Here is a 144179-nt window from a genome sequence, read left to right as displayed (position 1 = left end):
AGGAGTTAAACTCTGAATGTTGCAAAGGAAGACTCATCCAGATAAGTGGAGCTTCTTCCATTACACTACTCAATGGTGCCTAGTATATACTGGAGAGACTTTGGAGAATAAGAAAGCATGTTGATTGTCACTGGTTATTCAGTTTCCATCTTCCTGTTGCCATGGTATTTATAGCTGGTCTATATAAGCTTCTAGGTCATGTTTATGATGAAAGATTCTAATTGAATGTCAGGAGAGCATAATTAACTATGTGGCGATGATTGTTTCTTGGTTAAAATGGCATGTATGGTACTAATCTTGCATCTAAATGTTGTTTGGATCTTGTTGCACAGAGGTTGGGGCTACTTTACTTTCTGAGAAGATGGCATTGTACTTGAGTTAGCAGGTGTGGAATTAGATTTTTTCTAAATTACTTTGAAAAGTTCTAAAGGAAATTGAAGTCTTCAACTCAATTGGTGAACAGCCCCACATTTGACCTTTTGATGAAAAGGAGATTAGAATCATTCTGCAATCAAAACAGGGGAAGACAAGGTCATGACGTTTGATTTGCCAAAGGTTCAGCATTGACAAACATCCTGCTGATATTTTGATATTATTTATTAAATTGATATATAAACTCTTTTTATTTTGCTGGGTAGTGCGTGACCAAAATTCAGGGTGGCTGACTGAACAGAAAAAAAACCAAGTAAATGGCACTCAGGCGGACTCTGCAGGTGGCTGCAATGTGTCCCTGCGCCATCCTTTTCCTGGAGCCTGCTATATGTTAGAGTTGTGGGGTCCCACTAGCACACAGTATTGTTTTCTTTGGCTTCCAGCCTGCACAGCGAAATTTGACATTGTAAAATGATGGGAGTTTGGCCCTTGTGGTTTTCGTCAGTACATTGGATCTGCTAAGTTCTCAAGTTGTCACAATAAACTTGAAATAGTCATATAATCAAATTCCTATTTTGCCTGAGGGGCTTTTTAAGGAATTAGACAATATCTTTAATTGAATGTCCATCTGCTCAGGTCTGCCGGTGTGATACTGTCATGAACTCAGAGGAATAGGCAGTTAAAAATGCCATTACAGTCTGTCAATCAATGTGAAAAACTAATAACCATAGCTGAAGAGAAAAACAATGGTCCAATATTTTGTAGTTATGGTATTAGCAGAAATTGAGACTTCATTTTGAAATGAGATATCAGTTCCCTTAAAACGACTATCCCCAGGAAAGCTGAGGTAGCTCAGATGCCATGGTGACCAAGATATCAGTATCAATCCTTAACCATTGCCTCTATTGATGTATCATGTTATAATATAACTATATGAAGTATTATGTTTGCATTGACTGAACTTTGGTCAGAATGCATCTTGCCTCAAATTCAATTTTAGGTATATACAGTCCATCAAAGACTGGCTTTTAATAATGCTGGACCCAGTCAGCATCATTCCAGAAATCTTAGTGTGCTCAGCTTTCAAAATTAGTGTTTTATTATTGTAAACAGCTGCAGTTACAAATGTCTCTGCGGCTTTTGTTTTTTTAATGTTTTTCTCTATATTCATACAGCAGGGAAATAAATAACTTGTGTTTATATTTTTAATCACGTAGATAATTAAAAAAAAGAAATTCTAATGTCCTTTTAGGTGAAGGATGTTAGTTCTGAGAAACATTCCCATTTCCACTTCTCATGCTATCAGCACCAGGCGCATAAAGATCAGATTCGAATGTGCTCAACAACTTACCTCACCTTCAATCTCAGAAGAGAATACTTATTTGCATAAGTATTATATGTTTTCCAAAGCAACAATTACTTTGCCTCAAAGGAAATGTTAAAATAAGATACCAACAACAATGCAAAAAGTTCTAGCATAAACATGAAACAGCAGTCTGTTAATGAGAACAAATCTGTCAGTTGAATGTTATTCCTTTGGGGACTTGTTTTGTTATATTTAAATTTCTTTATGAATGCATTTTGTTGGTGTGTTTGACTAAGCAATAATGAAAGTCTACTGTCAGTTTTCTTCTGAATATGATGAAAATTGTTCACTGCAAAGTGTTGCTGTTCAAGACACAATACAATGGTTTATTGGGAAAAACACAAGGGAAGGGCTGGGATAAATGAAGAGAGCATTGTTCAGGGCCTGTCCCACTTATGCAACTTTTTCGGCGACTGCCGGCACCCGTCATAGGTCATTGTAGGTCGCCGAAAATTTTCAACATGTTGAAAATCCAGTGGCAACCAGAACAAGGTACGACTCTTTGGGTGACTATTCACGACCATACAGGCTTCACCCCGTGACATGTCGCCAGGGTGTCAACTGTATGGTTGTGAGTAGTCTCCTCAGTCACCCAAACAGATGTAGCATCTCACAACATGTTGAAAATTTTCGCCGACCTACAACGACCTATGACAGGTGCAGTCGCCGAAAAAGTTGCGTAAGTGGGACAGGCCCTTTAAGGGAAAATCCTATTTGACCAATTTGATTGCATTTTTTGAAGGTAGTAAAGTGTAGATTAGTGGCTCAAGTTATGAGTCATGCTTTTGTAGTTACGCCCACTAGCTTATTAGCGTCGCGGTCTATTGCACTCTTCAGTATGAAGTTAACTCTCAAGTGAGAGCTTGTAGTTGCTTATACTAAATAAACATTGTATAAACTGCCAAGGTGTGAGGTCTTTATTATTATAAGGACTCAAAACCAACATGGTGTGAGAGTTTACGATCTCACTCTCCGATTGATTATATTGTTTTTATCTTAGTTTATTTTTTTAACCATGATTATGGCTGCTGCTCTCAGAAAGCCAGATATCTTGGTGTTTGATGCTGATCTTGCAGAGCGATAGCGTGTGTTCGAGGAAGAATTTTCAATCTACATTGATGCTGCTTATCCGAACGCAGCACCCGCTCTTCGTGCCTCGATTCTCCTTAAATTAGCAGGCACTGAAGCTGCACGACGTGCCAGAAGATTTCACTATGCACCGGCTGGTGTGGATGATGAGGACGCACAAATTCCAGCAGAGTCCATCCGTGATCCTGAGTGCCTCTTACGTAAATTCCGACAACTATGTGAGTTACAAATTAATGTGAGCATTGAACGACATAAATTGTTCTCATTTTGTCAAAAACAAGAAGAACCGGTCGAGCTCTATGTCAGTGCACTGAAGCATGTTACTAGTCATTGTGATTTTAGAGAAATCGAATCGTTTGATAAGAGAACGATTAATACCTGGCATATTGAATAATAAACTACGTGATGAATTGTTGCGCGAAGTGGGTCTGACCTTAGAAGCTGTTGAAAACCGCTGTCGCATAGCTGAGTTAACCAATGCCCACATTAAAACGCTAACATTTCCTGCTGCTCGTGAAGTCAATGCAGCCAGCGTGTCTAATCAAATTACTACTCGACGGTTTCAGGGGCCAGTTAACAGCCCAAGATGGATTACTAATTGCTTTAATTGCGCAGCTTCACACACTGCAATTCGTGACCGGTGTCCGGCATTTGGAAAAATCTGCAGGCTCTGTAACAAAATAAACCATTTTGCAAAATGCTGCAAATCGGGAAACAACAGATTTCAAACGAGACGGTCTGTCAGCTTGTTAAACCAGGATGATTATCCTAGCTCCCAGTTCTCACAAACAGATGATGACAGCACAGAGATTAATGTGCATGCTTTGTCAGGTTCAGCGTCTAAGCTTGATCCCGACATTAAACTGCTCATTAATGGCAAAACTCTATCTTAAGGTTGATAGCGGAGTTCGTTGTAACACTATCTCTTTGGCTGTCTTCCAACAGCTACAAAACCCAGAAGCTCTAACTCAGACAACTGCTTCACTTATCTCTTTTAATGGTACAGCAATGTGCCCTATCGGCCAAGTACAGTTACGTTGCCATCTCAATGGATTTTTACGTGGTACGCGAGAAGGTACCATCCAAACTGGGTGCCGATGCATGCCATGACATTGGATTGATTTCCTTCAGCCCTTCAGTCTGTCCACTGACTGTAGACGGTGATTTTACACATCACATTTTAACACAATACAAGGACTTGTTTAACGACGAGCTGGGCATGTTGCCTGCCAGATGCACGATTACTATTGACCTTTGGGCAATCCCAGTTGTTCGTCCAACTCACAGGATTCCCCATGCTATGCGGGATCGAGTACAAAGTGAATTTAACAGAATGGTGGCTCGTGGTGTGATTACTCCCGTAACTGAACCCTCATACTGAGTCTCTCAATGGTTGCCACTACTAAGAAGAATAAAGATGAGATATGGATTTATATTAACCCCAAGGATTTAAATACAGCAATTAAGAGACCACGTTGTCCAATGCGTTCAGTGGACGAGATTGTGGCACAGATGGCCGATGCAACCGTATTCACAGTGCAAGATGCCAAGAATTCATTCTGGCAGATTCCACTGGAACATAAATCCTCCAAGTTGACAACTTTCTGTGGCGAAACTTGATAGAAATATACAAAATTATAAAAGGCATAGATGGGGTATACAGTCAGAACTTTCAAACTGTATTGTCTTCAACTATGTAGTACTGTGACTTTCATCTAAGATTAACTCTGCAAGTAAACTTAGGTTATGGTTCAATGGTACGTTATTGACGCAAGTACCTAGATACGGTGACATTACATTTTTGCACATAGTTTGGTAAAAATCTTACTATACATTGGTACAATCATACTTAAGTACAAGAGTGTAGAAATAGTAGATTACATTGAGCCAGAACACAAGAGTCGCCATGTTTCTGGTGCTAGTTTGTGTGATTCTGGTTTTTAAAAATGTAGAGCCTTAACTTGCCCACAAAGGCCAGTTGTCCTGGCAATGGCACTGGGTCGGAGTTGTAGGGTCGGCCTGTTCAGGTGGCATTGTTTGTGTTCGCTGCCGCTGCATGCTGCATCCGATCCGCGCGCTCAGCTCTTGGAGTGGCACCTGAATCACTCAAGCCCCAGCCTACTGCTGGGCCTCCAGCAGTCCACTCCTTTGACAACTCGATCAAGAACATTGGGCGATTCAGACGTTGTAGCCATTAGGGAAACGTGGTTTAGAGAGGGGGAGGACTGGCAGCTCAATGTTCCAGGCTATAGGTGATTAAGCAGAGACAGAGTTGAGGGTAATAGAAGAAGGGGGGTTGCGTTATTGGTTAAGGAGGATGTCACGGCATTGGTCAGAGGTGACATTACGGATGGTTCGTCTAGTGAGGCTATTTGGGTGGAGCTGAGGAGAAAGGAATGGATGATCACCTTGTTAGGGGTGTACTACAAACCCCCAAATAATGAACGGGAATTAGAAGAGCAAATGTGCCCAGAGATTGCAGGCGGCTGCAGGTCTAATGAGGTTGTGGTGGGGGATTTTAACTTTCCCAATATTGACTGGGAATGTCACAGTGAGAACGGTTTAGATTGGGTGGAATTTGCAAATTTGTTCAGGAGAATTGATTTGGGCAATATGTAGAGGACTTTACACAGGAGAGGGCAACGCTTAATCTAGTCTTGGGAAATAGGGAGGGGCAAGTGGTTGAAGTGTCCATGGAGATGCGCCTTTTGGAACCAGTGACCACTGTTCTATGCACGTCCCTGTTAGAGTGAAGGGAAAGCCAGGCAAATGTAAGGAAGCCTGAATGGTGAGGGTAATTGAGGCTTTATTCAACAGTAACAGGATTGGTCCGAGTCAGCATGGATTTACAAAGGGGAAATCGTGCTTGACTAATCTTCTGGAATTTTTTGAGGATGTAACTAGGAAAATGGACAAGGGAGAGCCAGTGGATGTAGTGTACCTGGACTTCAGAAAGCAATTGATAAGGTCCCACAAAGGAGATTAGTGGGCAAAATTAGGGCACATGGTATTGGGGGTAGAGTGCTGATGTAGTGAGACCAGGCAGGTAGAGCAAAATGTTCTTTATTAGCGAAACAACACACGAACTACACGTGTACTTGGTCAGGAATAAACTATCTAAGCCTGTCGTCGTGAGGAGCACCAGTTACTGAACATACTGAAAAGCCCGCGAGCGAACCCCGGTCACGTGACAGTCCTGACCAAAGACGAGGGTTCTGAATACACAGCTTCACCAGTAGGTGCCACTATATGACGCCCCCTCCCCCCCCCCCCAGAACCAGAGGAAAGAAAACGAGCGGGAGTCCGAATAAGGCACCAGACCGCTTGGACCGCAGGAAGAACAGGTGCAACAGACAAAGGCGGGAGGGCCGGCGGACGACCTCTACGACGGGGCTGGTCGACCAACACCGGGCGGTCGACATCGAGGTGGGCTGGCTTAAGGCAGGCCACCGAAACGACCTCCTGCCGGCCCCTGACATCCGGAACGGAAGTCGCGATGCCGGGTTACAACACACGGAAAGGACCCTCGTAAGGGCGCTGCAGCGGAGTCCGGTGCGAATCCCTGCGAAGATAAACAAATTGGCAGTCTTTGAGGCCAGGCGGGACATAGGAAGGGGCAACCCTATGGTGAGAGGTCGGGACAAGGGCCAGCTTGCCCACTTGCTCACGGAGGTGCGCCAGCACAGACGAAGGGGGTTCCTGCTGTTCACGCGCTGCTGGAATAAAATCGGCAGGTACTTTACGTGGGGAGCCATAAACCAACTTGGCGGACGATGTGGCCAAACCTTCATTCGGGGCCGTGCGGATCCCCAGCAAAACCCACGGCAATTCGTCCAACCAATCGGGGCCCGTGAGCCGTGCCTTCTAGGAGGACTTCAGGTGCCGGTTAAAACGCTCTCCCAGGCTGTTAGCCTGAGGATGCTACGCCGTGGTGTGGTGCAGCTGAGCGGCGAGCAGCTGGGCCATGGCCGACCACAGCGCAGAGGTAAATGTCGCAGAGGAGATGTCGGTCGTAACGAGCCACCCAGTAGGCAGTGAGAGCTCGTGCACAAGTCGCGGTGGAGGTGTCAGGGAACGGAACGGCCTCGAGCCACCGCGTGAAATGGTCCATAATGTGAGCAGGTGGGTGACACGTCGGGACGGCAGTAGGGGACCCACAGGGTTGACGTAGATGTGGTCGAATCGGTGCTGAGGGACGACAAAATCCTGCAGAGGCGCGCGCACGTGGCACTGGACCTTGGACGTTTGGCAGGGGATGCAGGCCCTGGCCCAGGCTCTGACCTGCTTGCGGAGACCGTGCCAAACGAACTTGGTCGCCACCAATGCAATAGTTGCCCGGACAGAAAGGTTGGCTAAGCCGTGGACGCCGCAAAACAGTAGGGACGATAGGTCGCGGTTGCCCCTTGGAGACATCACAGAGGACAGTAACGCCCATGGGCCCTTGTGGGACGTCTTCTAGTATCAAACCTGAAATGGCGGTGCAATGGGGAAGCATCTCGTCCCCGTCCCATTGCGCAGCGGCCAGGCAGAATAGTCAATTCCCGGAGCTAAAATCAGAATGGCATTAATGGCAGTGAAATTTAAGGCGTCAGCAGGTTATGCTTACCCGCCACGTTCTGGATACTGGTGGTGAACTCCGATATGAAAGCCAAATGCCGTTGTTGGCGCGCTGACCAGGAATCGGATGCTTTAGCAAAATTAAACGTGAGGGGTTTGTGGTCGGTGAAGGCCATGAAGGATCTGCCCTCCAGGAAATACCGAAAATGCTGGACAGCCAAGTCGAGGGCCAGGAGCTCGCGGTCGAAAACGCTGTAAATCCGCTCGAGGTGGTGCAGGTGCCGGCTGAATAAGGCGAGTGGCTGCCAGTGACCATCAATTAACTGTTCGAGGACCCTACCGATGGCGGTGTCAGAAGCGTCTACGGTGAGGGCGGTAGGGCTAGTGGCCCGCGGGTGAACGAGCATAGTGGCATTAGCCAGCGTCTCCTTGACCACGTCAAACATGGCCGTGGTTTCCGCATCCCACACCAGATCCCGCTGTTTGCTTGCCAGACACTGGAACAAAGGTTGCATAACCCGGGCCGCCGCTGGGACAAAACGATGATAAAAATTAATCACACAATCACCACAAACTCTTGGAGCCCTTTCACTGTGGCTGGCGGGGAAACTGCCGAATAGCCTTCACCTTTTTTTTGTATCAGAAAATAATTTATTTAAATTCCAACAGGATACAAAAACCAAAAAAAAACAAAACCATGGTGACATACCCACCACCATGTTACAAAATCATCAAACAACTATTTTACAAGTATTCTAATAACTATTGTACAACCCCGTAAAGGGGCAAGCATCTGGCTCGGGCAAAGCCCTCTTCCGCATGGCGCCGTGACTCGCGGATAGCCAGCTTGGCAAAGCCGAATAGCCTTCACCTTGGAGGGGAGCGGGGTTGCGCCCTGCTGGGTAACATGATGAACAAGAAATGAAATTGAGTCGAGGCCGAACTGGCATTTGGTGGGATTGATAACGAGGCCATGGTCCCTGAGGCGCTGGCACAACAACTGGAGGTGCGCACAGTGCTCTTGACGGGAGCGACTGACGACCAGAGTGTCATCGAGATAGATGAACAAAAATTCTAACACCCGGCGGTATTCTTGAGGCCAAACGGCATCCGCAACCATTCGAACAGCCCAAAAGGGGTAATAATGGCGGTCTTAGGCACATCATCGGGGTGGACAGGGATCTGGAGGTACCCTCGCACCAGATCAATTTTAGAAAAATACTTAGCCCCGTCCAAATGTGCTGTGAAATCCTGTATGTGCGGGACGGGGCGTTGTTGAGGCGGCAGTAGTCCCCGCACAGTCTCCAACCGCCGGCAACTTGGGGGCTATATGGAGTGGGGAGGCCCATGGGCTGTCGGAGCACCACACAATAGTCATCTCCTCCATGTGCTGGAATTCCTCCTTGGCAATCCGCAGCTTGTCAGGTGGGAGCCTGAGTGCCCTTGCGTAGAGCGGTGGGCAGGTGGTGGGGATGTGGTGTACGACGACGTGTCTGGGGTTGGCCGAATTAAACTGGAGGGTCAGGATTTTAGGGAATTCAACCAGAATTTGAACGTACGCGTCGTCCGCGTCTGACATCGAGTCGAGGTGTGGGTTGGAGGGGACCGCAGGCTGTGACGATGCTTGCTGGAGCGTCTCGGAATGCACGAGACATTGGCCCTTGACATCGACCAGTAGGGAGTAGGCCCATAGGAAGTCGGTGCCTAAACAATGGTTGGGAGACATCGACGATGGTAAACGACCACGAGAAATGGCTGGGAGCTGAAAACAAGGGTACAGTACGAATCCAATAAGTCCGGATGGGGCTGCCGTTGACAGCGGTCAGGGTGGGGCCGCGCTTGCCGGAACGGGTGTCGACCCCAGATGGGGACAGTATGTTGATCTCTGCCCCCGTGTCAACAAGGAATCGGAGCCCGGAACGACGGTCTCAGACGTAGAGGCGATGTTTCTAGCCAACCGCGATAGCCTCTACTGGTGATCGGCCAAAGCATTTCCCAGATGCGAGCAGGGAGAACAGCATCGGCGGGCCTCTGCACCCCAGCGTTGGTGGTATAACACCACAGGCGCTTACTGGAATCCGCAGGGGCTGGTTGTGGTGTGGTGTTGTCGGTAGAAGGTGGAACGGACCGTTGAGGCCGTCGCGGAGCTGTAGACACCTAGCTGATGGAAACGCCTTCCTGTTGCTTGGCGAGCCACAGCTTGTCCGCTCGCTCGGCGAGTTGCAGGGGGTCGGCGAAGGCGCTACCGGCGAGGAGCAGGCGGATGTCGTCGGACATCTGCACGAGGAACGCCTGTTCGAAAAGAAGACAACGCTGGTGACCGTCCATCAGCGAAAGCATTTCGCTCATCAGTACAGACGGCTTGCGGTCACCAAGGCCGTCCAGGTGCAGGATCCTGACAGCCCGATCGCAGCAGCTGAACCCGAAAGCAGCGCCTTGAGGCTCTCATACTTGTTGTCGGCAGGCGGATGTTGATGGTAAGGAAGCAATCGGGCAGCGGGTTCTTGGTTCAGCGCGCCGACCACATAGAAATATTTAGTCGAATCAACAACAATTTGCCGAGTTTGAAATTGGGCCTCAATGTGCTGGAACCACACATGAGGCTGACCTGCCCAGAAAACGGGCAGTTTTAGCTAAACTACATTTTACTGGGCTGGGTTGGCGTCGAGGCACATCACATTCCTGGGTCATAGCGCTGCAGGGAATAGGCTGGGAACTACAGGGCAGTGATTCTGTGGTTGGAACTTTACTAGAGAGTATTCTGAGGGATAGTTTATACATGTATTTAGACGGACAAGGGCTGATTAAGGATGGTCAACATGGTTTTGTACGTGGGAGGTCTAGTCTGAAGAAGGGTCTCGACCCGAAATGTCACCCATTCCTTCTCTCCAGAGATGCTGACTTTCCCGCTGAGTTACTCTAGCTTTTTGTGTCTATCTTAGGGGTTTTTGAGGATGTGACCAAAAAGATCGATGAAAGCAGAGCCCTAGACCTTATATTCATGGATTTCAGTAAGGCATTTGACATGGTTCCACATGGTAGGCTGCTCTGGAAGGTTAGATCCCATGGGAATCAAGGAATTATAGCTGAATGGATAGAAAATTGGTTTCATGGAAGGCAGCAGCCCGCAGGGGTAGAAGGTGGAAGGTTGCTTTTCGGACTGGAGGCCTGTGACTAGTGATGTGCCTCAGGGTTTGGTGCTGGGCCAATTGCTGTTTGTCATCTATATCAATGATTTGGATGAGTATGTGCATGACATGGTTAGCAAGTTTGCAGATGATACATAAGTGGGTGGTATTGCTGATAGTGAAGATGGTTGTCAAAAATTGCAGCAGGATCTTGATCGTTTGGGCACATGGGCTGAGGAATGATTGATGGACTGATTGATCACAGAGAAATGTGAGGTGTTGTATTTTGGGAGTTCAAAAATGGGTAGAACCTACAGAGTGATCGGTAAGGCTTTGGAGGGTGTTGTGGAACAGAGGGTCCAGGATATAGGTATATTGTTCTTTGAAAGTAGCATCACAGATAGATAGGGTGGTCAAAAAGGCTTTTGGCACATTGGCCTTCATCAGTCAGAGCATTCACGTGCAGAGAAGATTCACATGGATTTTGCCAGGACTCAAGGGACTAATCTATTGGGAGAGGTTGAGCAGGCTAGGACTTGGAGTGCAGGAGGATGAGGGGGTGATCATATAGAGGTGTGCAAAATCATGAGAGGAATAGATCAGGTAGATGTGCAGAGTCTCTTGCTCAGAATAGGGGAATCAAGAACCAGAGGACATAGGTTTAAGGTGAGGGGGGAAAGGTTTAATAGGAACCTGAGGGTTAACCTTTTCACAAAAGGGTTGTGGGTGTATGGAATGAGCTGCTAGAGGACGTAGTTGAGGCAAATGCTATTGCAATGTTTAAGAAACATGTAGACAGGTACATGTCTGGCTGGCAGGTGAAACTAGTGCTGATGGGACATATTGGCCAGTGTGGGCAAGTCGGGCCGAAGGGCCTGCTTGCACTGTAAGACTCCATGACCCAGGAATGTGATGTGCCTCACCTCACAGCCATTGTTCTGATTTAGTGCATTGGGACGCCTCCTGCAGCCAACTTCGGAGCATCCAGAGCACCGCCGAGGGTGCTGGTAGTAAGACCCCAGCCCACTGATTGACACCATTATTTTCCTGCTGCCATCATTGTGATGTAGTTCTGTCATTCAAACATACAAGGAAAACCATTGAAACCTCCGTGTTTTTCAACGTAATAACTCATTAAATGAAAATATTGAAGCAGTTCTAACTGTATGATAAAACAGCATCTGGAGATGTTTTGCTGGTGGAGCTATGAAAAGATTGATCTAAGTCCTTTGGATCAATTGGCATTATTTTGCAGCAAAACATAAAACAGTTGAGTGATTATGCCTGATCATTTCGGTTGACGGGAGCCTTCCTATATGTCTATAATGTATCTATTATTTTTAATTTTGTTCATATCATTCCAAACAGGTAATAATTTCAATTTTGCTGGCTTTATATAATAAATAAAAGGACAGAACTCGTACTGCTTTCCTCGCTGTTCCCATTTGATTACGTTATGAAATAATTTCTGCTACAGTTTCGTGAAATCAATTAATACCTCTGAAGACACTAGTTTGAAATAGTAAACAGATTTTTTTTTATATCAGTGAAATGAGTGGAACCTTTTGTAATGTGCAGCATCATTTGTTTTGTTTCTGACTAATTTACCAGCTAATAATGGCAAATACAGCAGTTACTGCCTGTGCAGGAGGGTGATTTTCAAAAAATATTTAGTGATATGTCTTCATCACATTATCTTAAGAAAAACAGATTTGCATTACTTTTATTTCTACTTGTAGAATCAATTAATTGTATTCCGTGAATGAACATTTTCTATTATGATTTCAGTTCAGGATAGTTTAATGTGCACATCCAGTATTTCTGACTGAAGTTTTTTAGTTCCATTTACCCAACTATATATTTATTTTCTGGAGGAAAATAAAATCACTGTGTTAATACTTGTGAATTTTTTATCTTTTCACTTTGATGTAAATAAAGGTTAACATAATGGACATTAATAGATAGCAGTCTGATCATAATGTTAGTTTATCTCTTTTGCCGCATTAATGAAACTGGACAGTTTCTACATTTTATATATTTTTAGACTATTCTACATAAGGCTTCTAAAAAGGGGCTTGATCCGAAATGTCACCCGTTCTTTCTCTCCAGAGATGCTGCCTGTCCCACTGAGTTACTCCAGCATTGTGTGTCTATCTAAGGCTTCTTTATTCGATTGTGGAAGATATGTCATGTACATATCACTTTTTAACTTTTACAAAGCTAGTTTTCTTTAATTTAGATTACAAAACATCCAACCCTACCTTATTTCTGTAGTATATTTCTGTGTGCTATTCTAATTGTAATTAAATGCTGAAGAGTGAGTGTGGATTTTAATATTTATTTTGATTGTCACATTTTTAAAGAATGTTCTAAGTTTTCGTGCTTTGTACACAATATTCAAACCAGTTATATTTTACGTTAAGATCATAACCTTGATTTTAAATGTTGAGTTCTTAGGTCACATGATATCACAGTTGTTGCATGTTGCCTAACACTCATTACACTGACAGCTTAGAGGTGATCGATGCAAGCTTCCTTTACCTCAAACATTTATTTTATCTTTTTATTTCCCTTTGGTTAAAAATTATGAACTGATTACTCATATTTCAGTGTTTAGTCTAATAACTGCATTCTTTCCAGCAGTTCTTAGAATGAACAGGGATCTGTGATCCATTAAGTGGCAGAAAAGGTTGACAGGGCCATGTAAGTAAGGGATTCTATATCTTGCAGCTGTTCATATTCCCGCATTGAAAATACATTTAGTATTTGTTGGTTTTCTACATCCAGAACTTTTTATTGACAGCATCTGAGTTACTTGGGTAACATTTATTAAAATTATCGAGACAGGTGAAAACATCCTGGAAATAATTATGTAGTTATTTTATTACCTTGGATTTTTGCCATAGGTTTTTATTGTTGATGAAGATTTTATTTAGCTCTATACTTAAATAATATAAACTTAAATTGTCAGTACTCTCAAGGACCTGAACTGCCAAGTAATAAAATTGCAGTCCTAAATTCCATTCTGCTAAATCCAATAAACTATTATTATTTTGAAATTTACTTTTTTAAATCTTGCTAAATACATATCTGTGTTTCTAATACCAATTGAAAAAAAAATCTTTGGTATGGTAATAATCTGGAACATTTGGAGATCTGGAACAGTTTAGAAACTAGTATTAACATTTTTAGTGTAACCCTTCTTTGCACATAACATAATTCCCTGTAATCCTGCATTGTTATCTGAATGAGTGCAGAATGGAAGTAAAATGAAGAGGGAAAATATTTTAATAATAGACATCCGGAAAATATATTGATGCATGTGTTGATAAATATGTGGAATTAAATAATTACATATAGCCTTCACAACCTGAATATGAAACTTCAGTATTACTTTGAAGGAAATGTATCTTTAACTTCTCATTCATTTTAATCTGTTTTAAATACATTTTGCTTAAACATTGGGTACTAAAGGGTTAGTAGCATAACCTTTAATTTGTTAATGGGAGAGAACTCTGAATTATTTATGGAGAGTGTAATTTTGCAGATAAATTATCTAATAGTTCTCGACTGAGGGACAATTCCTTATATTTAGTTTTCACTATTTGAAATAAAAAATACAGTCCTAATGTTGCAGCATAATCAAGCGATTGAGGAAAAGTACACAAAGGAAGCTCACGGTTGCACCGGCAGATGAATACAGATAAACCACAAAGCTGTCATCAGATCAATGTTTGATTTTTTCAATGTGGAGGAGACCATATTTTGAGCATGGAAAGCATTACACTAAATTGGAACATGTGTAAATGAATTGCTGCTTAATTGGAAGTGCTGTTTACATTCTTGGATAGTGGGAAGAGAAGTGGGAAAAGGAAAGCTGCTGCAGTGGTTGAATGGGAATGTGAGAGGGGAACTGGTTGGCAGAGATGAAAGAATGGACCACATAATCATGTGGGAAATACAGGCTAAGAATGCTCGAAGGGGAGGAGAGAGTAAGATGTATCTAATGAAGGAATCTTGTTTGAAATTGCAATGAATGAGACATTGGATATCTATGGTGAAAAATGAGGACAAGGGCATCTCTATGCATGCTCTATCCAGGATAGGAAGAAATGAGCAGCGGTACAGGAAGTACAAAGGATATCATCAAGAGCTCTTCCAATTGCGGTGAAGGCACCTCAGATGCACCTAAGTGGTAGTTTCATTAATGGCGAAGATGTGAAAGAACAGAAGAAAATGGCAGATTGTGATGGGATTCATATAGATGGCAAGGTGGGAGTCAAGATCATAAAGACTTTTGTCGGGGTCTACGGGGTTGTAATAGACTTTTGTTGCAAACGCATCCTCTGAGATGAAGACAGAGTGATCCAACAAGAGAAGGCAAGATGGAGCATTAGTGGGAAGAGCAGACTGGAAGTTGGCAGTAAATGTAATGAAACTTTTGAGTTCTATATGAGGACAGAATTAGCACCAATATAGTAATCATGTAGAAGATAAAGTGTCGAGAGAGGGGACCGAAGAAGGATTGAAATAAGAGTTGTTCTATGAATTCTACAAACAGGCAGATATAGCTTGGGCCCATGAGAGTACCCATAGCTACATCTTTAAGTTGGATAAATGAGTGGAATTAAAGGACAAGTTGTTCAACCTGAGAATGAGTTCAGGCAGTCGAGTAAAATATGATAGAAGGGTCTCAACCCGAAATGTCACCCATTCCTTCTCGCCAGAGATGCTGCCTGTCCTGCTGAGTTAGTCCAGCTTTTTGTGCCTATCTTCAAACAAAATATGATGGCAGGAACCAGCTTGACATATATTCAAAGAAGAAGAAGAGGGCCCTCAGAACATCTGGGTATAAAATGGAGGTGTAGAGGGATTGTATGTCTGTGGTAAAAATGATCTGGAAGGGACCACAGAATTGACAGTTGTCAAACTGGCAGATGGCAGTTTTGGATATAATTAGCAAGGGCCTGCATTTGAGGAGAAAGGACAGAGTCAAGTTAGGAGGAAAATAGGGTTAATGGGTCAAAAACAGGCTGGTACAACTGCTGCCTCGTTGCTCCAGCAGCCTGAGTTCCATCCTGACTCCCACTGCTATCTGGACAGAGTTAAATATTTTCTGTGTCCTTATTAGTTTCTCACCAAATGCTCCAGTTATTTCCCACATCCAGACGGTGGTGGGTTTGTTAATTGGCCACTGTAAACTGACTCTCATTTGTAGATGAGTTGTAGAATCGGAGGAGTTGTTTACAATTTACGGAGAATAGTTTATAGGGTAAGTTAGTGAGGTAATGGATTTCCTCTCTGAGTCAGCACAGACTCGATAGCCCAAAAGGGTCTCCTTGTATATTGTAAGTAAGTATAGGGAGGGTAAGAGCAGGGGTCCAGGGGAATGGAGAAGTCTAGAGTTGCGAGAAAGGATCTGCAGTAGTGGGTGAAGGCTTAGCCAAATAAAAGAGTATGGAAGTGAAGGAAGTGGAAGCAGAATGCAATATCATGCTGGCGTGTCATTAAAATGGCATGTGATGGCAGATGATGAAGCTGAGGCCTCTGTTGTGGACTGATCATTTATATTCAAAGGGGTGGAAAGGTGGCAGGGGGAGAGATGGAGTCAAATGAAAGATAAGGGGAAGAAAGGTACGGAGGAGTATTCACATTCAAGAGTGATTGAAATCTGTGATCTTTGCGGACCAAAAGAAAGGAAAAAAGTAATCTGCTGCAGTGGGATGAAGGGTAAAGTTGACCTCAGGACCATGACAGCTTTGAAATAGAGCAAGTAATTGCTATTGCAGAGCATGTATGTGCTAATAAATAGCTTTAAACATTGATTTCTCAATAGGATGAGAACACTGCCTCAACAAATGCTGAACAATTTGAACATGCCTGTGAAGCTGAGTACTTAATTGTTTTAACTTAGGCATCTGCATATCTCTCATTGCCAAAGTGAAAATGAGCCCTTTTCATTGTCCTTGGGGTCTTAGATACTGTAGGAGATATTTCAGAGTTTCTTATCTCACTTCATCATAGCCAAATGGACATTGTCTTGTGGATTTTGATAGCCTCTCAACTCTTGATTCACAATTCCATGTTCATTCAATGCAAAACTGGAGAATAATCTGGCATTTGTATTGCTTTATTAATTAAGAGTCAAGAAAATATGTTTAATTGTCATATGTACCGGAAACAAGACAATGACGTTCTTACTTGCAGCAGCACCACAGCTTTGTAACCCACTACTCAATAGATAACATAATAAATAAACAAAAAATAAGAAGTTCAATCAAGAAAAAAAACAATATAGTGCAAAGCAAAACAAAGTCCAAAGTCCCCTAGTACAACCAAGACAATTCGTAGTTCAGTTGAAGTTTGTGGTGTTCAATAGCTTGATTGGTGTTAGGAAGAAGCTGTTCCTGATATCATAGTTTTCAGACTCCTATACCTTCTTTCCAATAGCAGATGTGAAATGACAACTGGCCCACGGTGCTCTGGATAACTGAATAAAAAATATTTCACATAAATATTTCTCCCTCATATCAATGATATTCAGATTGGTATGTTAATCGGATGCTGTTTATGCCTCAAGTGTATAGGTAAATGGTAGAATATGAGTGGGGAGTGGGGATGGGGAGTGGGGTGGGGGTTAAGGTAATGAGAATGAGAATGTTGGGGAGATAAAAAATTGAAATAATGCAGGATTAGTGTAAATGGGTGGTTGATGGTCAGTGTGGGCGGTGGGGTAAATACCCAGTTTCCATGGTGTTTTGCTCCATGACATAATACCATGGTGTTTTGCTCCATGACATAATACCATGGTGTTTTGCTCCATATACTTGAGAGTAAATGGAAATGTGGCATAAGCGAGCATATATAATTGTTTCAAGTATGGCAAGTATAACTTGAGATACAATGTACATTTATTAACACTAGACCAAGTGCAGACCCGTTGGGTCTGTTTCCCCAACGGCGTTTGCAGGGGGGGGGGGGTGAGAAGAGGTGAGGGAGGGGAGAGGAGGAGGAGGAAACGGGATAGATTTGGGATGGAAAGGAGAGCGGGGTAGGGGGTGAGAGATGGGGAGAGAGATGTGGGGGAGGGGGGATGGGGAGGGAGGGGAGGGATGGGGAGAGAGGTGGGGGAGAGAGGGGAAAGAGTGGGGAGGGAGTGTGGAGGGGCAGGGGGAGAGAAGTGGAAGTGTGGGGAGGGAGGAGGAGAGGGGTAGCGGGAGTGATGGAAGAGGGACAGAGGGATAGGGGGAAGGGGGTGGGGGAGAGAGGGAAGGGGGTGGGGTAGAGAGGGAAGGGGGTGGGGAGAGAGGGATGGGAGAGGGGTGAGGAGAGGGGAGGTGAGAGAGTGGAGAGAAGTGGAAGAGTGGAGAGGGAGGGAGGGGTAGAGGGGTAGCGGGAGTGGTAGAAGAGGACGGGGGAGTGGTGGAAGAGGGACAGAGGGGTAGGGAAGGGGTGGGGAGAGAGGGGAAGGGAGCGGAAGAGAGAGGGGTGGGGGAGGGAGAGGCGTCGGGTAAGGGGATAGAAGTGGAAGAGTGGGGAGGGAGGGGTAGGGGGAGTGGTGAAAGAGGGACAGAGGGGTAGGGGTAAGGGGGTGGTGGTAGAGAGGGAAGGGGGGTGGGGGAGAGAGGGATGGGTGGGAGAGGGAGAGGGGTGAGGAGAGGGAAACATAGAAACATAGAAATTAAGTGCAGGAGTAGGCCATTCGGCCCTTCTAGCCTGCACCACCATTCAATATGATCATGGCTGATCATCCAACTCAGTATCCTGTACCTGCCTTCTCTCCATACCCCCTGATCCCTTTAGCCACAAGGGCCACATCTAACTCCCTCTTAAATGTAGCCAATGAACTGACCTCAACTACCTTCTGTGGCAGAGAATTCCAGAGATTCACCACACTCTGTGTGAAAAATGTTTTTCTCATCTCTGTCCTAAAGGATTTCACCCTTATCCTTAAACTGTGACCCCTTGTTCTGGTCTTCCCCAACATCCGGAACAATCTTCCTGCATCTAGCCTGTCCAACCCCTTAAGAATTTTATACGTTTCTATAAGATACCCCCTCAATCTTCTAAAATCTAGCGAGTACAAGGCGAGTCTATCCAGTCTTTCTTCATATGAAAATCCTGACATTCCAGGAATCAGTCTGGTGAACCTTCTCTGTACTGCCACTATGGCAACGATGTCTTTGAGCATTGGGCATTGTGACATCACACGATGGAATGTTCACCAGGTGCTGGTGCTCCTGCAAAGGCATATGTAAATGAATCCATTTCGATTGGACATCTGTAAGCATTGGGCATTGTGACATCACACGTTGGAACGTTCACCAGGGGCTGTGGCTGGTGCTGCTTCTATGGGTGAGAAGCCAGTTTATTTTTGAAATATTGGGGGAGGGGGGGGAAGGATTTGATTAAAAACGTGTACTTAAACACGACGAAATGTAATGAGGAGCGGATACTTAGAAAGAAAAGTGAAATCTCTACCGAAATGGAAAAGACGTCGGCGATTCTGCGTCTGGTTTCGGAGTTGCAGTGAATCAAAGGAAGAAATGCAGTCGGAAGCCGTACATGTAAATGGATCCATTCCGATTGGACATCTGCGAGCATTTGGCATTGTGATTGGACATCTGCGAGCATTGGGCATTGTGACATCACACGATGGAAACGAATCAAAAGGCAGAAAGGCAGCCGGACTGCAGGCACACAGTTTTATATATTAACTAGACTAAGTGCAGACCCGTTGGGTCTGTTTCCCCAACGGCGTTTGCGGGTGGGGTGGGGAAGGTTGGGGGGGGGCTGCGGCAACACACTCACATTAACCACACCCCAAACACACAGGTGGGGGGAGGGGGGTGAGAAGAGGGGAAGGAGGGGAGAGGAGGAGGAGGAAATGGGGCAGATTTGGGAGGGAAAGGAGAGCGGGGTAGGGGGTGAGAGAGGGGGATGGGGAGAGAGATGTGTGGAAGGGGAGGGATGGGGAGGGAGGGGAGGAGGGAGGGAGGGGGAGAGGTGTGGGGTGAGAGGGTAGAAAGAGTGGGGAGGGAGAGAGAAGTGGAAGCGTGGGGTGGGAGGGGTAAGTGGAGTGGTGGAAGAGGGACAGAGGGACAGAGGGATAGGGGATGGGGCGGGGGGAGATGGAAGGGGGTGGGGTAGAGAGTGAACGGGGTGGGGGAGAGAGGGATGGGTGGGAGAGGGAGAGGGGTGAAGAGAGGGAAACATAGAAACATAAGATTCTATAAGATCACCCCTCAATCTTCTAAATTCTAGCGAGTACAAGCCGAGGGGTGAGGAGAGGGAAACATAGAAACATAAGATTCTATAAGATCACCCCTCAATCTTCTAAATTCTAGCGAGTACAAGCCGAGTCTATCCAGTCTTTCTTCATATGAAAGTCCTGACATCCCAGGAACCAGTCTGGTGAACCTTCTCTGTACTCCCTCTATGGCAAAAATGTCTTTGGGCATTGGGCATTGTGACATCACATGATGACACGGTCACCAGGGGCTGGTGCAAAGGCATATGTAAATGAATCCATCCCGATTGGACATCTGCGAGCATTGGGCATTGTGACATGACACGATGGGAACGAATCAAAAGGCAGAAAGGCAGCCGGACTGCAGGCACACAGTTTTATATGATAACTAGACCAAGTGCAGACCCGTTGGGTCTGATTCCCCAACGGCGTTTTGCGGGGGGGGGGGGGGGAGGGGGGGCTGCGGCATCAAACTCACATTAACCACCCCCCAAACACACAGGTGGGGGGAGGGGGGATCACTTTCTTCTGCCTTTTTTATGCTTTTCCCACTAAATACAATGAACCTGCTGCAAGTTTCCATGACATTTATTCCACAGAACAACACATTGGAATCTCCAGTAAAACAGGCATCTGTGAAGCCCCCTCAGCCATTTTGTGTGCTTGCCTGAAACAAAGCGCGTGATTGGCCAACTGGCAGACAACTCAATGTCAAACGTGCTTTGATTGGACTAAAAAATTCCTGACATTTTTCACGTTTTTCTCTAATTTAATTAAAATGTGCAAGTCCTCTTCATATCGAGTTTCAGGGGTGATTTATGTAAATATTTTTACACAATATGTGAAAATTTCATGTAGTTTGGTGACTTGGGTCACGAAACTGCAGAATAAAGCTCCTCGGCCCACAGCCTATTCTCTGTACTCCCAATATGGCAACAATGTCTTTGAGCATTGGGCATTGTGACATCACACGATGGAACGTTCACCATGGGCTGGGGCTCCTGCAAAGGCATATGTAAATAGATCCATTCCGATTGGACATATGTGAACATTGGGCATTGTGACATCACACGAAGGAACGTTCAGCAGGGGCTGGGGATGGTGCAGCTTCTTTGGGTGAGAAGCCAGTTTAGTTTTGAAATTTTGAGGGGGGTGGGGGGAAGGATTTGATTAAAAACGTGTACATAAACACGACGAAATGTAATGAGGTGCGGATACTTAGAAAGAAAAGTGAAATCTCTACCGAAATGGAAAAGACGTCGGCGATTCTGCGTCCGGTTTTGGAGTTGCAGGGAATCAAAGGAAGAAATGCGTCCGGAAGCCGTACATGTAAATGGATCCATTCCGATTGGACGTCTGCGAGCGTCGGGCATCGCGATTGGACGTCTGCGAGCATCGGGCATTGTGACATCGCACGGCGGGAACGAATCGAAAGGCAGAAAGGCAGCCGGACGGATGTCGGACGGATGGGGCGAGAGTTTTATATAATAATAGATAGATAAGAGAGAGAGAGAGAGAGAGAGAGAGAGAGGGAGGGAGGGAGGAGTGAGGGAGAGGGAGAGAGGGAGAGGGAGAGGAAGGGAGAGGAGGGAGGGCGATGGCTGAGGGAGGTGAGGTAGCTAGGTCTATTGCTACTTCTTTGCTCGACTTCTTGTCTCGGCCTTGTATTTCCTTTTTGCTGTCTTTTCTTTGTTTGTTCTTGTTTCTTCTTTCTTCTTTCGTTTGTTCTTGTTTTTCTTTCTTTCTATTCTTTCTTTAGTTTCTTTCTCTTCTTCTTTTCTGGTGGCTTTCTTTCTGCTTTCTTTCTCTTTGAGTACTGGATCGCTTCTTTGATTCTCCTTTGCTCTCATTATGCTCAGCAGCTGCAGGCAGCTGTTTGAGTACAAACAGTCTTAAAATTACTAGGCTAATTAATGTAATGTGAGTCATTAAAGAAAAGTTATTTGTTCACAGTTACATGGGGGTGTAATGCCAATGTTATGTGTCTTTAAAGAATCTGGTTTTCATCTGGATTGTCCACATTATGCTTAAAAATGCATGTATGAATTAATACATTATATTAACTGCTACATATATTAACCACATGATATCTCTTGATTAAGTCTCTTCTGGCCAAATAACCTCCTGATATATTTTTGGCCCTACAGTTATGACATATCATCCCACAAATTGATCACTGCAATGGTCACCATGCATTTAGATACTGGATGTACAGTGCCCTCCATAATGTTTGGGCCAAAAACCCATCATTTATTTATTTGCCTCTGTATTCCACAATTTGAGATTTGTAACAGAAAAAATCACATGTGGTTAAAGTGCACATTGCCAGATTTTATTAAAGGGTATTTTTTATACATTCTGGTTTCACCATGTAGAAATTATAGCTGTGTTTATACATAGTCCCCAACCTTTGTCCTCTGCTGGAGACAAAGCCACATCTCTCCCCCCCCTCCCACCCCTCACCTGTATCCAGCTATCACTTGCTATGTCATGCGGAAGACAATGAACGAACCTGACTTTGGAATACCGTGGAGAACAGGTAGACGCCTCACAGACCTAGATTTTGCCGATGACATTGCACTACTAGCAGAGTCGAGACACGCCCTTCAAGAGATGACAACCACTAGAGGAGAATGCATCAAAGGTTGGATTAAAGATCAGCTGCCAGAAGACTAAGACCATGCAGACTGGAGACCAGCAGCCAATAGACCAACTGATAATCAATGGGGAACCTGTGGAAAAGGCCACAAGATTTACCTATCTTGGCAACATGTTCAAAGTAGAGGTCGACATCAACTCCCGAATAGGTAAAGCTGCATCAGTCTTCAGACAAATGCGGTCAATATGGTCGAGCGGCGGGATATCAAGCTCTTCCAGTCCGTAGTCCTCCCTACAGCCCTCTATGAGACATGGAAAACCAATGTGAAGATGAAAAAGAAATTGGATGCATTCCAACAACGCTGCTTGAGGAAGATCCTGAAGACTAGCTACAGAGAACACATCACAAACCAGGAGGTCTACCGTAAAACTGCAACAAAGCCTCTCAGCCACGACATAGAGGTACGCAGGATGAAATTTGCAAGACATGTACTCAGAATGTCACCTGAAAGTGCACCTAAGATAGCAATGACATGGCAACCTGACGGAAGAAGGAAAAGAGGCCGACCAAAACTCACATGGAGTCGAACATTCCGGAAGGATTTAGAAGCACGGGGCGCAAGCCTAACGAGGGTAGAAGACGTCGTACATAACCGAACAGAATGGCGAAAGCTTGCTGCCCAATGCACTCAAAAGTGTGGGATTAACTAAGTCTAATAAGTCATACTAAAAAAGCACCAAGACACACAACTACATAAAAGTTGACATAAACATCCACCACAGTGGATTCCCCACATTCCTCACTGTGATGGAAGCCAATAAAGTCTAATCTTCTTCCCTCATTTTTCTCCCGCGGTCAGGGCAGTCGAACCAACTATCAGGGCTCGAAATTGGCGGTTGCCCTGGAGCCACTGACCACTCAAAGTGCCGCCGAGCAACCTAAACGGCGAGTCATTTTGCCCGGCTTGGCAACTTGGTTTATACCGAAGATATACCGTGTGAAAGATGCTAAGTGTGTCGTGACGGAGGGTCGGAGCGAATGACGGGCTCCGCACAGCAGCAGCGGTGGCTCCATCTCCTCCTCCTCCCGCACCCGCCCCGCCCGGCCTGATAACGCTATAGGATCTTTGCTCTTAGCAGCCGCTGCTGTCACTTTGCCAACGGCGTTTTCAAAACAAACCCTTGGAGGAGGGAGGTGTCGGTCAGAGGCGGGGCTGAGGGCTGAGGATAGAGCGCGGTGATTGGTGGAGGGAGACGTGCCAAAACACTCGGCAGACCTGGATCGATCCCGGTCTCCGGCGCTGCAATCGCTGCCGAACCGCCACTGGACCATCCCCCCACCCACCCGAGAGCCCCCCCCGGGGATGGCCAGAGGCGTCGGGAGTCAGATGGGAGCAGTGCCCCCAGGCCCACAGCCAGCGCAGAGAAGCAGCGCTGCTCAACTCTGCCCGTCCCTGTGTGGATTGAGACAGGGCTGTAGGCGAGACAGGCACAGTTGAGCTGCATTTAGCGCAGGATTGAGCTGAAATTACCGTTCACGGGGCCTCCGAAGCCTCGCGTGTGAGTGTGCGCATGCGCGCGCGACCGCCAAGATATTCTGTCCCCCGGTCCCCTCCATATTTTTATAGCGATTTGAGCGATGATGCCGGTGTTGTCCAAGGATCGCTGACCTTCCTTCTGACCGCCTCTGCCCCTGCCTCTCTCTCTCTCTCTCTCTCTCTCTCTTGTACGCCCCCCTCCACTCCCCTTATCCTGTGACCCCTCCTCTCCATCCCGCACTGATCCCCATTCCTGCCACTATTCAGTCCTCACTGACATCCCCTGTGCTCCCCTCCTCATCTACCCCCCCCCCCCCCAATCTATTCATCCTGCACTGATCTCCCTATCCACCTCGCATTGATTCTCCTGCCACTCCCCATCAATCCTACACAGGTCCCCAATTCATCCTGTACTGACCTCTCTTCCCATCCATCCTGCACTGCTCCTCCGCTTCATCCTGCACTGCTCCACCCCATCCATCCTGCACAGATCCCCCCCATTCAACCCACTCATCCCCCGCGCTCTCCCCTCACAATTATACCTACTCCAACCAACACGCACTAATTCCCCTGCCTCAATCCATTCATTCCGCAACAATTGCCTTCTCACCTCCACCGCCACCTATCCATCCTGCACCGATTCACCCCCCCCGACCCTATTGTGCTGGAAATGTCTTCAGAGCAAACATTGACTATGTTTGATAACGGAATGGAATCAGAGATGTTTTAATTCCCAATGTTATTTGTTTTAATCCATAAAGATGGATTAATTAAATTGTGAACACGTGAAACATTAAAATCGCAGTGTTCGATTGTCACTGCTACCATTGTCATGTTATTACAGAATTAATTTTAACGGCAAATCAATGCTCTTAATATTGAGTATCAGTACTGTAGTTATTTAATGAGCAACATTCAAACCATACGTTGGATTTATCCAGGTTTTACTTCTACAGTCAGTCATATACATCACAAATTTGATCAGGAGATATTTCAGTTGAAATTTTAACGTTCATTCTGAAGTGGGAATGATGGAAAAAGTGTTTATCAACATTTTTTTAAATTTGTTGCTTACAAACTGGGTATCTTCATTGCTGTTCACAACACATCCAACTAATCTCAATGTCCGGTAATGTGGTGTCTTGGCACCTTTAAATATATTACCAAAAGAACATTTGCTGCATTTATGTACCTTGGCCATCTCCTGTTAGTTAGTGTAATGTTTAACCTGTCAGATGGGTATTGTCAGTTTTGTCAGCTGTTATCATAAAATGCCTTTAGAAAATTCTTTGCAACCTGTATATTTTGTCGTGGATAAATTATGTGGGAAGTGAGAGTGTTTCTGTACCAATAACAATAACGACCCAAGCTATGGCCATGTCATGATAATTTTCGGTCCTTCACAGAAAACATGCTTGCATCAATCTGTAGTGTGCATGGTTAAGCATATATGTTATCATGGTCCAGGATTTATTGACACAAGTTGATCATACGCTGAATAATCCTACCACATTTTTGTTTGGAAGTGGAAAGAAATAATAAAAATTGCATTAATTACAATGTGTAAAAAGAGTTGAGATACTGTATTATAATTTTGCTGCATGTCATTGTTGTATATATCATGCCTTGATTGGTGAATATGTTTAGTTTGTGACTTTATTAGAAGCATAAATAATATGTGAATGCTTCATTGAGCATAATTCCGACTGGTAACCACGCACTTCTTCCGAACACATTATCGCACGCGTCATGCAAGCCATCTTAAATGACCACCTAAACTGTAATTTGGCAACCTAAAAAGTTGCCAACGTTGCCCGGCTGGCAACAGGGAAAAAAAGTTAAGCGAGAGCCCTGTCTATCAGTGCGATCAAAGCTCCCGCAGCCGGCGGTCGAAGCCCCCGTGACGGGGCGATCGAAGCTCCCGCGTCGGGGCAGTCGAAGCTCCCGCGTCGGGTCGGTCGAAGCTCCTGTGGCTTGGAGTTCCCGATGTCGGTTTCTGACCAGAGACCACGAGCTCCCCGATGTTAAAGTCCGCAGGCACCTGCGGTAGAGCTCAGAGGTCAATCCCTGGCAAAGGAATTGCGGGCTCCACGATGGTAAGTCTGCAGGCACCTGCGGTGGAGCTCTCAAAGGTCTCCAGGCCACCAACGCCTCGATGTCAGGTCGCAGTGCGGACGGAGATACGATATGGAAAAAAATCACATCTCCGTCGAGGTAAGAGATTAGATTCCCCCCCTTCCCCCACCAAAATAGTGAACCAGAAAAAGATCCCCATCTTTATCATTAGCATTTGTTATTATATTTGTTATTATATACATATATAGTCAAACCCAGTGTACATGACAGTTGTATTTTTTTTAAACTTGTCCTTGGAAATACTGTCTTTGTAAATGCAGAAATATCCATACTAGATCAGACTGTTAGAAATCTATTTTGCAGTCATCCACCATACATAGTTTAAACTTTATTGTGTTATGGTGAGTTCTTACCGTCATGTATTCAAATTTTACTGGTTTTGTAAAGATTGGTTATTTTGAATTAGTGTATTTAGAAATGAAGAAATGTGGACTTTATGTTCCTTTTACAATTTCACAATTTGGGAGTATCCAATTTACCAAACTTAACATTGTTGCTTGACTATTTTCTGGAAGACAAAAATTTCTGACTACTCAATAAAACGGTATTGACTCAATGACTGCCATGCAGATTATTTGCTATTCTTCAACAAAGCAACCTTGTTCTGCATAGGGGCCAGCATGCCTGTGAGCGGATGGTGGGCCACATCTATCACGTGTACACATGGATCCCGCCCCCATCCAGCCCCGGATGGCAGGCATCAAATCACGTGTTCACATAGATCCCGCCCCTTCGAAGATGCCACCCGGAGCACTGGCCCCCAGTTACGGGTGCTCATGAACATCTCACACCTACGGACCATTGCCTTGGCTCTGTCCTGAAGGCAGTGACTCAAATACTCACACTCACTCGTCCCCGGCCTATTGACAACCCCGATCCCAACAGCGAAGCCCAGGCACAGAAGGTGCGCGGCTGTGCCGGCGGCTTTGTGCAGGATGCGGTACAGCCAAGCTCGGTGCTCGGCCGCGCTTGATGTTCGGTGCTCGGTGGTGCTGCTCTGCGGCTCCACCATTGTGGCCGCTAGCACAGGCCTCCTTGTGTCCTTGCGTCACCGCGCCTGGGCACCACGGCCTCAGACTCGGGAGGCGCCAGAGATGACGGAAGTCTGCGGGCTGGATAATTACGGGGAAAATATACGCCTGCTGGGCAGGACGATTTTGGGTTACGGGCCGCATTCGGCCCGGGAGGGCGTAGGTTGTCGATCCCTGATTTAAGTAGACCAAGTTTAACATCAATACTAGGCATATAGTGATACTTCTGTCAACACAACTAAAACTTAAGTGTTCTTAAATACTTATCTACTTAAACAAATATTTTCAAGTATTTCCTCAGCTGTGAGATCAGTGAAAGCAATTTCCTCACAGCTTGACAACATGCTATGCCTTCCATGTCTTAGGAATCAAAACTCCATTTGATCAGTATTTGAAGTCCAGCTGCAAATTTTTAAAAAAAATCATAGTATGAGGCAGCAGGACGTAGACTTGGACTTTAAAATGCTTCTACAACCCGTTGATTTGGCTGACCCTACCGTGTGATTCTTTCAAACAACTGGTCCTTTGCTCTTAGTTACACCCTTCCCTAATGATTTGCAACTGTATTGATCTCTTAAGCCTTTTTAGATTTAATTTGATCCATTTATATATAAATATTGCAATTGTGTACGCTTGCTAATAGTTCAGTCATTGCAAGAGTGTTAGATTTGCACCAATGCTAAATGTGTTGCAAGCATTTATTTAGCAATGTTACAACATTTAGAAATTTTAAAAATCAAGTCTGCAATTTATCCCATCAGATAAAGCATAAAAAGAAGTTTAATTTGACACCTAATTCACTTTCATATCTTCAGTATTAAAAAAGTTATGGCCATTTTCATACTCGGAAATTAGCATCTTGTTCCCTATTGATTTTCCATTGACTTAACACAAAAGCTGTGATCGAGGACAGTCTAAAGCCCATAACTTTATTAAAAATTAAGAGAACTGAAAGACATTTTCAGTTATTATAGATTGAAGCATTCTGAAACAAATATTAAACAATCTTACTTGGATGACCTGAAATTAAAGCATATAATTAGTTAGTTACCCAATTGTAGCTAATTCCAAAATTCAATTACTAGATCTAAACATCTATCCATTTCTTAAGGAAAGATTAACATTTTTAAATAGCCTAAGTGTCCAAAGAACATTCACACAAGAATTCATAATAAAACATGATTTTTAAATCTCATTGACATTAATTTATAGGCCAAATGGAAGGGATTTAGTGTTCAATTGTTGTAAATTAATGGCCATTTAAATCAGCCATTAAATGGGATTCTGTGGAACGCGCTGGTTTAGAATGCTGCCATTGCGGTGAATTTGTACCCCATGTCGGCATGAAAGATACTGTGGGATTGAATGGGCCCCCAAGTCAGCTACTCGCAACATAAAATTTTGTATAAAGGGATCTTAAGAAGCCCTTTTTAATGTAAAAATAAACAACCTACCTTGCCTTGTCCCCTACATGAGATCCGTCCCGTTGTCGGGGTTCGCGGCTTTAGAGGATGATTTTTAATCTACTATAACAATTAAATAACCCAATTTAGTCTAAAAATACCTGCAGCGAACGAATTTTGCAGCGATTTTTCGTCAGCAACTAAGTAGGCTGAACAACATCGATTTCAACAGCCTAGAGAAAATCACGTTATAAACCCGCCCCCCTCTCAAAGGCGCCAAAGTCGCGCACACGGGCAACGGCAGAACTGCAGCGCCGCTGAAGGTAAGTTTTGCAACATACCTAATTTATTGAATAAGTTGATGGAGTGAGTAATGAGAAGACTGTATATATAAAGATTCTGAGTTCAAACTGAGAGTTTGGGTTTAACAGCTTTAGTAATAGCCTTCAGTGATAAATCTGTAATCTATTTTAATATCTATCTTTCAATTTAGTCTCTTAAATATTTACTCTTCACTGCACTCCTGAGATCCTTCCACATTAATTTAGTTAGAATGTTCTCCATCACATATCTCAGTAAAAATGTTGTAGACTCGGTAATTAATACCACTTTATTAAAAACACAGAATACGAGAATGAAGAATAAATATATTATAGGAAAGCACGATTGTGTTTGAAAGTGCAACGTAAGTCAGCTCAGAAGCATGTTCGCGAATTTAAATTTGACTGTTTTTGTAGAGGCAAGCTGGACAGACGTTTTATACCCACAAGTGCACACCTGTGCTTTCTTAATACACTGAATAATTATTGTGGTACTTTGGCACTGCTGCCTCCCCATGTTATGAGGAGGTTGTGGGGTTCATGCCAAATTATAGATTGTGTTCGCGTAATCTCCCCTAGCATTTCAGAGCAGTTCTAAGCATGTGCTTAGGCTTTAGACTTTTAGACCCTATTCTCTTGATTTTTTTGGAACCATTTGAAGAAATGGCATTAATCCTGATGTTCTGGCCAATACTTAATGAAGAATAAAATGATATTACCAAATTAGATCTCATCATTGTTTTAGTAATCTTGTAATTTGCGAATTGGTTGCTGTATTTTACAACACTACAATGTTACAAAAAATCATTATCGGGAGTTTATGATATCATGAGAATATGAAAAGCACCACATAAGTGGAAATTCATTCTTTTAGCATAGTCTTCAGCTTTGCCCCATTCTCATGAATGAATATGGATTCATGCTGCTTTAGCACCGTGAATACAGCAGCAGTGACATTGTTACATGGGAGAGAGAAAGGTTTTGCTGTATTTAAAATATATATCTTAGTTGCAGTTTGGTGTAGGCTTGTTATCATTCTAATTCCAATGGAAATTTAAACAGAAAATGCTAGAAACACTCATCACATCAGGCAGCACCTTAGAAAAAGCAGGTTGGGGACCTTTCGGCAGAATTTGGAAAGAACAATTGAAAAAAGGCAATTATAAGATGCAGAAAAGGTGGTGAGAGCTAAGGTGAGCACAACAGGATTATATGTGATGGAGTGAGACTAGGTAAAATGAATTAATGAGGCACTTAGAGGCTGATTATACTCCTTTGTTTGTGTGATGTGTTGCAAATAACGGGGCTATGGGACATATTCAGCCGATCAGGCTGTACTAATAACCCGAGTCCGAGTGGTGGCGCCATCGAGTGTGGCAGCCTCGCCAGCAGCTGTCTGTCCTTTCATCCTTTTTGTTATTTTTAGTCTGTCTAAAAGTTTGTTTTTGGAGGTCTTTTAGTCTTTTTTATGTGTGGGGGAGGAGGGGCAAACCGTTTTTCTCAGTCACTACCTGGTCGAGGATGCGTCTTTTCTCCGAGCCGCATCTTCGCCCCCTCCTCGCGGCCTACCATCTGGATTGGTGCGGCTTTTCCTGCCAGAGACCGGCCAGAGCTTCAGCGGCGGCGCAGTACTGAATTCCATCGCGGAGGGGGCGCTGCAATGGCGGCAGCCCTGTCAGCAGCGCGTTAGTTTTTTCAACTTTTTTAATTTTTTTAGTATGTTTTAAAGTATGTTTTTCATGTTTTAATGTTTCTTTGTGTGTTTTGTGTGGGGGGTGGTGTGGGGCGGTGAGGGGGAAACCGTTTTGGCCGCCTCCTCCATGGAGAGGCGACTTTTTGCAGGTCGCCTCCCCGTGGCCTAACAGCAAGGATCGGCGCGACCTTTCCCGGAGACGCGCCCGGGGCTTCAGCGGCGGGCGCAGCGTGGACTCTCGGCGTGGAGCGGGCGAGCCCTCGCTGGAGGGGAGCGCTCCGTCTCGCTGGAGGGGAGCGCTCCGTTTTGCTGGCCCGGGGCAGCCAAGCTGGTTATCAAACTCTCAGAACTGGGTCTCTGCGCATCCCTCTGCAATTGGATCCTCGACTTCCTCATTCACAGACCACAGACTGTTCGAATTGGTGGAAATGTGTCAGCACGGGAGCACCTCAAGGCTGCCAGCTCAGCCCCCTGCTGTACTCACTCTATACTCATGACTCCATAGCCGATCATAGTGCGAACTCCATCATCAAGTTCGCTGACGACATCACTGTTGTGGAACGTATCACTGATGGGGACAAGTCAGAGAATAGAAGTGAGATCGACCGACTGACCAAATGGTGCCAGCACAATAACCTTGCCCTTAACACCAGCAAAACCAAGGAACTGATTGTGGACTTTGGAAGGGGTAGGATGGGGACCCACACTCCCGTTTATATCAACGGGTCGATGGTGGAAAGGGTCAAGAGCTTCAAATTCCTGGGCGTGCACATCTCTGAAGATCTCTCCTGGTCCGAGAACACTGATGCTATTATAAAGAAAGCACATCAGCGCCTCAACTTCCTGAGAAGATAACGGAGAGTCGGTATGTCAAGGAGGACTCTCTCTAACGTCTACAGGTGCACAATAAAGAGCATGCTGACCGGTTGCATCGTGGCTTGGTTTGGCAACTTTAGTGCCCAGGAGCGAAAACACTGCCCAGTCCATCACCGGCTCTGATCTCCCTACCATCGAGGGGATCTATCGCAGTCGCTGCCTCAAAAAGGCTGGCAGCATCATCAAGGACCCACATCATCCTGGCCACACACCCATCTCCCCGCTGCCTTCAGGTCGAAGGTACAGGAGCCTGAAGACTGCAACGTCCAGGTTCAGAAACAGAAACAGCTTTTTTCCCACAGCCATCAGGCTATTGAACTCAACTCAAACAAAACTCTGAACAATATCAGTTTATTTGCATTTTATCTGTTTTATTTATTTATGTGTGTACATATTTATACAATAGTATATGGATACACTGATCTGTTCTGTATTCATGCCTTCTATATTCTGTTGTGCTGAAGCAAAGCAGCAATTTCATTGTCCTATCTGGGACACATGACAATAAACTCTCTTGACTTGACTCTTGAACAGGTTCTGATGCGGACAGAAAAAGCATAAATAAAAAGTTGGAGAATTTGATATTGAGGCTGGACATTGTAAAATTTATTCCAAGACTTGAATTTATGCAGCATTTTTTGGTGATTTTCATATGGCCAAAATTGTTTTACAGCCAGTCAACTTCTTCCAAAATATTGTCAATTCTGTAATATAGAAAATAATTAAGGCTTGTTTATTATCTTAAATTTTTTTTTGGTTCTGTCCTTTTGTTTGAAGTAATATACTTGCACATTTAAATGAAAGTCAAGGACTTACATGAATGTGTAACAGATGTGATGATATGGTGGACAAAGACTTAAAGCTGGATTCCAAGTTTTCTTGAAAAGAAGTAGAACGTTATTACCAAATCCATTAGATGTTTAAGTCAAGGAAAAATGAATAAAAATGTTACCTGCAAAATTCCAATTCTGATATATCAGAAATATATCTGATATATCAGATAGAAGTTTTCCCATTCTAGATGCACAAAACAAAACTGAAATGTGATAATAGAAAAAGAATGAATGAAAATAGGCTTGTAAATGTAAATGTATCTTGATTATAGGTACTGTTGTTTTAAATTCTTCTGTCATAGCATATAGATATAAAAATATTTTTACAAATGTCCATTAAATATGTTTGATTGTGCTACCATCACCCAAATAACATTAACAACCATTACAATAATTTACAATTGTTATCTCAGCTTAGCACCAGCAGTAAATGTATTTTGACTTGGTTTAGATCCATTGGAAATATAGTCACATACATGTCAAATTTTGTTTTTCCATAATCCAAGACTGGAGCAAATACTAAATAGGTATAGAGTATTGTCAGAAATAATGTTGGAATCTATGGCAAAGATAGGAGAAAGGCTGAAGGTGAATTTCAGGAACAAAGAAGAAAACTACAAGACTGAAGCTTATTGATATTAATTGTGACACTAGTCTCAGTGCCATATGCTAATGAATAAAGAAGCACTCAAAAATTTTTTGGTTCACGTGCATATGCTTACATGTTCTGAAGGTGGGGAAGGGTAGATAGTATTGGGATGGAGATAAGCTGATTATTGTTTTAAGTTCAGAAATATGGTAGAGATAATGAAAGAAAGATTCAAAATAGGTTTGGAATGCATTAACATAAATGCAAACAGGGAAATTTGGGTTGGTGAGCAGTAGACTCAAATAGTAGACACGTGGAACAGATTTAAAAAAAAGAGCTGCTGGAAGAAGCAGGTCAAGTAGCATCAATGGAAGGAACTGAACAGCTGATATTTCAGAGGTACACAAAATTGCCGGGGAAACTCAGCGGGTGCAGCAGCATCTATGGAGCGAAGGAAATAGGCGACGTTTCGGGCCAAAACCCTTCTTCAGACTGATGGGGGGTGGGAGAAAGAAGGAAAAGGGGAGGAGGGGGAGGAGCCCGAGGGCGGGCGGATGGGAGGGTGGGAGGAGACAGCTAGAGGGTTAAGGAAGGGGAGGAGACAGCAAGGGCTAGCAAAATTGGGAGAATTCAATGTTAATGCCATAAGGACGCAAGGTCCCCAGACGGAATATGAGGTGCTGTTCCTCCAATTTCCGCTGTTGCTCACTCTGGCAATGGAGGAGACCCAGGACAGAGAGGTCGGATTGGGAATGGGAGGGGGAGTTGAAGTGCTGAGCCACCGGGAGTTCAGGTAGGTTTTTGCAGACTGAGCGGAGGTGTTCGGCGAAACGATCGCCCAACCTACGCTTGGTCTCCCCGATGTAAATCAGCTGACATCTAGAGCAGCGGATGCAGTAGATGAGGTTGGAGGAGATACAGGTGAACCTTTGTCGCACCTGGAACAGGCTGTTGAATTAGTTCTGTTGAGTTTTACAAACTTCTTGAAAGGGCGGACAAGACAATTTAACTTCTCTTTCAAAGGATGACATTCTGGTACTGCTGTGCTTTCTCACAACTGCATGTGTTAGCCTAGAATTTTTCCCTTCCGATTCTGAAGGAGGCCTTGAATGCTAAACATAATGATTGAAGCCAAATGCTGCCTACTAAGCCACAACTGACACTCTCAAGAAGAGGAAGAATGCTTATTCAAAATATAAGATCAGTACAAGACCCACAGCTATATAAATTATCTCTATAATACTAAAAGCTTTCGTCTTGTTTGTGGCTCTGTGTGTGTGTGTGTGTGTGAATCTGGTTAATTCCTATTTTCTTCCAAACACTAGGCTACAGCCTTCCCATTTTCACACATCCTACTCACATTTTCCCCGTCAAGGTGATAAACATATTCCTGTCGCATTCCCGCCTATATTTCCGAAGTTATTAATCGTTTGAAGTTTTAAAACAGCCCGAAAACGCACTCATTTCGGGAAAAAACCTGAGTCATGTCACAATGCACTCGTAAGGCAGGGCGGGACTCTCTGGGACGGAGGGGTACTCCAACACTCGCGGTAAATGAGGAGTGGTGGCGGCTGCCGGCGCCCGACGACTGGTGGGGAGGGTGGTGCTGGAACTGGAGGGAGGGTCGAGCCCGGGGCTTGGGATGGGTCCAAGAAAGAAGCCTCCACTGGAACCAAGGACGAGCCATGATCCAGGGTCAGGGACGAGCCTGGAGATGGTCGGGGCCTGCACTGGAGCCCAGGCGACGGCCGAGCTGATGGCTGGTGTCTAGAGACAGGGCTGGGCCGAGTACGAGAAGCAGGCCGAGTTCCAGGCCCTGGCGCTGCTCTACGACCTGGGTAGGTCCTGGGGCAGGGAATGGGAGTGAGGGGAGGAGGATGTGGGAAATAAGGAGGGAGATGGGGTGGGAAGTGGGGTAGTAAAGGGGGAGATGGGGTGGTGTAGAGGGAAGTGGGGAAGGGTGGAGGAGGGAGATGCCCCCTCCCTATCTACCCTCACTCCCACCCTCTCTACCCCCTCCCTCTCTACCCCCCTCCCTCTCCACCCCCCTCCCTCTCTACCCCCTCCCTCTCCACCCCCCTCCCTCTCTACCCCCCTCCCTCTCTACCCTCCTCCCTCGCCCTCTCCCTCTCTACCAGGCACATGCCATCAAGGTAGGCAGTGCCTACCCTGACTAAAATTATAAAAAGGTAATTATTAAATATATATAGTAAAGATTTTCAATTCATTTACTAAATCCAGTATTTATAAATGGTTATTATTTTAATAATCGATCTTAGGTAGGCATAATTCTCCTGTGCCTTTCATCCACAGTACATATGCGTAACTATGTTCAACTCACTCAAGCCTTCACTTACAATTAAGGCAGCTGAAATTCTGCCTTTGCACCGAGGACCATGCGCAAGGTGCTGCGCATGTCCACAGGAGAGGAGACCAATTGGACTGACTGCCTACAGGACCGACCTGCGCCTGCGCGTTTTTACGATTTTCTGCGCATGGAACTCTACCACCCTTCCCTCTCTACCTCCCTTCGTCTCTGGGGATTGAAGAGGGAGGATGAAAAGGAGAAGGAGTGCTGGGGGATGAGGAGAAATGAGCCATGCCTGCGCAGTTGGGGGCTATCAGTGCAATATTCCATTGGAGGAACGGCTTGCGTTGGGGGAACGGGTGAGTGGTGGAATCTTGCTCTGGGGGAGCAGACCCAACCGGGCGGCACTTGGCACTTTGCACTCTGCACTAGCAGAGTATAAAATTGTATATCATATCTATATATTTTTAAAACTCTATGTGTGTGTGTGGATGTAAGGCATTTTGCCTTTTAAATGTATCTCCGCGAAAACCAGACGCAAAAACGCGGAGATCTTTACAATTTCGGTAGGGATTTATCTTATGTGTTCAGAAATCCACTCCTTGGTCAATTATATCACCAGATTTTGAATAAAATTGTTCACAAAACTCACTTCAAAAAAAATAAAATCGCCACTTGAGCCGCTGACCTCTCAATGCCCACACGCCCACCAATCGAGGCCCACCTGCATCCTGGCACCGCCCCCCCCGCTGCCCACGCCCAGCCCAAATACGCTCGCACCACACCACCCGCAGCTGGACTCCCACGCCCGCCCGCCCGCTCCATCCTATAGCGGCTATAGGATCTTTGGAAAGAACGAGCGTTCTGCAGATCGGGAGGTCACAGCAGGTTACAGCCAGTCACCGGCTTGCTTCTGAAACCTCTCCGTCTCCCCTGCCCGATGGTAGAACATGGCGGCCGTTATCGTCGCATGGGGCACGCGATGGGAATGTGGCCCTGGCGGCCATTACTCCGTCTGGGAGCGAGTCAAAACCTTGTCACCCCCCCTCTCTCTCTCTCCCCTCCTCTCTCCCCTTCCTCTCTCTCTCTTCCCCACCTCTCTCTCTCTCTCTCCACCACCTCTCTCTCTCGCTCTCCTTCACCTCGCTCCCCCACCTCTCTCTCTCTCTCCCTCTCTCTCCCCCACCTCTCCCTCTCTTTCCCACCCCTCCCTGTTCCCCCCTCCCTGTTCCCCCCATCCCTGCCCCCCTCCCTGTCCCACCCTCCTTCCTCTCCGCCCCCTAATAAGGGGGGTAGTTAGCATGTGTGCGGGGGGGTAGTTAGTGTGTGTGTGGGGGTGGTTAATGTGTGTAATGCCGCATGCCGCTCCCCCCCCCCTTCAACCGCACGTTGGGGGAACAGCCCCAACGGGTCAGCACATGGTCTAGTAACCTATACAACTCTGATCTTGGATGTGTGTGTGTGGCTGTGCGTGTGTGTGTTTTTTCACATGTGATTACATCTCCTCGAAAACCCGACATAACGGTGAAATGTGTAGAGATTTACTTCATAATTTCAAAAATCCCCTCATCTGAAAATTTGATTCATTATTTCCCGTGTTTTTTACTAAAATTGCTAAAATTGTTCACCAATATTTTACTAAAATTGTTCACCGATCTGACATCTTTTTAAATTCTAACTGCTGAAGCGAGCTGATGGCGTCACAATGCCTTTGCTCCTCGCGGCCAGCTGCGCAGAGTTTTCAACTCCTAGCCACGAGCTGCGAGTTATGTGGCCCAGCCGCCCTCCCCCCCCCCCCCCACCAGCTCTGGATTTAAGCCGTTGAACGCATGATCAAGTGTTCAAGAAGGAACTGCAGATGCTGGAAGATCGAAGGTACACAAAAATGCTGGAGAAACTCAGCGGGTGCAGCAGCATCTATGGAGCGAAGGAAATAGGCGACGTTTCGGGCCAAAACGCTTCTTCAGACTGATGGGGGGTGGGGGGGAGAAGGAAGGAAAAAGGGAGGAGGAGGGGGGCTGGGAGGAGACAGCTCGAGGGTTAAGGAAGGGGAGGAGACAGCAAGGGCTAGCAAAACTGGGAGAATTCAACGTTCATGCCAACCGGACGCAAGCAACCCTGGCGTGAGACAGTGGAGTGGAGAAGTTGAGGCGGTTGACGTCGCGGCGGCAGTCCTGGATAAAGAGTTCCAGAGCCGGGACTTTCCGAGAGGGGTTCCACGAGGAGGGGGTGCGTTGGAGATGGGAAAAAGGGTCATCATTGGGGGGGCGAGGACTCCTTCCCATGGAAGTGCGCTGCGCTGTACTTCTCCACTCCCCTGTCTCACTCCAATCTCTCCCCCCCTGAACGCACTGCCATTGAATCACTCCGCAAAAACCCAGATTGGGTTATCAAACCAGCCGACAAGGGAGGTGCCGTGGTAGTATGGCGCATCGATCTCTACATAGCTGAGGCCACGCGCCAACTCTCGGACGCCTCCTCCTACTTACCCTTGGACCATGACCCCACTGATGAGCACAAGGCCACCATATCTAGCACCATCACCGACTTCATCAATTCCCACGCCCTGCCCGACCAAGCTTCCAACCTCATCGCTCCCCAGCCCCACACGGCCCGTTTTTACCTTCTCCCCAAAATCCACAAATCCGGCTCTCCCGGCAGACCCATTGTCTCTGCTTGTTCGTGCCCCCACCGAACTCATCTCCACATACCTTGACTTCATACTATCCCCCTTGGTCAAATCACTTCCCACCTATGTTCTAGACACCTCAGACACACTCCGCCGCCTCCGCGCATTCCACTCTCTAGGCCCTCACCCCCTCATCTTCACCATGGATGTCCAGTCGCTCTACACCTCCATCCCCCACCAGGATGGCCTCAAAGCCCTCCAGTTCTTCCTCGACTAGAGGAGCAACCTATACCCAGCCACTGACACCCTCCTCCACCTAGCGGAGTTGGTCCTCACCCTCAACAACTTTACGTTTGACTCCTCCCATTTCCTCCAAACACAAGGCGTAGCTATGGGCACACGCATGGGCCCCAGCTACGCCTGCCTCTTTGTCGGGTACGTTGAACAATCCTTGTTCAATACATACCAGGGCCCCATCCCCGACCTCTACCTCCGTTACATTGACGACTGCTTTGGGGCCACCTCCTGCACCCACACACAACTGACTGACTTCATCCACTTCACCACCAACTTCCATCCGGCACTCCAATACGCCTGGACCATTTCCGACACTTCCCTACCATTCCTTGACCTCACCATCTCCATCGCAGGGGACAGACTTCTGACCGACATACACTACAAACCAACTGACTCACATGGCTATCTGGACTACACGTCTTCCCACCCTGCCCCCTGTAAAGACTCCATCCCCTACTCCCAATTCCTCCGCTAACGCCGCATCTGCTCCCAGGATGAGACGTTCCACACCAGGGCATCGGAAATGTCCTCGTTCTTCAGGGAACGGGGATTCCCCTCCGCCACCATAGATGAGGCTCGCACCAGGGTCTCATCCATACCCCGCAACACTGCTCTCTCTCCCCATCCCCGCACTCGCAACAAGGGCAGAGTCCCCCTAGTCCTCACCTTTCACCCCACCAGCTGGCAAATACAACAAATAATCCTCCTCCATTTCCGCCACCTCCAACGTGACCCCACCACTCGCCACATCTTCCCATCTCCCCCTATGTCTGCCTTCCACAAAGACCACTCCCTCCGCAACTCCCTTGTCAATTCTTCCCTTCCCTCCCGTACCACCCCCTCCCTGGGCACTTTCCGTTGCAACCGCAAGAAATGCAACACCTGTCCCTTCACCTCCCCCCTCGACTCCATTCAAGGACCCAAGCAGTCGTTCCAGGTGCGACAAAGGTTCACCTGTATCTCCTCCAACCTCATCTACTGCATCCGCTGCTCTAGATGTCAGCTGATTTACATCGGGGAGACTATGCGGAGGTTGGGCGATCGTTTCGCCGAACACCTCCGCTCAGTCCGCAATAACCTACCTGATCTCCCGGTGGCTCAGCACTTCAACTCCCCCTCCCATTCCCAATCCGACCTCTCTGTCCTGGGTCTCCTCCATTGCCAGAGTGAGCAACACCGGAAATTGGAGGAACAGCACCTCATATTCCGCCTGGGTTGCTTGCGTCCGGATAGCATGAACGTTGAATTCTCCCAGTTTTGCTAGCCCTTGCTGTCCCCTCCCCTTCCTTAACCCTCGAGCTGTCTCCTCCCATCCCCCCGCCCTCGGGCTCCTCCTCGTCCCTTTTTCCTTCCTTCTACCCCCCACCCCCCATCAGTCTGAAGAAGGGTTTCGGCCCGAAACGTCGCCTATTTCCTTCGCTCCATAGATGCTGCTGCACCCGCTGAGTTTCTCCAGCATTTTTGTGTACCACCGAACGCATGATCAAGTCATGCTGCACGCTTCGCTGGGCTTCTTGAAGTTCTACAACATAGCGGCGGAGATCATTATCGCAGCGCGGCTGCAGACAAGCGCAGTTGAAAAGTTGAAAAGTGGCCGTCGCGCCCGTCACAGGGGACGACCTCCTCTCCGTCTCCCCCGCCCGATCGTCTGTCATGCTGGTGGGTGCACTTACCCTTGCGGAAGCCACGATCGGCCGGCCCTCCGCTGTTTTTCATCATCCTCAAATCGCTACGGGCATCACACTGGACCACGCCAGCCTCAGCCTAGCTCGGGCCCGGCGCCTGATGGGGAGGCTTGTGCTCTACAACTTGGGTAGGTGCTGCCTCTACCCCCTCCCCCTCCCTCTCTAGCCCCTCCCCAGGGCAGTGAAAGAGAGAGGGGGGAGGAGAGAGGGGGGGGGGAGAGAGGGGGGGGAGAGAGGGGGGGGTGGAGGGAGGGGGGAGGGAGGTGGAGAGGGAGGGGTGGAGGGGGGGATGGAGAAGGGGAGGAGAGGGGGGAGGAGAGGAGGGGAGGCGGCCTTCCCTCTGCCCCAACCCATCTCTGCCCCCCCTTCCTCTCTGCCCCCCCCCTCCTCTCTGCCCCTCCCTCCCTCTCTGCCCCTCCCTCACTCTCTGCCCCCACTCCTTCTCTAGGGAGTGGTGAATATTGGGACCTATGTGTGAGTGGTGGAGTGCGTTCGAGAACCAGCCCTCCCCTGTCATGCCGCCCCCCCCCACCCCTCAATCTCTACCCCCTCCCTCTCTACCCCACTCCCTCTCCACCCCCTCCCCCCTCACTAGCCGCGCCTGCGCAGTTGTGGGTTATGCGTGAGTAGATAGGGTAAAAGGAGCAAATTAATAATAATATAATATCAAGGTGGGGGGTTAGTGTGTGCGTAGGGGATGGTTAGTGTGGGTGACGCCGAAGGCCGCCCCCCCCCCGCCCGCACAACCATTATAGGGCAGTGATGTGCAATATAATTTGTGGGTAGAGGTCACTTACAACCAAAGTCATTTCAAAGGGCCACATATATGAAATATATTTTGAATTTAGATAATGAGATACAGGTGCACAACCTTTTATCCGAAGATCCAAATAACGAAAACCTCCGAATAATGGACATTTTTTCGGTCCTTGAAGAAAGGTCCTTGAAAACGTTCACCGAGGGCGGCCCGCAGAGGTGACAGCGGAACCTCCGGTCGGTCCTCGAAGAAAGGGGAACTAAATCCCCATTCATAAAAGAGAAGGTGAGGGTATATTGCGCGGGAGGGTTAATAATTGACAATATGCTGCTGCCTGCCTGCTGAGTTAAAAAGTTCCCACGGTAGCACGATACACAGTGTATCGTGAGTCTTGCGTGGGAACTTTTTAACTCAGCGGGCAAGCAGCAGCAGATTGTCGCTCCCTTCAGTTTCACCCCACCTACACCCCTCTGCTTCCCGGCCATGTGTGTGACCCCTTCTCTCCCCTCTCCAGCTCCCCGCTCATTGCACCGGCGCGGGGGCTTTGCACTGTCTTCACGTCGGCGATATCAGCAGGTCAGTGCCAGTCACCGGAGACGTCAGGACCAACGGGACACCAACCCCCAGGCCCACTGCAAGCACGGAGATCCCAGAGACCCACAGCCAGCAGCAGCCCAGCCCCATTCCAACTCCAGAGGAAAACTGCAAACTGGCCGGAGACGTCAGGACGACCAGAAGCCGTTCCCCGAGCTGCGCCCCCTCATCGGGACACCGACCCCCAGGCCCACTGCAAGCACGGAGATCCCAGAGACCCACAGCCAACAGCAGCCCAGCCCAGCCCCGCTCCAACTACAGAGGAACCTGGGTTGCGGATGACGGGGCGCAGCTCGGGGCGTCGTAGGGTCCATCGGGGAGCGGGTTCCTGTTGGTCCTGACGTCTCCAGCCACCTGCCATCCTCCGGGAACTGTACCGCCCTTGCAGGAGAGTGGGGTTGTTTGCAGTTGCAGAGGGAGGGGGCAAGGGCAGTATAGTTCCCAGTCTCAGCTTCAGTCCAGGGGGGTGGCCGGAGACGTCAGGACCAACGGGACACCGACCGCCAGGCCCACTGCAAGCACGGAGATCCCAGAGACCCACAGCCAGCAACAACTCCAGCCCAGCCCCGCTCCAACTCCAGAGGAACACGTAGGGGCAGAAACTGATGGTGTGCAAGGTACGTCTTGTTCTTGGGGTGGCGGATGAGGGGGCGCAGCTCGGGCTGTGGGCAAACTGCCACTTGTCGCCGTAGCGGCCCATCGGGGAGCGGATTCCTCTGGAGTTGGAGGGGGAGGGGGGTATTGTGCTGTTTGATCGCCCCCTGCTATCCCAGGGTGACACAGCGGCTTTTTAGACTGGTGGGCAATCACTTCCAAAGTTCTGCCCACACAGTCAGTACACCTCTCCTACACTGCATTTCATACAAACATTTATTCTGCAAGAAAAAACGACATTGAAGACTCAAACTCGCGACCGAGTAACTGCCGGGATCAAGGCGCAAACTCGCGACCTTGCGGATATGAGCCGAGCACTCTACCACTGAGCCAGCCATTAAAATCTACACTAAAAAATTTCCATTCCGAAGGCCGACAAATTCTGAATTACGAAAAGTGTCTGGTCCCAAGGCTTTCGGATAAAAGGTTGTGCACCTGTACTAATATTTTCATTCATTTGCATGGAAACAAAATATGCTGGAATTTTATATTTCTGTTCCCATTATTGCCAAATCAATAATAATTTATTTCTTTAAAATATTGGAAATTGTGAAATAGTTTTATATATGGTTCTGTGGTTCAAATGTACTTTAGTTGTCACATGCGTAACTGCACAGTGAAATCCTTTTGCATATTTACTCATGCGGGCTCCGCCATGTTTTGGCGGCATTTCCAACGTCCAAAGTCTGGCCCGCCCACGCACTCAGTCTACTGGAGCACTTCCTGATCCAGGTAAGCCCCGGATTCCTTTAAGGCCTTCCACCGTTGTCTTCGATGGATTGTTCAGCGAACCGACGTCCCTCTACTTGCCCGACCAACTTTGTGTCCCGGGGCCACCTGCTGAATCCGACCTTGAGGCTGCTGGAGGCATTACTCGTTGCACCTCCTACCAGCCCTTGTTCCTCGCTTCCGATATCTCCGGCGGCTCCCTCCTCATCAGTTCTCCAGTCTTCAGGGGACGAGTAGGGTCCGGGCCTGGTGGCTTCCCTCAACAGATCACGGTCGGCCAAGCCTTTGGATTCTTCGGACAGGTTGCCAGTTCCGCGATCCATTTGTACATTTTGTTACCCTTATATATCACCTTTTTAAGACTTACTATGTGGCAAGCCACCTATTTAAAATAAACAATTTGCTGTTTTTCACAAGTGAATGGCATTTACTTTCCTACATATTCTAAGATCCCTCTACTTGTGCATTGCCGATTCACCGAATCTGCATATTTCATGACTTACTAATCTCGTGCCATCTGAAAACTTAGAAAATATCATGGTCTGTTCTTTCATCCAAGATATTCATACACATGGTTAAAAGCTGAGACTACCAGTCAGGTTGCCTGGGGAACAGTCACTGTGAAATCCTGTCAGTATGGCATGCAGGTTCAAAAGCCATGCCTTAATGTTACCTCTCATAGTACACATTTTTATTTCTGCTAATAATTTTTGTACATTATCCCTTTCCATCAAACATCCCGCTATCAAAGCTCCAGCTACATTGGCCAGGTGGGATCTTCCTGGTCTTAATTCATGGTGATACTTAAGGTGCTCAATCACTATCTCAGCTGACCATATTAGATGTGAACTCCAAGCTCTGCTCGGTTATTCTACATGTAAACTTTTTAGAATTCATGGGCTCCTAGAACTAATGGACAAAAAAAATGAAATTTCTTTTTGTTTTTAGAGTCCTATTACCATGGAGGAGAAAGTTAAATTCAGATTTAGAGTCAGAGACATGCAGCGCAGAAACAAGCCCATCGGCTCAACTTACCCATGCCAACCAAAATAGCACTGCTAACAGTAAAATTCTAAAGATCCACTGTCTAACTATTTCAAAGTCCTGATTTTTCAACATCTAGCTAACTCTGCGCTGATTCACACACTCCATTTAATCCTGGAGTACTGGTTCCCATGCACCCATGAAGGTGCCCCAGTGCCTGCACCCCTTTAATTTTTGACATCTGTTCTAAGATTATTTTACAAACTGGGGCCTTGGTTCCTGAGCTGCCTGCTAATCCTCAGTTCCTGGGATTTCTCTAATATACTGGGCCTCAGTTCCTGGGCTACCTCTAATGCCCCAAAACCCCGGTTCCTGTTCTTCCTTTCACCCATGGTGACTCTAGTTCTGGCACTCCTTTTCATATGGGCCCAGGTTTCTTTATGCTATTGAAGCTCAGCTGGTTCTGTTTCCTATGTTCCTTTAAACATAGTGGAGCATTTTTTCCCCCACACTATCTTTAAACTTACTGGACAAATTTTCTTATTATATGGTGTAACATGGAATAGAAAGTGTATTAAATGCATGTTGGAGTATTAATAATCTAAAACTCAGTAATCCTTAAAATCAATTTGTCTGGCACCGCCAATATTTGAATGTGCAGGATTAATGGAGTTTCCCTGCACTTTAAATTATTTTAATTTTTTCTCAGTCCAGTGACTCAGTAACAGCCTGGGTCAACATCCAAACACCATATTATTATTGATTTTAAAATATTAATTAATGTACCTCTCTTCAACCTCACAGTTAGTGTTAATTTAGTTTGGATTTATGACCACTCAGCTGTTTAACCACAATTACTTTGGAGATTTCCAGATGAATCCACCAAAAGGAATTTGAAAACATTTTTTTAACCTGAGCCTGAATACATCACTCAGTCTATCCCATAACCCAGGGGCCTGTAAAATTGCAGATAGTTTTCTCCAGTTAGCAAAGCGAGTCAACAAATAGGTTGATTGAAGAGTTAATGAACATTAAAGAGGCACAAGGCTCTACAGTCCTAACTAAAACCAAACATCTTACTCCAGGGGAGCATTAGTTAATGCAGTTCCAAAGGAGAGAGCATTTACTTTGGAAAGATCTTATCAGTAGAAACAGTTAAGGAATTTCCCCAAGGTTCCTTCCAGGATACTCCAGGTAATTTGTATGTCTACAAATACTGAAGCAACTAAATGACAAAGAGCCCTTTATGGCAATTACAACTCAGCTCCTTACCCAAAAGAAATTCGCAACAGCACCATCAGAGACATGCTTCACACTATCACAACTAACAGATGCTCTTGAATGAGTTTAGTTTAGTTTAGAGATACAGCGCAAACGCAGGCCCTATGGCCCACTGGGTCCGCACCGACCAGAGATCCCCACACACTAACCTAAACACACTACGGACAATTTACATTTATACTAAGCCAATTAACCTACAAACCTGTACGTCTTTGGAGTGTGGGACAAAACCAAATGTCTTGGAGGAAACCCATACGGTCATGTGGAGAACATACAAACTCCGTACAGACAGCACCCGTAGTCGGGATCGAAACTGGGACACTGGCGCTGTAAGCACAGTAAGGCACCAACTCTACTGCTGCGCTATCGTGTCGCCTGAATTTTTCAGGAACGCTCCAGTGTTATTCACCAAATTTGGGAATATGTCGGAAGCATTTCTTATGTCAAACTTCATTTGTCATAGAGTCATATGGCACAATAACAGGCACTTGTCCATGCAAAACAAAGATGTGCACTTATGCTAGTCGCATTTACCTGTGTGGCCCATATTTCTCCAAATCTTACCTATCTAGGTACCTGGCAACCAATTGCCAGCAAAGTCATATCAAGTAAACGAAGAGAAGGAGTACTTTTGATTTGAAGCTGTTGCTCTAGGGAGGAATGTTGGTTAGGAGCCTGGGAGAACTGAGTTCCGTTAAATGGGTTAGTTTAAAATGTCACTAAGGGCCTGGGCAACATATTACCAATATGCCAACCTTAAAGAAATTGACTGAACGTTTTTGGCAGAATTCAATGAGGCAACTGAGAAAATAATGTGTTTTACAGAATCTGTCTATTATGCGCTGATTGGACTTATTACCCTGTGCCATTTAATCTTCCTTTCTTTGTCATTCTTTCTTTTTCATTCTTTCCCTATCATTTTGTTCTTGGCCATTTCCCTTAATACTGTCAGACATGCCAACATAATCTAATCATAGGCCGAACGCTTCTTTGACCTGAATAATTTTTTTGTTTTTGTTTCATTGAAGAGAAATGGCTAAGATCCCAGCAAGTTACAGACTAATATATGAACAACAGGCCAGGGGATCTGCCTGGTCATTTGCACATGTGCAGATTTTCTACATTCAGACATTTAAAATTAACAGTACATTGAGTTTAGTGGAGCAACTTCTTCAATTTTGTTGTAATTAATTGAAATGCGGAAACAATTGGAGTTCAGAAAGCCTTGAGGGCCTGTCCTACTTACGCGACCTTTACAGGCGACTGACGGCACCCGTGATAGGTCGCCAAAATTTTCAACATGTTGAAAATTCAGCGGCGACCAGAAAGACGCTACAACTCTTTGGAGACCGTGAGTTTACTGTAAGGTATTACCAGCAGAACAGTAATGTATTTATGATACACTGCAGATTGGAATGCTAAAGGTTTTATGCATAGCTCAAAACATTTTTTTGCAATTATATTTTATCACCCCTCTCACCCATGGTAGCAGAATGAGCTGGAGATCCCCATACCATCACAAGACCTCGCTCAGTCAGAAGCTCCCTGCAGTTTAATGATTCAGCTATACTTTAAAAACTCAGTGGAGCCTGGATCACTGAAAGGGATGGTTGCCTATGAGGGCCTAACAACAAGCAAGAGGTCAGAAGGTTCAATGCACATCTGGTCAATTTATAACTTGAAATAAAAATAGATGGCATCAGCTTAGAACATCAAGGTCATTGCAGAAGCTGCTAAAAGTCTGAAGAAGGGCCTCAACCCGAAACATCACCCTTTCCTTCTATCCAGAGATGATGCCTGTCCTGCTGAGTTACTCCAGCATTTTGTGTCTATCTTCTTCTAAAACCCCTTGTTGCATATTGCAGGTCACTGCATAAGTTATCTCCCCATAATTCTCCACTGATTCTTTTCACAATTATATTAAATTTGTTCCCTCTGTTTTCTATATATTCTTTCATTGAATGCTGTATATCCTTATTTATTCTAATTAAAATCATTTTACCAAATATCTCCTTCGATTTTTGCTACTGAAAGTAGAAAGCTATGTATTTCAGATTTTTCCATAAAATTGTTTCTTCCAATCGTAATAATGTTATTAATCAGTTTTGCATCTTTCCTAAAATGACAATATTCCCTTAAGCACAACACACACCCATGCGAATTCCTCCTTCATAGAGGTATTCAGCATGGTAACAGGCCAATATGGTTATATGTCCCAATTTATCCATGCTGACCAAGTTGGCACTCTGGATGAGTCTAATTTGCATATATTTGGCCCATATCCCTCTAAATAGTTCCTAGTTATATTATGGTGCAAATGTTTTGGAAGTCGTAAATGTATATGCTTCTATGGTTTTGGCTGCAAGGTCATTCCAGGTATGGATTACCCTCTGGGTGAAAAAGTTGCCCCAGAGGTACTTCTTAAAACTCTCCCTCATATTAAGTATATGCCCTCTAGTTTTAGAATCCTCTATCCTGGGAAAAAGACTATGAGTGTTCACTTTACCCATGCCCTTCATGATTTTGTATACTTCAATAAGATGAATCCTTGGCCTACCACATTCCAAAGAGAAAAACATCAGTTTATCCAAAATTTCAAAGTAACAGCCTGATGAATTTCCTTTAAGTTTAGGTTTATTATTGTCATGTGTATTAAGACACAGTGAAAAGATTTGTTTGGCATGCTATCCAATCAAGTCAGATAATATATACAAATACAATCAAGTCAAACTCAAGTACAATAGATAGTGCGACGAGGAAAATGCAGAGTGCAGTGTCTATTTCTCAGCATTGTAGCATTGCAGTACCTGAGACAAAAGCCCAACATCCTCATTGAGGTAGAGGAAAATCATATTTTTCCCTAGCAGTGGTAGGCCTGTTGACAATCCTAATAACATTGGTGAAGAAGCTATTTCTGAGTCTGGTGGTGTGCGCCTTCAACCTTCTTCTACGCCCTTTCCAACTTAATGACACCCACTCTCTAGCTGTGTGACCAGAACTGCACACAGTACTCTAATGGCCCGGTCCCACTGTACAAGTTTATTCAAGAGTTCTCCCTAGTTTGCCCTGATTCGAACTCGGAGATTTAGGGTAATGGCCTCTCGTAGGTACTCGGGGCTCTCGTGGTTTTTCAACGTTGAAAAATCTTCATGAGTCTTCCCGAGCTTACCGTGTTTCCAGAGTACCTGCCGTTAGCGTTATGAGCCACTAAGAGACGTCCCGAGCTCCGACGTACCCACTACGTACATTCTACGTGCTTCCACGAGTTTAATTCTTTTAACTCGGGAGAGCTCTTATATGAGCTCGTTCAGTGGGACAGGGCCATTAGTAGGGTCTCACCAATGACTTGTACAAATGTATCATGATGTTCCAGCTTTATAGGACTTTGGTTAGGCTGCATTTGGAGTATCACTTGAGGTTCTGGTCACCCCATTACAGGAAAGATGTGGAGCCTTTGGAGAGGATGCAGAGGAGTTTTACCAGAATGCTACCTAGATTAGAGGGTTTCAGCTTCAAGGAGAGGATGGATGGACTTGGATTGTTTTTTCTGGAACATCAGGGGTTGAGGGGTTTTGATAGAAGTACATAAAATTATGAGAGGCAAGGATAGGGTAGACAGTCAGAACCTTTTTCTCAGGGTGTAAATGCACAACACTAGAGCGCATAGCTATAAGGTGAGAGAGAAGAAATGTAATTGAGATGTGCAGGGCTAGTTTTGTTACCCAGAGAGTAGTGGGGGCCTAGAACATATTGCCTGGGGTAGTGGTGAAAGCAGAAACGATAGTGGCATTTGAGAGGCTTTTAGATAAGCTCATGGATGTGCAGGGAATAGAGAGATATGGATCATCTACCGGCAGATGAAATCAGTTTAACTAGGCATCATGTTTGACACAAACATTGTGAATCAAAGGGCCTGTTCCTGTGCTGTAGTGTTCAATGTTCTCCGTCCCAACTTTTGTGCCCTATCGCCTTCCCATTGAAGACAAGCATGCCAAAAGCTCATGCAGCTTCTGTATCCTGGAGCATTGAGCTGCCAGTTCTGTCCCTCCCTCGCATTTCAGTAATAACTATAATATCCCATCCATTCCCTGGGTTCATCAAAACTAATCGTATTGTTCAACAGATATGGCACAAGATGAATGCGCCAAATAATCTTTTGTACACTTAGTTGTTTTCATAAAATAAGATGATGCTCCATCTCTGTCACTTAGGGAATATAATATTGTTATGTAACATCCTTCTGGTATGTATTATAAGCAGAGTGTCCTGGCATTCTCAACCAATTTCATCAAAAATATAATTGCTTTTTCTGCCATCTTGTTGCTTACTAAATGGCTAGTAGTTACACCTACATAATAGTTACTACACGTCATCATTTTTGTAAGGAATTATTTTAAAATCTTTGTTTTTTTGGCATAACATTATGGTCATTATTTGGTTACTAATGGTTAATGGAAATCAGTCTCATTTCCATGCAGAGCAATTGCATTTGAGGTTTATTTTATCAAAGCTTTTTCTTTCCTTTTTATAATTGTTGGTGATCCATTAAGGCAGTTCATGTACGATGGAGAAAGACAAGTTATTCAATAAAAGGACACTGGTGTTTACCTTGGCAGAGAATCTCACTGCTACCTTGGGGTGCAAGACTGGAATGCAATGTTTCTTTTATATGTGGGCAGCCCATTGGGTGTACTAAAATGTGATCAGGAGCAGTATGAAAGAAGTCAGCCAAAGTGCAAGCCTCAGAGCTGGGTATTGTATATGGTACTGTTGGATCTCAGTTGTGCAATAGTACAGACAGAGTGGCTCCTGCCTCCTTTCCCTGTCCCTAGCATCCTCACTCTGATTAACTGTATTGCAAAATAAGTCGTGATAAAAATCCCTTCTCACCCCTTTCATATTCCTTCCCATTTCTGCATCTTTTCCATAGAATGCTAACAAAATCTCAGTTTCAGGAAAAGTAATGTCAATTACAATTACAACACAAAGCATCTGTGCTATAACTCCAGGATAATCACTCAACTAAGAAAACCAAGCCCAAAGCCAAAGTATCTTAACTAAATATACCAACTTACAATAAATGATTCCAAATGCAATAAACAGCTACATACATATTAATTAGCTCTTTAAAAAAAACTAATCCTGTAGATGCAAGTATATCATTTGGGTTATCAAGTGGGCACCTCCCTTCATTGGTGTTTGGTTGAGTTAGGCCCATGACACCTCGGGAAGGCTCAACAGTTGGTTCTGGCATCCCTCTAAACCCAACTCTACCGAACATACTCTTGCTCTCCATACTCGCTGCTCAACTTCTGTTGCCAACTCTACATATCTAAGCCTTTTTCTTTCATAAGTCTCATCCACTAAGTTATCCCAAGGCACTGTCAGTTCTATAAGATACACTATCCACTGAATAACTGACCATAACACTATATCAGGCCTCAAACTAGTACTAATTATTTTGTGCGGAACAACAAGCTTTCCTCTAAATCTATCTGCATCTCCCAATCATTAGCTCCCCATAACTGGCTTGACTTATACCTGTCTGCAGACTTCCCTCCTCTACCTTTCTCTCCCTCACGGACAAAATGAAACGCTACACAAGGGACATGCCGGGTCACCACATACCCATTGTTTGAGGTTCTGCGGTGATGACCCCTATAAGGAAACTTATATGACCTGCCTCCATGCACCACAGGTTCCTACAGCTAAACCTCCTCTTTTCTACACTTTCCCAGTTCACCCACTGTCCCTGCTTAACCTGAGCTACTGCCCTTACACATCTCACTGCTTCCACCTGATGACGTATGGCCAATTACAAAATAGAATGTAATAGAGTAAGACATTTCCCACTGATACGGTGCCAGGCAATGCTTAAATGCAAAACATTGCTTGGCGTTTTATCTCTGCTATTTAATTAACAGATACCATGAACTGTGGCCCAGTTGTTTATTGTTAGAAATCAAAGACAGCTTTCTAAATTTTACATGTGCATCCAATGAAATGGTTTATTTATTTTCTCTAAACTGCTCTATATCGAGTTAGCATGAGCAGATTTCTGTTTTCATTGTATTTATTTCTTCCCTGTTCTATCCTAATAACTTGTCACTTTATTGTATTTGGCACTGAATATATTCCTCTTTGTAGAGTTACTTGTACACTAACCTATGTGGTATATTTATTTATACAGTACATGCCTTCATTGACTTATGTTTATATATTTAACCTTCCACCAATATTTGATAGCTTATCAATCGTGTAGTGGCTTGTCTCAAATTTCTTGCCAGTTTTTTACCATAAGGATTTAAATGTAAGTATTACATGGGTGCACATTGGCCAAAAAATATACATGATGAGAAAATTAAAACTAGTGACTAAAGGGCCTGTCCCACTTTCACGACCTAATTCTCGACCTTTTTTACTCGTGGACATTTTTCGACAGGCTAGACAAAACGCCCCGATCTACTTAATGCCACGAGTACCTACGACTAGCATCACGACCTGCTACGACCTACCTACGGCCTCCTACGGCCTCGTGACGATCATGCTGCGAGTATGAGTCAAGGGCAAACTCGGCAGAGGTCGTGAATTAGGTCGTGAAAGTGGGACAGGCCCTTAACTAAAAAATTCTAAATCTTCTTGCAGAAGTAAAGAAACTGCAGTTTTAGACAATAGCGTGGGCAACTTTCCCAGATCAATCTTTCTGTCTCATTCAGAATCATATTCCAGGGAACTATCCTGAGGTAGATAAGTTTATCGCTTCAATTTATACATCTCAATCAAAAATAATTTACTGTTATTGATTTAATTGATGCCAATGGCAGATGATGTGAGATGCCCTGTCAATGCACAAGTAAATCCTTGGGAATTAACTGGTACAGCATAAAGAAGTTTTATTTTTAAACGTCTGTTTCAAAAGAAGGAAGGAATTCAACCAGCAACCTTTCTCCTGATCAGGCTGTCAGGGTCATGAACCAATTTTATACCATTGCTACGGTTGCTGATTTAATTAGTGGCCATTTTCTATTTTTTGTTGATATTGTTGGCACATTAGCACATTATCATGCTTCATGATATTTCATGATGAGATTAATTCAAGAATATCATTGTGTCTGGTTTACGTCGATGTGTAAAGTTGAAGCCAAGAATAGAGAATCAGATTGTACAGTTTTTCATACAAGTAACAACTTCAGAGAATACATGATTTTACTTTCCAAAACTAATTTCAATCATGATGACCCAAACGTTTTAGGAGATTATTACGACGATTTAAGTACAGTGCAGATATAATTTCTGCACTTCTCACGCTCAGCATGAATACATGCTAGGTCCTAAAGCTAATGGTGATTAATGGTCAGAAGGGCCGTTCCAGTACGAGTATTTCTATTGTTGAACATAGGCAACACACACTACAATCTGCACAATAATTAGAAAATTAAAATAACTCAAAATATTGCACAAACCATTTTTTGTCATCCAGGCTTAGCTGTGTGTTATGAAACTCACTGCTTGATAAAATAGGGGGGTTAAAAAATCATCTGATAACTAACTGAAGTATTGTTCCCTGCGTGGTTATGTATTACACTTTAGTCACAATATTCTGTTTCTTAGTCAGTGTGGATATGAAGGGCTTAACCACCTCCTTTTGTATCGTAACACTTTTGGTTTCTTCACATTCATTCAATGCTTGAAATATGCAAAGCAGAAGTATTAAGGGCCTGTCCCACTGTACGAGGTAATTCAAGAGTTCCCCCGAGTTCTCCCCTGATTCGAGCTTGTATAATGTACGTAGTGGGTATGTAGGAGCTCGTGGATGTCACTTAGCTATTCGTATGAGTAACGGTAGGTACTCAGGAAACCCGGTAAACTCGTGACGTTTTTTCAACACTGTGAAAAATGTCCACAAGTAAAAAAATACTCGTGATGAAAAAATGTTTTACTTTTTACTCGTACAAGCCCCTATGTACCCGCTACGTACATTACACGAGCTCGAATCAGGGGAGAACTCGGGAGAACTCTTGAATTACCTTGTACAGTGGGACCGGCCCTTTAGCAGATGAGTGTTGATATTTAAATTAAATAATTGGAGTCAGTCTTTGCAGAGCACAATATGGTGGTTTATTCATTGATGGAATAGCTTCACACTGCAAATCTTTACAGACTAGTGAATATGTGTATTTGTACCGGAGTAGTAAGAACTGAAAACTTGACATTTTGCAATGAAACTGCACAGCAATTCAAATGCACGTCTTTCAATTTCTATACATGAATATTTTAAAAGAATTAAGCTATTCACAAAAATGTAAATGCATGTAGTTTTATCAAAACTATTTAAGACTCTTCAAAGAAAGTTATTTTTACCTAGAGCCTTTACATGGGAAATATTGATACTGGCAAGTTTCCTCAAATGTTAGAGGAACCACAGCCAGGATTCTCTTGGTAGATAAAATAAAAGATACAAAGACTCCAAAACCAAATCTAAAGAAAAAACAGGTTTTGGCAGCACAAGCTGAGAGATGCAAGAAACCAATTGGCCTCAGTGGGGCCATATTCTTCATCAGATGCTGGTCATCAAATATGAAAAGAGAGAGAAATGAATGGAAGTTTATACTATTGTGGTTTGGCACACTTACTGTCACAATTCTGCTAAGAATTGCTGCACTTTCCAGAAAAATAACCTGTAAACTAATGCAGCAAAGGAATAAAGGGAAAACTGAAATAATTTAATCTATATATACAACTAGACTAAGTGGGACCCGTTGGGTCCCACCATCACACGGGAGGGCTGGACACCCAACACAATATTCCACCTCTGCACCAATTCCAATATTGCTGGCCAGTGGGGGAGGGGGGGGGCTTTCTGTTGCGCTAGTATGAGTGTTGGGGGCCAAAGGTACTGGTTTCCAGAGGGCTAGTATGGAATTTGTGGGCCAAATGGATTTTTGGGCTGGCAGCACAGTCACTGAGGGATGGCAGCTCAGTCACTGAGGCCTGGCAGTACAATCACTCGGACCTGGCAGGCTGGCGGCTGAGAAACTGCCAGAAATTCTGCCCAAAACAGATGAGACTGTAAGAGAGAAGGGGGAAGAGGGTGGACTGAATGGATTATTGGGCTGGCAGTTCAGTCACTTACAGCTGGTGGGCTGGCAGTTCACTAACTCACGGCTCGTGGGCTGGCAGTGCAGTCACTCACGCCTGGTACGCTGGCAGTTCACTCAGTCACCCCACCTACCTTCACCCCCCCCCCCCCCCCACTCTGTTCCTTGCCATTACCCTCCCACCCACACATTCAGTGCATATCCAAACAACCTCCCCCCCATGTACTTTTAGTTGCTCTCCCACAGAGCAGCCATTCCTGCCTATTAGGTTCTATTGTGATGAAGAACACACAGCATTAAAAGTGCAAAAAGGTTTTATTAAAGTTTAAAATGTGAATGACTTAAAATATAAGAACAATTTAAATTTTAAAGATGAGATTTATTAAGTTTTTACTTGTTGTGTCTTGTTGCGTCTTGTTGTGTTCTGCTGCTCGCTGCCGCTTGATGGCTATTTCCTGTTGATAAAAAGAGACAATTTTAATATAGAGAAAGTCAGCGGTCAAATTTTAAGAAGGAAAATCTGAGACTATCTCACAAGTCATCATTCAACGAAGCACGCTATTAATGACAACATTCTTGGGCGATGTTCCATCCTTCAGGATACCTTTGACATTTCCCTTCATATTTCTGTTGAGCTAGTATGTTGGGCCAAATGTACTGGTTTCCAGAGGGCTAGTAAGGAGTTTGTGGGCGGAATGGATTTTTGGGCTGGCAGTGCAGTCACTGAGGGCTGGCAGCTCAGTCACTGAGGCCTGTACTGGCAGGGGGGTACCAAAATGCTTAGTGTTGCTGAAGACATCTGGAAGAGTTCTGTCCACAACTTCAAGGCATTCTCTCCTAATCATTGGACATTCATCCCAAACAATGACTTTCACTTGCCTCGTGAAATGTGCCGTCTTAGAATTCTTCTCGATGTTGCACAATGTATCCTCGGCCACTTGGATGGGTATCTTAAATCGAGAATGTGTAGTTCTTCCACCAGGCAGAAATGTAGCTGCTATCCTAGAGGATACTACAGCAATAGCCACATCACCTTGACCTCTAACATTTCCTGACATGATGTTGATAAAGCAGCCTAAAGACAATTTCAGTTGTTAATGAACACAGAAGATTTTGTGCAAAACATTTTTTTGAGGTGGGGGCTGTCAGGGTGGGGTGGGGGTGGTAAACATTGTGCAGCCAAGGGAGGGGCACAGCTTCAGGTGGGGGTTCTCGTGAGCTGATGAGAAATGGGGGGCGGGGGCTCATGCAGGGGATGAGGGCGCTTCAGTAGGGGGTGCATCCTATAGCCAGGCGGAAGTGTGGCATGTCAGTGGAGGAGAGGGGGCAGTAAGCGATTTACTCATGACCTGTGGACTCACTCACTGCCTTGGGATTAACTCATGCCCTTTAGACTGACTGACTCTCACGGCTTGTGGACTGACTGATGCCCGACTTCTGGAGTCACGTCCGACTTTTGTAAACAGAAAACGGTAACATCTACATTGAGGAACAGCTTCTTCCTGACAGCCATCACGCTATTAAACTTAACAAATAAGCTCTGAACTACGAAATACTATATTATTTCACACACACATATATATTCACACGCACTCACACACATATGCGCACTCACTCATACACACATTTATTCACACACACACATTCAATCACACACACACATATTCACTCCCACACTTATTCAGACACACACACGTACACACACACATATTCACACACACATATTCACATGCATATTCACACACAAACATACACACGCACACATATTCACACACACACACATATTCACACAAACACACACATATTCACATGCACACACATATTCACACACACACACACACAGACTCATTCACGCACACACAAACTCAATGACACACACATTCACACAAAGACCCACACACCCATAGACTCATACACACACGCACGCACAGACTCGATCACACACACATACACAGACTCATCCCCCACCTCAAGACACTGCCCTATGGGTGGTAAATGTTGTGCAGCCAAGGGCAGCTTCAGGCAGGGGTTGTCGTGAACTGATGAGAAGGGGGTGGGGTGTCCTCATGCAGGGGATGTGGAGGGCTTCAGTAGGGGGTGCATCCTATAGCCAGACGGAGGGCAGCGTCTTGAGGTGGGGGATGTCAGTGGAGGAGGGGGGCAGTGAGCGATTTACTCATGACCCGTGGACTCACTCACTGCCTTGGGATTAACTCATGGACTTTAGACTGAATGACTCTCACGACTTGTGGACTGACTGATGCCCGACTTCTGTAGTCACATCCAATTTATGTAAACTGAAAACTGTAACATATACATTGAGGAACAGCTTCTTCCTGACAGCCACCACGCTACTAAACATAACAAATAAGCTCTGAACTACAAAACACTATATTATTTCTCACACACACATATTCCACATACACACATGCACATATATATTCACACACACACACATATATTCACACACACACACATATACACACGCACATATTCACACACACACATTCACACACACACATATTCACACACACACACATACACACATTCACACACTCACATATATTCACACACACACACATACACACACACATTCACACACTCACATATATTCACACACACACACACACACATATATACACACACACACATATATACACACACATATATTCACACACACATACACACACACACACACACACATATATTCACACACACATATATTCACACCCACACACACACACACACCTACACACATACACACACACGCAGTCACACACACATACACACACACACATACAGACACACACACACACATACATTGGGGGCCGAAGGTACTGATTTCCAGAGGCTAATATGGAATTTGTGGGCCAAATGGATTTTTGGGCTGGCAGCACAGTCACTGAGGGCTGGCAACTCAGTCACTGAGGCCTGGCAGTACAATCACTCGGACCTGGCAGGCTGGCGGCTGAGAAACTACCAGAAATTCTGCCCAAAACAGGTGAGACTGTAAGAGAGGGGGAAGAGGGTGGACTGAATGGATTATTGGGCTGGCAGTTCAGTCACTTACACACACACACACATATATATTTACACACACACACATATATTCACACACACACACATATACACACGCACATATTCACACACACACATTCACACTCACATATATTCACACACACACACATTCACACACTCACATATATTCACACACACACACATATTCACACACATATATATACACACACACACATATTCACACACACATATATTCACACACACATATATTCACACACACATACACACACACACACACACACATATATTCACACACACACACACACATTCACATATATTCACGCACACACACACACACACATATATTCACACACACACAATTGCAGCTTTTGCTGAAACACAATTGCCGCTGTGGCTGCAACAAACAAACACTTACCAGTTCTGTAGAATTTTTCAACACCTCGTGCAATCTGCGGGCAGCGCCGTCTTGCCTCCGACCGGAAATGCCGCCATCTCGCGTCCGACCGGAAATTACGTCATCGCCGCCATCTTGCCTCCGACCGGAAATGACGGCATCGCCGCTGGGTTACCAATCACTGGAAATGACGTCATCGCCGCCATCTTGCAACCGCCAAAATCACAAAATGAGCGCCAATTTTAAATTTAAACACAGTTCTGGTCCAAATATAAAGCTTTATTCGTGCATTACTCACCTGAAAACGTTGCAACAAATGCATTTCAATTTACATCAACATTTCAAAGACATCATGCTTTAGTCACCTGAAAACGGGTGCAACCATTTTAAAACCCAAGAGAAACAAATTTGCAAACGCTTTATAACAATAACAAATGCTTTTTATTTTCAATACACATTTCAAACACAATATAGATAGACAAATATACAAATGCTTTTCATGTTCAATACACATTTCAAACACAATATAGATAGACAAATATACAAATGCATTTCATGTTCAATAGATAGACAAATATACAAATGCATTTCATGTTCAATAGATAGACAAATTTGCAAATGGTTTTTATTTTCAATACACATTTCAAACACAATATAGATAGACAAATATACAAATGCATTTCATGTTCAATACACATTTCAAACACAATATAGATAGACAAATTTGCAAATGCTTTTTATTTTCAATACACATTTCAAAGACAATATAGATAGACAAATATACAAATGGTTTTTATTTTCAATACACATTTCAAACACAATATAGAGAGACAAATTTACAAACTCTTTCCAACAAAATGCCAAGAAACTTAAGACCATGGTGAATGGTGAACACCATACATATCAATTGGCTGAAAAAGCATATGCAGGGGACTCACCTTGGAGTAGAGCTGCAGCTCAGAGAGCCGTGACCTTTTCACTTCGTGGTCCGGCAGAAAGTGATTGAAGCAGGACACTTCCGGGTTTTATAGCCCCTCCCTCCTCCTGCTGCCAGCGGGGGCAGTAGAGAGAATGGGGAATGTTGTAAAAACATTAATATCTCGGTCATATTTCATCGACGGGAAAAATCCTCGGCACACATGCGGCAGAGGGGGGCTCTGAGCGAGGTGGCCAAAAATGACGGCCGTAGGTGGCGGCGTTCTCTCGGAAATCGCAGCACAGATCGCCAAAAGCGGTCAAGAACAGAGTTTTAGTAATATAGATAGATATAGACACAAAAGACCACAGATGCTGGAATCTGGAAATCATGCTGCTAGAGGAACGTAGCAAGTCAGGACGCATCTATGGAGGGAAAGGGACTGTCGATATTTTGGGTCGGTGGTCTTCATCTAAACAGTTCCTATATATTGCTAATCCACTATATATATATATATATATATATATATATATAGTTTACTTTTCCAATCTACTGACAGAGTGAAATCATCATAAAATCTTTGAAGGAGTGTGTAATAGAAGTGGCATATTCAGCACAGCCAGTTGAAACTGCCACTTCATAGCTCCAACAATACAGGTTTTATCTGACTCCTGTGCTGCTGCATGGAGTTTGCATGTTCTCCCGTTTACAGTGTATGCTGCGTCTAGGTACACCAGATTCCTCCCACATCCCAAAGTTATGCAGGTTGATAGATAAATTGGCAAACCGTAAATCGCCCTGAGTGTGTGGTGAGTGGTAGAATCACAGGGGAAGGTGGGGATGACTGCTGGCATTGTGGAGGAAATAGATTACAAGAAAAATTAGTGGGGGAATGGAATTACTCTGTTTCGAGCATAGACTCAATAGGCTGAAATGGCCTCCTACTATTTCATCAGCAAATATAGTTACTTTGCATCTTCCATTGATGTAACCAGGAATTAGTACTAATGTTTAGGCCAGAAAGATCATTGTTAAAGTGGTTGCATATGGATCCCCTGGGATTCTATGTTGTTATATACTCACAATTTACATTCTTTAGTGGTGAACTACAAAGTTTTTCGATGTTAAGGGAAAAAAATACAGCAAAACTGCATGCAGGAAAAGCTCCAGTATTTTGGTGTGATCTGAAGTCATGCTTTTTCATCATATTTGATGCTTTCTATAAAGCATTCCATTAATTAGATTTAAAAGTTACACCAATCTGATAGCTATTCAAATAATTCACCACCATCGGAATTTTTGGAGGTGCCAGAGGAGCAGATTTTCAGGACATCATTTTATAGAGTCATACAGCACAAAAGCTGGCCCATCGGTCGGTCAGTCAGTCGGTCAGTCAGAAGTCAGTGTCAGAAGACAGTCAGTCAAAGGTCGGCCGGTCAGTCGGTCAGTCAGTCAGTCGAGCTGTTGGTAGGCCGGTGGATGCTGTGAAGGATTGGTCGGGCTGTCGGGCCACCGGTTAGTGATGTGAAGGATAGGTGGGACTGTCGGGCCGCCGGTGAGTGCTGCGAGGGGTCGGTCGGGCTGTCAGGCCGCCGGTGAGTGCTGTGAAGGATCGGTCGGCTGTCGCGCCGGCAGTGAGTGCTGCGAAGGATCGGTCGGGCTGTCGGGCCGCAGGTGGATGCTGCGAGTGGTCGGACTGGTGTTGCAGCGAGCGAGCGGTCGGACCGACGGATCCGGTGCTATGGGGGTGCTGAAGGCGGCCCGAGCGGCGTGCAGGGCAGTATTGCCCCACACTATCATCACCATGATGACCCAGAAGGGCATGCTGGCTGAGGTGGATGTGCTGAGTGGCCACACATATGGAGCCTGCAGCCGGTCCCAAAACTGCTCCAGCTCCAGCCGTGGGCAGCTCTGGAAGGGGGGCGAATTAATTAGGCGGGTTCAGGAGCCGGACCTCTGCGGGAGTCTCATTCAAAATACACACTCATAATTATATTCATTATATTATTTTTATATAATGTAATTATATATAATTACAGTCATATTCAATTTATATATATATATATATGGTATGATAATATATGGTTTAAATAGACAGCAGCATGGAATTAGGCTCCCATGGAGTAATATGAGCATTGAACACTAGATGGCGCTTCCTTTTTCGATGTCATTTTCTAATTAGCTTAATTAATTAATGTGCAACCTTTGGCACTGACGATTTATGACTTCCTTCTCAATTATATTTTATCTAAATCTGCAAAATTTCAAGTCATCCCCAGACATGGGTCATGATAGTTAAATTCTAGACACATTTTCGATGCTCGGCCCACGGCCTAATATCAACACTCTCCATGTAACTTACCCTTCAGATTCCCTTTAAAATACCTTCCTCTTACCTTAAACCTATGCCCATTTTTGTTTAATACCACTACAATGGAAGAAGATAGTGGTGGGGAAGGGGAAACTACATTTCAGGGTCTCTATCTGGTCGGAGAGGCAGTTTTTCTCCGGGCTGCAGCTTCGACCCGTCCTCGCGGCCTACCAGCGGGCCTGGAGCGACGTTTCCTGTCGGGGACCGCCCAGAACCTCGGCCTCGACGGCGGCACAGCGCTGGAGCGCTATCGCAAAGCGGGCGATGCGTTGCCTGGGTCGCCGCGCTAGAGCTCCGGTGAGCTGAGACCGCCGGGTAAAACATCGCGGAGCTGCGGGTCTGTGGAGTGGCCAGCTGCGGGCGGCGGCGCTGAACTTAACATCGGGAGCCTGGGATCTCTAGATGAGATCGCCAGTTGTGGAGCTCCAACCGGCGCGGCCTTGTTGGCTTCGGAAGCCGCGGCCTCCAGTGCGGAAGCGGCTGTTCCAAGGTTCCCAGGCCGCTGGGAGGACTCTCCCGACGCCGGAGCAACATCACCCGGCGAGAACGGCCAGGAACATCGGGCCTCCGTAGAGACAACTGTGGAGGCCTCAATAGGCCCGACTATGGGTGAACTGGGGTTGGGGACTGGACTTTGTGCCTTCCCTCATGGTGAGAGCCATTGTGGGGGGATGTTCTATGTGTTTAAGACTCTCATTGGTGTTATGTCTGTATTCTTTTTTTGTGTGCTGCAAAATGGCAAAAAGCATTTCACTTCACAACACCTGGGTGTATGTGAATGTGAATAATAAAATACCTTTGATACCTTTGATACTGACTATCTCACATGTCTATGCCTCCCATAATCTTGTATAATTCTATCAGGTCATCCAAAGCCTCTTGCGTTAGGGAAAACAAGCCAATCCTTTTCAATGTCTTTCCATAACTCAAAACGGCCAATCCTGGCAATGCCCTGGTTGATCTATTCTATATCCTCTCCAATTCAATCACACTTCCTATAGTGTGGTGACGAAACTGCACACATTGCCAATTGTACTCATTAACATCAAAACAGATTGTATTCATATGTTAATATGTTGGTGAGGTAAAATCTTTTGCGATATTATAACGTGTATACATTGCTGCATGTAAATTAGATGTCAGTAGAAATTAGTTTACAGTAAAACTGATAATCCGGCATCCAAATGTTTGGAAATCTTAATAGTTTGGTTTCTGGAAGTGTGGAAAATGAGATGGTGGTCTACAGTGTAAGTGTGGAGTGTGACCAGAATTGGTATTGTAGGCTGTGGAGTGGTTGAGTGGTTAGAATTGGGATTGGAGTCTGGGACAATGTTAAATTTACATGAAGTGGGGAATAAAGGGATTATGGCACAATAGTTTGCTGTATATCCTTCACTGTTTAAGGGTTGTTAAAATCATATTCAGTAAATTCTGATTTAATGTGCCAGCTGAAAGTGACATTCAGATTTGGGCCTGGAACCCGATTACACTATGTAACTCTACAAGACACTTCTGTGCAATGTCACTGCTCTCTCAAAGCAAATTATAAATATTTTTTCAGGCCATTCAGGGTATTTCCATAGCTACTTGCCACTTCTGGTCTTAGGGTCAATCACCACATATCTTTCTTTAAAACTGTTTTGTATGGACAACAAGCAGAACATTTTAAATGTACAGAGGCATTGTTAAAACTGGTGAATTGCTGGGGGGTTTCCGTATCTAATGTCCAAACAGAGCTATTGATTCTATTATGATAAAGTTATATGAATTGCCTGCCGCTACCATATAGTCTTGAAATATTGAAAGTGAAAGGTAAATGTATCTGAAAACATGTTTCGAATAATTTCTTTATAAAATGAACAAACTAAAGTTGCTAGTTACTATCTATCTATCTATCTATCTATCTATCTATCTATCTATCTATCTATCTATCTATCTATCTATCTATCTATCTATCTATCTATCTATCTATCTATCTATCTATCTATCTATCTATCTATCTATCTATCTATCTATCTTCTATCTATCTATTATTATCTATCTTCTATTATCTATTATATATTAAAGCTGCCGGCTGCCTTTCTTCCTTTGATTCCTTGCTACGCCGAAACCAGATGCAGAATCGCCGAGATCTTTTCCATTTCGTTAGAGATTTCACTTTTCTTTCTAAGTATCCGCCCCTGATTACATTTTGTCGTGTTTAAGCACACATTTTTAATCAAATCCTTCTCCCCCCCCCCCCCCCCCCCCCCCCCCCCACCCAATATTTCAAAAAAAAAAACTGGCTCCTCACCCATAGAAGCAGCCCCAGCCCCAGCCCCTGGTGAACGTTCCATCGTGTGATGTCACAATGCCCAATGCACAAGGACATTCTTGCCATAGAGGGAGTACAGAGAAGGTTCACCAGACTGATTGCTGGGATGTCAGTACTTTGATATGAAGAAAGACTTGATAGACTCGGCTTGTACTCGCTAGATTTTAGAAGATTGAGGGGGGATCTTATAGAAACTTACAAAATTCTTAAGGGGTTGGACAGGCTAGATGCAGGAAGATTGTTCCAGATGTTGGGGAAGTCCAGAACAAGGGGTCACAGTTTAAGGATAAGGGGGAAATCCTTTAGGACCGAGATGAGAAAAACATTTTTCACACAGAGAGTGGTGAATCTCTGGAATTCTCTGCCACAGAAGGTAGTTGAGGCCAGTTCATTGGCTATATTTAATAGGGAGTTAGATGTTGCCCTTGTGGCTAAAGGGATCAGGGGTTATGGAGAGAAGGCAGGTACATGATACTGAGATTGGATGATCAGCCATGATCATATTGAATGGTTGTGCAGGCTCGAAGGGCCGAATGGCCTACTCCTGCACTTAATTTCTATGTTTCTATGTTTCCCTCTCCTCACCCCTCTCCCTCTCCCACCCACCCCTCTCTCCCCCACCCCCCTTCCCTCTCTACCACCACCCCCTTCCCTCTCTCCCTCTCCCCCCGCCCCCTTCCCCTACGCCTTTGTCCCTCTTCCAACACTCCCCCTACCCCTCCCTCCCCACTCTTCCACTTCTCTCTCTCACCCCACCCCTCTCCCTCCCCCTCCTTTCTCCCTCTCTCCCCCCACCCCTTCCCCTCTGACCCTCCCCACTCTTCCACCTCTCCCCCCTCCCACTATCTCTCCCCACTCTTTCCCCCCTCTCCCCCCACCTCTCTCCCCCTCCACACTTCCCCCTCCCTCCACATTCTACCCCCACCCTCCCCTACCCCCTCCCTCCTCCTCTCCCTCCCCTCCCCCCCCCCACATCTCTCTCCCCTCCCCATCGCTCTCTCCTCCCCGTCTCCCTCTCTTCACCCCTCTCTCTTCCCCCTCCCATCCCTCTCTCTCCCACTCACCTTCCCTCTCCCCCACCCCTCTGCCCCATTTCCCTCCTCCGCCGCTCCCCCACACCTCCCTCCCCCTCCCCATTCCTCTCTCCTCCCTCTCTCCCACCCCTCTCTGCTCCCCCTCTCCTCACCCCTCTCTGCTCTCACTCTCCTCCCCCCCCCCCCCCCCCGCAAACGCCATTGGGGAAACAGACCCAACGGGTCTGCACTTGGTCTAGTTATATATTTAAAAGTCTGTGGCTGCCGCCGTCCGTCCGTCCGGCTGCCTTTCTGCCTTTTGATTCATTCCATCGTGTGATGTCACAATGCCCAATGCTCGCAGATGTCCAATTGGAATGGATCCATTTACATATGCCCTTGCACCAGCCCCAGCCCCAGCCCCTGGTGAACGTTCCATCGTGTGATGTCACAATGCCCAATGCCCAAAGACATTCTTGCCATAGAGGGAGTACAGAGAAGGATAACCAGACTGATTCCTGGGATGTCAGGACTTTCATATGAAGAAAGACTGGATAGACTCGGTTTGTAGTCGCTAGAATTTAGAAGATTGAGGGGGGATCTTATAGAATCTTATGTTTCTATGTTTCCCTCTCCTCACCCCTCTCCCTCTCCCACCCATCCCTCTCTCCCCCACCCCCTTCACTCTCTACCCCACCCCCTTCCCTCTCCCCCCGCCCCCTTCCCCCTACCCCTCTGTCCCTCTTCCACCACTCCCCCTACCCCTCCTTCCCCACTCTTCCACCTCTCCCCTCTTCCCCCTCCACTCTCCCTCCCCACTATTTCCCCTCTCTCCCCCCACCCCTCTCCCCCTCCCTCCCTCCTCCCCCTCCCTCCCCATCCCCCCCTCCCCCACATCTCTCTCCCCATCCCCCTCTCTCACCCCCTACCCCGCTCTCCTTTCCCTCCCAAATCTGTCCCGTTTCCTCCTCCTCCTCTCCCCTCCTTCCCCTCTTCTCACCCCCCCTCCCCCATCTGTGTGTTTGGGGGGTGGTTAATGTGAGTGTGATGCCGCAGCCTCCCCCCCCCTCCCCGCAAACGCCGTTGGGGAAACAGACCCAACGGGTCTGCACTTGGTCTAGTTTCAACTAAAGTTGAAATCATCTTTCATTAAATTTGAATAACAAATGATAAAATGTTAATGTGTTGTTATTAATGAAATATATTAAAAAATCTTAGAAAACTAGTAAGTATTTCTTCTAATAAGAAATGCTAAAGCAAGGAGACCCATCTGAATGTTTAGTAAAGGCAGTTAGAATTCTAGCCTGATCTGAATTAATTTTAAAACAATCACACTGGCAAATGCAAGAAATGGATACTAAAATAAATTATGTTAGATGACGGAGTGGAGGTGTCGCAAGGGTATAGGTAATATTCCAAAGGCCCCACCATGGGAATCAGGCTGTTGGGGGTAGGTTTGATGTTGTTAAAAGATTGAAATTGCAAACAGCCCACACTTAAATCAAAATGATTGTTATTCAATAAATGTTCAAACCAAACAGCTGTACAGACGGCAATGCTGCAAAATAGATATAATCTGGAATTGAAAATGTTTTTGGCACTCCACAGTGGTCTTGACAAAACAAATTCAAGCTTCTGAAAACTTCAGGTGGTTGAAGTAAACCTATTGACATGGATGGGATTACGTAGATGGACAAGTTGAGTGGTTAGAATTTTTTGGGGATTGGGATTGGAGTCTGGAACAATGTTAAATTTACACAAATAAAGGGATTATGGCAGAATAGTTTGCTGTATATCCTTCACTGTTTAAGGGTTGTTAAAATCATATTCAGTAACTTCCGATTTAATGTGATATGAGGGTTAATGAGCGTTAAATTATAAAAGCAGGGATGTAATGCTGAGGCTTTATAAGGCACTGGTCATTCTACATTTGAGTATTGTGAGTGGTTTTGTGCCCCATATCTGAGGAGGGATGTGCTGACGTTGGAGAGGGTCCAAAAGAGGTTTACGAGAATGATCCGTGAGTTGATTGGGTTAATATGTGATGAGCATGTGACAGCTGTAGGCCTGTACTGGCTGAAGTTTAGTAGAATGAGGGGGGATGTGCAGAGGATATTTCCATTAGTCAGAGAATCTAGGGCCAGTGAGCACAGCCTCAGAATAAAATGACATACCTTTAGAAAGAAGATGAGATGGAATTTATTTTGTCAGAGGATGTTGAATCTGTGGAATTCATTGCCACAGATGAATGTGGAGGCCAAATCTTTGGGTATTTTTAAAGCAGAGGTTGACAGTTTTTTTTAATTAGTAAGGGTGTCAAATGTTACTGGGAAAAGGCAGGAGAATGGGGCTGAGAGGGAAAGATAGGTCAGCCATGATTGAATGACAGAGTAGACTCAATGGGCCAAATGGCCTAATTCTGCTCCTATGGCTTATGAACATGAAATATTGACCGAACTCTGAGGTTTCACAGAATCATACAGCATCGAATCAGTCCTTCAGATCCTGTCCATGCCAATCATATGTAAAACCTTGATCTAACACAGGAGGCAACATAGGAATCATGTTTACACATAATTAATATGCTAGGTGGGCAATTTTAATATAACACTAAAAAGTTCTGAAATATTGTCACTTACCCCTCTCTACTGTTCCTGTACCGTGCACTCTCTGTTCATCTTATTCCTTCATCTGTTCTTGATAATTTCTGGGCTGATCTCTTTCTTTCCTTCTCTATTGTTTCTTCCCCAGTAGCTTTCCCCTTGCTATCACCTCATCTCCAACCCTCGTTGTTGCTTTCTTGTGAGTGGCTAGACAAGAAAGATGTGCAGATAAAAATAGGGATAACTAAGCATCAGTTATTACTTTCATCAATCATTAATGTCTTCCCGACCCTTTAAGAACAAATGAAATTGTGGAGAGGTGCCTCACTTGGCCCATCAAGCCTACTCCACCATTCTGTGAATATTGCTGATCTGATTCCTGGCCTCCACACTCTCTTTACCTAATCCCCAAATTTGATAATCCCCCCAAATCTATTTTCTTCAGCTTTGAATGTATTGAATGACTTAAAATTCATACCCCTCTATGATTGAGAATTCTCAGACTCTGCAACCATCTGGAAAAGCAATTCCATTCCCTATCCTGCGATTTTTCTTCATGGTTTTGAACTCCCTGTACCAGGCGTAATATCCTCAGAGAATCTAACCGGTTAAGCACACATTTCAAGCCGCGCGAAACGTTTAATGAGGTAATCACCTCTAAACTCTAGAGTGTCTTAGTTCAACCTACAAATAAATAACTTATTCCTGTCTGTGAACTAATACTATGTCTCATGAAACGTGTCTTGTTAAGTAACCTTTTATGTGTCCCTTTGTTGAAGGATATATGGAAACTCAAATACTCAGGATCTAAGGCTCCCCTTAAAGTATCCTAATCATTTTTTATATGTCATCTTTGTTCATAAGGTCATGATGGCTATTTCTAATCTTGTTAGTGTTCCACATGCATAATTATTTATTTGTTAATAATGTATTCCGGTATTATCCTGACATCTGGTGTAAACCTAACTAGCTTTGCTTTATGTGTAGGAAGGAACTACAGATGTTGGTTTAAACCAAATATAGCCACAGAAAGCTGGAGTAACTCAACGGGTCAGACAGCATCTCTGGAGAAAAGGAATAGGTGATGTTTCTGATCGAAACCCTTCTCCAGTCTGAAGAAGGGTCTCAACCCAAAACATCATCTATTCATTTTCTCTAGAGATGCTGTCTGACCCACTGAGTTACTCCAGCATTTTGGGTCTATTTTAGCTTTTGCTTTACATTTTTCCCAGGCAATCAAATCTTGTCATCCCTTCGTCTCATTAATTCATCTCATTACGTTTCTACTGATATCTATTGTTTTAAGTTCTATAATTATTCTATAATAAGGCCTCTATAATGCTATTAATCATTCATTTTTGCTTTTTAATAAAACATTACTTATGCTTTCAATGTCTTCCACAGTAAACACAGCTACAAAATATTTTTGTAACATTTCTGTGATTTATTTTTTCTCCATCGTTAGTTTCTCCAGTCTTGGCTTCTGTAGAACCAACATTTACTTTACTATTCTCAATTTATGAAATTGCAGAAAATTGCACAATCCATTTTTATATCATCCACTCGAGCACTATTGCATAGTGTCTATATTTCTCAGAGTGTACCTGTGGAGAATTATAAAATTATTGTTTATTCAACTGCATCTTTGAATCTAGTTTCTTGTTCTGCCTTTGTAAATTTGCTCCACATACCTACCTGTTTACCTTCACTTAAGGCATTAATTTGAGATGTTGAACCCATTATGAGAGTGAAAAAACGTTGACATTCACTCTTTCTGTGTATGATTTATTGTGACATTTTTGATTAATCAGCTTTTCATACATAACGAGATCTAAAATAGCTTATTCCTGGTTGAAATTATAATACGTTGTTATAAAAAACTTTCCATTAAGTCATCCTTATATCTCCTTTGACAATTTGAATTTTCCAGGCTGTTCTGTTACGTCCAGATACTTGTTTGATTGATGGTTTAGTTGGGATTTATTTTTTCTGTGTGTTGATTTTTTACTTCCACAAAACTGTCGCTTTGTTTTTTTTTTTTTTTTTTTTAATTTATTAGAAGTAGACATATTATAAAATGTAGTTACATATTATAGTAAAAAAAAAAAACTTTTCATATACATCAGTCATACATTATTAAAATTTTCCATTATCAATTACTTCTGCTTCTAGTATTTTTATTTTTTATACAAAAAGGAAAAAGAGGGTAGAAAGTTACAAATAAAAAAAGAAAGCAAAAAACAAAACAAAAAACAACACAACAGAAAAACAAGGGAGGTGGAATGGGTTACCTGTAATACATCAATGGAGATAGGTTCGTAGGTTATAAAGTATAGAGTATAGTTTTTCATCTGTTCCTGAGTTCAAGTTTCAGCTGGGTCCTCGTGCTGTGCCAATCTATCCCTTCAGATAGTTAATGAATGGAGCCCAAATTTTATGGAAAAGATCTTGTTTGTCCATTATGACAAGTCTAATTCTTTCTAAGTATAGGATCTCCGACATTTCCGTAATCCACATTTTGATTGTGGGGGTTGTAGGGCCTTTCCAAAATTTTAATATTAATTTTTTTCCAGTTATTATACTGTAATTGAGGAAGTTTCTTTGGTTTGTTGTGAGTGTTAAGCTTTGTTCTGATATTCCAAGTATTATTAATTTTGTGTCTGGGTCCAGTTTTGTATTAATAACTTCTGAAGTTATTTCAAAAATATCTGTCCAGAAATGTTTAAGTTTTATACAGTTTGCAAACGTATGTGTTAAATTAGCCTCTAAATGTAGACATTTATCACAAATAGGAGAGATTTGTGGGAAGATTCTATTTAGTTTTATTTTAAAGAAGTGTAGTCTATGTAAGACCTTGAATTGTATTAAAGTATGTCTGGCATTTAATGAACATTGATGTATTTGTTGTAGACTTTCGTCCCACATATCTTTCGCTTTCTGACCTAAACCATTTCCTTTCGAACTGTTAACCTGTAACAATTGTTTTAGATTCCAAAATGTTATAATGTGTGTCTAAAATATTAAATAATTGACTTTTATTTTGGAAAGCAGTGGACGAATCCCATATGTCACAACTATATGTATGGTTCAATAGGATAAACATAGTCTGATAAATAATTTTGGATTGTCCTGTAGTTACAATCCATCTATTGCTTCATTTATATTTTGACGGTTACAATATATTTTCTTAAATTTTATTTTAATAACTTCTAGCATTCATCTTTCCCATTATGTGCATGTCTTTTCTACATTTATAGTTTGTGACCTTGACTCATTGCAAAGAACATAATTATTTCTCCCACATGTATTCTTGCAGGTGGAAATTAGTTATCTTTATTGTTTTGGACTGTAGTGATTACATGTAGAGTTCTGACATTCCTGTTTCAACATGTTTTCAATATTGACTTAACCAAATGTAGCATATTGACAGAAACAGTGGATTCACTAGAGAAGGTTTTGTATAGATGTTTTCTATGACTGGATTAACAATGCATAAATAATAGTATATGTAGTTTTATGTAATATCTACATTAAAAACATTGATTACATAAGCGATGTAAGCAGCAATGTGATTGTAACTTTGTATTAAGAATAATCTGTTAGCAAGAACCATTGCATTCTGTAATTAAATATTTCTAAAGGTTACAATTAATATCACTAAAATGGAGCACTCAAAAATTTCTGCAATGCATTTTGTTCTGCTCTTTTATCTTTATGTTCCATAAACGTTTCTCAGATCAGTGTTTACATATGTGGTTTACAGTGTTCAATATCTAGCATACCATTGACGTTAAAAAGAACGTAGTGGAGATTTTATAATTTTCATCATTGACTCAATTAATTATCCGTTTATGTATATTATGTATAGATCGTAGGGGGCGCTGCAGTGGCAGCAGCCCTGTCAGCAGCGCGTTAGTCTTTTCAATTTTTAGTATGTTTTAAAGTTTGTTTTAAAGTTTGTTTTAATGTTCCTTTGTGTGTTTTGTGTGGGGGGTGGTGTGGGGGGGTAAGGGGGAAACCACTTCGGTCGCCTCCTCCACGGAGAGGCGACTTTTTCCAGGTCGCCTCCCCCGTGGCCTAACAACGAGGATCGGCGCGGCCTTTCCCGGAGACGCGCCTGGGGCTTCAGCGGCGGGCGCAGCGTGGACTCTCGGCGTGGAGCGGGCGAGCCCTCGCTGGGGCTCGCCGGAGGGGAGCGCTCCGTTTCGCTGGCCCGCGGCAGCTTGAAGCCGCGGTCTGCACAGCTCCAGCTGGCGCGGCGTCCGCAGCCCGGGATCTCACGTTGAGGACCCGGGAGAAGAAGAAGCCATCACTGCCGGCCCGTGGCCAACTTCTACCGCGGGTCCGGCATGGACTTACCATCACCCCTGGAGGGGAGCTTCGACCACCGGCCCTGCGGTCTGCGGTGCTTCTGGCTGCGGCGCGGCGGGAACCTTAAATCTTCGACCGCCGGCCTGCGGCCTACACCAGCCTGAAGCCGCGGTCTCCGGTGGGGAAGAGCCGATCCTGGACTTACCCTGACTTTGACTTTGTCCCTTACCATCTGGACGCCCGCAGCAACGGCTGCGGAGGGTGGAGGTCCCGACCACGGGGGAAAATGGAGGAGGTCTGGCCAAATTCTGTGCCTTCCACCACAGTGATGAATGCTGTGGTGGATGTTTGTGTTACATTTTTTATTGTGGTTGTGTGTTCTTTATTATTGTACCGCTGCTGACAACCCAAATACCACCGACCCTGGTTGCGTGGCAAATAAATTCTATCTATCTATCTATCTATCTATCTATCTATTCCCAATTTAAGCATATTTTTATTAAAACAATTGCTGATGATCAATTTTAAAAATAATCGTGCAACGATTCTTTAACCCGTTTTAAATATGGTACTTCTTAACTGTCCTTGAAGTAATTATGTGATCTTTAAAAATTATCTTAAGTTCCAGTCAGTTTGCAGAGGTCAACCTCATTTGTATTCTGGCATAATCATAATCTTTGCTTAATGTAACTGCACACATTGTTATTGCAAAATATAACATCAATGGCTAATAACTATTTCATTTTATCACTCCATAATAATTATTTTGAATGATTTCTGCTTCTTGTGTTAAAACTAACATTTATATCTTGAAACAAAACAAGTCTGCCGGTCTTTACCAAATGCTTGGTGGTATTAGCAACTTTACTTCCAGAAGAAATTTATATGGTGTAATCCCTTAGTATGAATAATTCGCTGCTTAATGCTCCCTCCCCAGACCTGCTTATATTTATTCAGACAACATGTAATGGATTGAGTGGAATCAAGGAACTGTAGGTGCTGGTTTACAAAAAAAGACAGAAAAATGCTGGAGCAACTCAGCAGATCAGGCAGCATCTCTGGGTCGTTTTGGGTCGGGACCCTTCTTCAAACTGATTGTAGTGGGGGAGGGGTCAAGGAAAGAGCGTTCACGTCTCGGCCCTGTTTTTCACCAATCTTTCCACCACCAGACACAAGAAGCGTAAGACAGACACCATTGTCTGCAGATGCTGAGAAGTGTGTTCAGCTCTGGGTGAACAACTTCTAATCTTGTGTGCAGACTTGATAAGAAGAAGATGTAGTGGCTGAGGGAGTGGGGGGGGGGGGGGGGGAAGCTGGAAGAAAGATGGGGCAGGACAATGTCTGACAAGTGATAGGTGGATATAGGTTAGGGGTGGGCTTTCATTGGCAGATGGTTGGACAAAAGCCAGAAATGAAAAAAAACAAAAGTGCTATAAGGAGATCAGGATAGAAGTGGTGCAAAATGTGAAGCCAGAGGACGGAACATAGGTTGAATGGAATGGGCATAAAGGGAAACCTATCCAAATATGTTGCCAGTATGTTTTTATGGATATACGTTTGCTCCTTTTCTAAGATATATTTCCAAACTTGCTTTCCATTCCTTTCAGGGCGAATGACCTTGTGGTCAGTTTTCTACTGGGAAAGGTCTGGAAATTCAGTTTGTTCCCTTAGACGTTGGGGAATCTTACAGGGAGCAGACTATGTTTGAGTAATTGCTATTCCTTTCATTCCCAGAATGTTACACAGATGTGAAATTACACTGGTAACGAGAAAGTAGCAGACAAGCTACACTGCAATACATTCCAGAAAGCACTGTGTATTTACTGGTATACGGGTGTAAAATATTATTACTTGAGTGGCTGTAATTATAATTTGTTGAATACAATCAGCTCACTACAAAATCAACAAGTTTTGTAGTTGGTGCAAAGGAATGTAAAATTATTTGAGATGTACTGTCAACGAGCTGGAAATAAAATTAGAAAACATTAAGATTTATAATCTAGAAAGAAGATTTAACAGCAGAACCTTAGAGGCACACAAAATAAATAAACGTGAGAAAGCATGCCCAAAGGACATCAATCTGCTTAATGAGAAATAATACTACAGTATAAATTCAGAATTTTACAACTCATTGACGTTATTTCAACAGCTTGCCAGGAAAGTTGATTTTATAATTCTATTAAAGTTAGAAGTGTTGTTTAAGATTATAGATAATATTGTTGGGGATTCAGGATATTGTAGGGGCAAGCTCTTGGGTTCAAATGGCGGTTTCTCCTCCTAAACCATATGTTCTTAATTTGAAGTCTAGGTTCACTGTGAAAACATGTTTGATCACTTGGAGAGAGTCTCATGGTTGCTACCAATCTCTCCAAATGTACACATTTTATAACTCTTATCAAGTGAAAGTAAGGTCATGTTTACATAGTTTTTCAATGCAGATCATGTGATTCTTTGCATTTCAGGTATGCTGTTATATGTGGCCGACAGGCTAACCACGAATCCATCCAGAATCGTATTAAATCCGGATATGCTTTCAAGGTAAGGCAAGTCCTGACAGATGCTTTGTCCTCAATGTGAACGTGGTGTTTTTAGCTTAGGATAACAAAGCCAATTTCTGCCTTTTGATAATGCTGTAAACATGTTTGGCAGGCAGCAGACAAAACTCATATGTTACTGCTAGACTTTGTGCTGTCCAAGGACATCATTAAGTGAGTAAACTAGGTGAGGATTGCTTAACAGTACGCCAAAAGCTATACTTTACAACATTGCAGACATGTGATGTCAAGAACATTGCCGTGGAAGTTTCTAGATCTTAAGCCAGTTCACCATATTAATGCCAGGAGCTGTTGCAGCTGTTCTTGAAGATTACTACTTGATCCAAAAAGACTACACAGGATATCAAGAAAAGCTCCTAATGCTTGACGTCTATCTGTGGCCAGCTTTGCTGCAGTTGATTACCAGAGTTCATTTGCACATATACATTTCATCAATTGACTGTGGTTATCCCGGTGTGCACCAATCCATCTAGAGAGATCACCATGCTGCTAGGGACAACAGCTGTCATTAAAACTTAATGAGACCAATCTCATGAAGCCGAGTCCTTGCTTACTGTTTCTCATGTAATAAAGTGTTGTTACTTTGCATAAATGATGGCACTTTTACTACATTACATAGAAACATAGAAATTAGGTGCAGGAGTAGGCCATTCGGCCCTTCGAGCCTGCACCGCCATTCAATATGATCATGGCTGATCATCCAACTCAGTATCCCATACCTGCCTTCTCTCCATACAAGGGCCACATCTAACTCCCTCTTAAATATAGCCAATGAACTGGCCTCAACTACCTTCTGTGGCAGAGAATTCCACAGATTCACCACTCTCTGTGTAAAAAATGATTTTCTCATCTCGGTCCTAAAATACTTCCCTCTTATCCTTAAACTGTGACCCCTAGTTCTGGACTTCCCCAACATCGGGTATAATCTTCCTGCATCTAGCCTGTCCAACCCCTTAAGAATTTTGTAAGTTTCTATAAGATCCCCCCTCAATCTTCTAAATTCTAGCGTGTACAAGCCAAGTCTATCCAGTCTTTCTTCATATGAAAGTCCTGCCATCCCAGGAATCAGTCTGGTGAACCTTCTCTGTACTCCCTCTATGGCAAGAATGTCTTTCCTCAGATTAGGAGACCAAAACTGTACGCAATACTCCAGGTGAGGTCTCACCAAGACCCTGTACAACTGCAATAGAACCTCCCTGCTCTTATACTCAAATTATTTTGCTATGAATGCTAACATACCATTCGCTTTCTTCACTCCCTGCTGCACCTGCATGCCTACTTTCAATGACTGGTGTACCATGACACGCAGGTCTCGTTGCATCTCCCCTTTTCCTAATCGGCCACCATTCAGATAACAGTCTACTTTCCTGTTTTTGCCACCAAAGTGGATAACCTCACATTTATCCACATTATACTGCATCTGCCATGCATTTGCCCACTCACCCAACCTATCCAAGTCACCTTGCAGCCTCCTAGCATCCTCCTCACAACTAACACCTCTATCATATGCACTTAGATAGCTTCCTGCTTCTAATGGAGTTTATTATGTGCCTGCTTTTACTGTTCATTCTAACTCACTTGATTTCAATAGCATTTAATACCCATTCCCAGGTACGCTTAAGAAGGTAACGTGAGTCTTCTCATGAATGATTGTTGTTAATTCAACTCAATAATGAAGGGGAAAATGTGATACAAGTCAAGTGTGTCTTGAAGGGCAACCTAGGAATTAGGGTAATCCCTTGAGCCAGCCGAGACTGCTTTTCTAAATTTTCTGTGAGATGCTTGAGAAGATGTTTTTTCCGTTCACTCTATACGGTACATTAATCAGCTGTTGTGTTCAGTGCTAGATGAGTGGATGTTTAAGGTGGTGGATGGGTGCTAGTCTGAGGTGGTGTCATATATCACAGATGCATGCACCCATGAAAGGAGAGAGTATTTCATCACATTTCTTATGTGAGTGTATGGGAATTGAGAGATATATTGCATCGACAAAATACTGAAACATTTCTGAACTGCTCCATAACCACAGAACTGTTGAATTAAAGTCTTTGAAGATCCACATAACTTTTTGGTGGAGGATTCAGTGGAAGTGAATGCCACTGAATGTCAAAGGGAGATGAATATCCCCTCCCTCGCGTTCTTGGTATTGGCATTCGTTTATTATTGTCAAATGTACAGAGATACAGTGAAAAACATTTGTTTCCATGCCAGCCAATTAAATCAGATCATATTATACATGAGTACAATTAACCCATACACTTGTACAACTGGTAGTACAAAGAGAAAATTACAGAAGTGCAGAATATGGTTTATTGCATTGTAGCTTTACAGTTCCTGAGAATAATCCAATGCCCATAATAAGGCAGGTTGGAAGTGCAGGAAGGACTACACCCTAGATTATGGGAGAGCTGTCCAGTGGTTATGATAACAGATGGGAAGTCTGAGTCTGGCAGTACATGCTTTCAAGCTTTTGTTTCTTCTGCCTAACGGGTGAGGGGAGAAGAGGGAATGAACAGGATGGAAAAGATTCTTAATTGTATTGGCAGCTTGCACCAGGGCAGTGCAAAGTTTTTGTTTGGCACCAATGTTATTAAACATTTTTTTGTAAATTAAAGTGTTCAGTTTTGGTCACACTGCTATAGGAAGGATGATATAAAGCTGGATTTGGTACAGAGAATATTTACGAGGATGTCAAGAGTCAACAGTGTTTTATTGTCATATGTCCCACATAGAACAATGAAATTCTTACTTGCTGCCGCACAACAGATTATGTAAACATAGTTCACTGTAAACAATATTATAAACGAGAAAAAAATTCAGTGTGTATATATACACACACTCACAAGTACACACACGCACATATATATATATATATACACATATACATGCACACACACTGTACGTACACACAAAAGAACAAACAATAGTAGTGCAATAATAATAATAATAGTCTATTGCAGTTCAGGGCTTATTTGAGGTTGTAGTGTTTAATAGCCTGATGGCTGTAGGGAAGAAGCTGTTCCTTAACCTGGACGTTGCAGTTTTGAGGTTCCTGTACCTTTTTCCCGATGGCAGGGGTGAAATGAGTGTGTGGTCAGTATGGTGTGAGTCTCTGATGATGCTGGCTGCCTTTTTGATGCAGCAACTGATAAATCCCTTCGATGGTGATGGACTGGGCAGTGTTCACAACTTCATGCAGTCTTTTTCACTCCTGGGCATTTAAGTTGCTGAACCAGGCCATGATGCAACCAGCCAATATGCTCTCTACTGTACACCTGTAGAAGTTCAAGAGAATTCTCTCTGACATACCGAATCTCCGTAATCTTCTCAGGAAGTAGAGGCGTTGATCTGCTTTATTTATAATTGCATTAGTGTGCTGGGTCCAGGAAACATCTTTGGAAATATGCACGCCCAGGAATTTGATGTTTTTGGGCTCCCTCCACCATATTCCCGTTGATATAAACAGGATTGTGGGTCCTCATCCTTCCTCTTCCTAAGTCCACAATCAGTTCATTGGTTTTACTGATATTGAGCGCCAGGTTGTTGTGCTGGCACCATTTGCTCAATCGGTCGATCTCACTTCTATGCTCTGACTCATTACCATCTGTAATTCATCCAACAACGGTGGGGTTCTCGGCGAACTTGAAGATGGAGTTCGCACTGTGACACAGTCATGAGTATAGAGTGAGTAGAGCAGGGGGCTGAGCACGCAGCCTTGAGGTGCTCACATACTGATTGTTAATGAGGAAGAAGTATTTCTCCCAATTCGAACAGATCGTGGTCTGTGGATGAGGAAGTCGAGGATCCAATTGCAGAGGGACTCACAGAAACCCAGTTCCGTGAGCTTTTTTTCAATTCAAAATTTTTTTCAATTATTAAAATTATTTACAATACAATAAAACAAAACAGAACCCACCACCAAGACAAACAAATATACTAAACTAGACTAAGTGGGACCCGTTGGGTCGCAGCATCACACGGGAGAGCTGGTCCCTCAACGCAATATTTCACCTCTCCACCAATTGCAATAATGGTTGCCAATGGTGGGGGGGGGGGGGCTTTCGGGAGCGCTAGTATGGGTATTGTGGGCTGAAGGGACTGGTTTCCAGAGGGTTAGTATGGACATTGTGGGCCAAATGGATTCTTGGGCTGGTGGCTCAGTCACTCAAGCCTGTTGTGCTGGCAGCTCACTCACTCACGGCTGGTGGGCTGGCAGTTGACTCACGGATATTCCTTGAAATTCCATTTCAAGCAGGGTGCAAGGCCACCTAATTCAAGTGCAGTTTCATACCACTTCAAACAGGGTGCAAGGCCACTAAAGACAATGAGTCGTGACCTCTCCCTCCTACATCTTGCAGAGACATAGAAACATAGAAATTAGGTGCAGGGGTAGGCCATTCGGCCCTTCGAGCCTGCACCGCCATTCAATATGATCATGGCTGATCATCCAACTCAGTATCCCGTACCTGCCTTCTCTCCATAACCTCTGATCCCCTTAGCCACAAGGGCCACATCTAACTCCCTCTTAAATATAGCCAATGAACTGGCCTCGACTACCCTCTGTGGCAGAGAGTTCCAGAGATTCACCACTCTCTGTGTGAAAAAAGTTCTTTTCATCTCGGTTTTAAAGGATTTCCCCCTTATCCTTAAGCTGTGACCCCTTGTCCTGGACTTCCCCATCATCGGGAGCAATCTTCCTGCATCTAGCCTGTCCAACCTCTTAAGAATTTTGTAAGTTTCTATAAGATCCCCTCTCAATCTCCTAAATTCTAGAGAGTATAAACCAAGTCTATCCAGTCTTTCTTCATAAGACAGTCCTGACATCCCAGGAATCAGTCTGGTGAACCTTCTCTGCACTCCCTCTATGGCAATAATGTCCTTCCTCAGATTTGGAGACCAAAACTGTACGCAATACTCCAGGTGTGGTCTCACCAAGACCCTGTACAACTGCAGTAGAACCTCCCTGCTCCTATACTCAAATCCTTTTGCTATGAAAGCTAACATACCATTCGCTTTCTTCACTGCCTGCTGCACCTGCATTCCTACTTTCAATGACTGGTGTACCATGACACCCAGGTCTCGCTGCATCTCCCCTTTTCCTAGTCGGCCACCATTTAGATAATAGTCTGCTTTCCTGTTTTTACCACCAAAATGGATAACCTCACATTTATCCACATTATACTGCATCTGCCAAACATTTGCCCACTCACCCAGCCTATCCAAGTCACCTGTGCAGTCTCCTAGCATCCTCCTCACAGCTAACACTGCCCCCCAGCTTAGTGTCATCCGCAAACTTGGAGATATTGCCTTCAATTCCCTCATCCAGATCATTAATATATATTGTAAATAGCTGGGGTCCCAGCACTGAGCCTTGCGGTACCCCACTAGTCACTGCCTGCCATTGTGAAAAGGACCCGTTTACTCCTACTCTTTGCTTCCTGTTTGTCAGCCAGTTCTCTATCCACATCAATACTGAACCCCCAATGCCGTGTGCTTTAAGTTTGTATACTAATCTCTTATGTGGGACCTTGTCGAAAGCCTTCTGGAAGTCCAGATACACCACATCCACTGGTTCTCCCCTATCCACGCTACTAGTTACATCCTCGAAAAATTCTATAAGATTCGTCAGACATGATTTACCTTTTGTAAATCCATGCTGACTTTGTCCAATGATTTCACCACTTTCCAAATGTGCTGCTATCCCATCTTTAATAACTGACTCTAGCAGTTTCCCCACTATCGATGTTAGACTAACTGGTCTGTAATTCCCCGTTTTCTCTCTCCCTCCCTTCTTAAAAAGTGGGGTTACGTTTGCTACCCGCCAATCCTCAGGAACTACTCCAGAATCTAAAGAGTTTTGAAAGATTATTACTAATGCATCCACTATTTCTGGAGCTACTTCCTTAAGTACTCTGGGATGCAGCCTATCTGGCCCTGGGGATTTATCGGCCTTTAATCCATTCAATTTACCCAACACCACTTCCCGGCTAACCTGGATTTCACTAAATTCCTCCAACTCCTTTGACCCGCGGTCCCCTGCTATTTCCGGCAGATTATTTATGTCTTCCTTAGTGAAGACGGAACCAAAGTAGTTATTCAATTGGTCCGCCATATCCTTGTTCCCCATGATCAACTCACCTGTTTCTGACTGCAAGGGACCTACATTTGTTTTAACTAATCTCTTTCTTTTCACATATCTATAAAAACTTTTGCAGTCAGTTTTTATGTTCTCTGCCAGTTTTCTTTCATAATCTATTTTTCCTTTCCTAATTAAGCCCTTTGTCCTCCTCTGCTGGTCTCTGAATTTCTCCCAGTCCTCCGGTATGCTGCTTTTTCTGGCTAATTTGTACGCATCATCCTTCGCTTTGAAACTATCCCTGATTTCCCTTGTTATCCACGGATGCACTACCTTCCCTGATTTATTCTTTTGCCAAACTGGGATGAACAATTTTTGTAGTTCATCCATGCAGTCTTTAAATGTCTTCCATTGCATAACCACCGTCAACCCTTTTAGAATCCCAACTATATCATAGTCATTAATAGCTATCTGCACATTCAACTCATCCACCTTATTACGAATGCTCCTTGCATTGAGACACAAAGCCTTCAGGCTTGTTTTTACAACACTCTTACCCCTTATACAATTATGTTGAAAAGTGGCCCATTTTGATTTTTGCCCTGGTTTTGTCTGCCTGCCACTTTTACTTTTCACCTTGCTACCTATTGCTTCTACCGTCATTTTACACCCTCTGTCTCTACGCTCACACATTTAAGAACCCCTTTCCCTTTAACTCCATCCTCCACTATCCCATTCGACACCCCACCCCCCATGGACAGAGCCATGCCCACACTTTTATAGCCCCTCCCCCTCCCAATAGAAGGGGCGTGGCCTTCATGGCGTGGTTGACAGGAGAGAGAATCTCAACATTTTTTAAACACTAATAACTCTTTTATTTATCATCGATGGGAAAAATCCGCTGCACCTGATGAGCGGAGGGGGACTCTGATTAAGATGGCCAAAAATTACAGCCGTACGTGGTAGCATTTTTTCTAAAATCAATATAAAGCGCAAACAGGAAGTGGTCAAGATTAGACTTTTAATTATTTAGACGGCAAGGCAACTTTAATTAGGCAAGGCAACATTAATTAGGTAAGGCAACTTTAATAAGGCATGGCAACTTTAATAAGGCATGGCAACTTTAATTAGGCAAGCCAACTTTAATTAGGCAAGGCAACTTTAATTAGGCAAGGCAACTTTAATTAGGCAACACACCTTTAGCATTTCCAAACCAAAGGCAACACAGCTTTAGCATTTCCAAACCAAAGGCAACACAGCTTTAGCATTTCCAAACCAAAGGCAACACAGCTTTAGCATTTCCAAACTATATTTTCAAACCACATTAAGGGCACTGACAGGTCAGTAAAACCACTCACAGTTTAGTAGACGTGTTCAGTGTTATTCACAGCTCAGACTCAGAGACGTGACCCTCTCACTCCCCCATCTTGCAGAGACTGACTGAGGCACTCCACACTTCTGGGTTTTATAGTCCCTCCTGAAGGGGCGTGGCCTTCAGGAGAGAGAAACTCGACATTTTTTAAACACTAATAACTCTTTTATTTTTCATCGATGGGAAAAATCCTCTTCTCTTGCACAGCGGAGGGGGACTCTGAGTAAGATGGCCAAAAATCACAGCCGTAAGTGGCAGCGTTTTTTCTAAAATTAATATAGAGAACAACAGGAAGTGGTCAAGATCACATTTTTAGTAATATAGATAAACTACTATTATAATCCTTATCAAGGATGCATTCAACCCCCCGCGCTGCCCAGCGGTCCCGGTAACCCCCCAGGGTGCCCATGAACAGCGCGTATCCCTCTCCAAAACCACCCGGGCACGGATGTAACCCGGAAAATGGTTGGACAGCTGGCTTATGCAGAGCCCTCTTCTGCCTGGCGCTGTGACTCACGGATGGCCAGCTTGGCCAGGCCCAGTAGCAACCCAACCAGAACATCCTCGGCCCCACCCTCTCCCCTACGCACAGGGTGCCCAAAGATGAGGATGATGGGTAAGAAGTGCAGTCAGAGATAACCAGCTTTTTTTTAAATATCAAAAATGTATTCAATTATTAATGCACTATAACCAACCTTTCAAATCACTTTATCACCACGGACGTTAGTGCCAATGGTCGATAGTCGTTGAGGCACATCACCTTGCTCTTCTTGGGTACTGGTATTATTGATGCCCTCTTAAAGCAGGTGGGAACTTCAGACCTTGGTAATGAGAGGTTGAAAATGTCCACATAAACTCCAGCCACTCGACCGGGTATGCCGTCAGGTCCAGACGCTTTCCGAGGGTTCACCCCCCCCCCCTGAAGGATCTTCTGATGTCGGCCTCTGTGATTGTGACTATAATACCATCAGGACGAAGGGGGCTCAGGAAGGCACATCAGTGTTCTCCCTATCAAAGCGTGTATAGAACGCATTGAGTTCTTGAGGGAGTGATGCTTCGCTGTTGCTTGAGCCGCCTCCTGATTTTGCCTTGATGGCATTCAAGCCCTGCCACAGTTGCCGAACATCTGCATCATCCTCCAGCATTGAGCGGAAGTCCCTTTTGGACTTCTTATAGACCTCTGCGTCACCAGACCTGCATGCCTGGGATCTGGTCCTCAGAAGAATGCAGATCTCTTGGTTCATCCAAGGCTTCTGATTAGGAAACACTCGAATGGTTTTTGTAGGAACACCGTCCTCCACACATTTCCTTATGAAATCTGTAACGACTGTGGCGCATTCATTCAGGTCCGTTGCCAAGTCCTTGAACGTTGTCCAGTCTACTGACTCCAAGCAGTCCCGTAGTTGTTCCTCTGCCTCCCCAGACCAGCTCAGTGCAGTCCTCACCGCTGGGAGTGCGCTCTTCAGTTGCTGCCTGTATGCAGGAAGAAGCAGCATGGCTGAATTGTCGGATTTCCCAAAGTGAGGATGAGGGATAGAGCGATAGGCATCTCTGATGGTCGTATAGCAGTGGTCGAGGGTCTTTGATCCTCTGGTGCTGTAGGAGACATGTTGGAGGTAGTTTGGGAGTGTTTTTTTCCGGTTCGCTTTATTGAAGTCCCTGACTAGGGTGGTAAAGACTTCAGGGTACGCAGACTGGTGCTTGTTGACCACGGCGTGCAGCTCATCCATTGCTAGACGGACGTCTGCCTGGGGTGGGATATAGATCGCGGTCAGGGTGATGGAGGTGAATTCCCTTGGGAGATAGAAGGGGTGGCACATCACCACCAGATGTTCCAGGTGTGTAGAGCAGGAGTTAGAACTGCCAATTCTGGATTGAGAAACTTTCAGGCTGGACAGCCGAGTCTGGGGAGCTGGGGGTGAGCCATGTATCTGTGAAACAGAACACAGAGCATTCCCTCAGCTCCCTTTGGTAAAGCAGCCTTGACCTTAAGTCCTCCACTTTATTTTCCAGTGACTGTACATTAGCTAGTAGGATGCCTGGGAGAGGGGGTTGTTGTCCCCTGCACTTCAGTCTGACTTTTAGTCCTGCCCGCCGGCCACGTTTCCGGACATGATGGAGGCCTCCCCGATGTTTCCAGGTACGGTACTTATGGGCCTGTCCCACTTAGGCAACATTTTAGGCGACTGCAGGAGACTTTGCAGTCACCACATGTTCGCGCGTGATTGCCGGGGAGTTGCCTTCATGGTCATGAGGAGTTCCTACATGTTGGGAACTAGTCGCGGCCTCATTATGGTTGGCGAGAAATTTTCAACATGTTGAAAAATTTGCAGCGATTAGAATGAAGCCGCCATGGAGAGTAGTGAGAATTCTCGAGCCGTAGGTGGGTCGCAAGGAGGTCCTAGTGGGTTGCCAAGAGGTCGAAGGTTCTCGGAGGTTCTCATAGGTTGGAGCCGGTGCTGACTGGTGAATTTAATTGGCTCATTGGGGGAAAAAAAAGGTAAGCAGTAGTTTTCAGAACCAAGGAACCGCCCGGTAATGTTAAATGTCCGCCGAGCTTCACAGCCATGTATCTCTGGCTTTTAAAAAGTTGTACCCACTCCTTCTCCCCATTACTGCCTCCTTCTCCCCCCCCCCCTCTTTTAAAGGATTTACCGTACACTGTGCTTTAGCTGTCTTAATTACAGCGCTAACCTTCCTGTTCATCGCGGTGTGTGTCTGTATTACCTTGGCTTTGCACCGTGGGAATTTTTTAGACAGTGCTCCCCCACTTGCCCTGGCCCCCACCTTTGCGATGTGTTTGTGTGTGTTCCACTCTGACAGTCGCCGTTCCAGTCCTCGGTTTTTCAGGCGACTGCTGGCAACTTGACAGTCGCCGGCAGTCCGCTGAAAAATTGCATAAGTGGGACAGGCCCATTACTGTTCCTCCGTCAGGTCAGGGAATCCCCTGCGATTGGGAATTCGCTTACAGTCGGCAGCTTCGTTGCTGCTGGTAGATCGCAATAGCGCTAATGCGCTTAAATGCATTAGCAGCTTTTCAGTTGCAGTGCTGGTTTCTGCTGTTTCTTTTATCCAGGTAAGCTGAAAACTACTATATTTGATGATTTTCTGCAGTGCTGCAGGCGACATGTCGCCACAGACAACCGCCATCTTGGATAGATTCTTGGATGTTGCCAGGATTTGAGGACCTGAATAATAAGGAGAGGCTGGGCAGGCTAGAACTTTATTCCTTGGAGTGCAGGAGGCTGAGGGATAATATTAGTGAGGTTTATGAGAACATGAGGGAACAGATAATGTGAATGCACAGTTTTTTACCCAGAGTAGGGGCATCATGAACCAGAGGTTATAGGTTTAAGGCGCGAGGAGAAAGATTTAATTGGTACGAGTGAAAATCTTTTCACAGAGAGGGTAGATGGGATATGGAATGACCTGCCATAAGAGATAGTTGAGCAGGTACTGTAACAACATTTAAAAGACATTTGGACGGGTACATTGATGGGAAAGGTTAAGAGGGATCTGGGCCAAAATTGGGCAGATTTTCTGTGAAGATCATCAGTGAAGATGAAGCATCTTGGTCGGCATGGGAAGATGGGCTATAGGGCTGGTTTCCATGCTGTATGACTCTATAATTATATTCTGCACTCTATTTTTTGTGCTATGTCTCTATGACTCTAAATGCCGATCACCTTGGTAAGGGCTTCATGATGGAGCAAATCAGAGAGTACCAAATTAATCCCACAGAACCTTGATTCATGCTATGGTGTTATTCAGTTGGCCTCAATTTCAATCTAATATAAACATTATCTGAATTGGCTTTCGGTAACAATTTACATGATGGGAAAGTAGTGACATCATGTGAAGAATCTGAGAAATATTTGGAACAATGTTATGTTATCTTCAATAATGTAAATATTTTCACCTAGCTCATTGAGGACCTCTAGTGACAAACCGTAAAGCAAAATTTACAGAATAACAAACGGGCAGTCTTATTTGGATCATGGATTTATATTTTTTAAATTATAGCACAGAAGATGATCATCTAGCCCATTGAAAGATCTATCCAATTAATTTTACTCTCACGTCTCCCAAAACCTTTTTTCCCTTTTATGGCATTGAATTACCAGTCATAACAATTTAGTGTAAGGAAATATTCTTCATATACTGGTCCTTTTACCAATAATCTTAATTAACTTCTCTTTCTGTATTCAATTGAGTCCATTCATGAATTTGAACATATCAATTAAACCTCCCTATGACCTCTGCTCTAAAGAGAAGAGCTGCGGTATAACTACATTTAACAGATGTGCAGATTTATTAATTTGTCACTGACTGATCTGAGAATGCACTGTTAAGTACTGGAATATATAGTTTGCTATTATCAATTCAGAAATTACAAACAGCAGTACCTAATATAGTACCTGAAACCCAATAAGCATGTTCAATATAAAATATAATTATTTCAATTTGGTAAATACAATGGGATGCATTACTAATGACATTTCCTCCTCTATTACCTACTTTAGTTTGCAACTTAATACCATATTGTTCTCAAGAGACTTTTCAAAAAAATTGTGACATTTTCTATGCAGAAAATAAATTGCCTGTTTCATCTGGCACAAGACAACTACAAATATATTAACAAAGCAAAGCCCAGAAGAGTATTGCACTACATTTGTAAAACTTTCCAAAGGCTCTGGAAATTATATAAACAAGAATATACAGGCAATTATGTTAAAGGTCTTCAATCTGAAATTTCAAAACTAGAGAAACATTTTTAAATAGACACTAGATAAAAAGCATTTTAAAATGGTCAAGCTGCCACGTGATATGATATTTCAATTCAGAGTAAAAACCTGTATTTCAAAATTTAAAAACAAATTCTAGTTACTTGCATTGATAATTAACAATGTATTGAAACATAGTACCTGTATATCAAATGTAGTCAGTGAAATTATATTGGATTTTCGTGTTAGGATCTAGCACGAAAAGCAATTCTGAATCAGCTATTAATTTATGCATTATAACTAAATATTTAAACTTGTTTTGTTCAACAATTATGGTAATATATTATTGCTATTGAAATAGTACACCAGACACCTAAAATTCCTGATAAGAGCATGAGTTCAATAGTGCCAGTTGTGGCCCATTTCATAACACCATTATCTCGCAAATGAAAAAGTTGCAGATTAAAGCTGCACTCCAAATATCTGAGCATATTCTAGGTTGCCATTCACTGTCATTGGTGCCATAAATTGAGATTTATCTGATATAAAAGTAGTGTAGGATGTGAAGGATGTGTAGGAAAGAACTGCAGATGCTGGTTTAAAATGCTGGAGTGACTCAGTGGGACAGGCAGCATCTCTGGAGAGAAGGAATGGATGACAAATGGGAAACATCACTCATTCCTTCTATCCAGAGATGTTGCCTGTCCTGCTGAGTTACTTCAGCATTTTGTGTCTATTTTAGAATATTCAGGAATTTGCTTGCTAAAGGGGATTTATAGCAACAGAATTTGAACGGGTTAGAAATAATTAAAATGTAACGGAGATAGAGAAAGAAAGAAGGGGGGGGGGCAATTGGGAAGGTCAGTGACAGGGTGGAGAACAGAAAATATTAATAAATGGGAAAAACAGATATTTAATTTTCTAAAAATGTTTTTGTCACCCATTGTACATAAAAAGAGACCGAATAAAGAAGGATCAAACATGATATTGATAAAACACTATATTTTACAGAATTGAGGTGACAAACTCTCATGTATGGCTGATTGCTCTGTCACTCAACCATTCTGAAGTTGGCACAGTTCCTAAGAGTTTAAATTTCTTGGACAGTCAAAACATCTAAGCTCTCTCAGAAATTGTCAGATTTGCTTAGCATGGTGGCTACCCACCACAGTAATTCATTTATAAACCAAAATTATAATAGTTAATATAAAAGGCATCATTATTGCAATTATGAGTCTCTAATTTGAAGACAATTCCTTCTCCTGTAAGATCCGTAGAATGTAAAAAGTTCTGCATACTGATAACTCTTTCAATTATTGGCATTGCAATAGTTAAAAAGCAGCCAAATGAAGTTAGAAAGACAGATTCAGATGCAATCATCCCCATAACTACTTGGACAATTTAATGTTAGATGGAACTGTCATCTCTTCATCCTTAATATCATAATTAATAGCCCAACAGTGTATAATTTCCCACAATCTTTGCATTAATTGTGCAAAGTAACAGCAGCAGCCTGTCTATTTTTTGTCAGAACATCAGGGTTGCTGTTGCCCTCAAGACATTGAAGGCGAAGAGTAATGCTCGCAGGAAGTGCTAGTGGGAAAATTGTAGATCTGCAATGTTTCATTTTCCAACCATTTGATTACATCAGAATACAGACACTGTATCTCACCAGGGCAAAATGCCAATGATGCTCATTGTTTTGAGGCAAATAAGTTTGGGTCTGGAACTTCATACAGATGTTACACATTTCTATATGCCACATCAGAAAAGGAAAAAGAAAAGGGAAGGTCAAATTTAATTAGAAGCATGTAGCGGCACCATACGTGGTGAATAAAGGTGAGACGTCAGGCTGGTTCAAAGAGTCGTGTATTCAGTGGTGACACGTTAGGTTGGTGCACTAACTATAATACAATGTTGCTGTAGCTGAGCGAGGTTGTTATCTCGGGCTCAGCTGCCTGTCAACTCCCCTAGGTCTCACGGTGAGAGACCTTAAGTACCAGGACACTCCCTCTAGCCCATGACGTCACGTGCCCGCCCTCGTATCTCCTGACGAGGGTTCGCGCATGAGTGGCCCGTGTTTAGGCTGACGCCACAGGACCCCCCCCCTCAGAACCGGAGGAAGGAATAGCATGGTCGAGGGCGGATCCTGCATGTAGGTCTGGAACACCCCGGACGTGAGTCGGGACGGAGGGCTCCACGGGCGCAGTGACGCTCTGCGTAGGCGATCCCGAGGTACTGAAGGGTGCGAGGAGACCGATGCAAAAGCCGCCGGACGGAAGAGACACAGTCGCATCTCCTCGACCAGCTAAGGGATCGCATCCTAAGAAATACGGCCCTCAGCAACGATGAGGGGAAAAAACTAAATAAAATAAACAAACCAATTCCTGAAACGGGCGTGGAAAGGCAGTGAACACAAAATGAACAGTAACAAGACAAATTACAGTGCAATCAGTGTCCAGAGTTCAAATTGTCCAGTACAGGATAGTGTTGCAGTGACAGCCTCTGGCCTGAATGTGGCGCTGCAACCAGTGCTCAGGCTGCAGTGACGGCATCCGGCTGGAAGGTGGCGCTGTGGACGGCGGTGAGGCTGCAGTGATGGCAGCCGATCTGTCGGTGGCGCTGTTGCCGGTGGTCAGGCTGCAGTGGCGGCAGCCAATCTGACGGTGGCGCTGTTGCCGGTGGTCAGGCTGCAGGGACGGCATCCGGCCGGAAGGTGGCGCTGTGGACGGTAAGTTTGAGCTTCTCTTCCGGCCGGCAGCGGCGGCCATTTTCATAGTTGTGCGGCCGCTTGCTTTAGGCAGCCGCGGTGGCCATTTTGCCAGCCGGCTGAAACGGACTTCGCCCGCGATTCAATCCCTGGGCCGGACAGGCAGCCAGCGCCCAGGGATCTTCAGAGTCCATGCCGGTGAGGTGAAGAAGGGCGTCTTCGGCAGGCGCCCCAAGGTAAGCCCGCCCTATCGGGTGGCTAGGCCCTGGGCAGCGGCCGGCCTGTTGCGGTGCTGGGTCAGTCGGTGAGGTGCAGGGTGTGGAGCCGAGGCCGCGGTGAGGCCAGGTGCGGTGCAGGTGAGGTGGGGTCGGTCCAGGGCCTGGAGCCGTGTCCGCAGGGAGGCCCGGTGCTGTGCAGGGTGTGGGCCTAGCCCGTTGTCGGGAGCGGGAGAGTGGCAGGTACTCTCTCTCTCTCTGCGTGCTTCAGGAGAGTCCAAATTTCAATTTGGACAGTCGGGGTCACCAGTGTAGCGGCACCATACGTGGTGAATAAAGGTGAGACGTCAGGCCGGTTCAAAGAGTCGTTTATTCAGTGGTGACACGTTAGGTTGGTGTGCTAACTATAATACAATGTTGCTGTAGCTGAGCGAGGTTGTTATCTCGGGCTCAGCTACCTGTCGACTCCCCTAGGTCTCACGGTGAGAGATCTTAAGTACCAGGACACTCCCTCTAGCCCATTACGTCACGTGCCCGCCGTCGTATCTCCTGACGAGGGTTCGAGCATGAGTGGCCCGTGTTTAGGCTGACGCCACAAGCACTTCATTTCGCATTTCCTGCTGAAATGCTGCATGAGGTCCAGAATTAATATCATAGAGTAGGTCCTTTTTCAAAAAGAAATCGGAGGGCTCGATTGGTGATTAGATCTTTGGGGTTAGAGTGAAAACTGGGTAAGAGAGAAGTGACTTATCAGTTGTAGACATGATTGCATAGGCACAGGCAACAAAGGAGAAGTTTAGTGTAGTTTAGTTAAATTTAGTTTAGTTTAGTTTTATTAGTGTCTGGTGTATCGAGGTACAGTGAAAAGCTTTTTTGTTATGTGCTATCCAGTCAGCGAAAAAACTATGGATGATTACAATTAAGCCATCCACAGTGTACATAAAGATAAAGGGTATAACATTCAGTGCAAGTATAACATCAACAGTGTAAACAAAGATAAAGGGTATAACATTCAATGCAAGATAAAGTCCGATTAAATATAGAACGAAGGACTCGGGGTAGTCCGAAGGAATGGGGTAGATGGGAGGTCAGGACTGCTCTCTAGTTCGTGAGAGGGCGGTTCCAGAATCTGGCCGTATGTTTTTTCAAACTTCTGTACCTCTGGTTCTTGATTATGCTGGTGGCCTTGCCAAAGCAGCGTGAAGTGTAGATGAGTTAATGGAAGGGAGGTTGGTTTGCGTGATGGACTGGGCTGCGTCCACAGCTCTCTGCAGTTTCTTGTGGCCTTGGATGGAGCTGTTCCCAAACCATGCTGTAGTAATTTGTGCAGTAACTGATATTTTTCTGTTGTATAAACTAAAAATGAATACCCTCACAGTTTTTCATATTAGTGTACCTGCCATGCTCTAACCCACTCACTCAGCCTGTTCATAACCCTCTGAAACCACTTTTCAGCTTCCTCCATATTTGCTATCCCACCAGGTTTAGAATGGTTAGCAAACTTAGAAATATCATATTTCATCCCCTCGGACAAATCATTACTATGGAAAGTGAATAGTTGAGACCTAAACACTCATCATTGCTGTACCCCAACAGTCATAGCCTGTCAACCTGACAATGATCCATTTATTTCCACTCGTTGCTTTCTGTCTGCAAACACATTCTCATCCATATCAGTATTTTGCCCTAACTCATGTGCACTTCTTAACTGCTCTTGTGTGAGACCTTATTGAATATCTTCTGAAGTAAAAAAACAGCACATCTACTGGCTTCCCATTATATACTCAAAGAACTCTTAGTCAAAGATAATTTTCTCTTGGTAAATCCAAGTTGTTCCGTGCAGTTGCATTATTCTTGCGGGTTGCTTATCCGCACGGGGAATTTGGAAAATAATTGTGAAGATAGAGTTTGAGTTACAGTATCTCTCGTGATTTAAGCTACCTGTTGTTTTTTGTCCTGTTGACATAGTTTAGGTTTATGTTCAGGTTTATTATAAACTATCAAAAGCTTTGTTTTGCATGCAAACTAAACAGATCAGATATACCATACAAAAATACAATCCAGTCAAACTCAAGTACAATAGTTATAGGAAAGGGGAAGATACAACACAGAATATTGTTCTCAGCATTGTAGCACATTGTAATGATGAGTTCCACTGACAAGGTCCAATGTTCACAATGGGGTAGGTCTGGAAGGACTGTTCAGAAGCCTAATAAAAGAGGAGAAGCTGTTCCTGAGTCTGGTGGTACATGCTTTTAAGCTTCTGTTCCTTCTGCCAGACGGGAGCAGGGAGAAGAAGGAATAAGCAGGGCAGGACATATCTTTGATTATGCTGCCTGCTTTTCTGAGGCTGCGTGGTGTAGATGGAGTCAATGGTGGGAAGTCTGGTCCGTGTGATGGACTGGGTTTCATCTAGAACTCTGCACTTTCTTGCACATATTGCAGAGCAGGGATCACTGCTGACAACTTTGTTGTTGATGTGTGCCTTCCATTACACGTGGGAAGTGATGCAAGTTTCTCTGGAATAGAATCAAAGATCAGCATACATCAAATGCAGAACCACAGTTGAGGAGGTCTTTGAAATTACCTTTTTGGTGGGCACTGACTACCTTTCCATCCTTGATAAGTTCACTACCATTTTTGGCATTCGGTGGGGTGGGACCTGGGTAGTTTGGGCTGTAGATGAACTTAACATTACTGAAAAATCTGTGCATGTCATGTCTTTTCATTAAATACTCTAAATGAATGCGGCTTCGTTTTGGATTTTATCTCTTTAAAAAAATAGTTGTTAGACTGTGGAATAGTTTGGCTGATATAAAAATAAATGCATGTTCTGACAGGAAAGTGAATAAGTATTTGAAACATTGAAAGACACATGACTTTAGAGATGGCGAAATGGATATGCTTCACTTTTGTACCTCCGTGCACAAATATTGCTTTGGGATAAATTGAAGTTACCTGAACAAGCTTGTACAAGAGACCGAGACCGAGGCACTTGTTCAGTCAGACTTACAGAGAGTTGTGAATCTCTGGAACTTGTGCAAAGGATGTATGAAAAAGAAAAATGCTCACATCAGCGCAGAGTATAAAATTGGTAATGTCAGACATTGAAATTTGTGTACAGGTGTACAGGGTGCCGATTTTCTGGCACCCTCAATTCCAGAGCCTCGCTGGATAACTGTTTTTCTGGACTCGTGGAGGTCACGTGATAATGAAACAACAATGCAACCCTGGCCTGCTAATAACACCCCTCCCGTGTCTCTAAAGCTCCATGGAATGCTGGAAACTTAAATAAAGCAAATATGAAATGTAAACTGAATGTGAATGGAATGGCCTGATGACTCATCCTGGCTTGTACCGTCTCCACGGCCGTTTATGCCCTGGCTTCCAATGCTACTGCCACCTCGCAAGATGCACCAGCGAGCCTTTCTTCACCCACCAAAAAGGCACAAAGTACTGGAGTAATTCAGCGAGTCAGGATCTCTGGAGAACATGGCTAGGCGACATTGGGACCCTTCCTCAGACTTATTCAGTCGGCTGAGTTACTCCAGCAGTTTGTGTTTCAGTGTGCCCCCTCGATTACTGTGGGGCTGCCTCCCCTCTCACCAGCTGTTGCTTCCAAGATGGAATATGTCGGCGACTCTGAGGGAGAAGGAGGATGCGATGGTGTGGGGGTAGAGGAGGGAGGAGGGGAGTGGAGGTGGGGAGGGGTAGGGGAAAGGAGGGGATGGAGGGGGAATCCGTGGCTTCCGACCTTTGGGTCACCTAAGCGGGTCGTTAAAATGAGGGTTTACTGTTTTGTCTTTGCAAAACAGTTAGGAGAGATAATTCAGGGCATAGGCATAATTCAGGGCATAGGCATAATTCAGGGCATAATTCAGGCCATTCTTTCACAATGGAGAGACACGACCGGAAAGAGCGTTCGCCATTCACAACGCCATCTGTAGCTGCTCAGTGAATTCCAACTGAGTTCTCATAATTTTGTCTGAATTATAGGGATGGGTGGAGCATCTGTTGCCTAAAAATCGGTGTTCAACCTGTAATACATTTTTAAAGTCTACGGTGAAATTCTGCTGATTTCTCAGCTGCGCTATAAATTTACAATCTCACTCCTATTACTGTTTCTCTAGGAACATATTGAGAAGGCCATTGAACTGCAACATGATGATCCCTCTTTATACTACCTGTTGGGAAGATGGTGCTACGAGGTAAAATCAGTTTATAACCTTCCTGTTGTGTCTGTCTTGTCTGTGGAAGTAGTTTGTGTGGGACTTCTTTGTTATTTAGGATGTCATTGCAGATACAAGGTTCACCTGCTTCTGAACTATAGACATCAATTCCCTGACCTTTCAGAAATGTATTTATTATCTCTTTAAATACCTTTCATCATATTGCCTCCAAAATGGTCATCGTGTGGCCGCGCGGGGCCAGTCCCACTGAGAAGCACGGAGAGGTATGGAGTTGTGCGCGGTAACGCGTGGCGTTCCGAAATTTTGTAGCGGATTAAATCTTTGCGCACCACACCGGCCTGTCGCATAACTGATGGCCAAATTGGGACAGGCCCAAAACCCTGGCGCGACGCAACGTCTCACCTCCATCAGCAGCAGAAGCAGGCAAACGATCGCTGAACTCGGCCTGGGGCTCACGGCCACTGCGGATCCGGATCAGCCCCCATTTCTACTCCCAGAGCGGGGCCAAGAAAATTGAAGATAGACACAAAATGCTGGAGTAACTCAGCGGGACCGGTAGCATCTCTGGAGAGAAGGAATGGATGACGTTTTGGGTCAAGACCCTCCTTTCAGACGGAAAGAAGGGTCTCAACAGAGTGAGAGAGAGGGAGTGAGGGGGGGGTCATTGACTTTTGTTGCCAAGGTTTTAGAGTAAAGCATAACTCACTTCCCCAATGTGCTGGACAAAACGAGAAGGTGCATTGCCCTGCACTGTTTCACAGACCTCCAATGAGCTGGTTCACTGGTTGAAGGGTCTGAAGAAGGGCCTCAACCCAAAACGTCACCCATTCCTTGTATACAGAGATGCTGCCTGTCCCGCTGAGTTACTCCAGCATTTTGTGTCTATCTTCGTTTCAATGGTTCAAAGGTTTCCATATTATTAGGAAAACTAGAGGTGAGAAAAGGTACAGAACAGATCATTCTGTTCTGGGGTTTGTTCTGTATCTTTTCATACCTCTAGTTTCCCTGTCCCCTGACTCTCAGTCTGAAGAACTGCGTGCAGGATAGTGTTCGTGTGCAGGGGTCGGTGCAGACTCGGTGGGCCGATGGGCTGTTTCCGCGCTGTATCTCTCAACTAAACTAAACAGATAATCTATGGAAAGAAAATAGAGCATCTTTGTTGGTTCATTATGACTTGACGGGGCTTTCAAATCTCGCACGAGATACCTTTGCGGTACAGTGGCTGCCTCACAGCACCAGAGACCCGGGTTCTTTCCTGATGACCGGTGCTGTCTGTACAGAGTTTATACGCTCTCCCCGTGACCTGCTTTGGTTTTCTCCGAGATCTCTCGTTTCCTCCCGCTCTCCAAAGACGTACAGGTTGTAGGTTAAGTGGCTTGGTACAAATGTAAATTGTCACTAGTGTGTGTGGGATTGTGTTTATGTGCGGGGATTGCTGGTCGGTGCGGACTCGGTGGGCCGAAGGACCTGTTTCCGTGCTATATCACTAAACTAAACTAGAGCAGATAATCTATGGAAAGAAAGCAGAGCATCTTTATTGGTACATTATGAATTGACGAGGATTTCAAATCCCGCACGAGATACCTTCAAGAATGGAGCATGCATTTCTATCAGTCATAGAAACAGAAACATAGAAAATAGGTGCCGGAGTAGGCCATTCGGCCCATCGAGCCAGCACTGCCATTCTATACGATCATGGCTGATCATCTAAAATCAGTATCCATGTTCCTGCTTTCTCCCCATATCCCTTGATTCCGTTAGCCCAAAGAGCTAAATCTAACTCTCTTGAAAACATCCAGTGAATTGGCCACCACTGCCTTCTGTGGCAGAGAATTGCACAGATTCACAACTCTCTGTGTGAAAAGGTGTTTCCTCATCACAGTCCTAAATGGCCTACCCCCTTATTCTTAATAAGGGGCCCCTTGTTCTGGACTCTCCAGTCACTCTGTGTGAAGTCCAGGTGGAGCTGACAATGTTTGCATCTTCCACTTTAAATAAAAGTCAACTGAATTACAGAAGGTTAGAGAAAGAAGTGTATTGATTTCTCTTTTCATTAGAAGCACGGTTGACATTTGTTACAAAGAGAAATCAACTTTAATTTAAAAGTCACTTCATTAAAAGCGGGGACAAGCAGTATGGAGATTGCTTTCTTCACTGCTTTCAGTGACACATCCATGGGCTCCACTGAACAATGTAATGAATATCTTCTTCATTTGACCTCAACTGAGCGTTATGACAATATTTACTTAGCGAGGTCATAGATCACCTTGCATGAAGCTCTAGCCATCATGGTTAGAGTGAAAAACGTCACTGTTCTTTTTATTGAGAAGAGCTATCATCGTAGGTATTGATCGCAGGTCACTTTACCCACTCTGGTCTCAGAGCCGATGATTCCGACCACGGCAGCCTCCTGAATGCAGAGATGTGTGAGTTTACTGAATCCAATGTGACGATACAATTGAGTCTGGTTTAGGTTTTTAGTTAAGAGTCAATGCCTAAAGGCAGACCAAATGTCCTAAACAGAGATTGGTCAGATACAGTGAGAAATCATGTGAAATAATCACTGAATTTTATATTAAACTAGACCAAGTGCAGACCCGTTGGGTCTGTTCCCCCAACGTGCGGTAGTGGGGGGGGAGGCGGCATGCAGCGTCACACACACTGACTATCCCCCCCCCACCGCACTCACGCTAATTACCCCCCTTGATATTATATTAATATTATTAATTTGCTCCTTTTACCCCATAACCACCCTATCTACTGATGCATAGCCCCCAACTTGCAGTCGCATCTAGAGAGGGGGGGGGGGAGTAGAGAGTGAGGGCAGAGAGAGAAGGGGCAGAGATACAGAGAGAGGGGCAAGAGAGAGAGGGGGTGGTGAGGAGGAGAAGAGGGAGGGTGGGTGAGAGGGGAAAGGTGGGGGTGGAGGGGAGGAGAGAGAGAGGGTGAGAGTGAGGGGGAGAGAGGGGAGGAGAGGTGAGGAGAGGGGGGGAGAGGGGAGGGGGGAGAGGGGAGGGGGAGAGGTGAGGGGAGGGGGAGAGGTGAAGGGAGGGGGAGAGGTGGGGAGCAGGGAGGGTGGAGGGAAGGGGGGTAGGGGTGTGTGGAGGGGAGGGGGGTTTAGGGGAGGGACGGTGGGGGAGGGGATGGAGGGGAGGAGTGGGTGAAAAAGAGGGGAGAAAGAGAGTGGGGGGGAGAGGTGAGGGGGGAGGAGAGGGGGGGGAGAGGAGAGGTGGGAGAGGAGAGGTGGTTGAGGAGAGGGGGGGGGAGGAGAGGGGTGTGGAAGAGAGGGGGGGAGAGGAGAGGGGGGGAGAGGAAAGGGGGGGAGAGAGGAGAGGAGGGGGAGAGAGGAGAGGGGGGAGTGAGGGGGTGTGCTGAGAGGGGGGTGAGGTGAGGGGGGGGAGAGGTGGGGAGCGGGGAGGGGGGGTGGAGGGAAGGGGGTAGGGGTGTGTGGAGGGGAGGGGGGTTTAGGGGAGGGACGGTGGGGGAGGGGATGGAGGGGAGGGGGGGGAGGAAAGGAGGGGAGGGGGGGGGAGAGAGGAGGGGGGGGGGGAGAGAGGAGAGGGGGGGAGGGGAGAGGAGAGGGGGGAGAAGAGAGGGGGGGAGAGGAGAGGGGGGGAGAGGAGAGGGGGAGAGGAGGGGGGGAGAGGAGAGGGGGGGAGAGGAGAGGGGGGGAGGAGAGGGGGGAGAGGAGAAGGGGGGTGGGGAGAGGAGAAGGGGGTGGAGAGAGAGTGCCTTTTTATTTCAACCCAAACCCCCCAAACAACCATTTGCATGCAGTGCTTTTTTACTTTAACCATATTTTCATTTTCAAACCACATTAAGGGTACTTACTCACAGTTGTGTGGACATGTGTTCAGTGTTATTCACAGCTCAGAGAAACGTGACCCTCTGCCTTCCTCAAGCTTGCAGACTAATTGAGGGACACCACTTCCTGGTTTTATATTCCATCCCCCCTGCCGCCAGCGGGGGCAGCAGAGAGTATGGGGAATTTTGTAAAATCATTAATATCTCTGTCATTTTTCATCGACTGGGAAAATCCTCAGCACACATGCGGCGGAGGGGGGCTCTGAGCGAGGTGGCCAAAAATGACGGCCGTAGGTGGCGGCGTTCTCTCGGAAATCGCAGCACAGATCGCCAAAACCGGTCAAGAGCAGACTTTTAGTAATATAGATAGATGAATGTACCTGCATGTTATACTGTTTAGTTTGGAGATACAGCGCAGATAGTCCACTGAGTTCGCACCGACCAGCGATTTTATTGTTTTCCTATTTGTCAATTAATTTAAGCCCGATTATTTGGTGGCCAATCAACCGCTGTCTCTAAGGGGGTTGCGTCCAATCACCAACCAGCTTGCCTTAAAATTCCCGTCCAATCAACAATTCGGTCTCCTCCCGTCCAATCAGCCGCTGTCTCCAAGGGCATTGTGTCCAATCACATAATGCTGTTTAATGGTAATTAGGCAAGGCAAGGCAACTTTATTTATATAGCACATTTCATACACGAGGCAGACTCAAAGTTCTTCACATTAAAACATGTCATACAATAAAATGAAATAATAAAATGAAATAAAATAGAAGAATTAAAAGAAAAGAAAAGCAAAATTAAAAATGCATTATAAAAAGTGCAAACGTTAAAAGTGCAATGGAGTTAAGATTTAGCTGAAAGCTAAAGTGAACATAAAAGTTTTAAGTCTTGTTTTAAAAGTGGTCAAAGTTGAGGCAAGTCTTAAATCTTCAGGAAGGTTATTCCAGCTATTTGTTGCATAGTAACTAAATCCTGCTTTCCCATGTTTTGTATTTACTCTGGGAATCACTAACAGATTGGTTTCAGAAGATCTTAGCGGTCTAGAAGGCTTATATAGTGGAAGCATGTCAGTGATATACTTTGGTCCTAAACCATGTAGTGATTTATAGGTGAGCAGCAGGATTTTGAAATCAATTCTCTGACATACAGGGAGCCAATGTAAGGATTTAAGAATTGGTGTAATGTGTTCAAATTTTTGGGTCTTTGTTAGAACTCTAGCAACAGCGTTCTGAACAAGCTGTAGCTGCCTGACAGTTTTTTTCGGAAGACCTGCAAGGAGACCGTTACAATAATCTAGCCTACTAGTAATAAAGGCATGTACAGGTTTTTCTAAGTCTTGAGCTGACATGAGTCCTCTTAATCTTGCTACGTTTTTGAGGTGATAGTAGGCCGATTTTGTTACTGATTTGATGTGACTGTCGAAATGTAAATCTGAATCCATAATAACCCCAAGATTTTTTTAAGTTTTGAGGGACAGAGAGTGAAGGTGTTGGCTTTTTTTTAAATTTTTTTTTTAGCAGCTACGGTAAAGGTTGGAAGCCAGCGGAGGTACTGACAATCAGACGGGAGCAGGAGAGATTAAAACAGTGTATAACCTTATTGTACAATTTCATAATATATACTAAATAACAGGGCTGACAGACCTTGGCTGGGAACCTGGGGCTCACCAAAATTGTTCCCAATTGGGCCCCGCACCTCCTAAGGCCGCCCTGCCAGGTTTCTCATGCTGTGAGACAGCAGCTCTGCCAGCTGCGTCGCTGTGCCACCACTTTAGCAACTCATGAGAGGACAACCCTCCCATTCCCAGGAATTAGCCTGGTGAATCTCTTTTGCACTGCAGCCAATACCAATATATCTTTAGGTAAAGGGACCCAAAACTACACAGTATTGCAACTATCGCCTCATCAGTATCCTGCAGAATTGTAACAATATTTTCATATTTCTGTACTCCAGCCCTCTTTCAATTAAGGCCAATATACCATTTGCCTTGTAACTTCTTTCTGCACCTGCCTGTTGACTTTTTGTAATTCATGCACATGAAAACATCTAGTCGCCTCTATTCTTCACACATCTACAATCTTTCTCCATTTAGATTATAATCGGTTTTTAGATTCCTTTTACTGAAGTGCGTGACATTGCACTTTCCCATGTTAAACTCCATTTGCCAAGTTTTTCTAGCTCACTCAACCTATCTCTGCCTTTCAGTCTAAATACCTTAGTCATAACATACCACCCACCCTTTTTTGGTGCCATCAGCAAAGTGTAGATACCTTACATTCCATCTCCCCTCCAGGTCATAAATATAAATACCTGTAGTATAAATAGTAAAGCATTTGAGGGCCAAGATCTGAACACCCTTTTCATTTTTGCAGTCTGAAAAAGGTGCAATTATTTATATTCTTGTGAGATAACCAGTCTTCAGCTAATGCTAACACATTCCCTCACTACCATAAGCTGTTGTACCTTATGGCGCCCTGTATTTACCAATTTTGGAGTCTTATTTTGGATATAGTTAAACCTATTGGTAAATCTAACTTTTCCACATTAAAAAAACATGGTTTAAAACTTAAACTTAAAACAAGTTAAAAGTCTCCATAAAATGTGAAGAATTGCAATTCACTTAAAATTCAGGGTATGATGGGAAAGTAATCAGACTGGTATCATGAATATACAATCCAGAGACCTGACTTCAAATCTCATCATAGCAGCTGTGGAATTTTAATTAATAACCTGGAATTTGGGATAGGGAATATACCAACTAACTTTCATAATGAATGTGGTCAGACCAAAAATCCCAGACTAAAAACAGAAAATACAGATAATACTCAGCAGATCAGCCCACATCTGTAGACGGAGAAACAGAATTAATATTCCAGGTCTTCAAATTGAAATATTAACTCTGTTTTTCTTTCCACAAATGCAATCTGACCTGCTGATTATTTCCAGCATATTCTGGTGCTTAGGTATTATCCCTATTCACAGCGGCGAGACATGGCTTCGTTGCATGCTCGTGAATGTGGAGTGCAGGGGGGATAATGTGACGAGGGGTATGGGCTGAACAATTAAGGTAAATAAAATACTTTTCTGATAGATATCCCTGTTAGACATTGACCGGGAGTGCCCAAGAACAGCATGTTCCAAGATCTGTTAAGGTGGTCCGAATGAATTGTTGTATGGGCAATAACATAATTCTCTCCACTCATCATAAAACTTGCATCAGGCCTACAGGTTAACGCAATGCAAGAATTTTCAAAGGTGTTCAGTACCTTGTTTCACTCTGGAAAAAAATATTTTCCAATAGTGTAATGCTAATAGAAAGTGCATTGCATTTCTATCCAACTATGTTTTATAGGATAAATTAATTTGCAGGTTGGGTTTTAAATCAAAGTGATCATTTATCAAGTATCACGTGTATTGTCACATCTCTGGATCAGACATCAGACCACATATGTTAATTGACATATTAACAGTGGACTTAAAAAGTAGTGTGGTTTCATATTATTGTAATGTGGTAACTTTTAGCATTGCTAGGATAAAAAACATCAGCAGATGTCAGCATACTTTTGAAACAAAGCTAGGTACTAATTCATACAAGGGGGGGGGGGGGGGCTACTGGTTCATGTGGTGTAAATATATATATTTAATAGCTTGTGTTCTGCTTTAGCATTCCAGCAATGAATGAACATACAAAAAAAGCTATAGATGCTGGAAACCGGAAATAAAAGCAGAAAATGCAGGAAAAACTCACTTGCATGTTTAAGACTCCTCATCGAGTTTCACTCTTGCAATGAAAATAGCAAATCTGTGTTCCATCAGTGATTTACATCTAAAGCAACCGTTTTTCATTGATTATGATCACCTCCAGCGATGATAAATCGTTACTAAGATTTATTTCCAGATTTGTATTTTCACAGATAGACTTTTGATAATACACTGGTGAATCTCATGTAACACCATTCATAAATAACATTCTATTCGCACTGGTGTGAATTTAGTGAAACCGTGGTTTCTGGAAGCACAAGTGAGATGTTTAAAGTTTCAGCATCTAAAAGTAATGGAACAAATTGTCAAGATCTGGTGGTAATGGAATAATCCCTCCGGCTCTTGAAGTAATATAATGAGAGATATTTTGTGGGTTAAGGGAAGGAAGGGGCTAGGTGTTGGTGAGAGGACAGGGGTGGGAAAAGTGGAGGCGTTTGGCTCTAATAGAATCATTGTAGTGTGACTGCATAAGGAATTCTGACCTTGAACTTGTGATCTGTAATTACTGGAGCAGGATTCCTGCAACTTCAAAAGTCAACAGTGTTTAATTGTCATATATACTAGCAATAGAATAATGAAGTTCTTACTTGCTACAGCTTTACAGGCCTATTAATGTAGTAACACACAAATAAATAAACAATGATTACTGCAATAAATTAATAATCAGTAATACTAGGTAACCAGATCGTAATTTTGCAAAACCAAATATTTTGTGCAACCTATACAAAGTCAAGTAGACTGTAGTTGCTGAAGTAGGGATGTGGTTAGTGTTGTGCAGTGTTCAAAAGCCTGATGGTGGTGGGAAGAAGCTGTTCTTGGACCTGATGGTTGTGGTTTTCTGGCTTCTGTGCCTTATTCCTGATGGTACTAGTGAGATGAAAATGTGGCCAGCATAGTGTGGGCCTTTTTGAGGCAGCACGTGTAAATCTCTTCGATTGGAGGGAGGTCAGTACGTGTGATGTACTGGACAATGTCTCACACTTTTTACAGCATCAGTTATTGTTAGGTTTGAGTTACCAATCCAGGCCATGATATAGCCAGTCACTATACTCTGTACATGCAGAAGATTGATACAGCATTCAGCAACATACCAAATCTCCTCTAAGGAAGTAGAGGCATTGATAAGTTTTCTTTGTGATTGCATCAATAATTTCAGTCCAGGACAGAACTTCAAAAATGTGCAAGCCCAGGAACTTAAAGCCATCTCGTCGATGAAGATAGGTTCATAGAACCTTGGCTTTCCTTTACCAAAGTCAACAAATGGCTCATCTGTCTCGCTAAGGTTGAGAGCAAGATTGTTGTTCTGGCACTAATCAATGAGATTATCAGTTTCTCTTGGAATTATTAGGGAGGGAAGTCCAATTCTCTGGTGTCTGGGTGCATTGGGAATACAATCTGACATTCTGGTAACAGAGCAAAAATTGCTATAAAATTCTTCTGGACCCAGCAAAAGTCAGGAAACGTTGGGGCAGGGTTTGGAAGAATTGAAGATCTCTAATCTCACAAGGTTAACTAATAGCTATTCAAATTATCAAAATTATTATTAATTGTGGTATTTTATAAGATTGCTTTATAAAATGCACTTTGGTCAGGAAAGTACAACCTATTTTCTCCAATAGTCCTAATATTAATCTTGGGAGGGAAATTACTTTTTGGCACCCTACATTTGGAAAACATTCATTAACATCTAAATTTAAATAATTGTCTGCCATGTAGGCATATTTCCTTTATCAGCAAATCTCTAGTCTAGCATTTTGTCAAACTGCTGTGAACAGCTATATGATATCCCTATGTTGTAGCACAGGGGTCGGCAGCTGAAATATCACATTTACTTAAGTATTCAGACCATTTACTCAGTACTTTGTTGAGGTATCTTTGGCAGCGACTACAGCCTCAAGTCTTCTTGGGTATGACACTACAAGCTTGGCACACCTGTATTTGGGTAATTTCTCCCATTCGTCTCTGATCCTCTCAAGCTCTATCAGATTGGATGGGGAGCGTTGATGCACAGCTATTTTCTGGTCTCTCCAGAGATGTTCGATTGGGTTCCAGTCCGGGCTCTGGCTGGGCCACTCAAGGTCATTCACAGACTTGTCACAAAACCACTCCTGCACCGACTTGGCTGTGTGGTATGGGTCATTGTCCTGTTGGAAGGTGAACCTCCGCCCCAGTCTGAGGTCCAGAATGCTCTGGAGCATGTTTTCATCCCGGATCTCTCTGTACTTTGCTCCGTTCATCTTTCCCTCGATCCTGACTAGTCTCCCACTTCCTGCAGCTGAAAAACATCCCCACAGCATGATGCTGCCACCACCATGCTTCACAGTAGGTATGGTATCTTAATTGGTGCATGTGACAATGAATGTGAATCTGAATTGGCCAGATGAAGAGTGGTGCCTGGTTTCCTCCATACGTGAAGCTTGGTATTCAGGCCAAGAGTTCAATCTTGGTTTCACCAGACCAGAGAATCTTGTTTCTCATGCATTTTGGTAAACTCCAAGTGGGCTGTCATGTGCCTTTTACTGAGGAGTGGCTTCCATCTGGTCACTATACTATAAAGGCCTGATTGGTGGAGTGCTGCTGATATAGTTGTCCTTCTGGAAGGTGCTCCTATCTCCACAGAGGAACTCTAGCACTCTGTCAGAGTGACCATCGGGTTCTTGGTCACCTCCCTGACCAAGGCCCTTCTCCCCCGATTGCTCAATTTGGCTGGGCGGCCAGCTCTATGAAGAGTTCTGGTGGTTCCAAAGTTCTTCCATATAAGAATGACGGAGGCCACTGTGCTCCTCGGGACATGCAATGCTGCAGAAATTGTTTTATACCCTTCCTCAGATCTGTGTCTCAACACAATCCTGTCTCAGAGGTCTACAGACATTTTCCTTTGTCTTCATGGCTTGGTTTTTGCTCTGACATGCACTGTCAACAGTGGGACCTTATATAGACAGGTGTGTGCCTTTCCAAATTATGTCCAATCAATTTAATTTACTACTGGTGAACCATCTCAAGGATAATCAATGGAAACAGGATGAACCTAAGCTCAATTGTGAGTGTCATAGCAAAGGGTCTGAATACTTATGTAAATGTGATATTTCAGTTATTTATATTTAATTACTTTGCAAAAATTTCTAAACACCTGTTTTCGGTTCTTCATTCTGGGGTATTGTGTGTAGATTGATGATAAAAAAAAAAGAATTTAATCCATTTTAAAATAAAGCTGTAACATAACAAAATGTGGAAAAAGGTGAATACTTTCTGAATGCACTGTATTTCTTGTCCATGGGCCACCCAATTTATTTATTTATATATTAAAACTAACCTAATAAATGTTTCATTTATTCAATCTGTAGAGCAATTAAAACATGTGTGATTGTGTAATGTGCTCTAGTTTTTAAACAAATGTGCATCGTAGGACGACAGATGGCACAATGGGCTAAGTGTTCGGCTGGCAACTGGAAGGTAGCCGGTTCGAATCCCGCTTGGAGTGCATACTGTCGTTGTGTCCTTGGGCAAGACACTTCACCCACCTTTGCCTGTGTGTGAATGTGTGTGAGTGATTGGTGGTGGTCGGAGGGGCCGTAGGCGCAGATTGGCAGCCACGCTTCCGTCAGTCTGCCCCAGGGCAGCTGTGGCTACAGAAGTAGCTTACCACCACCGAGTGTGACTGAGGAGTGAATGAATAATGCGATGTAAGGCGCTATATAAATCCCATCCATTATTATTATTATAATATTGAATATAAAATGGTCATTTGGGCAGAATAGAATTGACAAGGTGATAATGTTTTACAACATGTTGCATGTTAATACTTATCTTCTCAAATTAGAAATGATTAGCAGAGTCCCACTAGGATTTGTGCTGGGTCCTCAATTATTAATAATTTAGCTGGCATGGTTTGATGGTAAGGTGTAAATATGGGTGTTAATTGGAGCAAAACGGATAGATTGAGTGAGTTCGTAAAACTTTAAGGTAGATAAAAAAGCTGGAGAAACTCAGCAGGTGAGACAGCATCTATGGAGCGAAGGAATAGGCGTCATTTCGGGTCAAGACCCTACTTCAGACTGATGTCGGGGGGGGGGGCGGGAAAAAGAAATGAAGTGGCAGAGACAGTAGGCTGTGGGAGAGCTGGGAATGGGAGGGAAGGAGGGAGAAAGCAAGGACTACCTGAAATTGGAGAAGTCAATGTTCATACCGCTGGGGTGTAAACGACCCAAGCGAAATATGAGGTGCTGTTCCTCCAATTTGCTGTGGGACTCACTCTGGCCATGGAGGAGGCCCAGGACAGAAAACTGGAAGATGGGTTTCAACACCCAAGGATGAGATCATTCATTTTAGCCCCAAAAGAAGAGGTGACTGTATTGTTTAATAGTACAGATCCAAAGAAATATATAAATCCTTGTGCAGATGCCCAAACCATAATGGTCAGGTACAAAAAACAATGAAATAAATGCAGGGATATTTATCATTTAGAACTGGTAGCTTAAGATATTTAAAAGGAAAGTTGATACAGCTATGCAGGGTTCTGGTTATATCACATTTGGAGCATTATGTTCAGTTCTGGATGCCAGTTTTTAGAAAATGCAATGTTGACCTTGAAAGCAATGGTGCACTGATTCACAACTACGTGATCAATCTCTTGGGGATAAATGGAGAGACGAATTACACGAATTGGGCTTGTATTCTTGGAATATAGGTTAAGAGATCATTCCAGCTTCCAGGAGTTTAAAAAAATAACCAAATAGATGGAAGGGGAATTTCGTTGCTGGTTAATTTTACAACAAAGGTTCATAACCCTGAAATAAGAGCCAGATAATTCCAAAGTGAAGAAACATAATTTTTTATCATGTGAATATAATGTAATTGCGGAACCCTGTCAGAGGAAAACCATAGTTGTTAGGTTAGTGAACTATTTTAAATCTGAAATTTCTGCTCAGTATTAATGTTAAAGAGTAGAAAGGAAAAGCAGGTAGATGCAATTAAAGCATAGGTCATTTATGATCTTAACAAATGATTGAATAGGCTGACGGGCTGGATGACTTACAGATGCTCACCAGCTTCCTGGATTGTCTGCCAAATTGTAAGGCATCTTTTGCTCTTTTTCTCTCCCCCTGCCTTTAGGCAACTGGATCTTAATGTCTGATTTTCTTGCCTAAACCTCTCATTTAAAGACAAAACCAACTGAGAACTCATCTTTCCAGCCAATTTCTTGTCACCCCTCATTATTTAAATCTCATGGTTCAGTAACCATTTTCAATGTGTGTATTCACTGAAACATTTCATATTAGTATATATGTATAGAAGAAAGTTATTGCAAATGTGAGTTGCTCAGTGGTGGAAAAGGTCTCTTCTGTAAAGTGAAGAAAAGATTTGGAAGATAAATTGTACCCCAAATTATCCTTATGATCTTACTTCCTCTCAACCCATTTCCTTCCCTATTCCCCCTGCCTCTTGGTTTGTTCACAAAACCATCATGAGCAATGTTGGTCTCATAATAATTGATAGTGGGTAATGCAATAGAAGGATTATCAGCACGAAGGAAAGGTGATATTTATCATCCCAACAGCATTTATTTATTTGTATCTACAGTGCCCTTCATAATGTTGGGGCCAAAGACCCATCATTTATTTATTTGCCTCTGTACTCCACAATTTGAGATTTGTAAAAGAAAACATCACATGTGGTTAAAGTGCACATTGTCAGATTTTATTAAAGGCCATTTTATACATTTTTGTTTCACCATGAAGAAATTACAGCCGTGTTTATACATAGTCCACCATTTCAGGGCACCATAATGTTTGGGACACATGGCTTCACAGGTGTTTGTAATTGCTCAGGTGAGTTTAAATGCCTCCTTAATGCAGGTATACAGTATAAAGTTCCCTTTATTGTCATTCAAACTTTTAGTTTGAACGAAATTGTGTAGCTTGTAGTCATGACAGAAAATAAAATAACAGAACACACAATTAACACAGTTTAACACAAACATCCACCACAGTGAGTCTACCAGGCACCTCCTCGCTGTGATGGAAGAAAAAAGTCTTCCTTCCTTGTTCGCCCTCTGCGTTGGGGCGATCCAGGCTTCGATGGTAAGTCCCGTGGCCGAATCTGAGATCCGCGAACGGGCTGGTTCAAATTCCGCAGCCCAGGGTGGACGAAGCTGCCACCCTCCAGTCCAGCGGACGAAGCTGTTGTTGCGGGAGCTCCGGAGAATCAGTCACCAACCTGGGACCTGCGAGCTCCCGATGTTGTCTTCCACTGGGCCCGTGGCCGAAGTCTCCGAAATAGGGCCACCGCCGCAGCGCCACCACAGCCCCGAAGTCGTCCAGCTCCGCAATGGTGAGTCCTGGCTCTGCTTCCAGAGCCTCGAGGTCAGTCTCAGTTGGAGTCCGCCAGCTCCGCGATTAGGCCTCAGCGCAGACGGAGACGGGGATGCGACAAAGAAAAGGTCGCATCCCCCCGAAGGAAGAGACTAAATCAAGTCTCCCCCACCCCCCACAAAACAAAAAATAAAGGAAAAGACAGACGGACTGCAGGCGAGCCGCAGCTGCATGGCAGTGCCGCCACTTCCGGAATAGTGAGCTCTCAGCACCTAGTCTTTCCTCCAGTCTTTCCATCACCTTTGGAAACTTTTATTGCTGTTCATCAACATGGGGACCAAAGTTGTGCCAATGAAAGTCAAAGAAGCCATTATGAGACTGAGAAACAAGAATAAAACTATTGGAGACATCAGCCAAACCTTAGGCTGACCAACATCAACTGTTTGGAACATCATTAGGAAGAAAGAGAGCACTGGTGAGCTTACTAATCACAAAGGGACTGGTAGGCCAAGGAAGACCTCCACAGCTGATGACAGAAGAATTCTCTCTATAATAAAGATAAATCCCCAAACACCTGTCTGACAGATCAGAAACATTCTTCAGGAGTCATGTGTGGATTTGTCATTGACCACTGTCTGCTGAAGACTTCATGAACAGAAATACAGAGGCTACATTGCAAGATGCAAACCACTGGTTAGCTGCAAAAATAGAATGGCCAGGTTACAGTTTGCCAAGAGGTACTGTAAAGAGCAACCACAGTTTTGGAAAAAGATGAGAAAAAAGAAAAAACAGTTGTGGACAGATGTGACGAAGATTAACTTATATCAGAATGACGGCAAGAGCAAAGCATGGAGGAGAGAAGGAACTGCCCAACATCCAAAGCATACCACCTCATCTATGAAACACGGTGGTGGGGGTGTTCTGGCCTGGGCATGTATGGCTGCAGAAGGTACTGGCTCACTTATCTTCATTGATGATACAACTGCTATGATAGTAGCATAATGAATTCTGAAGTGAAAAGACACATCCTATTTGCTCAAGTTCAAACAAATGCCTCAAAACTCATTGTTCATTCTACAGCAAGACAATGATGTCAAACATACTGCTCAAGCAACAAATTAGATTTTCAAAGCTAAAAAATGGTCAATTCTTGAGTTGCCAAGTCAATCATCCAATCTGAACCCAATTGAGCATGACCTTTATATGCTGAAGAGAAAACTGAAGGGGACTAGCCCCCAAAACAAGTATAAGCTAAAGATGGCTGCAATACAGGCCTGGCAGAGCATCACCAGAGAAGACATCCAGCAACTGATGTCCATGAATCGCAGACTTCACGCGGTCATTGCATGCAAAGGATATGCAACAAAATACTAAACATGACTACTTTCATTTACATGACATTGCTGTGTCCCAAACATTATGGTGCCCTGGAATAGGGGGACTATGTCCAAACACTGCTATAATTTCTACATGGTGAAACCAAAATGTATTAAAATGGTCTTTATTAAAATTTGACAGTGTGCACTTGAACTACATGTGAATTTTTTTCTATTACAAATCTCAAATTGTGGAGTACTGAGGCAAATAAATAAATGATAGGTCTTTGTCCCAAACATTATGCAAGGCACTGGAACTGCTGAGATTATGCAATATTATAAGCCAAAACCCTATTCCATAATGTTGGCAAGAGGTAATTAAAAACTGAATATATATTGATGTCTATCACTTGGATCATGAGATCTTCTTCAAAATTGTTCTGAATGGTCTGTCCTCTGCAGAGGTCTTACCTTTGCACCCCTGACTCCACACCTCAGCAAGTTCAGAGCCCGCCATGATGTTGAACTCTACTTCCATCGTCTCCACCTCTGGGCTTATTTCTCTGATAAACAGTCCTCGCCCTCCAGTGACCACTGCTTCTCCTTTCTCAACTTTCTTCTTCTCCTGGACTACCCTGCTGGCCTTCTACCCCCTCTAGACCTTCATATTTCCAACTGCCGGCGCGATGTCAATAATCTCTTCTCCATTTCCCGAACCCACCCTAATTCCACATTACCACAATAAGATGAGAGTTACATAACAGGAAGTATAGGGACAAATAACTAAAAAGCAACCTATGAATTTAATTTATGGAGACTTCAATTCAAGGTTGGTTCAATTCACAGTAGAGATTTTGTAACTTGAATTGATGTGGGAGTGTGAAAAATACACATAGTATGAAATGATAATTAGTTCAGAGTAATTATTTAAAGCATAGATTAAAATCTGAGTTTGTAAATGCTTGAAAAAATATTAATTTAGGTTAAATATTTTTCCTATAAAATCCAGAAAGCTTTGAAAATTAAAGTTTTCTTGTATAACTTTATTCTTGTTGTGAATTTCAGTTCATAGCCTTACCTCAATAATATATATGTTGAAATGTCAATTCCCAGGCTGCTGAGATTATAAAATTACTGCTTTAACTTTTTCATCAGATTTATATGCAATCGTAGAAAACTGACAGAATCCCTAGTGTCGCACAAGAGAGGCCCATAAATGGAGCACCACTTGTCTCTGCTCCTTTGTATGAATGACAAATCGTAAATTTGGAGCCTTTTCTCAAAGGACAGAAAATCATGTTGTTGTTCTCAGAAGGCACAAATTCTGGATAGATGAAGCTTTTAGGCTTGTAACTAGAATAATTCCCCCTTATTTTGAGAACCTAGAGATTACAGCTGTGTTTTCTCTGGCCTGCACACCCATTTTGACAGTACACTAAAATCTATAGAGGAAAGAAATTTAAAGCTGCAATTTCTAGTAATTGGGCTAGAAACAATGTTTTGTGAAAAGCTATTTCTCTGGAGAAAAATCTAACCTAGTGTTCTCCATGATCATTAATCAAGTGTTGTGGACTTTTTAATTAATTTAATATTTCTACTACGTTTTGCTCCATGAAGTAAACTTTTCACTTTTTCTTACATGAAACTGCATCCAAAAAAACAAGTTTCTTCTTTTATTTTCTTCTTAATTCTCTGTAAACCTCAAGGCCATCCATGTTACACATATTGATAGTTCTGTGACCAAAATAAATTAGAAATGTTGCCCATTGAATGTGGATTTCCACCCCCTTCTGCAGCCCCTATATCTGTAACATCTTTACCCTGACCAAATTTGTCTTTGTGTTTACCAACACAGTAATGGTTAGTTTGGCTGTGCGTTCCACTCTTTAGTTCACCCTAAACTCTAAATAGGCTGCTCTACTTTCCCCCTTTTTCTCCCTAAAACAGGTTAACCACATACTTTCTCTTCAGAACCAGAATCTATAAATTGAATTTCATGGCTGGAACTAAACATTCAACTTTTGCAATTGTAAAATGTTTTTAACTTAAAATGTTTAAACCTTCCGACTACCAGATTTGCCTTTGAATAACCATCAAGCATAATACTTCCCTACAGAAAATTAATGTGAAATGCAAGGGGTTAGGGACAAATGATCTGCCTACCTTCACAATATTAGGCATATACCGAAAAATCCTTCAGCACATGCTAAAAGTATGAATCCTTTGCTGACCCAAAATGGTGAATGTTTCACTTTCCAAGGAGAGTGGCTGGCCTGTGTTTTTCAGAATGTTTTTTAAATTTATGTGCATTAGTAAAACCAATTGATGAAAGGGTAAATTAAAGAAGGTTCATTTTCATTCTTTGGCATACTTTGCAGAGTTGGATTGGCAATTTCACTCTGTTCAAACAACTTAAAAAATGTTTATTGCAGATGGACACAGCACAGCTGCATATCAAGCTCCGCAATACCCAACTTGTTACTTTTAAGATTGTTTTTTAATATTTTCCTTTATTGTTCAATGACCAAACCACTTTGAAATGTGTGTCTTTCTGTGATGAGTTACAAGGCCAGATGGCATCCCCCGGGGCTATCATAAATTCAGCATGTGCAACTTGTACATGTATGGCAATGCCAGAGCTTGTTAGGCCAAGTTACAAGGATTTAATTCCTGCACCCTGGAGGCCGATTAACACCATTATGCAGCAATTGCTAACTCTTTAACTTCAAGCACCACTGAGATGGTTGAATCTCCCCAAATATATACTGACAAATTCCCCAGTTACTACTTTCAAACATCACTCTTGTGTATTTTTCAAGTAAGGATATTCTGCAGGCACAACCTTAACCTGGTGATAGGTTTAGTTTTAGTTTCGAATTACTTTGGAATACTTTACTTTATTGTCACATGTGACAAGGCACAGTGAAATTCTTTGCTTGTATACCCAATGTATACAAATAGCGACCACCTATGGCACTGACAAAGTTACAAAACACGCCAGTTCCTCCGTACAGCGTGGAAACAGGCCCTTCGGCCAACCGAGTCCATGCCGACCAGTGATCCCCGCACATTAACACTATCCTATGCAGACGAGGGACAATTTACACTTATACCAAGCCAATTCGCATACAAACCTGTACGTCTTTGGAGTGTGGGAGGAAACGGAAGATCTCGTAGAAAACCTACGTGGTCACGGGGAGAACGTAAAATCACCGTACAGACAGCACTCGTAGTCGGGATCGAACCCTGTTATCCAGCGCTGTAAGGCAGCAACTCTACCTCTGTGCCACCGTGCAGCCCATAGTTCGATCATTGTAATTGTAGTGCCAGCTGACTCTGTTATCTTAGTGCAATGATAACATTAGTTTAATGGTTAAATTAGTTCCTTGAATCGATTTGTGGGCGTTGTATATTCTTTGTAGGAGTCATGTATGCTTAAGTTAGTTACTGTTAGTATATTATAGCCATATCAATCAATAAATCAATCAATCAGTTTTATTCATCACATTGCACATAAAGTGCAAGTGAAATGAATTTGTCAGCAGCGGTACAATGATAAAAAACACACAAACACAATAAACATTTACCACAAACATCCACCACATCATTCATCACTGTGGAGGAAGGCACAGAAATTGGCCAGTCCTCCTCCATTTCCCCCATGGTCAGGACCTCAACCCTCCGCAGCCGTCGCTGCGGGCGTCCAGATGGTAAAAGGACAAAGTAAAAGTCAAGGTAACTCCAGGATCGGCTCTTCCCCACCGGAGACCGCGGCTTCAGGCTGGTGTAGGCCGCAGGCCGGCGGTCGAAGATTTAAAGTTCGCGCCGCAGCCAGAAGCACCTCAGACCGCAGGGCCGACAGATGAAGCTCCCCTCCAGGGGTGATGGTAAGTAGTTGGCCGCGGGCTGGCCGATGGAGCTTCTTCTTCCCCCCGGGTCCCCAACGTGAGATCCCGGGCTGCAGGCGCCGCGCCAGCTGGAGCTCTGCAGACCATGGCTTCACGCTGCCGGCTGCCGCGGGCCAGCGAAACAGAGCGCTCCCCTCCAGCGAACCCCAGCAAGGGCTCGCCCGCTCCACGCCGAGAGTCCACGCTGTGCCCGCCTCTGAAGCCTCTGGCGCGTCTCCGGGAAAGGCCGCGCCGATCCTTGCTGTTAGGCCACGGGGGAGGCGACCTGGAAAAAGTCGCCTCTCCGTGGAGGAGGCGACCAAAGCGGTTTCCCCCTTACCCCCCCACACCACCCCCCACACAAGACATACAGAGAAACATTAAAAACATACATTAAAACATACTAAAAAATTTTAAAAAGCAGAAAAAACGGACATGCTGCTGACAGGGCGCCGGCTTGCAGCGCCCCCACCGACCTATCTAGATATTTCAAGTTTTTTTCTTTTTTGTATGCTTGTGGGTGGGAGTTAATATGTAGAAGGGCATGTCTATATCTGATGAGGCTAGCGCAGACACATAGATTGGGAGTTCAGTTTAGCCTCAAGGGATGGTAAAGCAACAGTTTTTACCACATAAGACTCACGTGTACTTTACACAACATGACATGGATGAAACAGTAAGAACGCAAAGTTATATGAATAATTTCTTTGTTTTGTGCTACTTCAATAAAACTAATTAATCAAGAAACAACAACTTGAAGATTTGTTTTTGCTATCTGCTAGTTCGTAAACTATATCTCCACCATATCCCCGAGTAGTAATGGCAATCAAACGTTGGACATTGGAAAGTTTAGAAAATGCCATTACGTTAAAGTAAAAAACTGGTTCTACGAGTGGAACTGAAGAAGAAAGCTAATTCTCCACGAGTGAGATTAGAGCTTGAAATCCTGGAATGAAGGATCTGCCAGTCGCAGGCAAATTGACACAGTCAAGACCTGGGTTATCAGAAGAACGAAGATTGAAGACTTCGAAAGCCAGGTACCGTGAGTAGAACGCTACTTTGTCGTTTTTGAAAACCAACTTTATTTTAAGGCTGAGAAGCTTTAAATTAAAGCTGCAGTAATATCATCGAAGCAGCCGAGGAAGATTGTTTATGGTAGCTTAAACATAAGCTACTAGCACTGAACAGTTGACCTTGAGTATCTCAATTTTAATAATGTTTTGAATTCCAAGAAGATACGGTGTGCCCAAGCTAGGGATTGTTTATCATAGATGCTGGGAGGTCTTTCAGGACATTGAATTTAATGATGTTTTAAAGAAAAAACTGTTTTGTTTTTGAACTCCTTTTGATGTTTTAAATAACAATCTGGTAAAATGCTTTCGGATACACCTGATATGGATCTACAAGCAAGCATGTTTAAAGATCAGCCACAGGAGGGCGAAGATGTGACAGACCAGAGAAATATAGAAACATAGAAATGAAGTGCAGGAGTAGGGAATTCGGCCCTTCGAGCCGTCACCACCATTCAATATGATCATGGCTGATCATCCAACTCAGTATCCTGTACCTGCCTTCTCTCCATACCCCCTGATCCCTTGAGTCACAAGGGCCACATATAACTCCTTCTTAAATATAGTCAATGAACTGGCTTCAAGTACCCTCTGGCAGAGAGTTCCAGAGATTCACCACTCTCTGTGTGAAAAATGTTTTTCTCATCTCGGTCCTAAAGGATTTCCCCTTTATCCTTAAACTGTGACCCCTTGTCCTGGACTTCCCCAACATCGGGAACAATCTTCCTGCGCCTGTCCAACCCCTTAAGAATTATGTAAGTTTCTATAAGATCCCACCCTCAATCTTCTAAATTCTAGCGAGTACAAGCCGAGCCTATCCAGTCTTTCTTCATATGAAAGTCCTGACATCCTAGGAATCAGTCTGGTGAACCTTCTCTGTACTCCCTCTATGGCAAGAATGTCTTTCCCCAGATTTGGAGACCAAAACTGTATGCAATATTCCAGGTGTGGTCTCACCAAGATCCTGTACAACTGCAGTAGAACCTCCCTGCTCCTATGCTCAAATCTTTTTGCTATGAATGCTAACATACCATTCGCTTTATTCACTGCCTGCTGCACCAGCATGCCTACTTTCAATGACTGGTGTATCATGACACCCAGGTCTCATTGCATCTCCCCTTTTCCTAATCGGCCACCATTTAGATAATAGTCTACTTTCCTGTTTTTGCCACCAAAGTGGATAACCTCACATTTATCCACATTATACTGCATCTGCCATGCATTTGCCCACTCACCCAGCCTATCCAAGTCACCTTGCAGCCTCCTGGCATCCTCCTCACAGCTAACACTGCCCCCCAGCTTCGTGTCATCCGCAAACTTGGAGATGTTGCATTCAATTCCCTCGTCCAAATCATTAATATATATTGTAAATAGCTGGGGTCCCAGCACTGAGCCTTGCGGTACCCCACTAGTCACTGCCTGCCATTCTGAAAAGGACCTGTACAATATTGTTCTCCTTATGATATATTGGCGGTTGTTCTGACAAGATTTTAAAAGATTAAAATTTGTAATGTGGGAGTTGTTTATGATGAAAGGTTAGGCAGGCCAGGCTTATATTCTCTAGATTTTAGAAGAGTGAGAGTGGGATTTTGTGTGGGGCTACGGGTCCTGACAAGGTGAATATGGAGAGGACTTTTTCTCTTGTGGGAGAATCGAGAGCTAAGGATCACTTTTTAAAAACTAAGGAGTCACTCATTTAAAAGAGATGAATTTTTTTTCCATGGTTGGAATGGCTCTTTGCCAAACAGCAGTCTTGAATAAAGTAAAGATAGATAGATATCTGAAAATGAGGCAAAATATTCCACATATACGATGGAATGCGGAACATATTAAATGATTAAGAAGTTTGAGGGACCGCAGGGCCTATTCCTGCTAATTTTATATATTTGCATTTATGTAAGTTTGTAGAAATGTGTTCCTTATTTTGTGTATTTGTTTCATCTGGAACAAATACATTTGTAATTCCCATCAGACTTCTAATCTAAGTGAAAATAAATCAATAGGAGCTGTGGATGTATTTTACAGCTAACATGTCTCTGCAGCAAGGCAGTGATGAGGAGAAAATGGGTAAATAGGTTGTATCAAAATTATCTGGAGCCATCTGCCTCTCATTCTGATCTGTCCATTCTAGAATGTGATTTAATTATGCACCTCTGAGGAGATCTTTGCAGAGACAATAAATTAAAATAATATGAATTCTCAGCAAAAGCTAAACCATCTATTCCATCACATTCTGATAAGCTTGTTGCTTACTCTTGTTTGTTCTTTTAAAAAATACAGCGTGAAGTAGATTTCCTTCATTTCGTGCAAGCACTTGTTTTAGTTTTTCCAACATTTGCTGACTTGAGACGGTCAACCCATGATAGCATTTGCTGTTTCCAGGTTGCCTTCTTGATTTAACATGCTGGGGCTAACTCCACCCCATCCCACCATTAATTGCATCTTTACAATTTTGCAAAGTACTTTATTTCTATCTGTATCATCTCCGGAGGCCTGCTGAGATGGAGAATATTTGTAGCTATTCTCTATTACAGTATATTAGCAAATTGTCTTTTTGCCAGGGATTCAATCTAGCACAAACTGATGTTGAAACTCTCCTTTGAGGAGCAAGTTGCACTAAGATTGGAGCTTTTTCATAGGACCTGGTACTCTCAACCAAATTGACTGAGTAGAGTTAGAATTAGTGTGTTAGATTGGGAAAAATATTGTCCTGGAGATTAGATGAAGAGTAGCAGCCCCATGCGGAACACCACTAGTCACTGGCAGCCAACCAGAGAAAGCTCCCTTTAATCCCACTCTCTGCCTTCTGCCATCCAGCCAACCATGCTAGTCTCTTCCACCTGATACCATGGGCTCTCATCTTCTTTAGCAGCCTCACATGTGGCACCTTATCAAAGGTCTTCTAAACCACATCCGCTGACTCTCCTTTGTCTATCCTGCTATATACTTCCTCAAAGAATTTTAACAGGTTCGTCAAGCAAGATCCCCCTTTCACAAAACCATGTTGACTTTGGCCTATTTTATCGTGTGCTTCCAATTCCACAGAAATCTCATCTTTTATAATGGACTTTAAAATCTTGCCAACCACTGGTCAGGCAAACCAGCCTATAGTTTCCACTCTTCTGCATCGCTCCCTTCTTTAAAAGCGGAGTAATATTTGCAACTTTTCAAATATCTGAAACCACCCCTGACAGTCATGATACTTGAAAGATCACGACTAATGCCTCCACAATCCCTAATTTGTCTCTAGCATGGCATTGATTCCAATTTACTGTCTTCATCTAGTAGCAATACGATTATGGTGGTAGTTGAAAGATAATCTCAGAAAGGGTTGAATACATGCAGCAATTTTTGTATCAAAATAGTTATCTAAAACTATAACTTTTCTTATAATGTTTATGGAAAATTGTAGAGCATAGAGTCAAAGGACGTGTTACCCTGTTGCTGCACCCTCCCTTTCCTTTTCTGATTTACCTCTTCTTTAATTCTTTAACCATGAGCTTGTTATGTTTATATGTGTTCTGTTCTGTTTTCACCCTTCTCCATGAATTCAAATCATACAAAATGTTATTGAGTATAAAGAATTCATTGTATTTTTTATCTCCAGTAAGCATTAGTTCATAGTAATGCTACAGAATTTAAAAAAATACAATGTAATCAGTCCCCAGGTCACATAATTGTTCAGATCCTGAGAACTGTCCATGACTGAATTTTCCATATGTCAGGAATGATCAACTTCCTCCAGAAACAAGATGCAGTATTTTTTCGGTATTAAAATCTGATCTTTTAGACGTAGACAAAATACCTTGACAACAGAATGGCACCACGTTTTGTTTGAAGTATGATGTTATTGATTATTAATTGATTAATGGAATTTCTATTTAAAAGTGTACTCATTAAGGGGCTGTTTCACTTGGGCGACCTAATTGGCGAGTTTAGAAGAGTTTGAAAAAATGTCATGTGTTAAGACCTCGTTCGACCTCCTTCGACTATGTTGAAGGCCAGCTACGATTAACCGGGAAAATTGGACACCAAATAGTGGAGAGTGAAGACAATCTCCTTCGATCTCCATCGACCTCCCTTAGACCTCCCTTCGACTATGATGAAGACCATCTACGACTACCTTTGACTACCCTCGATTACCTACGACTAACATGCCGACCTACTACGACTATTGTAGTTCTTGCTATTGAGGGAGTGCAGCGTAGGTTTACAAGGTTAATGGCGGGACTGTCATATGCTGAGAGAATGGAGCAGCTGGGCTTGTACACTCTGGAGTTTAGAAGGATGAGAAGTTATCTCATTGAAACATAAGATTGTTAAGGGTTTGGACACACGAGAGGCAGGAAACATGTTCCCGATGTTGGGGGAGTACAGAACCAGGGAACACAGTTTAAGAATAAGGAGTAAGCTATTTAGAACAGAGACGAGGAAACAATTTTTCACACAGAGAGTGGTGAGTCTGGAATTTTCTGCCTCAGTGGAGGCAGGTTCTCTGGATGCTTTCAAGAGAGAGCTAGATAAGGCTCTTAAAAATAGCGGAGTCGGGATATGGGGAGAAGGCAGGAACGGGGTACTGATTGGGGATGATCAGCCATGATCACATTGAATGGCGGTGCAGGCTCGAAGGGCCGGATGGCCTACTCCTGCACCTACTGTCTATTGACTAAACCTACAAGTAAAAAAAGTATCGATTTTTTCCATGGCGACCTTTTTGTACTCGCGGGCATTTTTTAACATATTGAAAAAAATGCCGCGACCTAGTTCAGAGTTCAGACAAAGTATTTTTGATTCCAGTGTTGACTGATAATTGAACTGAAAAATTATACGTGGATGCTTCACCCAACCCCCCATTCCCTACTTTCATTCTTAAGAAGATTCCCAAGCCAAGAAGTCACCCATCCTTTTCCCCAGAGATGCTATTTGACCTGCTAAGTTACTCCAGCACTTTGTGTCTATAAAGAAAAGATACACTTGTCATAGAGGGGATGCTGCAAAGGTTTATCAAACCAATTTGAGACTTTGTCGACTAGGTTTGTGTTCACTGGAATTTAGATAGAATGGAACGAGACCTAATTAACAATTAGAACATTTCCATGGCTAGAGTGAGTAGTTGTGGGGAGATGTTTCCCTTTAATGGGGTATATAGAACAAGGGATCACAGTGTCAGGATATAGGATGAGAGATTTAGGCCTGGGATGATGAGATATTTCTTCATTCAAAGGTTTATGAATCTGGAATTCATTACTGTAGAGAGCTGCCAAGACCTAATTGCTGAATATTTTTTAATAAGATAGATAAATTCCAGACAGAAAAGGCCACAAGGGTTTTGGGGAAGAGCAGAAATATGGCTTTGAGATAGATGATCAGTTACAATTGTATTTAATAGTTGAGATGGCCTGCTCGTGCGCCTATTTCCAGTTCCCTCAGTCCCTTGATGTAATTCCGCATGATATTCTAAAAACATAATTTGACTGTAATTTTTTCACAATGTAATATGAACTCTGTAGTTTTGTTTCTCAATATTTACATTTTTCCCAGTAGCTTGTGGAGCATCCTTTTCAGAGAATTGGGTGTAGTTTAGCCTCATCCCTAACACAGATACAGGGAGACTTAAGCAGGTGAAAATCCACTGGAAAAAAGAGATATAAGTTAAGAAATACAAGTTGACGATTACAGTTATTTCATTTGTTAATAACAATAAATTGATATTGTAACTTAATTGGACTTAAATTCATGTGAAGTAAATTTTTGTTGCTCTATGTAAACTTTATACCAATTAATAACATTTTAAATTTATAATGTAGGGTAATTTTCAAAGTTGCAGAGGAGTAACAGTTGAAGTAAAATGGTCAAATAGGTGTCTGTTTAGGAGCATCTTAAACAAGAATTAGAGATGACAAAAGGGCTTTAAGCTTGGCTATTAAAGGCAAAGCAACTATTACTAGAACAATGAAAATCAGCGGGAAGTCAGGACTGAAGGAGCGCTGATAACCCAGAACTATTTTTGACTGAAAGAAGCTAAGAGAGGGACAATATCAAAATGTTATTTGCTGCTCTCTTGAGCCCAGCCTGTCATTGAGCAGTTATTAATCACAGAAATGAACCATCTGCAAAGATTGCATGGAGATGCAAGGATAGGAAATGTTAGAGAAAGCAGAGATGTATACTTTGTTTTGAATGCCATGGCAGAAATTTAAAACACGGATGAGAATTTTATAAATCAAACATGATTGGGCTATGTTAATAATGTTAATCACAATAATTTTAATATATTGATATGTTCAACACTAATATGTTGGAATTTTTAAATGATGCAATAAAAGGAGCACTGGGCTGAACATGTCTCGTGAAGAGCTTTTAATTCAATCCATTTTAGGGGTGTAGCATTTAGTACTTTTAACAATAGAATCTGAAAACTGGCACAATGGTGTCATTAAATGGAGTTTTGAGGGCCCATATGCATAAGACATGTCATGTTAAATTTACAGCAGAATTATTTTTATTCTACGATCTTTAATTTTATTTTGTAGGTATCACAATTGAATTGGATCGAAAGGAGGGCAGCAGCCACTTTCTATGGGACGCCTCCAACTGCCACCATTGATGAAGCTCTGAAAAACTTTTTAAAGGTGAGATCAGATTTCAAGTTTCTGAGGAAAGCTGACTATGCTTCAAGACTGGCTCTTTATGGAGTCCGATATTGGAAAAATAACAAGTACTTTGCACACTGAATTTACTACAAAAAAATGTATCAGATGCAAAGACACTTAAGTAGCCTTTTCCAATGGGCCAGAATGGAAGGTAATAGCTACAAGAGCCTTGAATAAGTGTTTTATAAAGTCATAAGCATGCAGGTACAGCAGGCATTGAAGAAAGCGAATGGCATCTTGGCCTTTATATCAAGAGGAGTTGAGTATAGGAGAAAAGAGGTCCTTCTGCAGTTGTATAGGGCCCTAGTGAGATCACACCTGGAGCATTGTGTGCAGTTTTGGTTCCCTAATTTGAGGAAGGACATTCTTGGTATTGAGGGATTGCAGCGTAGGTTTACAAGGTTAATTCCCGGTATGGCGGGACTATCATATGCTGAGAGAATGGAGCGGCTGGGCTTGTATACTCTGGAGTTTCGAAGGATGAAAGGGGATCTTATTGAAACATATGATTACTAAGGGTTTGGACACGTGAGAGGCAGGAAACATGTTCCCGATGTTGGGGGAGTCCAGAACCAGGGGCCACAGTTTAAGAATAAGGGGTAAGTCATTTAGAACGGAGACGAGGAAACACTTTTTCTCACAGAGAGTGGTGAGACTGTGGAATTCTCTGCCTCAGAGGACGGTGGAGGCCGGCTCTCTGGATACTTTCAAGAGAGAGCAAGATAGGGCTCTTAAAGATAGCGGCGTCAGGGGATATGGGGAGAAGGCAGGAACGGAGGAGTACTGATTGGGGATGATCAGACATGATCACATTGAATGGCGGTGCTGGCTCGAAGGGCCGAATGGCCTACTCCTGGAGCACCTATTGTCGATTGTCTACTGAAAAGAGAATTTTAGATTCATATGATAAAAATAACCTTCTTAATTCCCCACCTTTTTAAAGTTCTAATGAATTGTCAATTTCGGTCTTTGTAATTGTTAAAATGTTTAAAAGTATTGGAGTTTATAAAAGTACTTTGTATGTTTTTGTTTATTTCAAAGACAACTTTTCAAGATTTTAATTTGTTTGTTATTAAATTTCTCCTTTGGGCAAGAAACATATAGGTCAAGGAAATCCAACATATATTTAAGGAATTTTTATCTTCCATGCTGTCTTTCCCCAATCTATATTAAAATAATTGAAGATTCCCTCCCCCCACTCCCCATTATTAATTGCTTTTGTTTCTTTCTGAATGTGTTGCTCAATCACTGTCCCACTATTTAGTGGTTCTTTAGGATATAGGCAACAGTCTAAATATCTTTCCTTCATCTCGGTAACCACAGATTTTATTTTTCAATCTTCAAATAATGTAGCATGATATTTCTATGCTAATTATCCTGATTAGATTACTGCCAGCAGTGGTAACGGGGCTGTCCCACTTGGGCGACCTAATCCGCGAGTTCTGGCGAGTTTGCCCTCGACTCATACTCGCAGCATGGTCGACACGTGGTCTTTGTAACTCTCCTTCATGCTTGAGAGTGGTCCCCGCATACTCGAGGTCTCAGCTAGGCCGCGGCGTTTTTTTCAACATGTTGAAAAATGCCCGCGAGTAAAAAAGGTCGCCATAGAAAAAAATCGATGCTTTTTTACTCGTTGGTTTAGTCGTAGTAGGTCGGCATGTTAGTCGTAGGTAATCAATCAATCAATCAATCAATCAACCTTTATTGTCATCCTGCAAGCAACAGTTGTACAGTGCAAAATGAAAAGACGTTTCCCAGGGAATACCGGAGCATCGCACATGAAATTTAAAACATTTCACACATAATAACACTAAAAACAATCCAGTCCCTGATGGAATAGTATAAATAGTTAAAAGCAGGTAAAACAACAACGTTAAAATACAATAAAACCAATCATAAAAATGTCCGGGGCAGCTGATTTGAGTGGCCAGTGCCAGTTATTAAAGTGGCCAGTGCCAGTTATTAAAGTGTCCGTGCCAAGCCGCAGAATCAAGTGACTGTGAGTACAGAGTGACTCGAGGGTAGTTGAAGGTAGTCGTAGATAGTCTTCATCATAGTGAGTACAGAGTGACTCGAGGGTAGTTGAAGATAGTCGTATTGGAGGAGGCGCTGTCCTGAACAGCTGCCTGTCCTGCAGCTGTCCGTTTTTTTTCCCTTCTTTTTTATTATTTTTAGTACGTTGAGTGTACAGTCAGGGGGCCTAATCTTTTTATGTGTGGGGGGTGGTGGGGGGGAAGGGGGAAACTGCTTTTTGAGTCCCTACCTGGTCGGAGGGGCTGCCTTCCTCCGAGCAGCGACTTCGACCTGTCCTTGTGGCCTACCAGCGGGTCCTGGAGCGACGGTTCCCTGAGGGGACCTGGCCAGAACATCGGCTTTGGCGGCGGCGCAGAACATCGGCTTTGGCGGCGGCGCAGCGCTGGAGCGCTATTGCGGAGCGGGCGATGCCTTTCCTGGGTCGCCGCGCTGGAACTCCAGTATGCTGGGACCGCAGATGAGAACATCGTGGAGCCGCGATTCTGTGGAGCGGCCAGCTGCGGCGCTGAACTTTACATCCCGGAGCCTGGGATCTCTTGCCGAGATCGCCAGTGTGTGGAGCTCCGTTCGGCGCGGTCTGTTGGCTTGGAAGCCGCGGTCTCCGGTGGGAAGGCGGCCGTTCCTGGCACCCCAAGGCGCTGGGGGTTCTCCCGACGCCGGAGCACCATCACCCGGCGAGAACATCGGGCGCCGTGGCGGCGACTGTGGAGGCCTCAATAGGCCCGACTTTGGGTGGACAAGAGGATGGGGACTGGACTTTGTGCCTTCCCCCACAGTGGGAATCACTGTGGGGGGATGTTTTTGTGTTGAACTTCTTTTTGAATGCTATGTTGTATTTTTATTAGTGTGCTGCAAGGACATCAGAATTTCCCCTGAATAAGGGGATTAATAAAGTTTAATCTAATCTAATCTAATCTAGTCTTCATCATAGTCAAAGGGAGGTCGAAGGAGATCGAAGGAGATCGTCTTCACTCTTCACTATTCGGTGTTCAATTTTCCCGAAGTTAGTTGTAGCTAGTCGTAGCTAGTCGAAGCTAGTCTTCAACATAGTCGAAGGAGGTCTTCAACATGTCATTTTTTCAAACTCTCCTAAACTCTTCTAAACGCGCCAATTAGGTCACCCAAGTGCGACAGCCCCTTAAGTGTAATTATTTAGACATTATTTTGTCATAACCCATATGGCAGCTTAAGACAACATGTTTTTGGTAACTTGCAAGATCATCTTAGTGATTTTAAGGGAAAACTGGGAAAACATTGAGTTTTAAATTCAGGCCATTAACAGATAAGGCACAACTTCAGTGCCTTGTGGGGCTGACTTTCACGCTTGTTATTGAGACCTTTGTAACACTATTTTCCTCCATGTTTTAATGCATCTGACTAACATCTAACCTGTTTGCTACACGCACCTCCCCCCCAACTTATTCAGTTCCAACCAACGAATGGATTTGAAAATCCATGATTATTCATTTTGCTCTAATGATCTCCCAACTCTCTAACTCTGTAAACTCCTCCAGCCTCCCCCAATCGTACAATGCTGGTCTGAGGAAACTGGCAAGCCCCTACATGATGGCTTTGAGTCGGTGACTGGTCCATCTTCAAGGACTCAGTGACCAACTTTAATGAGTACACCACTGCGGTCCAAACTTCATCAGTAAGTGTGCAGAGGACTGCATGTCAAATAAGTAAATCTAGGTGTTATCCAACTGGCAAACATGGATAAAGCATGAGATTCGCTCCCTAGTGAAGACCAAGTCATAGGCATTCAAGTCAGGTGATTCTGACGCATACGAAATCCAGATATGACCTTCTAAAAGTCATCATGGACACAAAATCACAGTTCCACACCAAGCCAGAGTCCCAGACTAACCACACAGTTACCTGTCGATTGTGACAATGCTTGTAAACTATCATGCAATGTCGGGCAGAATCGCTGGAAACAACGCATCCCTTCTCAATGCTTGCTTTGAAGAGGTCACTGGTGTGACATCATCTGCTCCAACAGCCTGAGGTGGCCTTGTACCCACGATCAGCATTGCAAATATTGATCCAGCCTCCCTGAGATTGAAAGCGTAAAAGGTGACCGGCATGGATGGAGACCATGGCCATGTCCTCAGATCCTGCATGGACCAGCTGGCAATAGTACTCATGGAGTCCAAAGAAAAACAAGGTAGTGTGTCTTAATGACTACAATCCATTATGAAGTGCTTCAAGGAGCTGGTCATGTCACATATCAACTCCAGCCTCCCAGGGATCCTTGATCCATTGCAACAGGTCCAGGGCAGATGCCATCTCCCTGATCCTACACTCAGCCCTAGCACATCTGGATACCAAGGACAGCTACATCATTCTATTTATTAACAATAGCTCCATCTTAAACACAATAATTCCAACCAAGCTCATCTCCAAACTCCTGGAGCTAGGACTTGGCACATCCACCCCCCATCCCTACTCCAACTCCGCCAGCAACTGGATCCTTGACTTCTTGACCCATGGACTGCAATTAATAAGTGACAAAACATCCCCTAAAGTAGTTTCAACACCAATCTCCTGTGTTCTCAGCCCCATACTACCCATACACTCAAACTACACAGCCATATTCTGTTCTAACTGTATTTACAAGATGACACCACAATAATGGGCCTGGTCATGAGCAATGATGAGACACAGTACTGGAAGGATGTAGCGAGCTTAATAACATAGTGTCAAGACAACAACCTCTTCCTCAATGTCAATAAAACAAAAGAGCTGATCATCACAGGAAGCAGTTGCAGTACATGCCCAGTCTATATCATGGATGGAGACCCCGGCCATGTCCTCAGATCCTGCGTGGACCAGCTGGCAATAGTACTCATGGACATCCTTAACCTGCTCCAATCTGGATATGGTCAAGAGCTTCAAGATCCTCGGTGTAAATATCACCAACGATTTGTCTTGGTCCAACCTGATTGACGCTAAAGCCAAGAAAGCATAAACGCGCTTCTAGTCCCTCTGAAGGTTGAGGAAACTCAGCATGTCTCCAATAACTCCTACCAATTTCTACAGCAACATTATAGAAAGCATCCTGACAGGAGTATCACAGACAAAATGTGTATAAAGGAACTTTCTATACATGTGTAGATGTTGGCATCATAATTTCAATTTAGTGCAGCTCTTGTGCAAGTGATATTTATGTAGGCCAGTCACAATTGCGCATTTATTACATCCTTGAGTTATTTCAGCTGTAAATTAGACTGGAGAAATTGTGCTCCTTGGAGCAAAGAGATTTAGATATGTCATTGTTGTGTATAAAATCAAAACTGGTTTCGACAGGATAAAGAGAGAGGAACTTTTTTGCCATGTTTAAGGACCAAGGAATACAGATTTGAACACACATTGAGGATGCGATGAAAGACTGTTTTCTTCAGTGAAATTATGATCTGGAGTTCACTGCCTTTGTGAATCTCTCAGGCAAGGTTTTTGAAAGGAAATTAGATCAATATTTTGCAGGACTAAAGGGCCTGTCCCACTTACGCGACCTTTATAGGCGACTGACGTCACCCGTGATAGGTCGCCGAAATTTTCATAATGTTGAAAGCGGCGACCAGAAAGACGCTACGACTCTTTGGAGACCTCTCACGATCATAGGAGACCTCTCACAACCATACAGGCTGTGATCACCTAGTCGCCGCTGAATTTTCAACATATTGAACATTTTGGCGACCCATCACGGGTACCGGCAGTCGCCTGTAAAGGTCGCAAAAGTGGGACAGGCCCTTAAGGGAAAAGTGATAGATAGATAGATGTGATTGCTCGCCACGGTGTTATATTGGGCTTGCTAAACCAAATAGTTCTTGTTATTGAATAATGAATAAAATAATTAATTAACAGCTATTGATTTTATCTAGAGGGGTCTTAATGAGAGGCATGGGAGATACAATAGTACAACATAAGATGTATAAAATTTGACATTGGTAAAGTGCGATGAGAGACCATTAACAATGTGCATCTCTAAGTCCAGAGTAGAGTTCTGTTTGAGTGTTTAGCATTCCTCATTTGCTTTATGATTATTTTTTTGCCAGACCATAAATAATTCTTGGTTCAGCACAGGATCCAAAAAAGCACAACTCAATGTCAATTCTTTAACTGTTTCTGTCTAGACAAATCTGAATTCCCATCCTTTTCTCCATGTCCTTTTATATTATTCAACTTCCAAGACTCTGTGCCCTAGGCCTGGAACCAGTTAAACTCTCTAGAGCAACACATTTATTATGTAACTTTATATTTAAACTGCAGTACTTTTCAGCATATTGTAACATCCATGTACATATATGTACTTTTCAGCATATTGTAACAGACTCTTCCATAATGCATTCAGTATTTAGATTATCCATGTACATATATGTTGCTTTATTCCAAGTTGTACTTTGAACTAGATTGAATGCCAGGCACTCAGAGCTAAGTTTAACCTTGTTTCAAGATGAAGAGCAGCTGGCGATGAACCAGTGAGATACTAATATTGCATTTCAAAATGCAAATAATTTACCAAGACTTTTGGCGAGTGATTTAGGAATTAATATTTTTAACAATTGCTCAGCAGTTAGATGATATGCTGCTCATAACCCATCACCAGTATGAACCAGTAAAGTTGTTCCTTAGTAAATTTGTTCCTTGTTTGTTCTCCCTCTGTTTCAGTGCATCTTTGTTAATGTAGCAGCTCACCCATTACGTTTTTAGACAAGATGTAAATCCAGGGAAAGTAAACATTAAATTATGAGAGTAAACACTAAATAGCATTTGTGTCCGAGTGACAGTATATTAAAATATTTTGTTTTACTGCCAGTGAGAGGACGATTTAAATTCCCATGAACTAACAGATAAGGTCGCAACTGTTCAAAATGAAATACATTTGCAAAGTTTGATGTGTCTGTAGCACAAAATTGCCTTTAATTTAAGCTCAGAGGTAAAATCACTAAAGTTCATTAATGCCTTTTCATAAACTGTACAAACTGTTAAAATAGATTGTTTGAAGATCATTTACCGAATGTGATTTTTGTACCAGGATTACAGGTGCAAAACTGAAATTTTTTGTCATGGTGCTTTTCATTTTAATGACATAAATTAGTTCCATTAAAAGAAAAGTGATATTCCCAATCTATGTAAAACCAAGCACTATCAATAAACAAATGTTGTTATTTTAACCCCCTGTTTTACAGGCTGATGAATTGAGTCCAGGATATTCCAAGTCCAACTCGTTCTACATTGCGAAGGTATTCTTATGCCATTGCTTAGTGTAGGTTTACCTAGCATGTCTGGCACTGACAATGCCAGTATCAAGAAAGGTCTGTGATCCATTGCTGCATTATCTCACATAAATGTCCCTATTTATTCATGGTCTATTTTTGTTTAGACTTGCAGGTTACTCTGATTGTTTAGCACATTCTCATTGTGAATAAAGCTTAAAAATAAAGTATAAAATATAACAAAGTATATACTTTGATTCTATGTGCTCTATCTCAAAGAAATTTACCTTTCTTTATACAATTGTAAATAGTTTTGCAAGTCAGCAGCAGAAAAATGGTGGGTAGAATAATGGAATGAAACCAGTTCATTCCATAGGCTTAATTTGAGTTTAGTTTAGTTAAGAAATACAGTGCGGAAACAGGCTCTTCGGCTCACTGAGTCTGCGCCAACCTGCGGTCCCTGCACACTAACATAATCCTACACACGCTAGGGACAATGTACAATTTTGATAAACTCCGTACAGACAAACGCCCATAGTCTGGGTCGAACTCGGGTCTCTGGTGCTGTAAGGCAGCAACTTTACCGCTGCGTCACTGTGTTGCCCGTTAACTGTTCCACAAACGAGTAGTTTATCTGGACCAATGATAAGGGTACAGTCTTATTATCCCTGACTATGGTGGTAAAAAGATCAGCCACACTTTTCAATCCCGATAACTCAGAGTAAACATAATTTGGCAGCAGCACTTGTATATTTCAGTCAAAAATAATCACATGATCAAGTCTTGCTTCAGAATACTGTGGTTCAGCACTGCCTCGCAGTTCCAGCTGCATGGGTTTGATCCTGACCATCAGTAGTATCCTTCTGGTGTCTATATATTCTTTCTGCAGCAGCGTGGATTTTCCCATTCTCTTCGTAATCCCAAATACCTGCTGCTAGATTAAGTGGCTGCTGTAAATCGCCCCTCTAGTTTTTGTTTGGTAAATCATGGTGGAGTTGATGAGCAGGTGTGAGAGAATAAGTTTCTGGCATATAGAGCTGCACAGACTCAGTGTGCTGAATGGCCTTATTTTATGTCATAAGAAAACATTAAAGTTTAATCTGGGATGGCATCCAAAGGAGAAGAACTGCCCTGATTTTGTTGCTACCCTATTAAGGAAAAGACACGAAAGCACAATTTAAATCACAATTTTACTTCGGAGTCACGTGAGTGACTACATGAAGAACCCGCCAGGACGCATGCGTGTCATATCGCTTCACACATTGCGAAACGACAGGCGGGGTGGAGCGTTCCTCCGCAGCGGTAATTTTGAAACCGAGACCGACAGGTAAATGAATTACTCTGCGGTCGTTTTTTGTTTCCCGTGCTGTTTTTGACGGGGAAACTATGGACAAAAATAGAGTCCACAAGGGCTGCGTCTAAGCTGGCTGGGGAGGACCGCGGAGTTGCGGGCAGCCAGCAGCAGCTGAAGGCACCAGCATCACCGTGAAGAGGGGTTTGCTGAACAAACAACAAGTGTGCAGGGGGTGCAGGAAGGAGAAAGAAGGAGCTCGATGAGGAGGCAAAAACCCTGGGGCTCATAAAGGCGACAACAGGAAGGACCTCCTACACTCAAAGACAGCACCCTTACGTACCCACCAGCAGAGCAAGACAATCAGAAGCTGGTTAAAGCTCAAAGGCCGGACATACAGGACAGCGGTCTTTTTTAGGCCATGGCCCAGACCGGCCTTCGTGGAAATTGCGCAAACCCCAATCCCAAACCCAGACACCGGCGCCTCAACCTCCTCGAAGACTACACAGGAAGAAGTAAACTTTCCACTGGTAACCATGGAGGTAGGTGGGTCTGGTCCCTTACAAATTATAGGAAGTGTGGATAATACACATATCGGTGGGAGATTACACTTCTTTTGGGAGGCACGGAGTGCATTAACCACAGACACTTATATCCTAAACAGTATCCAGGGATATACCATTGAATTTGTGCACAAAAATAGCCCCCAGTTCAGCATGTACCGAACCGAACGTTCGTACTTTCACGAAAAGAAAAATTGGAAGCACATGCTGAACTGGTGAGACTCCACGCTAAGGGTGTTATTGAAAAAACCCAACACGATTCTCTGGAATTTGTGTCTAATATCTTTACCAAAAACAAAAAAGATGGTGGTTGTCGCATCATCATAGTTTTGACCAAATTGAATACATTTGTGCAGTATATTCATTTCAAAATGGAAACCTTTGTTACTGCCAAACAATTGATTTCCACAGGCTACTTCATGGCTAGTATCGACCTAAAAGATGCTTACTATTCAGTGCCTATACGGACTGATCACAGACGTTATTTAAAATTCAACTGGATGGGGCAGCACTGGCAGTATAGAGCTCTACCAAATGGGTTAACATCAACTCCCAGGATGTTTACAAAAATTTTGAAACCAGCCCTAGCGTTTCTTCGGAAACAAAAACATATGATCATGGCCTATCTAGATGACATATTGGTTGTGGGCTAAACTTTGGAATTAGCCAAACTAGCTGTATCAGCCACCAAACAATTGTTTGAGAAACTGGGGTTTATCATCCATCCAGTTAAATCTAAACTAACGCCTTCCACCATAATGGATTATTTGGGGTTCACTATTGACTCAGTTCACATGTTGGTGACTTTACCAAAGGACAAGGCTAAATTCAGTGGCAGACACCAGGTCACGCAAATTCAATGAAAACATCAAATGGATGTTGGATATAAAAGTATTTGCTGATATTGTAGCACAGTATGGAACACCAGATATCGATCTATTTGCATCTAGACTCAATCACCAGTTACCAAACTATGTTTCTTGGGAACCAGGCACTGGGGCATCAGCGATAGATGCTTTTTCGCTGCATTGGGGGAAATAGTTTTTCTATGCATTCCCTCCTTTCTGCCTCATCAGTCGGGTATTACGCAAAATACAACAAGACTCGGCGTCTGGTATTTTGATAGTGCCCGATTGGCCTACTCAACCATGGTTCCCTGTGATACTCGACATGGTCTTAGAACCATGTATCACCATCCTGAAACGACCAGATTTGTTGGTTCATCCCGTAACTGGGGATAGCCATCCATGTCATAATACGACAAACTTATTAATTTGTAGAGTCTAAATAAACCTCTACTGGAACTGGGACTGACGGACCGAACATTGAACATTATCTCAGCGGCTCACAGGCAGTCCACCAAAAAACAATATCTGGTATACATCAGGAAATGGGAGATATATTGTCACAGAAACAACATCACTTACAGCTCGATGAACATAACGTCTGTTCTGGAATTCCTGGCAGGCCTCCATTATGATGAGGGGCTAAGTTACAGTGCCATTAACTGCGCCAGAAGTGCCCTTTCAGCATATCTATGGCGAGGATCAGAGCGTCATTCTGTTGGGACTCACCCCCTGGTAACCAAACTTATGAGGGGAATTTTTATATCAATCCCCCAAGAACCAGGCACTATCAAATATGGGATGTGTAGTGTCCTAACGTTGCTAAGGAACTGGTCTCCAGCAACAGTTCTGTCCCTGCAAAAACTGACGCATAAAACAGTCATGCTGATGGCTTTGGTCACAGCACAAAGGGTACAGTCTTTACATAAGTTAAGGCTGGACAATATGACTTCTTCAACAAGAAATATAACTTTTCATATTCACGAATTAGTCAAACAGAACAGACCGGGACCATCAGGCCTCAAAATAGAATTTAGGGCTTACCCTATAGATGATCGTCTCTGTATAATAAGACATTTATTGTTATATATGGAGAACACCAAAAACATCAGAGGCTATGAGATGGCACTACTAATCAGCCACAAGCAACCCCACAAAAAAGTGTCGGTTCAAACTATTTCCAGATGGCTGAAACAGGTTTTAACAACAGCTGGGGTGGATACTAACATACTCAAATCTCATTCCATCAGGGCTGCAGCTACATCGGCAGCTATGGAGTTGGACGTACCGATGGACCAAATCCTGGAGACAGCAGGATGGTCAAGGGAAAACACGTTCCAACAATTCTACCATAAACCAGTGGTTAAACCTGGAACTTTTGCAGAATCAATTTTAAGTTCTGTAATATGATTTCACCCCATGAAACAGGGGCTATAATTTGTTGTTAATAAATTTATCATGGATTTCAATGTCGGATTCATGTTTAAACATGTTAACACAATTCCTCCCTTAGTCAATTAAGGCAAACGTGATGCATGGACTCGTTTCCACGGCATGAAATCACAGAGCTTTGAAATCTTCACGTAGTCACTCACGTGACTCCGAAGTAAAATGGTAAGATTAAACGAGAACTTACCAGTTCGAAGTTTGATCGTTATTTTATGAGGAGTAACGTTGAGGGATTACGTGCCCTCCGCTCCCACCCTTGATCATAAAGTTCAATGGTATCCTCTTCTCTAATCTTACTATGTTCAGTCATTACTGTTATCTGTGATTTCACACCGCTGCTTTGAAGAATGACACGCATGCGTCCTGGTGGGTTCTTCACGTAATCCCTCAACGTTACTCCTCATAAAATAACGATCAAACTTCGAACTGGTAAGCTCGTTTAATCTTACTATTAATTGTACAATTAAAAGAAGAGCAGAAGACCCCAGTTTGGTATGTCAATCAAACCAGGCCTCAACATATTTAGTTCCAGAGTTGGTAGCTCCTGGTTCTGCCAGGTTCCAGTGGTTCATTGGCAACATTCTTATTTCAGTCATTATGTACAGTGCATTCAGAAAATATACAGAACCCTTCACCTATTTGACATTTGTTACGTTACAGCATATTTTAAAACTGATTAAATTCTTTTTTTTTATATCATTAATCTACACACAATACCCCAGAATGAAGAAGCGAAAACAAGTGTTTAGACATTTTTGCAAAGTAATTAAAAAGAAATAACTGAAACTGGTATTGTGTGTAGATTGATGATAAAAAAAATGGATTTAATGCACTTTCAAAAATACTATATTTTGGATGAAATAATCAATCAAGATACCGATGGAATAAAAATCATGAAATGTTTTGAAATCATGGAAGGGCGAAGGAGTTAATCTAATGTTTGGTTTATTCCTCATCCAGCATCATCAAAACAAATTATTTCATCATTTGGTGTTGCTATTGGTTTATTAATCGTGTTATCCAATTAATTGGATAACACCAATATTGCCAATGGATAATTCATATTGCACATGAGTACGATCAACTTATATGCAGGTACAACAGGCACAAAGCAGAATATAGTCTTATAGCATCATGCGCATACAGCTACAGAGAAAGTGCAATTAACATTTTTAAAAATGCCACAGTGAGGTAGATTGGGAGATCAGGACCACACCCTTATCATATGAGGGGACAGTTCAGTCATCTGATAACAGTGAGGAACAAGTTTGATAACACATGCTTTCAAGCTTTTGTATCTCTACCGGACAGGGAGTGATGGAGATGTAATTGGTCCTTGATTATCTTGGTTGCTTTCACAAAGCATTTAGCTATTTATTGTCTGTGATACCTTGCTATGAATAAACTGGTTGCCTTCATTTCTTGCATTTCTTGCTATGGTGAATAGTTGTGACACACTTTGTAATTCAATGACCCATTATAGAACATTTATTTGCAAGGATACTGGGCAAGAAAAAGACTAGACTGGGCTATCAGTATTCCTGGGTAAAGGGTGTCATGCAGCTTAAATAATTGATTTGAGCAAGTTAAGACATACAGCATGGAAACAGCTTCAGACCAACTTGTCCAACTCAACTAAGATGCCCCATCTAAGCCTTTCCCATTTGCCACATTTTGCCTATACCACATTTTGCCCAAACCTTATTTTTGAATTATCCAAGTATTCCCATCCATTGTTCTGAATTATTGAAATGCGTTATCAGATATTTTAATGCATTTTAATTTTTTTAATTACATGGGTGAGCACATACAAATCATTTCACATAAGTTCCCGAACATGAACTTAGTTAGTCCTATCTTTGGGGCACAAATTAATGCAGCGAAGCAATGCACTGGTTTCATATGAACTTCCAGCAAGCAGATAGACAAACAGAATTACTACCAGATACCAGTTGGATCATTTACAATGTATGTGAACATTAAGCTAGTCCACACATTGGAATTACTTAGGTAAACAAGGGTTATGTGATTGAATCCAGCGGAGAAAATAAGATGCTTGGAGAGTGAGCAAAAACAACAGAAATTGTATCATGTATCTAATAGCATTTTTGGCTCTCTAGTTTCTCAATTCCCTGGAAATCATAGAACATTCTGCTACATCGGTAATGCCAATGAATTCCTCACTGAGAGTCCTACAAGATCAAAAATAACATTTCCTCTTCTTTGGTTAATGGCACTATTTCTTGTATACTGCATACCAAGCAGCTGATGTATTGTTGCATGAAACTATTAGTGTTTACACTGAGGAAATAACATTTGTACTCGTCAAAAATAAGAATAGAAAATGCTTGAAACAGACGACAGGGTAGGTAGTATCTTTAAAATGAAGAGGTATAAAGAGGATTGGATGTGCATCTTCATATCCTGATTATTGCACACTCCAAACTTGTTTGTACTCTGCGGGACTTTAATTTAACCTTTTGGACATGTCAAAGGATTTCTTGCTCTGTTGCCATTGTTTTTTATCTTTTTTCATACAGTTATCCTGTTTTATTTCTCAACTTAATTAAGCTTGTGTGGTTATCCAAATAAATGCTAGCTGAATCTTAAAATCTTAATATTCATGAAGAAACAATTTTTGATTTTATATGTTGGATGTTCACAGTGCTACAAGGATCTTGGCAATAATACAATTGCCCTAAATTGGCTGAACTTCGCATCTGAATTGTCTATCAAATCAAAAGACGTAAGTGAATTCAACAAAAGATTAGTATAATGTCTGCATGAAACTCTTAAAAAGTATTTCATTTTTTTCAGTTGACTAAAAATTTATATTTATCAATGTTTTGCTAATATCTTTATATCATTATAAAACTTCTTTAGATCATAATTTTGTTGGACATAATTTTAAAATGATCTACAGAAAACAGCTTTGAAACGCAATTGTAACCTTCCATGAGCACGACACTATAATTTTGGATTGTGGCATACCAATATCGGTGCAGTGATCAGATACTGAGAATATCTCTCACCTTTACTCCCAGATAATCATTTATATTAATTTATCTTCTTTTATTTTAAATAGCACCTGAATACAATGTGGTGCTTAGCCCAGAAAGAGAGAGCCTCAGTCTAGTTGCTAAATACATCGAGAGGTGTTCATAAGAACAGGCCATCGTCCTTTTAATCTAACTGCTATCAGTGTGATTATGCCCAATCTGCTTTTTAACATCCACCCAAAGTGATTCAATTTTCTTAATTATCATTGGCTATCAAAACTCGTCACAATCTCAAATTTAAAATGATTAACTGAGCCAGCATCTACTGCTTTTGTGGTGAAGAGTTCCACACTTCTACTGGTTTGCAGATATGTTTCCTAACTTCTCCTATGAAAAGCGTGTCGTATTGTTTTAAGATTTCCAACCACTGAAAATAAATCAACTCTTATCTTATCAATATCTTATCAAACCTTATCAATTTATTTAAAGATGTAGGAAACTTCAATCAAATTACCTAAACAAACAAACAAAATTTCAGCTCTGATAGCCCATCCATATCACAGTGTTGCTTCCAGAAGATTGCATTTGAGTTGATTGTTAAAAAATAATTACTTCAGATTTTCTGCCCACAGCTCCAGATTAATCATAAAACTCGCTAAATTGCAGAATCTGGAATTGCATTGTAACAGCATCCTAAATCCATTTTTTCACATCTACACTGTTTTACTCTAATGCATGTTTTTGCACATTTTCTTAAATCACTATTTGTTCTCTTAATCTAGGACCTAGAAGCCCAGAACAGCCTGGAAGAAATGCATAATGCCCTCGCCCAAAGCAGCTAAGTGCAATCCTAATAACCAGGAGGAGCTCAGATAATTTTTATCTTGCTACATACAGACTGTCCATGTGTTGTGTTATCACATCTAACTTTGAATACAACCTCTCTCAATATTGTGGTATTTTGTTCTGTTGCTTCCTAACCACAAAATATCATAAATCATGCAAGGCTGATGAACAGAGATTGAAAATTTTCACCGTCACAAAGGGGCAACTCTTTACTCAAATACATTTAAAGAGCCAGACTTCAGATGCTAATGAATTGAAAGTTTTATGTGCAGTTAGATTTCTTATTCCATGTGAAGAAATTGACATCATTGACATCCCTGAAAAAAAAACAACGTAATTTTTGCAAGGCTCCGTACATGTTTAGTTTTAGTTTAGAGATACAGGAAACAGGCACTTCGGCCCACCGGGTCCGCGCCGACCAGCTATCCCCGCACATTAATGTGATCCTACACCCACTAGGGACAATTTATTTTTATATTCACCAAGCCAATTAACCTACAAACCTGTACATCTTTGGAGTGTGGGAGGAAACCGAAGATCTCGGAGTAAACCCACGCAGCTCACGGGGAGAACGTACAAGCTCCGTGCAGACAGCACCCGTAGTTGGGATCGAACCCGGTTCTCCAGTGCTGCATTCGCTGTAAGGCAGCAACTCTACCGCTATGCCACCGTGACCGCCCTTTTAACAATAGCTTTGCGTGCTGATTTTAAAGGTTTTGCTTGCTATTTATTTGGTCAAATGTATATAGTCAGTAGATATAATGAATACATTTTATTTAATTTTCAGAGTTGATCACATGCGAGTTTCCAAAGTCAAAGTATGGCTGTATCAGAAGTGACTTAGAGTGTATTATTACAGCGTACATACCAGCAGTTGAAGTCCCTATGTACCTTTAATGTTAACAAACTGAATATTAAGCAGAGTGATGATTATCGATGCATTCCTTAAGTGAATGTACGTAATTGATGGTAGAAAGGGAACCCATCCAGTGGTTATTTGGTGAGGGAAAGTGTAGCAATCATTAGGGCAGAAATCCCAGATTAGTTTCTCGTTCTTTGTTGCCTCAGCACTCAAATCAAAAGCAGTAAAGGCCCTGTCCCACTTACAAGACTTTTCAGCGAACTGTCTGCGACCTTCAAGCTCGGGGGCACTTGACTGAAAAACCGCGAGCTGGAACGACCATCAGCACGGACACACACACAAACACATCATAAAGGCGGGGGCCAGGGAAAGCGAGGAAGCGCTGTCTGAAATTCAAACGGTGCAAAGCCAAGGTGATACCCACGATGAACAGGAAAGTTAAAGACAGCTAGTATAGTATATGGTAAGTCATTTAAAAGAGCGGGGGGTGGGGGGAGAAGGCTGGAGAAGGGGGGCAGAAGAAGTGGAGACACATTTTAAGAAGCCAGACAACTTTTAATAAGCCAGAGATACACAGCTGTGAAGTTTAGCGGGCATTTAACATTACCGGTCGGTTATCCTTGGTTCTGAAAACTCGTGCTTACGTTTTTTTTTCCCCAATGAGCCAATTAAAATGCCCGGTCAGCAAAGGAGATTTCCTACGGCTACCTCGACTGCCTACAACGACATGGCGACCCCACTACCACTGCACTACGACTTCAAAAGTATTGATCTTCTCCATGGCGACTGATTTTTGGTCGTGGAAACATTTTCAGCATGTTGAAAAACTTTGTGCGCCCATACTGAGGCCGCGAATAGTTACCACCATGCGGGAACTTCTCTCGACCATGAAGGAGACTCACCAGAGACCACCTACAGACATGTGGCGAGCTTGTGGCGAGCGCAGAGTCTCCTAAACTCGTCAATAAGGTCGCCTCAGTGTGGACAGGCCCTTAACATTTGAACTTGAAAGTTCTCTACTGAGACCAAGAGAAAAGTCCACATTCGTGAAGTATAAGTGCATATGACTATTTGGATAGGGTTAAAATTGGAACATCACTGACACAGGCCATGATGTCGGATAGAATTTATGGCTTAGCTATTTAGGAGAAGTGTGCAGGATGCTTGCAATGAACAGTCCCGTCAAATTCTTCCAGAATGGAAAGAACTGACAGAGATGGAAAAGTTATGTGTGTTCTAGTATTTCACAACAAAAAACATGAGACTAGTTATGTTGTTACCCAATTATGTCGTATGCCTAGATTTAATTTGTCCAAGATTTGCTCATCAATATTGCACATTTTTTATATCATAGCATAATAAATAACATGGAAAATCAAAAACAGAAGTGGTTTAAAAACCACTTGCATCTGTTGTGCCACTCAAAAGAGCATAGACACAAAATGCTGGAGTAACTCAGTGGGTCAGGCACCATCTCTGGAGAAAATAAATAGGTGATGTTTTGGGTCTAAACCCTTCCTCAGACTGAGGGTCAGGGGAGAGGGAAACTGGAGGTATGAAAAGGTATACAACAGATCAGAGCCAGCACCGGTCATGGTCCATCTTGGGCTGTGAATGAGGTGCTGATGAGGGGATATGAACAGTAGAACTAGCAGGATGACTAGGGTGCGGGAATGACTAGTTTTACCGTTCATATCCCTTCGTTATCACCTCCTCCACAGCCAACAATGTACGATTGTGGGCTCTTTAGCCATTGGTGCCGGCTCTGATCTGTTTTGTACTTTTTCATACCTCTAGTTTCCCTTTGCCCTGACTCTGTCTGAAGAAGCGTCTTGACCCGAAATGTCACCTATACCTTTTTCTGCCTGACCTGCTGAGTTACTCCAGCATTTTGTGACTTTCTTCTGTGTAAAGCACCTTCCTACTCAAAAGAGCATGATGGATTCTGTGCCCTGTTCACTTTCCCACCCGACCACCATGTCCTCTGACACGATCTCTATTCAAATATTTATCATTCTTGTGATCTCAGCCTTGAATATATTACATAACCTGACCATTCACAGTCTCGAAGGCAAATTATTCTATTTTATCTGGTCATAAATGACAGATCCCTCAACCTGAGATTATGTTCTCTATTTCTAGGCTCTGCAGCTAGATGAAATAGCATCGACCCTATCATTCACTATCAATGAGATCAGCTCACATTCTTTGAAATTCCACTGAGTGTGAGCTAATCTTAATTTCACCTTCTTGAATGGCACCAGCATCTCATGAATCTGTTGACTGACTGTAGTGGCAGATTATTATATAGTTCAAGGAATTTTTCCTCTAGCCACTATGTTTGAAGACAGGTGTAAGGAGATAGTTTTGTTACGCATTCGAGCTCTCCACGAGACATTCAAAGCTGTCCAAAGATAAATCTTCAAAACACAGTCTCTTGATTAATAGTTCCTTTATTGTCATAGTAAAAACAGTAAGATATTCATCCAACCCTCTTCTTGTTTAAGTACATTTTGATCTTACTCATATTCAAACTTGTGCATGGTCGAAAGCTGTGCCTTCCCCAGGCTTCTTCAACTAAACTAAACACTAAAAACTACTAGCGCGTCTGCGTGAAAATCCCAGCCACAAATACACCTCCGACTACGTAATAAATTCCACCTACATAATTACAGGCAAATAAAATTTAAAGGAAACTGGTTATAGTTATAAGTTACTGTTAAGCTAAATGGCTACTACATACCGGCCCCTAATTGTTCTGAGTACATAATGAGGCAATCACTAATAGACCAAAAAAGTAGCTATAAAGGCTTAACATATATTAAAAACAAAAAATAGCATGCATTATATATCCGCATTCAGACTTCTTCAGCGGTTCTTCCATCTTCACCTTCGCCTTCTAGAAGCAAGCATAACTTGGTTATTGGTCTTATTAAAACATTGTTCTTAGTCTGAAGTCGTACCGTGCGCACCAAACCCTAAACATCAGGCATGATACCCAGTATATATTCCAAAACACAAAAGTCCAAAGTTTTGACAGCATAAAACTTCTTCCTCCATGTCCGATCAATTCATGGATATGTCGTAACAATAATGTTGAAGTGTGAGAAATCCTTCAAGAGAATAATAGGATTTTTAGCAATAACGTTCACTGTGAGGTTTTGTTCAATTTCCGGATCATTACAGAGATTTCACATTCCAGCTCAAGTGTTGGCCATTCTCTGTCTGGCTTACAGAGAAACTGGTCCATTGATTCATCTCTTATTGCTTAAGAAGCGGTCTGCTGTCAGTCCTCTAGAAGATTCATCCGCAGGATTTTCCATTGTGAAACATCAGTAACTCCCAATACAAAAGAGATTCTGTTTGCTACAAATGTCAAAAAACTTTTGTCTTCATTGTTGAAGTATTTAAGCACCATAGTAGTATAAGTCCAGAAGATAGATTCTTCCAGTTGAAGCTGTAGTTCTTTTGCAGCATCATGCCAACTTTAACAGCTAAGACTGTGGCAGTAAGTTCCATTCTGGGAATTGTCATTCGTTTCAATGGTGACATTCTGGCCTTTCCCATTAAGAATGCAACATGTAGTTCTTTGTTATCATTTTTCAGTCTTAGATATGAAACCGTACCATAGCCACTTTCACTGGCATCTGAGAAATGATGCAGCTGTGCACCTCTGATCTTACCAAAGCTTCTAGGCTTCATGCACCTGTCCACTTTGAATTCTAAGATCTTGTTAACATCTGCTAACAATTTTGTCCATCGGTGAGAGGAAGTTTGTGTTATACTCTCATCCCATCCAAGTTTTTCCTTACAAAGATCCTGCAAAATCAACTTGGCTGGCAGTTTAAATGGTGCAAGAAATCCCAAAGGGTCGTAAACGGAACCAAGCACGGATAGGATACCCCATCTAGTACATGGTCGCTCTTTAATCGAGATTCTAAACTTGAACACATCTGTTTCAACGCACCAGTGCAGTCCCAATTCTCTTTCCATTGGCAAATAGTCTTTGTCCAAATCCAACTCCCTGGTCTCCTTGGCTCTATCATCTGGTGGAATGCTTTCCAATACAACACGACTGTTGCTGATCCACTTGGAAAGCGTGAATCCTCCCTTATTGCAGAGGGAAGTCAGATGTTTTACCATTTGAATTGCCTCAAGCTCAGTAGACATGGATTTTAAGCAATCATCCATGTAGAAATTATTCTTCACAGTGGTTATCACATCTTCTGGAAAATGAGCTTTATTATCTTCTACAGTCTTTAATGCAAAGTTTGCACAACTTGATGATGACACTGCTCCGAAGAGATGTACCTTCATCCGGTATTCAACAAGATCTTGTTGTGCATCCCCTTCAGGCCACCCATAAGAATCGCAAGTAGTCAATGTGTTTTTCTGATACTTTGACTTGATGAAACATCGCTCTGATATCAGCCATCAAAGCAATTGGTTCTTTCTGAATTTAATGAGAACTCCAATGAATGTGTTGGTAAGGTCTGGACCTTGCAGTAGTTGACTGTTAAGTGATGTTCCTTTGAAGACTGCAGCACAGTCAAAGACCACCCTCAAGGTCCCTTTCTTCAAGTGATACACCCCATGGTGCGGAATGTACCAAAGCTCTCCATCACTTCGATTCAGTTGGTTTGTTGGTACCATTTCGGCATAATCATTGTCAATCATATCCTTTAGGAAGGACGTATATTCCTCATGAAATTTTGTATTCTTGCCAAACTTGCGTTTCAGATTCTGGGGGCGTTGCTCTGCCTATACGACGATTATTCGGCAGACTAACACATGTTCGAAAGGTAAGTCCAGACAATAGTGTCCGTCTATCATCTTTACTGAGTAGTTCATAATATCCAAGAACTTTAACTCATCCCTGGACATTTCTTCAGATTCCTTACTGGTACTTTCATTGAAGTCATGACTGTACTGCTTGATCAACAGCTTTTCTAATTTACCAGTAGATATTTGATTAACAGCAGCGGCAGGGTAGTTCTTCCGGTTCCTGCTTTCGTTGTTCCTTCTCAATGATCCATAGATAACCCATCCTAGTAGGGTTTTCACAGCAAACGGTCCATCCCCTTGGCTCCTCACAGTCTGTATAGGTTCCAATGCCTTCAAAGCATTTGTTCCGATAAGTAGGTCGATACCAGAATTTATTTTAGGTATCTGGACATCCTTCAAGTAAGGCCATTGTTTCAAGTCCTCATGTCTAGGTATATTTTCATTACAAACAGGCATGGTTTAATGTGTAAACAATTCAGATACTGGTGTAAAATTGTCTTCATCCAGACTAGATATTTCCATGCATGTAATGTAATGACTAACGTACTCCTTCTCTTCATTCATGGTACGCAATAGAATCTTAGTCTTTTCTTCTGTAATGTTCAGCCTTCTCATCAAGCTTTCTGTGCAAAAGGTAGCTGAACTTCCATGATCCAAAAATGCATATGTTCGCAACACTGTATTCGTCTTGCTATTCCTTACCTGTACTGGTAAGATAGAGAAGATACAGGTTTCTACCCCAGCCCCAATATGAGCAGTTATCTGAGGTGAGGTGACAGCATCGCTAGTAGCTGGCTTCTCCTTCTGTTCTGTTTGCTCCGGCTTCTTCTTTACAGTGTGAAGTGCTTCAGGATGATCTTGCTTGCACTTATCACAAGTTATAGGACTCTCACAGTCTTTAACCATGTGTCCTTTTGTCAAACATCCAAAACAGATTACCTTCTCCTTTAAGAAATCCATCTTATATTTCTTCTTGATTCTTCGACACAACCGTATGGTGTGACCAACTTCATCACATAACAAACAAAATCCTTTTTGCTTGATAGTAGATACATCTCCTTTCATTCCACCTGTCGTTTCCACAGGTATTATAGCGGTAGCAAAACTGCCTCCCTTATGTACTGATCTTCCTTTAGTTTTAGTAAAAGTAGAACCTTTGACAGTTGCAATTGGTTTATGATCTTGAATACTCCCGTGGCATGGATCTGACATGAACCGTACTTCCCTTTCTAAGAAAGCCACCAGGTCTGGTAACATGGCTACTCCTCTTCGTTTCTGTAAATGAGACATTACACACGTGTAACTTCAAGATAGTCTTTAATATACATTCAGACTTAACAACATATTAGTAGTCACTGGCTCCAGCCTGCTACTGAACTGTGTAGCGGGAGAAGTGGGTGTTAGTATAAATGATACAGTGAGGCGGGATTAGTGATGCTAAGATATATATGATTAGTTGCATTCATAAACCAATCTACATCCTTCCCCTTAGAAGATTGAGTATGGTGGGTACCCGTGCCATTAAAGTTAAACAAAATCACCATATCTAACAGGCGGTTTACTAACACGGCCCAAACGCGTACGGACCAAACCCTTCCCCCCTTCATCGGAAAGATTAGAGGGCGGCGACAGGACCGGAGGCGAGAAGGACGTGGAGGGGGCTGGAGGCGGCAGAGTGGATACACAAACAGGAGGGGTGAATCTGCGGTTAATAACAGCCGCGCCACGCAGAGGAGAACGGAACATGCGAGGGGTGGGGGACGTGCAGGGGCTGGTAACTGGATCTGCAGCAGACGGCAGGAACAGAAGTGGTGGAGCGTAGGGACCAGCTGGCGGCGGACGGGGTTCCTGCACAGCCAACAGATGTTGACGACTTCTGCGGTAAACTGTCCCTTCATAGTCCACAAGGTAAGATCGAGGAGCGTCAGCTGTGCCAACCACGGTTGCCAGGCAGGAATATCCACTTGCAGTTTGTAGATGAACAACCTGTCCCGGCAGCAGAGGCATGAGGGGTTTGCATGACCTGTCATGTGACCGTTTCTGAATATCGTGCTTCTCCTGAATGCGCGTTTGGATGGAGGCAGGCTCCAGCACACGAGGTATCAGCTTGCGCTGAGCAATCGGAATCGGTGGTCGTGTCGTTCTGGACATAAGCCGCTGGGCTTGTGATCCCAGGGTTGCGTCTCTGGCTATATTCCTGAGGTTCAGCAGATCAAGGTAAAAGTCCGAATTCGCCAGGCGCGCTTTCTCCATCAGTTGTTTAGCGCTCCTGACAGCCCGCTCAGCAAGTCCATTACTCTGCGGGTACTCATCGCTGCTCGTAACGTGGTCGAAGTTCCATCGGTTGGCAAAGAGCTTAAACTCGTGGCTGGTAAACTGTCTACCGTTGTCGGTCTGCAGACGGACAGGTGAACCGAATGTGGAAAAGTGTTTCCGCAGCTTGCGGATGACCATTTCAGACGTGAGGGAGGTCAGGAGGTCTACTTCAAACCAGTTTGAGAACGAGTCTGCAAGGACGAGGTAGTGCTTACCGCACCACTCGAAAATGTCAGCTGCCACCGAAGTCCAGGCCAGGGCTGGTGCAGGTTGTTGCAGTAGGGGCTGCCTCTGCTGGTGGGGTGCGAGACTGTTGCAGATGGGGCAAGACGAGACACGGTGTAAGCATTTTCTCCGTCGAGCTTTCGCCCGACCTAAGGTCCATGTGATTTGCTCTGGTTCCTCGACCAGGCCGCGCACACTGGTTCCCGGTGAATGGCTCGACCCACTCACCCCCTATGGTTCTAGACACTGGACTTAGTTGCAGGAGCGTTGATAGTGCAGAAAATTCAACCAGACCAGATTTGAAGACCAGGGTTTAAACAGGAAAAAAACTTTTATTTAGCGGTTGGGACTACGGTACATGAATACTTTGACACAGTTCTATAAGGCATATGCATAATTACAGTTCCTGTTTCGAGATCATAGACGCAATAACTACGATACAATACTCGAGTGCGGGATGGGGAACGTACGGCACATCGTAAAATTTGCCAGCACATCTACACTTACACCCACGTTAATATAACCCCCTCCGCTCTACACTAAACTATGTCCAGGATGTGCAGGATCGGGGTACATGCTCACCATGGGGCGATTACTGAGGTTACTGGCTGGTCGTGCTGCTCCCTCCGATTAGGTGGCTGTGGAAGGGTCGTCTCGGTCTTTCGGGTGGTCCCGGGGGTTCACCTCACCCAGGGGTCCTACTGCTTTCCTTTTCTTTCCACGTGGCGGGGACTCCAGCCGGAGTGTGTGTCACACTAGACACCGTGTACTTTTTAAGCGCTGTCCTGTGCCCTCTCTCTCTCTCCGCAAGTCTCCAGATTCGTTCAGTGACTCCTTCTGTGTCTCCCTCCTTTTTCCTTTCTTAAACCCAAAAATCGTGGCCAGTTATTCTAACCCTGACCCGTCCTATCTCCCGCCAGATCTCGGGATCTCTTTTCTTACAAGATGGGTTTCGAGCTCTCTCTTTGTTCTGCGTTTTGTCCGGGAGTACCGGTGATGGCTAGACGGTCTGTTAATTTGTTTCTCGATAAGAGGTGATGGGTTTAACTGGTTTTCCCATCACCGGCCAGGTAGGTTTCTATGGGCTATTGTGCTCCCTTAACGAGATTAACTATGTAGGTCGGCTGGGGCATTGTGATGCCTGCTGATGTCAGCGCCCCAGTGTCTAGACTTCGACCTGGTTTCGGAGGTTTCTGCACGGCCAATATCCATCTATTGTTCAGGCCGTGACTTTGCAGAAACCCAGAGACTGGGCTGTGGGGTTTCACTTTTATGGCTGGTCACGAGGTCCCGCGACCATCTTGGGCCCCACTGATTGTGACATCCCTTGTTAAAAGTGACCGC

At 43.6% G+C, this 144179-nt stretch overlaps 1 protein-coding gene and 1 long non-coding RNA gene across 2 annotated transcripts; both read left to right on the top strand.

Annotated features, from left to right (window-relative positions):
- Positions 1–2782: 2782 nt before the first annotated feature.
- On the top strand, positions 2783–12571 carry LOC116976779. Its single transcript, XR_004413049.1, has 3 exons — positions 2783–2966; positions 11262–11264; positions 12557–12571. It is a non-coding gene; the product is annotated as an uncharacterized LOC116976779 (long non-coding RNA).
- A 60510-nt stretch (positions 12572–73081) lies between these two features.
- Positions 73082–134752, top strand: LOC116976778 (regulator of microtubule dynamics protein 2-like). The gene is made up of 7 exons (XM_033026684.1): positions 73082–73130; positions 73219–73294; positions 92539–92616; positions 119282–119380; positions 126628–126681; positions 133468–133548; positions 134584–134752. Coding segments are annotated over exons 1-7 (450 nt in total). The 5' UTR covers positions 73082–73128; the 3' UTR covers positions 134644–134752.
- Positions 134753–144179: the final 9427 nt, after the last annotated feature.

This window comes from Amblyraja radiata, chromosome 9, assembly GCF_010909765.2.
Source record: "Amblyraja radiata isolate CabotCenter1 chromosome 9, sAmbRad1.1.pri, whole genome shotgun sequence".
Taxonomy (NCBI): domain Eukaryota; kingdom Metazoa; phylum Chordata; class Chondrichthyes; order Rajiformes; family Rajidae; genus Amblyraja; species Amblyraja radiata.
The sequence above is the reverse complement of the archived record's forward strand: the minus strand, read 5'-3'. Positions and strand labels throughout refer to the sequence as shown.

Excerpts from the sequence above, each read along its gene's own strand:
- LOC116976778 (XM_033026684.1), top strand. Across the intron at positions 92,617-119,281 it reads TGGGAAGATGGTGCTACGAG|GTATCACAATTGAATTGGAT; the intron begins GTAAAATCAGTT and ends TTTATTTTGTAG. Across the intron at positions 133,549-134,583 it reads TGTCTATCAAATCAAAAGAC|GACCTAGAAGCCCAGAACAG; the intron begins GTAAGTGAATTC and ends CTCTTAATCTAG.